This window comes from Mus musculus, chromosome 6 (assembly GCF_000001635.26).
Source record: "Mus musculus strain C57BL/6J chromosome 6, GRCm38.p6 C57BL/6J".
NCBI classification, from domain to species: domain Eukaryota; kingdom Metazoa; phylum Chordata; class Mammalia; order Rodentia; family Muridae; genus Mus; species Mus musculus.
The window spans coordinates 36,691,540-36,835,718 of NC_000072.6; the positions used below are offsets into that span (position 1 = coordinate 36,691,540).

General features: G+C 40.0%; 1 protein-coding gene across 2 annotated transcripts; it reads right to left on the minus strand.

Annotated features, from left to right (window-relative positions):
- Nucleotides 1-23,384: 23,384 nt before the first annotated feature.
- On the minus strand, nt 23,385-118,640 carry Ptn (pleiotrophin). Of its 2 annotated transcripts, none has more exons than XM_006505757.4 (5): nt 93,360-93,495; nt 52,850-52,966; nt 51,788-51,961; nt 49,739-49,900; nt 23,385-24,223 (listed from the first exon to the last, which is right to left on the minus strand). In XM_006505757.4, the coding sequence occupies exons 1-5, from the start codon at nt 93,400-93,402 to the stop codon at nt 24,168-24,170; spliced, it is 552 nt and encodes a 183-aa protein (XP_006505820.3). In that variant the 5' UTR covers nt 93,403-93,495; the 3' UTR covers nt 23,385-24,167. The 2 variants fall into 2 exon arrangements, with proteins under 2 accessions (XP_006505820.3, NP_032999.1); NM_008973.3 differs by lacking the exon at nt 93,360-93,495 and adding an exon at nt 118,355-118,640 and having other exon boundaries at nt 23,389-24,223.
- Between the last annotated feature and the right edge of the window lie 25,539 nt (nt 118,641-144,179).

The following is a 144,179-nucleotide window of genomic DNA, read 5'->3' on the forward strand; positions in this document are numbered from 1 at the left end:
CTTAGGTAGGTTGATCACATGTTCCACAGCTTTCTCCCAGGGTGGATGCATTGAGGACTCTGCCCTCCACATCTTAATCACACAAGGGGACTGCTTCACTGCAGTTCCTTGAGATTCCACAGGATGGTGGCCTTGTCTCCACAAACCAGACTTCAAGTTCTGTGCTAGGACTTTATTAGCCTCAGTTTCAAGCTTGGGTCTCAAAAGCAGCTGTCAATCTGTTAAAGCCCCTAGTAACAGCTGAGCTTCCGAACTCCAGCCAGCACCTGTGGCTGTGATATAGACACAACCAGTGAGTTGCCAGGTGCCTGCACTGAGCAGCAGAATACCCCAATTCTCTCTCTCTCTCTCTCTCTGTCTCTCTCTCTCTCTCTGTCTCTCTCTATGTCTCTGTCTCTCTCTCTCTGTCTCTGTCTCTCTCTCTCTCTCGTAGATAAAAATTTACAAGTACTTAAATAATAAATAATATCTTATTCTGCTTCTTGTCCTCTAATCTTAATAATGTACCCCCTTAAGAGCATCATTTTTCCAATAAAGGAGTCAACACGGACTCTGAGTATCCAGCGCCAGTTCCAGCATGCTCTCTATGTCAAGTGTACACCAGGTGAGATTTCAAAACTCCAACACCAAAAGATAATGTAAAAAAAAAAAAAAAGATTTATGCTTTGATGTGTATGAAATGTTTCTATTATATTAAGTTAATATATATTATTCAATATGATTTCACTGGTTATTTCTTAACAGTATTTAACAGAAATTTTGAACTTGCATATAACGTGCTTTCCTGGTTCATATAAGAGTTCTATCGTACTGAGCTTTGTGGAAGAAGACTGGATGGCGTTTATTAAGCACTGAGGCTTCGGTATTTCAATACAACATTTCCTCAGATACTCAGCTTTAGCAGGCTGGTTGTTAATCAAGCCTTCTTTGGAACTGAATGCTAGGGAAGTGGTTGAGACTTTGGTGTGACTGTGACACGGATGGACCCTGAGCAGTGCTAAAGAAGAGCTGAGCTATTTTGGCTGACCATCAGACTAACAGGTGATTAAATGATGTATGGTTCCCCTACTTCAGCTGGGTTGATTTAAAAATAATATGATAGATTGATATTTTGTACTTTTTATTTTTTATTAGATATTTTCTTTATTTACATTTCAAATGCTGTCCCGAAAGTCCCCTATACCCTCCCCCAGCCCTGCTCCCCTACCCACCCACTCCCACTTCTTGGCCCTGGTGTTTCCCCTGTACTGGGGAATATAAAGTTTGCAAGATCAAGGGGTCTCTCTTCTCAATGATGGCCGACTAGGCCATCTTCTGCTACATATGCAGCTAGAGACACCAGCTCTGGGGGTACTGGTTAGTGCATATTGTTGTTCCATCTATAGGGTTGCAGACTCCTTCATGTCCTTGGGTACTTTCTATAGCTCCTCCATTGGGGGTCCTGTGTTCCATCCAATAGATGACTGTAAGCATCCACTTCTGTATTTGCTAGGCACTGGGATAGCCTCACACGAGACAGCTACATCAGGGTCCTTTCAGCAAAATCTTGCTGGCATATGCAATAGTGTCTGCGTTTGGTGGCTGATTATGGGATGGATCCCTGGGTGAGGTAGTCTCTCGATGATCCATCCTTTCGTCTTAGCTCCAAACTTTGTCTCTGTAACTCCTTTCATGGGTATTTTGTTCCTATTCTAAGAAGGAATGAAGTATCCACACATTGGTCTTCCTTCTTGATTTTCTTGTTTTTTGCAAATTGTATTTTGGGTATTCTAAATCTCTGGGCTAATATCCACTTATCAGTGGGTACATATGAAGTGACTTCTTTTGTGATTGGGTTACCTCACTCAGGATGATATCCTCCAGATACATCCATTTGCCTAAGTATTTCATAAATTCATTGTTTTTAATAGCTGAGTAGTACTCCATTATGTAAATGTACCACATTTTCTGCATCCATTCCTCTGTTGAGGGACACCTGGGTTCTTTCCAGCTTCTGGCTATTATAAATAAGGCTGCTATGAACATAGTAGAGCATGTGTCCTTATTTCCAGTTGGAACATCTTCTGGGTATATGCCCAGGAGAGGTGTTGCTGGATCTTCAAGAAGTACTATTCCCAATTTTTTCCCCCTGTGCCCATATCTTCGAGGCTTTGCCCCACTTTCTCCTCTATAAATTTCAGTGTCTCTGGTTTTATGTAGAGGTCTTTGATCCACTTAGACTTGAGCTTTGTACAATGAGATAAGAATGGACTAATTCACATTCTTCTACATGATAACCGTCAGTTGTGCCAGCACCATTTGTTGAAAATGCTGTCTTTTTTCCACTGGATGGTTTTAGCTCCCTTGTCAAAGATCAAGTGACCATAGGTGGATTCATTTCTGGGTCTTCAATTCTATTCCATTGATCTACTTGTCTGTCGCTATTTTTTTCTTTCTTTTTCTCTTCCTACCCAATTTCATTATGTTTGAGAAGCAAATAGCGTGTGGATGGAAAAGAGATGTTGCCATTAGAAGGGGGATGAACAGGAGTGGACTGAAGACCACCACCCTCAGTCACTGAACTGTTCTGATGAACCAGAGCGCGGCACACACAGTGCTACAACTAGCACATGAAAGCCAGCCAACCTAATGTAAGGTATAAGGCAGGGATACACAATTCTCTAAAGGATATAGAATGTCTATGCATTATTTGACTCTTCTGGAGGCATTTGTTGTGCAAGCAATTACAAAATCACAAATATGCCAGGCACTTCAGACTGAGAGCCGGCAGATTCTTCCCTTCATTGCTTAAATGCATTTTATTTTCTTTTTGTAGTAATGAGTCTTTGTTCGAATTCAACATACTGATTTAGAGGTGAAAACAGGCTGTCAGAATGCAGGAATTTGAAGTAACCAACAGACTTTGGTGAGATGGTTGAAGTACATGTGGTGGATACCTAGAGAAGATTGGTTCTGCAATTCATGAAAAAATAACAGCTGGACAGAGTTGATATCTAGTCATCACCTCACTTAAATACTCACATATGCCTTCCCCACCCACCTCGTATGTGCTTGACCTTTGTTGTATGCTAGGGATAACGTAACAGAGAAAAGAGTCCTTTCCTCTGATGATGAGTAGACATGCCTAGTGTTCTTTAGCCAATGATTTCCACTTTACTATTGCTAATAAGAAATTAATTTCCATATAAAAGGCTGTGACATGTTTAAACTTCTTTTTAAAACAGATTTATTTTGATGTGTGAATATCTTCTATGCATAAGTGTTTGCAAGAGCCACAAGATGGCTTTGGATCTCCTGGAGCTGAAGATACAAGAGGTCTCCTCTTGTATCCATCTATCTAGCCACTTCAGTAAAACTTTTGTTCACCTTGCTTTGTGACCAGGCCTCCTGCCCTCTTTGGTGAAGCTGCATCACTGTGACTCCACCTGCCTCTACCTCCCAAGTGCTGGGATTAAAGGTGCGCCCCACCACACCCAGCCTACAGTGTAAATTTTATGTGTCTCTTGAAACATAAATTCTTCAAGGACACTTTGTCTCCTTTCTTTACTGTTTTTCCCCAAGACTTAGAAGAGTGCCTGTCACATAGCATGTAAACCAAATTAAATAAGTAAATTATAGATATTAGATTAAATGGATCTTTAAGACTTGACTCTAAGAATTGGACTTCATAGTTACTATACATGTTTGGACTAGGTCATTGCATAGACCTTTAAGGATGCATGGATATAGTCAGGAGATAAGCCTGACCTCCTATCCATTTTCTCTGTAGACAGGTTATGCATCTGGAATTGCTTCCATTAACAAGGATAGCTTGATTTCAGTGGGTGCTGAGGGTTGCTCGGTAATATTGAAGTATCGAACATGAGTAAAGCATGAACATCCTTGTGAGAGTCAAAACAAAATCAGTGGTGTGGTGCGAATGTTCTCCTGGCAGAAACTTGGAATATTGATTATTTCCTTCCTAGACCTCTAAGAGGTGGACTGCCTGACGAAGTCCTACTTCATTTGTATAGGTAGGAAGATCTCCGTTTGGTGAACACATGGTTGACTTAAATGACTCAGTTACCAAATGGAGTGTTGAGTGAACTGAGCTAGGATTGCTAGTGGCACAGTGCCCAGCTGTGTGAGGTTAAGGGGTTAAGTCTCAAAATAACAGGGTCATGGAGTGCAAAACAGTCAGCAATAGGAATTAAAGAGCAGTTGCAGGAAAGAATAACAGCATAGCAGGACTCCCTGGAACCTTGATGGCAGACTACTCAACTTTCAAAACTGCCAGGAATGAAGATCTGTTGTTTAAGCCAGCAAGACTATGGTAATTTATTGCAGCTGCCCGAGCAACATAGGTACCATTTGTTCTTTGAGACAGCTAAAAGTGGGTGGGGTAGAGGGGGCACATCACTTGGCAATATATCAGAATGCTATTCAAACAGAAAGAAAGTAAGCACAGCTCAATTTTATTTCTTACATAGGAACACATGTCAGGAATTTGCCTAGAAAATCCAGAGGATAAATTCACTTTATGTGAGTTCTATCCAACTAGTCAAAATATTGAGAGAGTGTCATTGTGTCTCGTGTGGCTGTTCTACATTGCTCAGATATTTCCTCCCTTAGTAATAGTAACTGCAGTTAATATGTATCAGAGGATCATATAAAATATTTCTACTATATGATAAGATGAAAGAAAAAATAAATCTTTCCTTTTACATGTTCTCTATCTCTGTCCTCTTACATTTACCTTCTCAAGTATGACCTTGTAGTCAGCAAGAACACAGTCAGGTATTTCAAAATGACACTTGCTTCATGTACATCTATCTGTGGACTCTGTCACTCACAGCAGTACTGAGAGACCTGCCATTCCAGACTTGAAGGTATGTCTCCCTTCCTTACTTATCACCTTGATGTCATTCTTTTCTCACCAAGCTCATAAAATATAAGAAGTTGCTACATTCAAGAGATTATTAGACTTCCTTATGCAGTCCACTGGCTGAGAATGTGCTTTCCCAGTGATTTAATTTTGCTGAACTTCCTAGCTCAGGTTTAATTCTATTCATCCCAATGGGTATCAGGGTGAAGAACTACATATTACTATGAAAATGAGCAGTGTTACTATAAAGTGGATCATACTTTAAATAATTCAATTCAGAACATTTTCTACTCTGAGAGTTTTTAATGACTCAATATCAACTGTAGGAATTTTTGAAAACAGTTGCAAAATGGAAAAGTATCACTTGGGAAGATCGGCCTGCACACTAAAAATTATCTAACCAGTCAGCATGACACTGCTCACAGACCCCCGGATGGCACAAAAAAATGAACTATCAGCATAATAGTTTCAGTCAACTATGACAAAGTGGACTCACATTAAGTAAGCATGCTATGGTGCTGAAATATAAAAATCCCAATACCCATGAATTGATTTGTGGAGAAGAAAGTAACTGTATTTTGGTCTCATTTGATGCATACCACTGATTTTCTTCCTATACAGAAACCTAAACCTGACACTAGTAGTCTTGAGGCCAGTCATGTTAAGCAAGATGGTGTGAATATGCTTTTCTGAGTATACTCACACTTGAACTGCCATGTGGGTGGCTGTAGTCTTCTTCCCCTGTGCCAGCCACCCTTTCTCATCTCTTAGCTCCTAGCTCTGATGTTAGCTCTCTATGACTGTGACCAAATGCCTGGAATTTTTGGAAGAAAGGGATAGTTTTGGTTTACAGTTTAATAAGGGGTAGAGTCTCACCAGAGTGGAAGACTAAGGCAGCTCGTCACATTAACTCTACAGCTGGGGAGCAGATGGTTCCCAGTTCTCAGATCTTTTATTTTGTTTTCCAGTCTTTTCTGATCTTTTCTTTTGCTTTCAGCCCATGGATGGTACTGCCCTTATTCAGGGTGAGTCTTATCTCTACAGTTTAATTTTTCCAGAAGCCTGAAGAGATAGTCCTTGACATAGTGTCTTTAATTTTTGTAAAAGGATGATGAAGACTAACCATCACACCATCGTTTTATCTCCCAACTTGTAGTCTCTACTGGCTCATTCACATTTGAACTTTGTGAAAGGAGTCTTATGCACTCAGTTGTTTTAATCTAAGAGCCATTTTTCTTTTTAAATGATCCTTCCAGGGGCACTTATTTTATGATCTTAGGAAGCATTCTCTTCTTAAAATGTGTTTATTAATATATCTTTAAATGTTTATATTTTAATATGATGTATTAATTATATATAAAAATATATTTATCATATATAATATTGCTATATGTAATTCTGAATTATATATAATGTATATTGTATATAAATGTGTAGTATTGGTATATATATAGTATATGATTATATATGTGTGTGTATATGTGTATATATGTGTACATATATGATATATATATGTAATGTGACTAATGAGCTAAAATACAAAAATAACCCATAGACATAAACTGTAGGGTATTTTTCTTATTGAATAAAAAAATACATTGGCCAAGTCAATAGCTGTCAGTATACCATAGGCATCATTAGCCCTACATTAATGGTGCTAGGACTGGCACAGCTTCTTCATCTGGATCCTCTTGCAATCTTCTTTAGCTTTACAGTGGTGTTGATGATCTCCATCATCAAGTCAACTCCAAGGAGTGTTTCTCTCTTTAATTAAATATGTAAATTTCACTGGAGCATCAGCTTCAGAGGTTCCTTTTACTTTCCACCAACAGCCCAGCCTGGCAGATAATCAAATTACTAAGCATACCCATTCCAAGTTAACATTCTGGAACTGAGACTATTTGGGGATGACAGGGTCTGCAGATGGAGTTGGCCATCTGTGACCTGAATGTTATCTAGGGCACATTTCTTACATGTGCCTGTAGCCCTCCACTTAAACAGATGACCGTACAGTGGTTTAGATCTCCAGGTCTTAATGATCAGACAGACATTTGGTTAGGTATTTTCTCCAAACATTATATGCTTCCCTTTCTCTATGAAAAATAACCATGAAATGTCCAGAGATCACTTGGGGAAGGGCTATAGGAACCAGTGTCATATTTCATTGCCATCTTGTGATAAAGACTTCCTTTTAGTGACCTCAACCCGTTTTCAGTAATTTAATTATAAATACAAAAATATAGCGCAGAATTAAAACCTGAGCAGTGAATTATAACTATTTTAGGGAACAAACACCAGGCTCTTCTGTTTCTGCCTTTCCTAGTTATAAATATTTAGTGTCATAGTTACTGGCTGCCTTGTCTATAGTTCAGTTTTTGTACCTAGCAAGGATAACCTATCTAAGGGCTCCATTACCATCTCCTAAATTCTCTGGCATTCTAGTCTATTTGGCCATCCCTCAAACCTTATGGTTATAAAGGTAATTGAAGTTCCTGGGTGTTGACTTTGAAATATCAACACACACTGAATTCCTTTGTGAGGCTGGTATTCCTTCAAGCAGTGTGTTCCTGGTGGCCTGATGGCCTTAGCCACTAGAGTGTTCCTGGGCTCAGAGTACAGCAAAGTTGTCTGAGAAGTTTTTAGTCTCCATATTGTCTGCCCCCTTAACATTGATTCTTTTCCTTCACCCTCTGATTTGAACTCTCCAGCCTTTTTATTTCACTGTTCTATGAATCTTTGCTTTCTCTGGTCTTCTCATACTCTTCCAACAGGGACCTTCCATCCCAGATTCTTGACAAGATGTTAAATCATGTGTCACATCATCAGCATCAGCAACAACAACAAAAGCATACCCTCACCTATCAGGTGTTAACTTTTATGTCCTCTCTAGCGGAAAACCTTATCATTGAATTCTTTCAACCACCATCGAAGCACACCATCATAAAAAGATCATTGTTTCCAGCCATATAACGTACCCTAAGACCAGCACACAGAATGCAAAATGCAGACAACTTAACTTTCAGCTTCTCTACAAATAATGTGTTTGTATCAGAATGTCCCATACTTCAATTGGGACACACTTATACTAAAATTTTAACTGATTACTTGGAATTGAAATTTACCTGGGAATCCTGTATTTTTTTATTGATAATTCTAGTTCCACACATTATAGAATACAGTGCTGACACTACAAAACTGTATTCTCCAAGCTCTCATATTTTAGATTTGCTCTTTAAAAAGGCTCTGCCATCTTCAGCTGAACTAACCAGCTCCAGGCAGTGTTGCAGATGTTGGGTGCAGTAAGTAAGTTGTCCATTAAAATGCAGTGTGTCTTATTGTTTGTTTTTCTGTGAAATATATCCTAATTTTGAGGGAATGGTCTGCGGTTATTAATAAATCTAACACTGTGAGCCCTTATACAAAAGAGGAGCATAGAAAGTAAATGCATATCTAGAGTGTGAAACTATTTGTATAATAATGGCTTGGCGATATTCACTAGAATATTCCACTCAGTTCCAATCAAAGACTATACTTCAGCATTGTTCTATCTATGTATTCATGGAGAAGAATACATGGATGAAAGCATAAGCTATTATTGCAAATTATTTCAAGAATTTTTTAAAGTTTAAAGTTTTTCCTAACATGCTTTTATATTGTTAAATTCATACAAAGAGACATCTCACTGTAACACCAAGTCACGTTTGTAGCTCTGGACGTAGCTTATTTTGTCTTTCTGCTAAATTTATCTCTCTAACCTAAAAAACACTAGAAATTGATACTTAATGTAACAAAAAATTCCAAGGCTCTTGTTTCTTCATTGATATAGGAATCTATGACCTAGCTAGGGGAAAGCCCACTTTCAATTTTCATATTTTTGTGCTTTCTCCAATTGTAAGAAAGAGTGAGTGATAAAGCCACAGTAGCATGCACAATATTTGTGGACTTGCCACTGGCTGAACATACAGTCTCCTACCACATTACAGTGGCTGCAGATGTGCACAAGGGCCATTACCATGCATTGCTACTCCTCACTAGAAAGTCTTATTGAATTGGTTAATAATGAGACTGAGTATTTTGAAACAAAAATCATGCTTTCTCAATATAATAACCATAGAATTTAAATATAATTGGAGCCATTTATAATCAAATATATTTTGAGTTTAATAGACAGTATTCTGTTAAAGACACAGGTTTTCCAAGATAGAAGGTTTATGGAACACAAAAATGCTAAGACTATTTTTCTGTGTTAGATTTGGTTTTTAGCATCCTCCATTCTTTCATCTATCCAATAGCCTCTAATTGCTCCATCTAGTATCCTTCTCTAGGATGCTCATGACCTTGTTACCTAAAGAAGTTGCTAGTACTATGAGTGAATAAGATTTTTACACTTTGCATCCTTCCCATCACCCCTGTTCCTTCACTCTCTCTTGTGTCCATTTTGATTCTTTAAAACTGAACTCCCATTTCTTAGAGCCCACTTGAAAATAAAGGATGCTGATTTTAGAAGATTGCATCTAGAAACAAGGATTATACATGCAAGAGAGATGCCTAAAGGAAGGAAGATATTTGAAGAGGAAACAGCTGAAGAGGGTAAACCAAGCACAGTAGGAAGAACCAGTAACTGGATGGAGAAGACATGAATATGAACCATGGAGGTCAAGGAAACCACAGTTCTGAAGCTGAGAAGAATGTGGAATCCTGGCCTGGAGAATGGATTATTTCTGTGCAATTATCATAAGGTATTCAGAACAGGACTGGACTTATGGTACTGATGGTGTACTGATGAAGGCGGTCAGAAAGAGGAAAACAGACCTTGACTTAAAGAGGTTATAATTATGAGATGACTACAAACTAATTAGTAGAGAATAGGGGAAATTTTGAAGTAAATTAATACTTAATGTCTGGATCAAAGCCTAGGTCTGGTTCCTGGCCCTGGGTTTAATGTGTACATGAGTGAGACAACATAAATTTCTTGCCAACTTTATTATTTTACCAGGTCATATTGAATAGCTGAGTGGAGAAAGGTTTACGAAGCCTCTGATGAGATATGTTCAGGGGAATGTGAGGATGCGAAGGCAGAGAACTTAAAATATGATAACCAGTTATCTCAGAACATCCATTTCCCTGTTTAGGAAGTAGTTACTATATGTGACAGCAGGAAACTGGTGCATGTGGTAGTAAGCTATTGTGATGTTAGATCTCTTGGGATCATGAGAAAACAGTATTGCAGTAATAATAGAAAAGTGGGAAAATCAAGAAAGAGAATAATTGGGCAAACAAACACAAATATAAGGCAGATTCAAATGACCACTTTTTCTCAGTTGGAAATTTTTCATGATTTGCCAAATTAATTCCCCACCTTAACTACTCCACTGGTCAAGCTGATGGTATTAACCATTTATAGGTGAAAGACTAAAATTTTCTGTGTGTAAATACTGTCATTGACTTTGGAGTCTACTGAAACTACAAATGACTCTTCGTTGCTCACCAACCTCCTTTCTTTGCATTCGATTTGTATATAGTTGGAACTCAGGCAAAGATTTCTAGAATTTATTTATTTCAATTTTGATTTTAATATTTCAATTAATTAATTAAAATGGGTATTATTTTACTTCGTTATCACATTCCCTTTATGTGTCTGAGATGTGAGCCCTTCTTTGAAGAATTCTTCCACTCCGTTTCCCTGTGATTCTGGTGGGCTGTCAATCAGAAGACCCTGAGCTTTGGCAATAGGAGAACCATCTGACCCTGGCGAGGCCATCAAAAGTCCCTTTCCCAAAGGGAACATGTCCTGCTGAGACTTAAATTGATTGGAACTTTATTGTGTGAAGAGCTATTAAGATGCCCAGAGTCCTGTTTCTTTCAACTCTCTCATTCCTCTATCTTTCTCGGGGCTTTTATAACTCAATTCCCTGAGCTGATAAATGTACTTATGAGAAAAAATTTTACACACACACACACACACACCCCACTTTAAAACAATAGTTTTCATTGCCTGTGATTAATGAATACTACTTTCTGCAGAAACTGATGCTTACAAACCTTCAGGGAACCACTGCAGTATGGGAATTTATTATTGCACTAAGGTCTTAAAAAATAATGAGATCAACATTACTATTAGACTAATAATATATATTGGAGAATCAGGAGGTAAAATTATTGACTAGGTTGCCTGGAATAGTGAGACTGAAATTCCTAAGAATATGGGAGAATGATATGTTTAATGCTAATGTTTTTTCCTCCAGAGCCTTCCTATGACTGTACCCTAAAGATCTCTTTTGACTAACTGCCATACCACATTGATTAATGAATCAAATTGAGAGTTGTGTCGTGGAGCTTATTAAACTAGAATAGGTCAACTGAGGGTCTTGCCACCTATCTTATATGAACATTGAGGGAAAATATAGAGCATTAGACACCAGTTATATAATCAAGCTCTGAAACCCTTGAACAAATTCTAACCACAATGTCCCTTGTCCCTGTTCATCTTCTGTCCCCCTTGCTTGAGGAAGTAGTGTCCCTCACAAGAGAAACCTAAAGATTCTTCCAGCCCTTGGTCCTCATTGGTACAAGGCTAATTATTACTAGTTCTGCCCATCTCTGAAGCTTTCTCCTCTGGTTTACATTGCTTTATCTATTTGTTCCTCAATGCTTCTGGAATCTTCTAGAAACTGTCATCTAAGAGTTTTTGTAATGACTGCCTTACTCTGTATTTGTTCAATTCTTTCCCAAGGTTGTGGTGAGATTTTAACACCTCTTCTCATCTCTAGGAGTCATCATAGGTCTCATACACACACACACACACACACACACACACACACACACACACACACACACACACACACGCGCGTGCGCGCGCGTGTGTGTGTGTGTGTTTCCACTTCCTCCCTAAACATGTCCCCAGTAGAAGATGATTCTTTATGTGTGTGTGTGTGTGTGTGTGTGTGTTTCCACTTCCTCCCTAAACATGTCCCCAGTAGAAGATGATTCTTTATTAACTTCCTTGTCTAGTTATGTCATTAAAATATTGGCATCCCTTTTGAGACTTTCTCTCATTCAACCATTAGATTTCAATTTAAAAAGTGGCCAGATCCAGTCCTTTGAAGGCTTGGTGGCTTTTGGTTTGAATTTTGGAGTGTTCCATGAGACCATGTATACAGACTAGTTATGCTGATGGCTATCCTGAGGGGAGTGATGTATGGAAAATATAAAGTATTGAGAGCAGCTACACATCCAGTATTCACTCAGAGTCTTCATCTGTTTCTCTGAGCAATGATGGCATTCAGTCCCTCAAGTTAGCATCCCATGGGACAAAAGTCTCATCAATGGGGACAATCATGACATTATACAATGGCCACTCTTTAATACATCAATGTTATGTTGTGCAGCAATTGCTCAGTGTGTCTCCCCCCCCCCCCATAGGAGTATCGATTTCCTGAACATCTACATGCTTGTCATTTTGTTTCTTGTTGAACTCCCAACATCTACAAGAGTGCTTAGTATTTAATACACCTGCAGAATAGATGGATGCATGGATTACATAATGAAATTGAATTAAAATAGCCTACTCATGGTAAGAAATGTATGATTCATGCTTAGAAGAAGAAATACACCCAAGGAGATTTTCAGAAATTAATCTGTATTGTAATTAAAGACTCTTATTTGTTCAAAAAGACTTTGGAATTACACTTCTAAAAAGAAAATAATCTCATTTTGTATATGGTTAGATGTCTTGTTTGGGATATACTTACTTGAAAGTGTGAATTCAACTTTCTATTTTAGGTTAAGTTTCTTTATTAAGTGATTAGTAAACACGTAATATAAACTAGTAAGAAATTCAATTGTAGGCTGTCCTCTCTTTAACTAAAATACTTGAAATGTAGACTGCAATTGAAGCTTCGGTTGAAGTGATCATCTCCAGCTGAGCAGGAAAAGAACATCCATTTCTCAGGCCAAAGGGCAGGCAAGCTGTTCACTGAGTTATCTGGCCTGCTGACCCTAAAAAGAGACGATACAAGGAAAGTTTCTTTTTACTTGTTAAATAGAGCACTTTATTTCACAGGGCATAGGAAATGTCAACACTGGGACTGTATCACAGTATCATTCATGAGGTCACCAATGCCCACAACCACTACATTACTATGGTTGTCTAAAACATTTATAAAACCAACTTGATATGAGTTCACAGTTTAGAAAGAAAACATACTACTGGCATATAGTACATCATGGGAAATAAATGTGCAAGTCTAATGCAGTATGTGAGAAAAGAGTGTAGCCTGACAACAATTATTAGAACTTATCTGTCACATGTGCCAAAAAGTTAAGGGATCTAAAGGGTTTTCAAATAGTTTTCTCGTTAAAAAGAGGCACCTCATCTGGTATAAGCAGATTTCATACTTGTCATGTCTAGGCAGTAAGACAAATTAGATAATTCTATTTTTGATTCTTCTTCTTCTTCTTCTTCTTCTTCTTCTTCTTCTTCTTCTTCTTCTTCTTCTTCTTCTTCTTCTTCTTCTTCTTCTTCTTCTTCTTCTTCTCCCGATTATTATTATTATTTTACTTATTCACTTTACATCCTTCTCATTGACCCCTCCCATCACCCCTTCACCACAATCCCTTCCACCATCTCCTCTCGCCTTCTCCACTGAGTAGGTGGGACCCCCTTTGAAACCCCCCACCTCCAAGCATATCAAGTCTCTGTGAAGCTAGATATTCTCTTCCACTGATGCCAGATAAAGCAGTCCAGCTAGACAAGAATCCTACAGATAATTCTTTTTTTTTCCATTTTTTATTAGGTATTTAACTCATTTACATTTCCAATGCTATACCAAAAGTCCCCCATATCCACCGACCGCCACTCCCCTGCCCGCCCACTCCCCCTTTTTGGCCCTGGTGTTCCCCTGTACTGGGGCATATAAAGTTTGCAAGTCCAATGGGCCTCTCTTTCCAGTGATGGCCGACTAGGCCATCTTTTGATACATATGCAGCTAGAGTCAAGATCTCCGGGGTACTGGTTAGTTCATAATGTTGTTCCACCTATAGGGTTGCAGATCCCTTTAGCTCCTTGGCTACTTTCTCTAGCTCCTCCATTGGGAGCCCTATGATCCATCCATTAGCTGACTGTGAGCATCCACTTCTGTGTTTGCTAGGCCCCGGCATAGTCTCACAAGAGACAGCTACATCTGGGTCCTTTCAATAAAATCTTGCTAGTGTATGCAATGGTGTCAGCGTTTGGATGCTGATTATGGGGTGGATCCCTGGATATGGCAGTCTCTACATGGTCCATCCTTTCATCTCAGCTCCAAACTTTGTCTCTGTAACTCCTTCCATGGGTGTTTTGTTCCCAAATCTAAGGAGGGGCATAGTGCCCACACTTCAGTCTTCATTCTTCTTGAGTTTCATGTGTTTAGCAAATTATATCTTATATCTTGGGTATCCTAGGTTTGGGGCTAATATCCACATATCAGTGAATACATATTGTGTGAGTTTCTTTGTGAATGTGTTACCTCACTCAGGATGATGCCCTCCAGGTCCATCCATTTGGCTAGGAATTTCATAAATTCATTCTTTTTAATAGCCGAGTAGTACTCCATTATGTAGATGTACCACATTTTCTGTATCCATTGCTCTGTTGAGGGGCATCTAGGTTCTTTCCAGCTTCTGGCTATTATAAATAAGGCTGCTATGAACATAGTGGAGCATGTGTCCTTATTACCTGTTGGGGCATCTTCTGGATATATGCCCAGGAGAGGTATTGCTGGATCCTCCGGTAGTACTATGTCCAATTTTCTGAGGAACCGCCAGACTGATTTCCAGAGTGGTTGTACAAGCCTGCACTCCCACCAACAATGGAGGAGTGTTCCTCTTTCTCCACATCCACGCCAGCATCTGCTGTCACCTGAATTTTTGATCTTAGCCATTCTGACTGGTGTGAGGTGGAATCTCAGGGTTGTTTTGATTTGCATTTCCCTGATGATTAAGGATGTTGAACATTTTTTCAAGTGCTTCTCTGCCATTCGGTATTCCTCAGGTGAGAATTCTTTGTTCAGTTCTGAGCCCCATTTTTTAATGGGGTTATTTGATTTTCTGAAGTCCACCTTCTTGAGTTCTTTATATATGTTGGATATTAGTCCCCTATCTGATTTAGGATAGGTAAAGATCCTTTCCCAATCTGTTGGTGGTCTTTTTGTCTTATTGACGATGTCTTTTGCCTTGCAGAAACTTTGGAGTTTCATTAGGTCCCATTTGTCAATTCTCGATCTTACAGCACAAGCCATTGCTGTTCTGTTCAGGGATTTTTCCCCTGTGCCCATATCTTCAAGGCTTTTCCCCACTTTCTCCTCTATAAGTTTCAGTGTCTCTGGTTTTATGTGAAGTTCCTTGATCCACTTAGATTTGACCTTAGTACAAGGAGATAAGTATGGATCGACTCGCATTCTTCTACATGATAACAACCAGTTGTGCCAGCACCAATTGTTGAAAATGCTGTCTTTCTTCCACTGGATGGTTTTAGCTCCCTTGTCGAAGATCAAGTGACCATAGGTGTGTGGGTTCATTTCTGGGTCTTCAATTCTATTCCATTGGTCTACTTGTCTGTCTCTATACCAGTACCATGCAGTTTTTATCACAATTGCTCTGTAGTAAAGCTTTAGGTCTGGCATGGTGATTCCGCCAGAAGTTCTTTTATCCTTGAGAAGACTTTTTGCTATCCTAGGTTTTTTGTTATTCCAGACAAATTTGCAAATTGCTCCTTCCAATTCGTTGAAGAATTGAGTTGGAATTTTGATGGGGATTGCATTGAATCTGTAGATTGCTTTTGGCAAGATAGCCATTTTTACAATGTTGATCCTGCCAATCCATGAGCAAGGGAGATCTTTCCATCTTCTGAGATCTTCCTTAATTTCTTTCTTCAGAGATTTGAAGTTTTTATCATACAGATCTTTCACTTCCTTAGTTAGAGTCACGCCAAGATATTTTATATTATTTGTGACTATTGAGAAGGGTGTTGTTTCCCTAATTTCTTTCTCAGCCTGTTTATTCTTTGTATAGAGAAAGGCCATTGACTTGTTTGAGTTTATTTTATATCCAGCTACTTCACCGAAGCTGTTTATCAGGTTTAGGAGTTCTCTGGTAGAATTTTTAGGGTCACTTATATATACTATCATATCATCTGCAAAAAGTGATATTTTGACTTCCTCTTTTCCAATTTGTATCCCCTTGATCTCCTTTTGTTGTCGAATTGCTCTGGCTAATACTTCAAGTACTATGTTGAAAAGGTAGGGAGAAAGTGGGCAGCCTTGTCTAGTCCCTGATTTTAGTGGGATTGCTTCCAGCTTCTCTCCATTTACTTTGATGTTGGCTACTGGTTTGCTGTAGATTGCTTTTATCATGTTTAGGTATGGGCCTTGAATTCCTGATCTTTCCAAAACTTTTATCATGAATGGGTGTTGGATCTTGTCAAATGCTTTTTCTGCATCTAACGAGATGATCATGTGGTTTTTGTCTTTGAGTTTGTTTATATAATGGATTACATTGATGGATTTTCGTATATTAAACCATCCTTGCATCCCTGGAATAAAACCTACTTGGTCAGGATGGATGATTGCTTTAATGTGTTCTTGGATTCGGTTAGTGAGAATTTTATTGAGGATTTTTGCATCGATATTCATAAGAGAAATTGGTCTGAAGTTCTCTATCTTTGTTGGATCTTTCTGTGGTTTAGGTATCAGAGTAATAGTGGCTTCATAAAATGAGTTGAGTAGAGTACCTTCTACTTCTATTTTGTGAAATAGTTTGTGCAGAATTGGAATTAGATCTTCTTTGAAGGTCTGATAGAACTCTGCACTAAACCCATCTGGTCCTGGGCTTTTTTTGGTTGGGAGACTATTAATAACTGCTTCTATTTCTTTAGGTGATATGGGACTGTTTAGATGGTCAACTTGATCCTGATTCAACTTTGGTACCTGGTATCTGTCCAGAAATTTGTCCATTTCGTCCAGGTTTTCCAGTTTTGTTGAGTATAGCCTTTTGTAGAAGGATCTGATGGTGTTTTGGATTTCTTCAGGATCTGTTGTTATGTCTCCCTTTTCATTTCTGATTTTGTTAATTAGGATTTTGTCCCTGTGCCCTTTAGTGATTCTAGCTAAGGGTTTATCTATCTTGTTGATTTTCTCAAAGAACCAACTCCTCGTTTGGTTAATTCTTTGAATAGTTCTTCTTGTTTCCACTTGGTTGATTTCACCCCTGAGTTTGATTATTTCCTGCCGTCTACTCCTCTTGGGTGAATTTGCTTCCTTTTTTTCTAGGGCTTTTAGATGTGTTGTCAAGCTGCTAGTATGTGCTCTCTCCCGTTTCTTCTTGGAGGCACTCAGAGCTATGAGTTTCCCTCTTAGAAATGCTTTCATTGTGTCCCATAGGTTTGGGTACGTTGTGGCTTCATTTTCATTAAACTCTAAAAAGTCTTTAATTTCTTTCTTTATTCCTTCCTTGACCAAGGTATCATTGAGAAGAGTGTTATTCAGTTTCCACGTGAATGTTGGCTTTCCATTATTTATGTTGTTATTGAAGATCAGTCTTAGGCCATGGTGGTCTGATAGGATACATGGGACAATTTCAATATTTTTGTATCTGTTGAGGCCTGTTTTGTGACCAATTATATGGTCAATTTTGGAGAAGGTCCCGTGAGGTGCTGAGAAGAAGGTATATCCTTTTGTTTTAGGATAAAATGTTCTGTAGATATCTGTCAGGTCCATTTGTTTCATAACTTCTGTTAGTTTCACTGTGTCCCTGTTTAGTTTCTGTTTCCACGATCTGTCCTTTGAAGAAAGTGGTGTGTTGAAGTCTCCCACTATTATTGTGTGAGGTGCAATGTATGCTTTGAGCTTTACTAAGTGTCTCTAATGAATGTGGCTGCCCTTGCATTTGGTGCGTAGATATTCAGAATTGAGAGTTCCTCTTGGAGGATTTTACCTTTGATGAGTATGAAGTGTCCCTCCTTGTCTTTTTTGATAACTTTGGGTTGGAAGTCGATTTTATCCGATATTAAAATGGCTACTCCAGCTTGTTTCTTCAGTCCATTTGCTTGGAAAATTGTTTTCCAGCCTTTCACTCTGAGGTAGTGTCTGTCTTTTTCCCTGAGATGGGTTTCCTGTAAGCAGCAGAATGTTGGGTCCTGTTTGTGTAGCCAGTCTGTTAGTCTATGTCTTTTTATTGGGGAATTGAGTCCATTGATATTAAGAGATATTAAGGAAAAGTAATTGTTGCTTCCTTTTATTTTTGTTGTTAGAGTTGGCATTCTGTTCTTGTGGCTGTCTTCTTTTTGGTTTGTTGAATGATTACTTTCTTGGTTGTTCTAGGGCGTGATTTCCGTCCTTGTATTGCTTCTTTTCTGTTATTATCCTTTGAAGGGCTGGATTTGTGGAAAGATATTGTGTGAATTTGGTTTTGTCGTGGAATACTTTGGTTTCTCCATCTATGGTAATTGAGAGTTTGGCCGGGTATAGTAGCCTGGGCTGGCATTTGTGTTCTCTTAGTGTCTGTATAACATCTGTCCAGGCTCTTCTGGCTTTCATAGTCTCTGGTGAAAAGTCTGGTGTAATTCTGATAGGCCTTCCTTTATATGTTACTTGACCTTTCTCCCTTATTGCTTTTAATATTCTATCTTTATTTAGTGCATTTGTTGTTCTGATTATTATGTGTCGGGAGGAATTTCTTTTCTGGTCCAGTCTATTTGGAGTTCTGTAGGCTTCTTGTATGATCATGGGCATCTCTTTTTTTATGTTTGGGAAGTTTTCTTCTATAATTTTGTTGAAGATATTAGCTGGCCCTTTAAGTTGAAAATCTTCATTCTCATCAATTCCTATTATCCGTAGGTTTGGTCTTCTCATTGTGTCCTGGATTACCTGGATGTTTTGAGTTAAGATCCTTTTGCATTTTGTATTTTCTTTGACTGTTGTGTCGATGTTCTCTATGGAATCTTCTGCACCTGAGATTCTCTCTTCCATTTCTTGTATTCTGTTGCTGATGCTCGCATCTATGGTTCCAGATCTCTTTCCTAGGGTTTCTATCTCCAGTGTTGCCTCACTTTGGGTTTTCTTTATTGTGTCTACTTCCCCTTTTAGTTCTAGTATGGTTTTGTTCATTTCCATCACCTGTTTGGATGTGTTTTCCTGTTTTTCTTTAATGATTTCTACCTGTTTGGCTGTGTTTTCCTGCTTTTCTTTAAGGGCCTGTAACTCTTTAGCAGTGCTCTCCTGTAATTCTTTAAGTGACTTATGAAAGTCCTTCTTGATGTCCTCTATCATCATCATGAGAAATGTTTTTAAATCTGGGTCTAGATTTTCGGTTGTGTTGGGGTGCCCAGGACTAGGTGGGGTGGGAGTGCTGCGTTCTGATGATGGTGAGTGGTCTTGATTTCTGTTAGTAGGATTCTTACGTTTGCCTTTCGCCATCTGGTAATCTCTGAAGCTAGCTGTTTTAGTTGTCACTGTTAAGAGCTTGTTCTTCAGGTGACTCTGTTAGCCTCTATAAGCAGACCTGGAGGGTAGCACTCTCCTTAGTTTCAGTGGGCAGAGTATTCTCTGCAGGCAAGCTCTCTTCTTGCAAGGCAGGTACCCAGATATCTGGTGTTGGAACCAGACTCCTGGCAGAAGTTGTGTTCCACTCACTAGAGGTCTTAGGATCACGTGTGGAATCCTGTGTGGGCCCTTGCGGGTGTCAGGCGACTCAGCTGGCAAGGTAGCCCGGGGCTCGAGTGGAGTGGAAGGGGTTTGTGCCCCAGATCAAGCCCGGGTAGCCTGCTTCCCTATGTACCGCAGTCTCAGGTTCCACACGATTGGATTGGGGCAGGCGCTGTGTTCCACTCACCAGAGGTCTTAGGATCCCGTGGGGAGTCCCGTGTGGGCCCTTGCGGGTGTTGGGCAAGACTCTGCTGGCAAGGTAGCCTGGGGCTCGAGTCGAGCAGAAGGGACTTGTGCCCCAGATCAGGCCCGGGTAGCCTGCTTCCCTATGTACCACAGTCTCAGGTTCCACACGATTGGATTGGGGCAGGCGCTGTGTTCCACTCACCAGAGGTCTTAGGATCCCGTGGGGAGTCCCGTGTGGGCCCTTGCGGGTGTTGGGCAAGACTCTGCTGGCAAGGTAGCCCGGGGCTCGAGTCCTACAGATAATTCTTTACTAGATCTTTATTGTTTATTATATATGAACTCTCAATGTTTCACTGATATGTTCTCCTCATATAGAAACTGAGAGTATTTTTTCCAAAGACTGTTTTTGAAGAATACTGATTCATTATCATTAGGTAGAACTTACTTGAGCACCATGATAGATAGATAGATAGATAGATAGATAGATAGATAGATAGATAGATAGAATACATCTCTTTGTCCCCTTTACTTGAGTCCCATGAAGTGCTACCTGACTTCTAGAATGATGCCCAGTGCTATGTCCTTAGGCATTATATTCAGTTTGTGTTGCTCATAGTTTTAAAGGACCGGTCCAATAATTCTGAGCCCCTGAAGATAAGAATCCTGTACACTTACCTTCTAGTAATACAGTTCTTATGGGTGAAAATAACAGTATATGAAGAATTGTTCATATATTCTTATGTTCAAGTTTGTGTTCATTTTTCACTGTTAGTTTTCCTGGGCTTCAATACCTGGGATTTGTGACAACATTCCCACTTAAGTAAATACTAAATTAGATATTCTATTTTACTCACATTAAAAGGGTAGTTTGATATATAACAAGCTCATTGCGTTTTAATGTCAACATTAGAGATCCCCATCTTTCCTATTACGTGTGTGTGTGTGTGTGTGTGTGTGTGTGTTTAATGAAGGTTCTAATAGTTTTCTCATTAAAAGGTGGAGCAATATCTTGTATAAGCAGATTTCATACTTGTCATGACTAGGCAGATTCAGTGATGGTTAGAGATGTAGGTGCCAAAAAAGATTATTGTGGGGACTTTGAGGTAAGTCCCAAAAGAAGATTCAGAGTAAAGTGTTTGAGTCTAAGTGTATTCTCTTTGTTTCAGCTATAGGTTTATCACACAAGAGCTGGTATACTCAAAGGAGCAGTGTATCAAGAGGGCATTTTACAAGGGGTCATGTTGTAACCAAAGACAATCTGCATCTCTATGCCTGAAGACAAAGGGAGGAGGTGATGGAGGGTGGTGAGAAAAATCCCACACACAAACACACACTATCAGAGAGAGGGGAGAGAGGGAGAGAGAGGAAGGGAGAGACGGAGAGGGACTGAGAGAACCTGAAAAGTGCCAAGAACTTAATTCTTGGTTCAGCTGAAGCCCATGACCCACCTATTTAGTAATCTTCCCATGGGAAAATCTCAGAGATAAATTCACTGAGATCATTCTGGGACTGTATAGAGCTGCGGTGTTTTCATAATTGCTCTTTCCACACCTGTTAGGAACAGGATCAAATGTTCAGGATCACTCAGAGAGTTGGAGGATCAGTACAACCTACTGGTTAGGGAACCGTTCTGTTCCATGGGAAGTTGTATTTTTACCAGGGTTCTGGCAAAGGTGCTTTGTGTCTTCCTAATTATAGGATGCAAGTTACTTGTTTAAGTGTTTGAGGACATGAAGATGGCTTCCTTACATTTCTCTTTCCATCTTTCAATAACAATGAATTTGGAAATATCATTGATAAAAAAAAATGGAGACACTTGGAGAAGGCATTTTCTTGGCACTGTGTGCAGTAAGTGGCCATCTGTTTCTTTCCTATCTGTGAGAACCACTGATTTGGGGAATGGCTTCTCATACCAGTTCAGCACTTCTGTGCAACTTCACAAGATAGGCAAAGTTCTCAAAGTTTAAGGAACGTTGAATGTCATATTCTGTGTGAGGGTAATTACCATTGTAACCCCACTTTTTTTTTCTTTTTGGCAATGTGTCTGGGAGCTGGTATATAGTATCCCGAGAGTCCTGGATTACATGGCAGAGAACCCTGTCTCCTTGGAATCCCGCCTTGTCCTAGAGCTAAAGGAGCACGCCGCAGTTATTTACAGGGATGCTTTTCCCTTGGGAGATCCTGTTCCAGTTCACCTTAATTCATTATTGATTCATGGTCTGTTGCTTTGGCTTACAAGATGATGAGTGACAGCACTAGTCTGGATTCTAACCAAATTTGTTGCAGACTCTTTCATCATCCTACCATTCTGCTGTCAAAACCCCACATGAGACACTGCTTTTCTACCCTCTCTCCCATTCATCCCCATGAGTACCTTTTCCTGTTAAGGCCAGCACATAAAAGGAATGCATTTACTATTCATGTTTCTGTCAGTTGCACTTTAAAAGGTGCTCTGATTTTATTAGGCACCAATACCTAAGATGCCTACAAGTTTATCCTTTTTAAATTCCCCACTGGCAGCTAGCTTTGACTTGGGGCTGAAATGGACCTTTCAGCATTTCTAGCTCAGGTAGATTCTTGGACAAGATGGCCATCACAGTTTAGCTGTGGATACCTTAGACTGCAGCATCACAGCCGTGGTGTGTGTGTGTGTGTGTGTGTGTGTGTGTGTGTGTGTGTGTGTGCGCGCGCGCGCGCGCATGCATGCATGAACACAGTGTGGGTGTGTGCACAGTGTGGGTGTGCAATGCTACCATCTCTGAAACTGACACTGTAACAGTGTAACATTCTTGGTATATAGGCGTTTGCTCATTGAATCTTATTACCTTAGGATCAATGGTGACTCTGTCACAACTTTGCAGCCACACTCAGGAACTTGCCAAAGACTTAGGTTCTCTGAAACACAGGCCTATGGGTTGTTCACTCAGGACTGAACTTTAAGGTCTGAAGAGGAGGGAGCCCTCAAGTTCCTTGGCATGTGTGGTAGATAACAGAGTAGAAATTCAAATTCTTAGTTTCTGGAAACTAAGTGTAACTATCAGTTTGTACTTTGTTCCTGTGATCTTGATTTGTTTTGTATCATGCCAGCCCAAACTCATCAAAGAGATGAACTCTTTTCTCTGGCATTAAACACCAGACTAATTGAAATGTGTTGAACTCCATAACGAAATACTCAATATCGATTCAAGTCTAGTATCTTTATCTAAAATGCTTGAAATGAAGTGCACCAGGATTTTATTTTATTTTACTTTGATTTGTCTGCACAAAATGAGGTGTCTCATGGATGGGATCTGACACTAAACATTGACTTGATTTGATTCTTATACACCATGTACATATAATTCTAGGCAAGTTTGTGCAACATGATTCTATACGCCTGCACTTTGACGCTGAGTATCCCTAGGATCGAGAGTGGAATCTTCCACGTGTGAGGTCAAGTCTGTGCACAAAACTGCCTGGGCTTTGGAACATGTCAGATTTGGCATTTAGGGGTTCTCAGCCTGTATGAGTTCCTAAAGTATGAAAGAAAACGAAAAAGAAGGAAGAACCTTTGAGTCACACTTTATGCCCATAAAGAATTTAACTAGCCGCCATGATGGATTTTCCCAACAGAGTTGGCAAAGGAGAATTACAATAAGAAATCATTGTACACAAAGCACATTTAATTCAGCATCACTTGTTTTATTTTCCTAGATTTTTTTCCTCAGATGTAAAAATAATTTCATCAAGAAAACAAATGTTTTTCTGCCAAAGTGAAAGGATTTCATGTTTCAATCTTATCTTAAAAAAAAAAAAAAAACAAAGATCAACATTTCACTACATCGTTGCTCTGCCTCTCTCCTCTCAGTCTGCAAACTTTCAAAGAAAATATCCACTGGCAGAAAACAATGCATTTCTCTCCAATAGAATGATTTATATTTTATTGCTGCTTTATTTAGTGTGTATTTTTTTTCTGATTTGGGAAAAAAAGTCTAGGTGAAAATCTATCTAACAAGAGAAGTAGTTTACATGGTTGTAACATTTAAATTGATGCACAAGAGAAAACATGTAAAAAAGAAAAAAGATTTAAATGTGAAATATCACATAACTTCAAAAACCAAACCAAACCAAAATGAAACAAAACAAAATAACAACACCAAAAAACTTACCTCAATCCTACCTCCTATTATGTACTACAGAGTTCAACTTCCTAAATAGTATTACAATCCTTTATTATAAGCCCCTACTGGTACTATGGTATACATTAAAAAAAACAAAAACAAAAACAAAAACAAAAAAACCACTACTACAAAAACATTTCTTTTCTCTTTGTTTTTGCCTATCATGTACTTAAGCTACAGATAACTGTTGAATAAAAAGCCTACAGTAGGTATAAATGGAATAATTAACTGATCCTGTTTGCTGATGCCCTTTTCCTGGTCCACAGACGGTGGCGTCTTTTAATCCAGCATCTTCTCCTGTTTCTTGCCTTCCTTTTTCTTCTTCTTTGACTCCGCTGCAATTTAAAAGAGAGAGAGAAGAAAATAATGTCAAGGTACTAACTAATATGATAGGAAAGCCATTTTTCTTAGAATTGGCCAAGGTCAACAGACAAGGTATTTGCTCTTGATAAGTTGTCAGTGTGTGTGAGCATGTGCCCACAGATGAACTAGAGAAGTATCTATAAGGATAAGCAAGATCACAGTCTACCCATGTACATAGCTGAACGTGCTTGTTATCTTGCTGGCTGTCTCTATTTGGACTATCAAACATCATGTGAGGGTCCTCTTAGAAACATATGCAGTAGGTTGGCCTCACTTGGGAGACCAGGCTTCTTCGTGATGGAAGTCTTCGGGATGTCTGCTTAGTTCCATTTCTTCTCCCAGTCCCTCCACTGAAACAGTCATCAGCATTCACTTGGTTTATTTCCTTCTGAGCAAACAGTTAGAAGTGTTTACAGTCTGGGTTTCACCCACTGATAATAGATTCAGGCAGCTCTTTATAGGAGAATTATGGACCATATAGTGTGTAGTCTGATGGAGTTTTGTTTAGAGGGTCATCTAGAGTTGGGTAAAACACAAGGAGGTTATCAACCTGCTTTATACTAGATCCACTAACCTATGAGGATTTGTGCCAAATGACCCCACAATTTTTTCTATTCAGTCTTCTTACTGTCTCTCTTTTCCTGATAATGAGAACCTAGTGGGTCACATTTGGAAGGTTAACATTGTTTTCTTAGAGAAAGGCCTGAATAAACTCTGTAGGTAAAGCCCATTTCATTTCAGTAGTCTTGCAAGGTGACCACCATAAAAAGAAGGGTTGATTTGAGCACAAGGGTCCCCACTCATTGCTTCATGATGGCCATACAGTGGCCACTCAGCAGAGCATTAAGAGCCAGAAGGATCCAGACACTGATGTGTAACAGTAGAGCACCTTAGTTAACATTGAACAGAACCAAGTGGCATGGAATGACAAATGTTAATTCATATGCCAGACTGGAACTTTTCCCTACCTGAACTGAAGTTGTAAGGCATAGATGTTTGCCAGGAAATGAGCACCTGTGAAAGATGTGAGACAAAGGGCTACCTGCTAGATGTTCTATCTCTTCAGTGATGCCTAAGGGACATCTCTGCTCCATACATTTTAAATGAAATATGGGCTTGTGTAAATGATAAAAAAACAAACACACATTAGCTACACCCTGATAGTTTAGCTTCCTGGGATTGCAAATCTCCATCCATCCCTTAGCTGATGATTAAGTTCATAGAGGGTAGAGTTCTTAGTTGGAATAGAGATATGAGGTGATAGTGGTTCTGAAAAAAAAATAACAAAAACTATGTTTGCACATTTGGATTAGAGATGCCATTGTATTTACAATAAGCTGAGAAGTGTTTATAAAATCCTAAGACCTTCCAACAAAATGGTAAGATTTTTAAATACCTCCTATTGCTATGAATCATAAGTATAAACCCTATCATTATTATGGTCTCTGAACTAATAGAATTACTGCAAAGTATACCAACTACCAATAGGAAAGACAAGGAAAATGAGAAGAATGGGGGGAATTAATACAAGCTATATCACAACACATCCTGGGCCATCTTTTTTTTTCCATGCAGAAACATAGCAACTTTTGTTAAGAGCACACTAAAAGGCAAGTGCTGTCTTACAGAACTGTTCCATGTCAATGCCCGATGTACATCAGCCCTGTGTGGGGGAAATCAGTCCACTTGCATCTGTTTCCTGCCAATTGGCAAAAATAAAACCTGCCTCCTCACTGGAAACTATTGGGAGTACTGAATGTCATGATGACCTCTAAGATCCCACCTCGCTACAACTGCCTCCCAAACGTTCATTGTTTTTTTTTTTTTTTCAATGAGAAATGAATAGGCATGCTATCTCAACTATCGATCAGATGATCAGATGTAGCTTGAGATCTACATATGCAATAGAGGAAGGAACACAACTGTGTCTTCAAAGTACTGGTATTACAAAAGTTTTTTTTTAATTGTTTTGGGGATTGCTCTATGTGTATCTTTTACACTTTAAGTATTTTATGGTAACGTTTATGTTGATAATTATGCCATTGATCATGCCTATGGCCAGTTTTTCTTGCTAATTTACAGCAAATACACAGCAGATTCCTATGCTATAAAAGAGAGAGTATCCACAAGGAAAATTAATTACTAAGAAGAAAAATGTTTATGTATACTATGCAGTATGAAAAAAAAGATAATTTCTTCTGAGGTATTTCATAATTCTTAGAAATATTAATAACTTTGTTTTGAAACATGAGTGCATGTAAACAATCTAGAAGCATTTACATGTCAACAGGAGTTATTAATCATTTCACAATATGGAAATATGATTATTGGCAAGTTCTATTTATACTTCTTCCTATTGTTCCTATTGTTTTTATTAGGAAGGTACTGAAAGTTGTTGAGTACAAGAAAGATGGTTCAGTGGTTAAAGTATTTGCTGCTCTTGCAGTGGATATAGGTTAAGTTCCCAGCACCCAGACAGCAGTACACAATCATCCATAACTCCATTGCCAGGGAGCTGATGCCTCTTCTGACCACGTGGACATCAGACACATGCATGGTTCACAAAAGACATGTAGACAAAACACTCATACACATAAAATAAAAACAAATAAATCTAAAAATATCCATTGAATCTACTTTCTTTGCCACTTGTATAAACTCTAAAACATAACCAAGTAGTATTCCCTAATATTAAATAAAGTATCCCATTTTTAAACATTTCTTCATTTTTAATTCATTTGGATTGCTGTCATCATATCTTGTTATTTTTGCCTTCAAATCAAGATGCATTTAAATTTTTTGTCTAAGTATGGATTATTGGGAAATGATGCACTAGAAAGAACAATAAGGTGTTTTAAAGCTCCACATCTGTATTGGCAACTTAACTGCTTGTAAATTCTAATCTAAACTCTTATCAGTGGTTTCTATGGAATCCTATCACAGTGGATTTGTTTCTCAAAGCTGAATAACCAAAGGCCATGAATCATCTCTTCCTCTTCTCTCCACAGATGTTTAGGAACAACTGCTATGCAGTTGTCAGAATAAACTTCTACTCTGTTTTCTGTATCAGGAAAATCTGAGAGAAATGGGGTCAGAAGACAGCCCTAAGAGAGCGATAACCATTAAAAGACTTTAAGAACCAATATTTCCCACTGAGTGGAAGAGTTAAGTATTCTGGACTGGGTTTGTCTCCGTTCTTAGCAAAAATGACAGGAAAGAAGAAGGACCATATGGTGGTTTTAATAGGAATAGCTTCCATAGGCTTATATATTTGAATGCTTGGTAACTAGGGAGTGGATATATTTCACAGGGATCAGGAAATGTAGCCTTGTTGGAATAGGTGTGGTCTTGATGGAGAAAGTGTGTCACTAGGGATGAATGTTGGGGTTTCACATGCTCAGTCCAGGTCTAGTGTCTCTCTCTTTCTACAATATGTAGATCCAGATGTAGAACTCTCAGCTCCTACAGCACCATGTCTGCCTGCACACCGCCATACTTCCTGCCATGACAATGAACCAAATCTCCCAAACTGTAATCTCCAAGTAAATGCTTTCCCTCCTAAGAGTTGCAGTGATCATGGTATCTCTTCACAGCAGTAGAACACTGCCAACAACTAGCCGTGAGAAGAATGAAGAGGGGTTAATATGAGGCATATTATATGGTTCTTCTATCTCACATGGCTGCAGGGAACTGAGAAGAAATGATGTCAAATATCAGCCTCTGTTTCCTGTTGGCTTGAGCTAAGTAGCTTTGATTCAGTAAAGCAGTGGGAGAAATCAATGACAATAATATAAATAAGTAATTCTCTTCTTCTTAGGGATAAAATAAAAGACCCAAACATATGCACACTGCCCGTTAAGAGCTCAGGAGAATACTGAGTTTGCTTTGTGAACACAGTTCAGTAAATGACAGGAACTCACCAATGGTACAAGAGCCTATCACTATACAGAAAAAGCATAGTGTATGTGAATCTGGGAGCCTGGTTATCATCAATATCCTTTCTATGCTTGGTGAGCATATTTAAAACAACTCACTGACACTTAAGAACAAGCTACCTCACTCAAAAGACATGTATGATTCCGCACACTGCATCTCAAAACTAATGCTGAGATTTGTGGAATCATGACTGCATGACTCTTTTCTCTATCTTGATCCAGGTTCAAGTTGCTCAGGCTGTCCAAAATGATGACGTTCAATAAATCTTCACATAGTTCCAGTTAGGTTGGATAATTTAAATATTGTTAAATCCTAAAATATATTAGAAACTAAACTATCACAAAGTAATATAGTAAATAATGTAGTCTCTGTTAATATGTTTAATAATGTATAATCTATTAAATAGTGTACAGAGTGGTACAATACAGAAAGATTATTTGCGGCAACCAAATAGAAGTAAGTTAATCAAAGTCCATAAAGAGGTTAGGTAACCAAAAGAACTCATGCACCTCTCAGTAGACTATTGTATACAAATAATCAAATGGCAATAAATAGTGTGAATTGATAATAGTGACAAATAAAATATTACAAGCCAAGTTTACTTGTACAGTTTAAGATTTCCTTTCTACAAGCATCCCAGTCTCTTTTCCCTCCCAATTTCCCACATCCTTTTGGGAGTGGGGTAGATGAGGTCTTCATTGCTTTCTCAGTGATTTTCGAATGCATTTCTATGCACAGTCAGTGCAAGAGAAAAGTCAGTTGAACAATGGTGTGTCAGGGACACTGACTGGCTTAACACTTGGGTATACCGGGTAGAAAATGGAAACATATAATTATTATTTCACTATCTTTCTTGCATAATTGTCATATCTTAACCACACCTAATCACTAGCAGAGATGAGAAATAAATATTTGGCTTTCTCCTTTTCAGCAAGTCTCTTTTTACCTTCCTGAGTCTGTGGGCCAACATTATGGTCTTACACTTAGCAGTGGCTTCCCTACTGACTTCTTCCACCCCGACACAATAGAGAAGACATGTCAATATTTAATATCCTATTTCTGAAATGAGGACTCAGAACATTTGCCATGTTATAGGTGATAGGTAATTATATAGATTGGTTCTGGTAGAAATGCCACATTTCCAATGAGCTCATCACAGTTTTCCACTGCCATACCCGCTAATACTTTAACATCATGTGACCAGTGGAGAAAAAAAAATGTGATTCACAAAATGAGAAGTTTAAACTTTAGGATGTGAAGATTTTTGCATACTAAAGTATAACGTGAATAATTGTTCCTTGTATGCTTCCATATGGATTTTTCTTGGCTTACAAAAAATTATAGACATGGAGTCTTGAGGAAGAGGGAGAGGAAGGATTGTAGGAGCCAGACATCATAAGATAACCCACGGAGGGCTAGAAAGATGGCTCGGTGGTTAAGAGCATTGACTGCTCTTCCAGAGGTCCAGAGTTCAATTCTCAAAAATCACACGATGGCTCACAATGATCTGTAATGGGATCTGATGCCATCTTCCGGTGTCTGAAGAGAGCAATAGTGTGTGTGTGTGTGTGTGTGTGTGTGTGTGTGTGTGTAATCTTTTAAAAAAAAGAAAAGATGAAAAGAAAGAAAGAAAACCTACAGAATCAACTAACCTGGGACAATAGGGACCCACAGAGACTGAACTGACAACCAGGGGACCTGCAGGGGGCTGACCTGGGTCCTCTGTATATGTTACACTTGTGGAACACCTAACATTGGGAGTGGAAGCTGTCTTTTTGCTCCTTTTGGGACCATTTTCCTCCTGCTGAGTTGCCTTGTCCAGCCTTAATATGAGGACAGGCGGCTAGTTTTACTGAAACTTGATACGCCATGCTTGGTTGATATCCATGGGAGGTCTTCCCTTTTCTGCATAGGAAAAGAGGAGGAGTATATGGGGATAGAAGGTGGAGGGGGACTTGGAGCAGATAAGGAGGGGAAACTCTGGTCAGGATATAATATATCAGTGAAGAGTAAATATAAATTATTTTTTTAAAAAGTTATAGACCTCGATGAAATGAAGGCTAAATGTGTTACACTAAATCTATGCTTAAATCCCAATCATTGTATCTCTTGTTATCAATATATCTGGAAACAGAGGCTTTGAAAGATTAATTAAATTAAAATGTAACCTGACTCTGGTGACTAGCATTGATAGAAGAGACAATAAAAGCACAATGAGAACATAGGAGAATAGCATCCATCTACAAGCCAATTGTAGAGGTGTCAGAAGACAGCAGTCTATGAAGACCTTGATTTTTTCAGTCTAGCCTCAAGAAACATGAAGTAAATGCATGCATGTTTATTAAGGTACTGAGTTTGGAATGTTTTCTTATAGTACCACTAGGAAACTAAAATACCACTGAATTAGTGTCAGGCCAGTTAATGTATGTATAGCCTTAAGATCTGCTATAGAGTGAAAATATATGCTTCTTGCTTATTTCAGAAGAAATTTTATTGTAAACATATCTAATTGGTATTGTGAACAACAGAGTCTGGTGCTGAAAAGATGGATCAACAGGCAAAGTGCTCGTTGCAAGAGTACAAACACATGAGCTTGGGTGAGCTTTGTACGGCTGGGCTCTGCAGTGTGTGTCTGTAGTCCCAGCATAGGTTATGTTGGAAACACAGGCAAAGCATAGAGGCTCACTAACAAACCAGCCTAGCCTAACTGGTGATCCTGATTCAGTGAGAGATCCTGTCTAGGCAAGGTAGAGAAGCTAATGAAAAAGACACCTAACCACAACCCCCCATCTATTACATGCACACATATACATATGCATGTGTACACATAAGCACATTAAAATCAAAAGAAGCATACAGAAAGGGAGAATTGGAACTACTAAATGTTTTCTGCCATGTGTAGAATCCAGATCTATGTATGTAGGCATATGATTTATGACATGAAAGCAAGAGAGACTATTTGAGGGTGGGATGTGACAAGAAAGAGATAGGAAAGGTGACAATGGAGATAGCAAGTGAGATACGCAAATCACAGTGCCACGTGTGTATGAAAACACCACAGTCAAATCTATTACTTTGTATTTAACTCTCAATATTCACACTAGAAAATGTCAGAATTTTGTGTTCACTAATATTCACACAAACACATGACATTAGTCTTGTATAGCCATCTCCATGCTGGCACTCCTTGTTCCAAGCAGACGAGACTCAAGTAACCATCTGTAGCACAACAAACACTAGACCTTAATCACCCTCCCTGAATCTTTCACATTCTCTTGACAGCACCCTTCACAGCCGCTGAATTTATTATTCTTGTGTGTCTAGATGAAAGACTGAAAAATAGGAGCTTCTATTTTTCTTTCCAGAATGAAAATAGGTTTAGATTGTCTTACAGAGTGAATATTATGAACACTTTAATATGTGTTCTGTATGTCTAAGCAGGACACCACAGGAACACTTTCACCTGCTCCCAGCCTTTGGATTTCTGGTGAGCTTTTCCATGAATAATGCTTACTCTTCTAGAAAAAGCCTTTGTTTATTCTCTTTCCTTTTGCTGCCTCTGTGTGCTGAACACCAGCCAGTCTGCTTTGATTTCCCCACAGGCTCCCGCCAGCTTTGCATCAGTGCAGAGCTGAGTGGGCCAGCTGGGAGTATGGAGGAGTCCCTCCTGACAGCACTTGTTACCAGGACAGCTGTGCCTCACATCCTGGACAGGCAACAGCGCCTGCACAGATCCCACAGCAGAGCAGAGACAACCTGGTTCTGCCTGGGAGGCCACTGGTATGGCAGGATGGCATGATCTACTGCGCCTCACTGTAGGCCCCTAGTTGGATAAATACAGAACTGAAAGTCATCATTTGGTTTTAATGCAATTACTATGCAAGGAGAAACTTTAAGCCAGGAATTGTTTAATAGGACTCAATCATAAATGGCTCCAAATAGATGTGTCTGGCTGTTTTGAATTATCACAAAACAAAACAAACAAACAAACAAAAAAACCAAAAAGAAAAACAGATTATTGATTTCATTTTTATAAATCTTATATTTTAAAAACTTCTTCTGGGAGTTCTTGGTGTGGAAATCTCAATGTTTGTTTCAAGCTTTGCCATTCACTGACAGAGTAAACTTAAACAAATTGTAACTCCTAGACTGTAAAATATGGTAAAACATCTTTGAGCTGCTGTGAGGATTAAGAGAGACAAGCCATGTTGATGAATTAGCACAACACTTGTCATATATCAAATATCCAATGAATTAAACTGCTTTTATGATATTCGGGAAATGCCAATAAGCTACAAAGAACACAAGAATTAATTCTTGATTCAGAAATTAGAAGGAAGAAATAAAAATCCTTTGGGGAGGAAAACCCCAGGATCCTCAGCACAATAAGTTTTTACTATGAACATTGTTCTATTTTGCTGTCATCCTTAATACTAATTATTATATAGTGCTCTGTGTGCACGGCTAATGAGCCTCCCAAGTGTGGAATTTATCCAAGGAGATGAAAGCAGACATCGAGTAGAGTAAACACCACACATATTTATAGTTCCTTGTCCTTAGGTCTCCCTTTGCAAATATAGGACCAAAATTTCTTGAGTAAGGACAAGATCTAAACACTCAAGAGACCCTTCTTCCTGGTGAGCTTTGAGCAGTGGTATCTCAGCAGAGACTGGAAATCAGGGCATGAACAGCCTATGTGAGCCAGGCCAAGACAGTATAGCTATATATATATATCCTCCATTCTTTTATCCATTCATTCTGGACAAGCCCCATTCACTTATCTCCTGAAGCCTGGAAGATTGGCTTGACTGGTGCAGAGCACATGGACAATGTGTGGAGCAAAGATCAGAAAAAGTCCAGGCAGGAAGGTTCTTGTGAAGGCTGGTAACGATTTAGGTTGTATCTGGAATGCATTACCACTTTTGTATAGGAATCATGGAATCTTGGTTGGAATCTACATAGAGAAGGACCACTTGGAATACAAGAGATCCAGACTCAAACTACTATGTGTGTGTATGTCCCCAGCTCTGCTTATGAAGATGGGATCCCGTCCTAAGTACCTAACATCTCTAAAGCTTTGGCTTCCCCATCTGTGCAACTGGATGTTGCAGGATACACTTTAGGACTTTATGCTTCTCCAGGGGTATCATGTATACACACTTCACTAAGCTATGAACTGCAAGAGTAAGTAACTCATGGCTACAGTTACTTCTGCAGTCACCACAAGTCTTCTGAAAGAAGAGATTTTGAGCCATCTTAAAGTTGGTCATGGTGGTACTCTACCATGCAATACTACCATTAAGGAGAGTAAGGCAAGAGGATTGTGAACTCAGGGCCAAACTGAGTACACAGTGAGTTCTAGGCCACTATGACCCACACAGTCATATGGCTTACAAACAAACAATCAAACAAACAAAAATCCTATATCAACAGAAAGCAGGAAAATCATCTCAAAAATCCTGCACATTTATCAAGCATATCACCTAGAGTCTGCATTTTCATTTTGTCTTTTAAAATAATATTTCCCTTATATTTTGAGAATTTCATGTATATGTACAACATTTCACCATTTCATCTTAACAGCAAGGCTATGTGGTATTTACTGTCAGCATTTGAAGGACAAAACATATCACTTTGACATGAAGGAACAGAAGCAGACATTGAATTGGGTATAATATTATAAGTAGGAAATGAAGCCATAGGTCCTGTCAAAGATTTCAATAAGAAGAATAGCAACAAAATGACAATCTGAGCCAGAACTGAACTGAGAAAGGAGGCATCTCTCTGATCATGAAGAACTCAAGTCCTACCATACCCCATACTGCCTCTTCTGCTGCCCAAGTGGAAGGACTGTGGTCCTCTTCATCTTGCTCTCCAGTCAGAGTAGAGGTAGTGGAGGCAGGTCATGAGTCGTTCTGCATGGAAACTCTATGTTATACGCACTCTCTATAGTGTTAAAATTCCCAGAGCCTAGGGAAGTCTGTATGCTCAGGGAAGCTATTCATCTTCCTGCTGGATGACGACAGCATCCCCTTCCAAAAAATAAATAAATAAATTAAGTGGGAAAAAATGTTGAGGAACTTCTTTCATCTTCAAAAGAATATACTAAAGAAATCTATTTAGAGCAGAGAGCATGGAGGATGCTGGGAATATCACTTTACTGACCCATTTCCCCATTCAATAGTCAGCTGCCAAAAGCTGCACACTGTGCAAAACAGAGCCTGGCTTTTAGACAGTGGCTATTCTTTTGATCTGTAAAGATGAATCATCAAACCTAAGAGAAAGTTGGCAGCTGGCCCAGACAGAGCAAGGTGATGGAAAACTTTTAGAAAGAGCTGGAAGCTGAGGAAGGGGATGGGGTGGGATGGGTGGGAGGGGGAATAGGTATTATCATGAGTAGAGAAATTCAGAAAGAACCTGGCAGCATATTGTGGATCATAGCAGAGCTGGCAGAACAATTTCCATTCATCTCCTCAACCACCTGCAGGATAGACATCTAACTTTATACTTCCACCATGGAGCATCCTGGGAACATTTTGGACAAGTATATAATGTCAGACAAACTCAAAAGCCAACGACCACCTTGCCAACTAAGCAAGCCCTAAATGAACATCAAGATACTACTGATACATCTAATTTAAAAAGCAAGGAGAAGAAATTGCCACATATGGCATAACTCAAAGAATGAGAATAGTTTAGAACAATAATCAATGTCATTTTCAACCTACAGAAAACCCACAGCTTCCTGGGTCTCCCAAACAAGCGCAAGTCCCAGCCTCATCTAGCTAAAGGATCATGTCTGTTTTCTGGCTGCACCACTCACAACAATGAGGCAAACTGTAGGACCATCATCCCTCCTAGAACCTTTGCTTGTCCAGGTCATTTTCTTTTTTTTTTATTATTGGTTACTTAATTTATTTACATTTCAAATGTTATTCCCCTTCCTGATTTCCCCTCTTCAAGCCCCCTATCCTATCACCCTTCCCATGCTTCTATCAGGGTGCTCACCTACCTATTCCCACCTCGTTCCCCTATGCTGGGGCATCGAGCCTTCACAGGACCAAGGACCTATCCCATTGATTCCAGATAAGGCATCCTCTTCTACATATGCAGCTGGAGCCATGGAACCCTCCATGTGTACTCTTTGGTTAGTGACTAAGTCATTTAAGGAGATCTTTGAGAAACAAGACTCAGAAAATCCCAAGTTCTTTGCTGTGGTTCTTTCTAAAGAGTCATTTGCAAGGGGGAACTTTGATTTCCATTTTTTTTTCACTGTTAATACAGCTCAATTAGTACCAAGAGAGAAAATCGATAATTGTTTTAAGGAAGAGGCTTAACTCTATTGTAAATATATCCATTGTCTTGCACAAAACCTCTCTAGGCATAGCTGTCTCCATGAAGTGACAACACCTCCTCTACTGCAAGAGAAGGATGCTAGACTCTAACACATTGTGCCACTCCTGCCCACTCTGAAAGATCAGCCCACTAAATGCTAATCCAGGACTCTTTCAAAATCATCTTCTATTTACAGGTCTAATCTGAACAACCAACTATATTTCCCAGACTCCCTTGAAGCAAGATTCTGATTTAGGTTTAATATTTTCAGTTCTGGGATTGTGTGTTTGAGTCCCACCTGATGAGTTTGAGTCCTGCCTGGGTTCCCAGTTCTGGTATCTTGTATTCTGGCAGCTGCCACTGTGGACCATAAGGACCTACTGGCTGCAGGATGGGGACGTCCTAAGGCTCCACAGGCTGCAACCCTGGAAGATGTTCCAAGCGTGACCCTGGAGGAAGTACCCAGGGTGAGGGACAGTCAGGAAGGTCTGACTGTCATCTGGCAGAGTGAGGAAGATAAGGTGCTTTTTCTACCAGAAAGGAAGTGGAAGCAGAGTCCCACCCCATCAGAGGTAGCATTTGGCTGGTTGTACAAGTCCAGGCACAGACAAGTGTGCTTGGATATACTGGTGTCTTCTGTCTCTGTTGCTGTTTTGTTTCTGTTTGTGGTTTTCGTTATGGGACAGACTGTGTCCACCCCTTTGTCTTTGACTAAGGACCATTGGACAGACATTAGGGCAAGAGGACAAAATCTGTCAGTGATAGTTAAAAAGAAACCTTGGTTGACTTTCTGTTCCTCGGAATGGCCCGCCTTTGGGGTAGGCTGGCCACCCAAGGGGACGTTTGACCTTCCCACCATTAGGGCCATAAAGGCCGTTGTCTTTCAGGAAGGACCAGGATCGCACCCGGACCAGCAACCATACATCACGGTGTGGGAGGATTTGGCACAGTATCTGCCTCTGTGGGTTCGGCCGTTTCTCCCACCCTTATGCCCTGACACTAGGATCCTGGCTGTCTGAGAGAATGCTGTGAACGGGACGCAGAAGTCACAGCCTAAAGAAGACAGCAAGTGCCACACTCCACAGGCACTCACCCCTAAGATCTACCCAGAGATAGAGGAACCCCCTGAGTGGCCCAATTCCCAGCCTCCACCCTACCTTCACGTTCCCCAACCCCCAGCTCCCTTGGCCCCACTCCCGGCCCTGGCCTCAGCGACTGGGGGAGGAGGTCCCTCAGCAGGAACAAGGAGCTGGCAGGGAGCCACCCCTGAGGGGCCAGCCGATTCAACCATGGCGCTTCCCCTCAGGGCTGATGGGGCTCCTCAGGCTGACCAGAATGGTCTACAACTTCTGCAGAGTACTGGCTAGTTTTGTGTCAACTTGACACAGCTGGAGTTATCACAGAGAAAGGAGCTTCAGTTGAGGAAATGCCTCCAGGAGATTCAACTGTAAAGCATTTTCTCAATTAGTGATCAAGGGGGAAAGGCCCCTTGTGGGTGGGACCATCTCTGGGCTGGTAGTCTTGGGTTCTATAAGAGAGAAGGCTGAGCAAGCCAGGTGAGGCAAGCCAGTAAAGAACATTCCTCCATGGCCTCTGCATCAGCTCCTGCTTCCTGACCTGCTTGAGTTCCAGTCCTGACTTCATTTGGTGATGAACAGCAGTATGGAAGTGTAAGCCAAATAAACCCTTTCCTCCCCAACTTGCTTCTTGGTTATGATGTTTGTGCAGGAATAGAAACCCTGACTAGGACATGCAGTATTGCCCATTTTCTTCCTTTGATCTCTATAACTGGAAAGTTAAACACCTTCCTTTTTCAGAAAACCCTGCAGGGCTCACTGGGCTGACAGAGTCTCTGATGTACTCCCATCAGCCTACCTGGGATAACTGCCAACAGCTTCTAAAGACCCTGTTTACTACCGAGGAGAGAGAGAGAGAATTCTCCTTGAAGCTCGGAAAAATGTCTGAGATGAGACCGGGCGGCCTGTTCAGACTCCGGTCAAGATAGATGAAGGATTCCCTCTGACCCGCCCTCAATGGGATTATAATATGGCACAAGGTAAGGAATGGCTGTCCAATTATCATCAGGCTCTAGTGGCAGGCCTCAGAGGGGCCGCACATAGGCCCACAAATTTGGCTAAGGTAAGAGAGGTCATGCAAGGGACAACTGAGCCCCCCTCAGTCTTTTTGGAGAGGCTCATGGAGGCTTGCAGGAGATACACCCCGTTTGACCCTATGTCTGAGGGGCAGTGGGCCTCGGTGATTATGGCCTTCATAGGGCAATCAGCTCCTGATATTAGGAAAAAGTTACAGCAGATTGAGGGGTTACAGGGTTACACTATAAGGGATGTAGTTAGAGAGGCTGAGAAAGTGTATCACAAGAGAGAGACAGAAGATGAAAAGCAAGAAAGGGAGAAGAAAGAGAGGAGAGAAGATGAGGATAGGAGAGACAAGGGGCAAGAGAAAGTTTTGACTCGGATTCTGGCCACCACAGTAGACAAAGGAAGATGTAGGCCTAGGCAGCCAGGGGACCTGAGAGACAAAAAACGGCAGGGGCCAAGGAGACCTGGAAGAGATAAACCACGCCTAGGAAAAGACCAATGTGTGTACTGCAAGGATTCAGGCCATTGGGCTCATGAATGCCCTAAGAGGAAGCAAGGAACACAGGTACTGTCCCTTGGAGAAGATGAAGACTAGGGAAGTCAGGGCTCAGCCCCCCTCCCCAAGCCTAGGGTAATATTAGAAGTGGAGGAGACCCCTGTCAATTTCCTGGTTGACCTGGCGCGGAATTTTGAGTGCTTAAGACACCACTAGGCCAAGTTAAAAAAAAAAAAAAGAAAAGAAAAAAAAAAGAAAAGAAAAGAAAAAGAAAAAGCATTAGTCATTGGGGCCACAGGGCAGAAATCGTACCCGTGGACCATGTCCCGGACAGTGGACCTAGGACAGAACCAAGTGACTCATTTATTCCTGGTCATTCTGGAGTGTCCCATGCCCCTATTGGGAAGAGACTTATTAACCAAATTGAAAATGCAAATAACCTTCGCCTCTCCCAGACCAAAGGTATCTTGGGGAGTAGAGACACCTCAGACCTTAGCACTGTCTTTACAATTAGGAGAGGAATATCGAATCTATCAGGACAAATTAACACCCCCTGAGGGGCTACAGGACTGACTTACTCGATTTCCTCAAGCATGGGCCAAAATAGGGGGTGTGGGAATGGCGAGGCAGGTCCCCCCAGTGGTGATTGAGCTCAAGTCCTGGGCTACACCCATTGGGATCTGACAATACCCCATGGGAAGAGAAGCTCAGGAGGGTATACGCCCCCACATCACCAGACTTCTCCAACAAGGGATCCTAGTCCCCTGCAAGTCTCCTTGGAATACCCCCCTACTCCCAGTAAAGAAACCGAGGACGAACGACTACCTTCCTGTACAGGACCTCAGAGAGGTAAACAAAAGAGTTCAGGATATCTACTCCACAGTGCCCAATCCTTACAGCCTGCTCAGACCTGAGCGAACCTGGTACACGGTTCTAGATCTTAAAGATGCCTTCTTCTGTCTGAGATTACACCCCAATAGTCAACTCCTGTTCGCCTTTGAATGGCAAGATCCAGAAAGTGGAAAGACTGGACAGCTCACATGGACGAGGCTACCCCAGGGATTCAAAAATTGACCCACTTTGTTTGATAAGGCCTTGCACCGAGGCCTTGCCTCTTTTCAAGCCAACAATCCCCAGGTGACCCTTGTATAGTACGTTGATGACCTTCTGATAGCTGCAGGAACGTGTGAAGAGTGGGAACTTGGGACCCAGAACATGCTGATCTAATTGGGTGGGTTGGGATATCGAGTCTCTGCTAAAAAGGCGCAGTTATGCTGAACAGAGGTGACCTAATTGGGATACATCCTGAGGAATGAACAACGATGGCTCACCGATGCCAGAAAACAGACAGTGATGTGAATCCCGACCGTGACCACCCCTCGCCAGGTAAGAGAGTTCCTGGGGACAGCAGAATTCTGTAGACTATGGGTCCCAGGGTTTGCCACCCTGGCAGCCCCACTGTACCCCTAGCAAAGGAAAGAGGGGAATTCATTTGGACCCAAGAACATCAGTCGGCTTTTGAGATTCTGAAAAAGGCCTTGCTACAAGCTCCTGCCCTAGCACTGCCGGATGTAAATAAGCCATTCACCTTGTATATCGACGAGAGAAACGGGGTAACCTGCGGGGTCCTTAATCAAACCCTGGGGCCCTGGAAGTGCCCAGTAGCTTATCTATCAAAGAAACTGGACTCTCTGGCTAGCAGATGGCCTTCATGCCTACGAGCAATAGCAGCCACTGCGGTGCTGGTAAAACATGCTGAAAAGCTGACTATGAGCCAGAATGTTACTGTGGTGGCTCCACACTCTCTTGAGAGCATTATCAGGCAACCACCAGACCTCTGGATGACCAATGCCCGAATGACTCACTATCAAAGCTTGCTGCTGACTGAGTGAGTGACTTTTGTTCCCCCTGCTGTCCTCAAACCCGCTACCTTACTACCCGAAACTAATGAAACCCCCATGCACAACTTCGGGGAGATATTGGCAGAAGAAAACTGGAACTCTACGGGACCTCACTGACCAGCTGTGCCCAGGAGCAGCAACCTGGTTCATCAACGGAAGCAGCTTTGTGGTAGAAGGTAAGCGAAGGGCCGGGGCATCGGTAGTAAATGGAAAATCTGTCATATGGTCCAGCAGTCTACCTGAGGGAATCTCAGCTCAAAAAGTAGAGCTCATCGCTCTAACCCAGGCTTTGAGGCTGGCAGAGGGTAAGGCTATCAATATTTACACTGACAGCAAATATGCTTTCGCAATCTATAGGAGTCCATGGAGCAATCTATAGGCAGCATGGCTTACTGACCTCCGCTGGAAAAGACATTAAGAACAAAGAAAAGATCCTTGGTTTGTTGGAGGTTGTTCATCTGCCTCTCAAGGTAGTGAGCCCAGGACATCAAAAAGGAACCAGACCAGTAGAAAAGGGAAATCAAATGGCAGACCAAGCAGCTAAAGAAGAAGCCCAGGGGCCATTGACTCTGGTAATTAAAACTGGGCCCCAACTAGCTGAAGGAGAGACAGAGAGAAAGGTTCTCACAGAAGAAGAGGGGCTAAAGTACTTAGCTGACATACACTGTCTCACTCATTTAGGATCTAAAAAGATGATAAAATTAGTCAGTAAGTCCCCCTATCACATTCTTGGACTACAAAGGGTGGCAGAAGACCTGGTGAGAAACTGCCGAGCCTGTGCGCTCACCAATGCTGGATCCAGCAGGCTCCATGGCAGAAGGCATCTGCGGGGAGACAGACCTGGGACCTACTTGGAAACTGACTTTACTGAGGTAAAACCAGCCCGGTACAGAAATAAATATCTGTTAGTCTTTATAGATGCCTTCTCTGGGTGGCTTGAAGCATTTCCCATCAAGAAAAAGATAGCCACAGTGGTAGCCAAGAAGATACTCGAAGAAATCTTTCCCCGTTTCGGGGTACCAAAGGTACTTGGGTCAGACAACGGGCCTGCCTTCGTTTCCCAGGTAAGCCAGGGATTGGCCAGACAGCTGGGGATAAATTGGAAGTTACATTGTGCTTACAGACCCCAGAGTTCAGGACAGGTAGAAAGAATGAATAGAACTCTAAAAGAGGCCTTGACTAAATTGACCTTAGAGACCGGCGGGAATTATTGGACAGCCCTTCTCCCTTATGCTTTATTCAAGGCCCAGAATACCACCGGAGCCTCTGGCCTAACACCCTTTGAATTAATGTATGGGGCGCCTCTGCCCATCTATGTGACAGTAGAGAGTAAAACTTGCCCAGATACAACCTTCATCCCCTCCTCTCACCTTTTAGCCCAGCTCAAGGCTCTTGAAATTATGAGAAAGGAGGTCTGGGAACAGTTAAAAGAAACCTATGTTGCTGGTGACATACAGGTGCTGCATCAGTTTGAAGTAGGAGACGCTGTCCTGGTGAGGAGACATTGAGCAGGGAACCTTGAGCCATGGTGGAAAGCACCTACTTGGTGCTGCTAACAACACTCACCACCGTTAAAGTGGAAGGAATCCCAACCTGGGTTCACACATCTCATGTCAAGAAGGCAATCCCTGAGGTTGACCAAAATGAGTGGATCCTGGAAAAGACTGCTAATCCTCTTAAGTTGTGCCTACGTCGTTGGCGCCATCCTGAAGAAGAGTGACAACCCACACCAGCCTATGAATCTCACTTAGCAAGTGTTATCCCTATTGGAGGAAATACTATTTACCACCTCAAAATTAGAACCTCCAGGGCATGGTGGCCAACCCTGTATTTTTGCCTTTGCCAAATTATTCCTGCAGCCAAGAGTACTCCCCCTAATGAGGTTCTGAAGCTATGGATTTTATAGCTGCCCCAAACATATTAAGAGTTCCTGGTGTGGGAGGCCTATGTGGTACTATTGCAGTCAATGGAGTTGTGTTACCTCAAATGATGGAGATTGGAAATGGGCCGTTGCGCCCTCTGGGGATGGATTAGAGTTTTCTTTTCAAGATAAGGGGCCAGGCAAACATGCAGTAATGGGGCTATACAAAAATCAGGAATGCAAGTCTACAGACTTAGATCATGTGAAACTGCAGTTCACAGAAATGGGAAAAAAGTATGCCCTTGCCCAGTGGATTAGAGGCATGACCTGGGGAATGGTGTTCTACAATTGTGGTAGTAGACCTGGATCCTTGCTCCATGCCCTACCAGTAGGCGCTAATAACGTGCTCCCTGAGCCGAACTGACCCCTTCTCCCAAAGCTGGCCCCAACCTTGCCCACCACCCAAGAGACTCCCCAAGAGCCCTTGACCATTGCCTCCACATACCCCCCCCCCGATGGGACAGAGACTGTTTAATTTGGTCCGAAGGACTTACTTTGCCCTCAACAAAACAGATCCCGATGCAACTACCAACTGTTGGTTATGCATATCCTCAGGCCCTCCATACTTTGAGGGAATCACCTTTGATGGAAACTTTAACAAAACCAGTAACCATGCTTCCTGCTCATGGGGAACAGGGCAAAAATTAACTTTGACTGAGGTGTCCGGAAGGAGTCCTGGTCTCTGTATAGGGACACCCCCTCCTTCCCACTGACACCTATGTGGCCGAACTCATTCCGTGTCCAGGACAGATACCAATTATTACCTTGTGCCATCTCCAGTTGGCTGGTGGGCTCCTAGTACAGGACTCACCTCATGCGTATCAACTAGTGTTTTTGACCCCTCTTGTGATTTTTGTGTCATGGTTCAGTTATTGCCTCACGTGTATTATCATCCTGCTTCCTGCCTAGAGGATGAATATACCCAGGGGAGATTTAAAAGAGAGCCAGTCTCCCTTACCCAAGCTATGTTAATGGGGTTAGGACTTACAGCAGGAGTAGGAACAGGGGCATCAGCCTTAATTGAGGGAAGACAAGGAATCAAGTCTTTAAGAGATGTTGTCAATGAAGACCTAAGGATGTTAGAAAAATCTATAGATGCCTTAGAAAAATCTTTAACCTCTCTGTCAAAAGTAGTTTTACAAAACAGAAGAGGTCTAGATGTACTGTTTTTAAAAGAAGGAGGACTTTGTGCAGCCCTAAAAGAAGAATGCTGGTTTGTTTTTTTTTAATACATTTTATTAGGTATTTTCCTCATTTACATTTCCAATGCTATCCCAAAAGTCCCCTATACCCTCCCACCCACGCCCCTACCCACCCACTCCCATGTTTTGGCCCTGGTGTTCCCCTGTACTGGGGCATATAAAGTTTGCAAGTCCAATGGGCCTCTCTTTCCAGTGATGGCCGACTAGGCCATCTTTTGATACATATGCAGCTAGAGTCAAGAGCTCCAGGGTACTGGTTAGTTCATAATGTTGTTCTACCTATAGGGTTGCAGATCCCTTTAGCTCCTTGGGTACTTTCTCTAGCTCCTCCATTGGGGGCCCTGTGATCCATCCAATAGCTGACTGTGAGCATCCACTTCTGTGTTTGCTAGGCCCCAGCATAGTCTCACAAGAGACAGCTATATCTGGGTCCTTTCAGCAAAATCTTGCTAGTATATGCAATGGTGTCAGCTTTTGGAAGCTGATTATGGGATGGAACCCTGGATATGGCAGGCTCTAGATGGTCCATCCTTTTGACACAGCTCCAAACTTTGTCTCTGTACCTCCTTCCATGGGTGTTTTGTTCCCAATTCTAAGAAGGGGCAAAGTGTCCACACAGACCACATAGGAATAGTCAGAGATTCTATGCAGAAACTGAGAGAAAGATTAGATCAGAGAAGGCAAGATCGAGAAGCTCAACAGGGATGGCTTGAGTCCTGGTATTCTCAGTCTCCATGGATGACCACTCTATTTTCTGCCCTCACTGGACTGATTCTCATTATATGCTTAGTTTTAATTTTTGGCCCCTGCATAATAAATAAGGGAATTGCTTTTATTCAGAGTAGAGTAGATGCAGTCAAGCTCATGGTTTTACAACGACAGTACCAGCCTATAATTCAGATAGAAGAAGAACTAGGAGATATGGGCTTTTGAAATTCTAAGATTAGAATTATTTAGTAGAAGAAGAGGGGAATGAAAGAAAATGAAATTTAAGACCGGTGTTTCATGTAACTCATGTCAATTAGTCCAAAGAGTTGTTTGTGAGCTTAGAAGCCTGGGGCTGAGAACATTGTGGAGCAGGCCAGGTCATGCCCGGGCAGGCCCGTTGTTAAGACATTCCTGAGGCTGCTTGGCCATAAAGATTAAGAGAATGATATGTCCTGACTGGCCCAGTGCCTCCCTTTCTCCTGCCCTTCTGACATGGGTTAAAATGTTAACCAGATGCTCTGCTGTTACCTTGATCTGCACGTACAGTCTGCTGATATTTAAATGAACCAATTATGTGAAACCATGCCAATTCCTCCCCCATCCCCAGACCCTTTTCTATAAAAAAAAAAACCCTAGCTTTCAAGCCAAGTGGCCGACATCCATTGTCTCCTGTGTGAGCTACGTGTTGGAGTTCTGTCATTAAACTACCTCATGTGTTTGCATTAAGATGGTCTCTCCTGATTCTTTGGGTACACGCCGAATCAGGAATTGAGTGGGGGTTTCCTCACTAGGTTCTTTCACTATCAAGCTGGTGGGTTTAAATGCATATGGGGATATACATGAGTAATTCACAACTGGGACCAAATTTGGAGATATTGAATATTCCCACAAAAAAGGAGTTGAAGGGTCTGGTGGTGAGAAAGCTAAGAAGGAGCTTTCAGGCTTTGAGTTATTGCATTTCATGTGCTGTGCAAGAGTTAATATTAGCAGAAAGTTTTTGCTAAAAACAACCCCATGTGGGGTAGTTAGATACTTTTCCTGGGTCTGTTGCCTTTGGCTGCATTGTTACTGGCCTTGCATTATCCAAGCCAGATCCTCTGGTCTCCTGGAGAGTCTTTGAACTATATAATACCCTTGAAAAATCCCCCTTATGCTTAGCCAACTGGTGTGGATCTTGAAGCACCTAAAATCACTGGCAGATACAGGGTTTTTCTGATTAAATTAACCTTCATTAATTAAAATGGTTTCTAAACAAATAAAAGCTGTAGTCTCCAATACATTCATTCTCTGGGTCTTCAATGCAAGGCTGGTAATAATTAGCTAAGTTCTGATTATCTCTGTAGGTTCTCAAAGTCACATTACCTGGATGGACCTCTAGGAAAACGATACCCATCTTATGCACCCTTATTCCTCCTCTCTCCCTCTGGATATGTCTTATGAAGTTCTGTTGGGTTAAGTGAGTTCCTCATATGCAAATGTGGAAATTCTTAAATAATGAGATTTAAGAAGATACCCTGTGTTATTGAGATTGTGGGCTGAGCCTGAAGGATGGGATTTACATAACGTTGACAGAGCAGCAGCTAGTATCCTTCCTACATTTTAAAAGGCTGGCTTGCCAGAATGAGCTGGAATGAATTTTAATGCAATTCTTGCCTGAATGTGATAATTAGCAGTTTTGCAATTGTTCAGATGGAAGTGGAAACTCAAGACTTTCTAGGTCCATTTGTTTTCTAATCAACAATTCTAAGCTTTTACCTAATTAGCAATGGTCAGGTCTCAAAGATAGTGTCCAGTTTTTCCTCTACTTAATAGTGAGTGTTCAAAGATCTATCAACAATCATGTTCCATTTTGAAATTAAATTACATAGTCGTCATATTAACACAAGAGTGGAACTAAACTATAAGAGAGTAATAAAAGAGATCTCTAAACAAAGAAATGAAAACAAGACCAAACGGGCCTCGACTGTGTGTGTTTGATTACATAGCTGATGACAGAGGAGATGGGACTGAGGTTATAAGCTCAGAGGTTCAAATATTTGAAATAATTAAATGTGTTTTAATGATCACCAGCTCTCCACAAAACCACAATATCTTTTGCCATTTGTTTAGAAAAGTATGAAAGTTATTAAAAAATAAAGTCCCTTTCAGGTGGGTCTCGTATATGAAAAAAGTAAATATGTCCAGAAGACAAACAAAAATAAAACTTGGAACTCCAGCCCCTGCTGTTAGATTCCAGACAGGACGGAAGTGGCTGAGCTCTCAAATATTGGCTATATTCATTTGTTACATAGAGGCTAGATCAGATAAGAGGCGGCTTCCCAGAAACTCCTCAGCCATTTGATGAGTGTAGACAAAAAACAGAGTGCCTCACATGATAAACGTTTCATGAGTTGACAAGATGGGAACTGGCATGGTGCAACTGAAGAGGCAAGGACAAGGATGGCATCTCCCATACCATCTGAAGATGACCCGAGTGCCCGGTCTGTGATTTACCCAAGCTATGAAGCCCCTGGCAAGGTCAGTGAACCTCTCAGAGCATGTGCTTTCTCAGAGCACTTGGGATAAAAAAATGCCATTGCTCAGAATTGCTTTGCAATTCAAATTAAATGAGGAAGGGGCTCCTCTTAGAGTCCCCAGTTAAAACTAGTGAGTTCTTACAGCTCTCTGCCCTCTTGCCAAACTGAATTAAAATAAGAGAAGGGGCTGATAACTTAGGCTTTGTTGAGTGAAGGAAGACAGTCATTTATATCATGCTATTTTAGAATATGCTTTGGTAAAGAAATATTGATATTTCTACACTCTGGAGGGCTTCATAGCAGAGCCTTCTCCACTTTAGCATCTATTTACCATGTGAATCTTTATTAATCATCTACTATGTACATTTCTTGCTCAGGGCAAGATGGACACACTGAAAAGCAAAACAGGCCAGGCCCTGATTTTCCTGACACTCATCCTATACCTGATGTCTTCCGAACTCTTACAGTTAATGTCTGAGTATGGAAGCAGCAGATATTTTCTCTTATTCAGACCACTGGCATGGGGCTTTACAGAGCTTGCTCTCTCTTAGATCAAAGAAAAATTAAACTTCAGAGCTAGGCTCATATTACTATGATTTCTGTAATGTATGATCAGGTTAAAAAAGGGAGTGCAAACAAAGAGCTTGCCAAATCTTGGTTCTGTTATGTCTGAGAGATGCACCACTGGGAAAGGATATTAACTAGTGTCCGTCTATCTCCTCTCTATACTGCTACATGGGACCTTATGAGATGGCACCTGTACGGTACCTAAAGAAATGTGCAGGAGAGAGAACAACTGTGATAATGACCATGGATGGTCTGACTTAGTAGCATCTGCTTTTCAACACATGAAGAAAATGAGCTCTCTCAAGGCTGAAGTTACAGAAAAGAGGAGGCTGCAGTATTGATGTACTGTTACTTGAGAAACAGTATGAAAATATGTAACTCCCAAGTGTCACGGGTTGCATTTTATTTAAACCAAAAAAAAAAAAAAAAAAAAAAAAAAAAAAAAAAACAACACCCACATCAAAGAATGTGTTTGTGTAACCCATTTTTGAAAAACCTCTAGTCTGACACATCTCCCTGGCTCATCTTTTACAGTATATATATTATTTGTGCAGGCTGTATAGTGCAAAAATGACATTTATTAAAATTTTCAGTGTTTTAGATGGAAAAGATTGATTATTTTTAACAAGGACCTATTAGGGTAAGAAGAAGATTATATTTGGATGGCCTATGATCTATAAAATGCCTAAAACAGAATTTTGAGGCATGAGGTTCACTCAGGCTAATCCATTGTAAATTAGTTACTAGCCTTCATTATATAATATGAATAAACCTATCCACTTGAGGTATTTTCACCACCATATTTAAAACTGAATGTGATAAAACCATTAAGTCATCGACTATCACTAGGTTATAAAAAGGAAAATAACGGAAATATCCAACAGTCCAATTAAAATGGAGACTCCTTCTATTTTTACTGAATATCCATAAGGATTCTTTTCAGTTGTGGTCTACTAAGGTTTTTTTTTTTTTTTTTTTTTTTTTTGAAAGTTTTTATATTCACACCTCACCATCATTCTGGGCTCCTTCTGACTTTCCCCCCTCTTTTATCAATCTGCATTTCCTCTCCTACACTGCCACAGGGATGGTGTGTGTATGGGCACCATCTCTGTCAGAGGATTTCATACTGAAATATGTGAGCTTTTCAATTTTAGCTGTGTAGCAACATTTTCTAAGAATCATTCATCCTTATAGAACCAATGGTGATCTGGTTGGGAGGGTCTGATCAAAGTCTGGGCAGTGGGAATTTTCTATGTTCCCATGGAAAATTCTAGAACAGAGTCCGGGCAGAGAATCACTGTGTGGGAGCAAAGAGAACTCCTTACATTCTCTCCCTTTCAATTCTCTCCACATTGGTGCCACATTGGTTCAATTGATGCTTTGAATGAGTCAATCTAAAGACTGAATATCTGAACTCTTCCATTTCTGAAAGTGGCTCCTGCTTTCTAACTGGTTGTGGCTAGACATGTAACACTTAGAAAGTTGGTAAAGCTCCCTGGGAAGGTAGCCAAAACCTGAGATCCGGCATCTGAGGTCTCACGGTACCCAGCCATCCTGAGATTAGAGGTGGCCCTTTCCATTGCCAACTCCATCAAAAGATGAAAAGCTTGGCATCTAGAAAGAAACCTCTCTTGTCATCGGCACAAACCACCAGCCATCCTCAGCTTCTGCGGCAAGTTCTTTTTCTTATTTTGGCTAACCACCAGCATATATCTGAATTTCTCCTTACAACGAATCTGACTGGATGAATTTTCCAGTTTATTTTAAGAGTCAAGTACAAGGAGAGGTCAAGGGGGTATTTTAATGTGGATTTCATTGAAGCTTATGCCATGAATTGTCAAGGGGAGCTACACAAAGAACCACAACATGGGCAGCTAAGATAATAGGTATGCATTCCCCCACAATTCTAGAGACTGTAAGTCTGAGATCAAAGTGTTGGACTGGCCTGATTTCTTGTGAGACTTCTCTCTGTGGCTGGCACTTCTCCTCCTGTGTCCTCAGATGACACTCTCTGAGGGTGTCTGTTTCCTAATCTCCTCTTATAAGAAAATCAAGTACATTGGATTTGGACCCACTCCTATGACTTCACTTGAACTTAGTTATATCTTGAAAGTCCATACTTATAAATATAGTCACATTTTGAGATACGGGTCAGGTTAGACTTGACAATAGAGATTTGGAAGACATGGAATTCAGTACTTCATACTCATGAAATGAAAGAATTTACCACCTCTTGACATGAAACCACATCTATGTTTGTCTTGCTTTACCATCTCCAGCATGAATGCAGAGTCCAGCATGAATGCAGAGTCTGGCATTCTGGGAACAAGTACTCTCTCTCTCTCTCTCTCTATATATATATATATATATATATGTATGTATGTATGTATGTATGTATGTATGTATGTATAATGAAGATAAGAAATATAAACTGTATTGTTCCTGATTCTGTGAAAATTATACTATAAATAGCCTGAGAGAGGTTTGATTTAAAGTTTTCTGTATTACAAACAACATAAGTTTATTTATCTTAACCCAATTTAAAATTTAGGATAACAGACGTTAGTTACCCAAGCAGCAGCCATCTTAACTGCCATATTTTGTGGAGGTTTTTCCTTGTATTCTTGTTCATGTATGCAGAGAACGTCCACTTAAGCTCAGAGACAGCCTCCTGGCAGTATGCTCAGCCAACGGGCATTGTTCAATTACTGTCCTAATGTAACTCACTTTACCTTCTCTTCGAGAATCTTTGGGTTATTCCTGAGCTTGTCAGTCTACTGAAACTGTCAGAAGGACAGCTTCTTACCTTGAGGCTTGGGCTTGGTGAGCTTGCCACAGGGCTTGGAGATGGTGACAGTTTTCTGACAGTCAGCATTGTGCAGAGCTCGCTTCAGGCTGCCAGTTCTGGTCTTCAAGGCGGTATTGAGGTCACATTCTCCCCAAGCCTGGAACTGGTACTTGCACTCAGCTAAATGACACAATACAATGAAAGGAAAATTCTTAAGAGAGCTCATTGTGGCAATAATAGAGACACAATTTTGATATTAAGAGGTTGTATCTAAGCCATAGTACATGAAGTTATAAGAAACAACACAAAGAGACTCCGTACAATCTTCAACCAATTTCCCCTAATTTCGGTATCTTGAATAACTGTAGGTCTACCATGTAAAAAGGACATTTCAAGAGTGTAGTGAGACCTTTTAAGTTTTATATGCATGAACGTGTATAGTTCTATCAGTGTGAATGCATATGAACACCATTAATATACATGATCCCAGTGTAAGGGACCCGGATGTCGCCTTATACAGTCATAGCCTTTTTATCACCTAAATTCCTTACAACCGCAAATATCTTCCCCAGCACTTTTCATTTTGTGAAGGGAAATGTAAAACGATGTGAATGTTTGTGACTGGCTACTCTGTTACCCACAAGACTAGGAGATGGTAAGTGATCCTCTTGAACTGGAGTACTGATACTTGTGAGTGCTGAAAACCAAACTTAGATCCACTGCAAGATGAACAGATGCTCCTCACAACCGAGCCCTCTCTCGAGCTCTGAGACTAGCTAGTGCTTTGCTTAGCATAATTTTCTGGCAACCAACTTAAGTTGTGTAAATCAATAGTATGTGCTTTTATACATATAAATAACATTCTACAATATAGCTATATCAAAGTTTATCTATCCCTTTACCAGATGAAAGATGCCTAGATTGCTTCTAGGTCTTGGCTAGAATATATATGCAAAGGCAAATGCTATGGATTCATACACAGGGCTTTGTAAAAGCATGTTTTATTTTATCTTGGGATAAAAAGCCAAAGAAACTAATGAGTAACATTAAAAAGCTGAAGTCAACTAATATTTAGTTCCATACAAACATACAACAAGCAACCCTTCCCAAAAGTAATGTTCTTTCTTAACATGACTTGCTATTTTCTGTTTCCACTGACAGTAAATCTGTGACCCTTCATACAGTTCCTTATGTTGTGGGGACCCCCTCCCAACCATAAAATTATTTTTGTTGCTACTTCACAACTGTAATTTTTCTACTGTTGTGTTTTCTGATGGTTTTAGGCAACCTCTGTAAAAGGGATGTTCAACCCCCAAAGGGGTATAGACTAACAGGCTGAGAACCACTGATGTAGATTATTGCATATAGTTAAAGATGGAAAGTGATGAATAACAGGCTAAAGATGAAAATTTTGATTATTGAATTAAAGTTGGCAGTGTTGAGAGAACTTGTCTCAAGTCGACAGAGATCAGAACAGCATGAAAGTGACTAGAATTAAAGGGACAAAGGTCTATTAATGTTGGCTGTGACGAGGCCTGTTGGAGTCACTGGGAGAATCTATAAACGTATGTAGAGGAGGGGAAGGGATCAAAAGAAAGAGTAATAGCAACGGATCTGGGGAAGGAGGATGAGCACAAAAAGGGAAAGTAGAGGGTGAAGTGGGGATTGGATGAGGAGGATCAGTTCATATTTTATGCCTATATAAGCAATGATTCTTAACAACTAACATTTTTGACTCCAAATGACACCAGGACAGTCTTTCTGGCTAGTAAAGTGAGTTGTATGATGACAAAAAAAAAAAAAAAAAAAAAAGTAGATGCCAAAGATGTTGCTAAGAATCCTACAATGTCTAAGACAAAACCAAACAAATACAACAACAACAACAACAAACCCAGCCCCTGATATCATTAGTGCTGAATTGGAGAAGCAAGCTGCCTCATCACCTGGTGTCTAAATTTATTTAATTTAATATAAACATTAGCTGTCCTTGGAAAACTTTTTGATAGAAAATTTCCAAACTATTTTATAGTAGTGATTGAAGCAATAGGAGCACGGGGTGAGACTGACCTCCAAACTGCTTCTTCCAGTTGCAAGGGATCTTACATCTCTGAGTCTTCATGGTCTGTTTGCACTCGGCGCCAGTGCGAGTGCCCTCCCGGGTGCCCAATCCACAGTCCCCGCTGGTAGGCACGCACACACTCCACTGCCATTCTCCACAGTCAGACTTTTTCACCTTTTTTTCTGCAAAGAAGGAAACAAAAAGCAATCGTTATCCATAACTGTTCAGGACTCCTAGACATGATTAAGTTTGTTCCTCAGCACCTTGATTGTGGAATCTATGATTTTTACCTCTACCTACATTCTCCCATAAGACAGTGGGTATGTGATAGATGTCTTCGCAATGATCAAGTCAATGCATGAGTAAGAATGAGAAAGAAAACACAGGGGTTGGGGGCTAAGGCTACTAAATCATGTGTGAGATAGAGACTGTTCAAAGTGACTCACTGACAATGGCTTTTAGAAACAAATATTTATGAGTGAAGGCGTTGTCTCTCTACATGCTTTCTAGACACCATGACATGAGAGGTTCTGCTCATGCTATCCCAGCTGTGATGGACTGACATCTCTGAAACCCTAAGGGAATAAAACCTTACTCTTAAGTCACCCTTCAGATGGAGTCTGGAGATTTGTGTGTCTCCAATGGAAACTGTGAGAGTATTAAATATTATAAAAACAAATATATCTGTAAAACTAAAAAGTTCTAAGTAGTTTATAAAAAGGAGGAGTAATGTCTAAGTAATAGTTGTCAGACTAGCAATTTTATCGTAAATGGATGGTCTGGTTTTGTCTGGTTGAAAAAAAAGATATGATATAAATGTGGTCTAGATCACAAACTAAGACAGATTCCCCCAGCTACAAGCCAACTCATGACTATGCTGTGGCATATTCATTCATTAGTATAATGGGATAATACAAGACAACTATCACTTAGCATTTCTCGAAATAATTAAAAGGAAGTTAGAAATGGTGGGAGGGACTAGGCAGGGAGCTGGTCTGCAAAGGTACCATCTAGTCATGGGTGCATGAGTACCACCCAGTGAAGCATCTCTCTGTGAATCTACTGCTTACCAGGTTTCTCTTTCTTCCCGGCCTCAGCAGTGTCCACAGCTGCCAAGATGAAAATCAATGCCAGGAAGGCAGCTGCAAATTTTCTACGTTGCTGCTGATATTGCTGGGACGACATTTCTGGAGTAAAGAGAAAGGGGGAAAGGTGATTTCTACCTAAGTCAGGATAAAGATCCCACTCCTTGATGAAGCACACTATGTGAGGCTTCTGGAACACTAGATTTAGAAAAAAACAGTATTAATTATTACAAGCATAATTCTATTGTTGCTCACCAACAGCCATAAATAAGTTACATAGTCTCTCACAATACTAAAGCATTCTTCATAACAGACGTCATAGCCATTTATTATATATGACACTGGAGTTGTGAAAGCAAGAGAATTTTAAAGCATAATCTTAAGCAGAGCCCAAACCCAATCTTGTTGTTTGCATCACTTGGTGATAACAGCTACAACCATCTTCAGGTTGTCTGGAAGTTCCTAGAAATACTCATGGCATTACAGTCATGGGGTTCATCAGAATGGTCATGGCAAATGATGGCCTGCAATAGCGTGAGCTGTTGTTTTATCTTTAGGTACATTTGGCAATGAGTAGTATCTCTGATCCTTTTCTCTCCATGATCGCTTCTAGCATAGTGTGATTATCCCATTATCCATTATAGTGAAACACAGAAATAGAGCTAGCATGCTATGATACTATCAGCTTATAAACTGACTTTAATCAAGACCCATTAATTCTCCAGATCTAGGGAACAGTGATTACACTTGCTCAAAATATAAAATACTCCTCATCTCACATAAATCAAAATCCCTAGATAACACTAGGAAGATCTCTGTTAAACTTAAAGACATGTGTGATAACCATCTGTCAAGATGATCACGTTGCCTAAACGTTCCCAAAGAAGCAATTGACCATAGAAACTTGCTTGATAGTCATTTACCTCTGTCTACGGTGTTAATGGCATTTTATAGGTCACATGAAAGTGCAGAACTAATCTTTGGTTATTGTTATTATGTGACTTATTTTTCCAAGACTGGCAATAGACTAGTTTTATTTTATAATCTCTTTAGTGAACAATAGTGTGTGTGTGTGTGTGTGTGTGTGTGTGAGACCATGGTTGCTAAGCTCATATCAATTTCCATGATGTCAGAATTGTCACATATAATCACATTCTGTTTTGCTGTCAATGACTGGATTCAATAGTATGAACAAACATATTAAGCATATTTCACCTGAAACTAAAATTAACATAAACCCTGCTTAGCTACTCAGCTCCATTTCTATCCCCATCTGCAATCTGGTACTGGTAGCTTTGCTCTTCCTAATGCTGGATTTTTTTTTTTTATGATATGGAAAGCTTTATTTTTTTCAACTTTTTTTAAAATTAACCACTCCATTTGTTTACATCTCAAATGATATCCCACTTCCTGGTTAGCCTTCCACCACCATCCCCTTCCACATCCGCCTTCCGCCTTCTTCCCTCCCCTTTGTCTGTATGAAGGTCCACACACACACACACACACACACACACACACACACACTCCTGCCCCACTGCTCTTGTATCCCCTACACTGAGGCATCAAATCTCCCCAGGACCAAAGGCCTCCCTTCCCATTGCTGTCAGGTAAGGCCATCCACTGCTACATATACATCTGGAGCCATGGATCCTTCCAGGTACACTCCATGGTTGGTGGTCTAGACTCTGGGAGAACTGGGTGTTCAGGCCAACCTAGGTTGTTCTTCCAATGGGGTTGACAGTCTAGCCGAAGTGCTCCTAGAAACTCTGAATTGAGTCCTCCTCTCATGACCAGACATAACAAAGCCAGCCTAGACTCATTGATGTGCAAGCTTGTGGGAGTGATCAGAAATGAGTGCCCTGTGCACCTATATGATGCTCTTTTTCCTATGATATTCAGAAACTATTAAAATGATTAGGTGTAACACCAACCAGAAACTATGTTTTTTCCCCAAAGGCACATTCTTGTAGTGCCTAAGCACTGTGGTGAAACTTCTGAGAATTCTCAAAAGGCAAATTAACTGTTTCATTAATGGCTTTTCAATTTTATTTCAAAATAGATTTCACTTTCCTGGATTAAAAACTACCTTAAATACAGCGTTATGATGTAGATGATTGTGAGAATCTGAAAATTCTCACTGAGAAAGCACAACTCTGGAGAAAACTTTCTGAGCAAGCAATGAGTGATGATCCTCCCTAGTCTTAATAAAGTGGGGTGATGAAGAGGTCAGAAGTCGTTCTGACTAAGCCAATATCTTACTATCTTAGCTTTTACAGGAGTGTAAAAAGAATAAAGGTTTAAAAGAAGAGTAAAAGAAATGGAATGATTAAAATTACCCAAGTGCATCGAACAGTACTTAATAGTAAGACCATTTGAGTGCTTCAAACAATACTCAACTAACTTTTGGCACATTTCTGGTACATAGATACATGAGTAATTATGCAGATAGCAGCTTGCATGTGATATATGTAGAGTTGGCTGTTTATCATCAGCATCAAGTAAAACCAAAAGCTTTCCTTGCATATAGTTTAACTCTGCTTGTTCTCCAACATGCTGGGTACCAGATGACTGCAGAAGGAAAAACAAGTCCCCCTTAGACACACAATGTAATTAGGGAAGTGGGTAATTACTTTTCACACTGAGAAAAGGAAACAATGGAAGGATAAAACTTACTAAATTGGCCAAGTTCTCTTGAGAAATTTCTGTCTTTCTTACCACCTTCAGTCATCTTTATTATATTTGACCCGACAGATATAATTCACTGTGGTTAACAAATTGAAGGCTACCATAAATGGATGCTGGGGTGTAACATACTGTTGAGTTATCTCAATGAACCCTGAAACTCAAAGACAAATAAAGGAACTAATTGGTGGGAAAGCATCCACTGTTTACCTCTTCTTCTGAAACAGGGTTGATTAGAATGTATAGGAGGTCCTCCTCCCTAAAGCTGGAGGCACAACTTTTTATTCAAAACTTTATCACAAGAGTATTTTTTTTTCAGATTGTGTTTGAAAAATATTAGAATATCACAACCAATTTAACTGGTTTTGATACCAAAATATTGAGAGTAAGTGGTAGGGCTGCTAATAAAACAACTGCTGGAAGCAGTTACCACAAAATCTGCAGGATAGACATAGAAATAATCTAGAATATTAGGAATTACATTATCAGCATGGCTTACCTCTACAGCTCTATGGTTTGCATATAAAGTTTCCTTTATGAATTAGAGATTTGGTCCCCAACTCTAGCAAGTAGGATATTGAGGACTGTTAGAATAATTCTGCCTTTATCAGTAATTTAATCCATGGATAAATTAAAAGATTGGATAGAGTATTGAGAGACAGTAGAGCTGTAGAAGGTGGAGTCCTGTTGAGGCAGCAGGTCACTGGAAACATGCCTTTAAATGGTTACCCGGTCCCTTTGTGCTACTTCTCTTTGCTTGCCCATCTCTATGAGATGAACAGACATACCTCTGCATCACCTTGGTCCCAAAACAACGGGGTCTTCCAAAATAGACTAAACCATTGAAGCTGTGAGCCAATAGAAATACTTCCTTCTTTAAACTATTTTAACTGTCTTTCACAGTGTTGAAAAATTTAATACAACATGCTCTTTTATTGAAAAAAAATAATAATCAAACTTGGCATTTTGGGTATTATATCAAAGCGAAAGCAGATAAAATGTCACAAAACAGAGAAATGATTTAATTAAAGTCAACTAATGGCTACTTCAGTCTTCACCGGACCCAAATTCATCCTGTTTTTTGGAAGCATAATAAAAATTCACAGAACTCATGGTTTGTATCCTTTGAGTACATAGCCCAGTGCTGAAAATTAGCAACTAAATCAATGCAATTGAACGTGTGTGGAGTGAAGAAAATAACTGTTTACAGTTATATCCTATGCCTTTCTACATGGAAAAAATAGTCCTCTTCCATCCTTTTACATAAAGCATCTAAAATAGAAAGAGCCCCCAGTGCTGAGAAGTTTTTCCAAAAGCTTTGATCTTGAAAAAGTTATAGGAACATAGCTTAAAGCATAAGAGTGAATTTTTAAACTAAAATAATATCTTAGCCCCTTGAATCATAGGATAATGTTGTTTTTCTAGCACATTGACACTGTGCTAGAAACAATCATTGGCCTCTCCAGACACATATTATAAATAAAAGTGATCATCAAGTGGTTAAAAATAAACCTGTATGCCTGTAGATGATACTAGATATTTTGTGGACAATTTGCCTTAACTCCTAAGAAAAAGGAAATCTTATAAATTATAAATTAAAATATAAGACAATGAAAATCATGCAAAACCACCTACTATCTGCGTGAAACTTTATAAAAATAGAACACTATTCCAGGAACATCAAGGTACTTTGCACGTTTCTTGTCCTAGATACAGCTCATCTCTAAGGAAGTAACTAACAAAGAAATTATTTCCATTTATTGTTTGAGGGCTTTGTTCAAATGTATTTTAAGCTTACATAATTTTAAAAATTTGAATGCCTTTTAACATGTTTTTAATGTACATGATTGCCAGCCATTGAGTTCTAGTTCTTGCTTCTTACATTCTTAGAAAATACAAAACATCTAGGCAATGTATCCCAGATTCTGAATTTTGTTAATTATAGATTTAGGTCCAATTCAATATTCTTCAGTCCAGGTGAAAATTAAAAACTGGATATAGAAGTCTTCCCAGAATGATTTCTAGGATTCAACAATTTGCCATTTCTAATATAGCTCTAATTCTAACCCATGCCTCTTTTTTGACCTGGTTCTCCTGATTCTAATGAAATCTCTGAATCACTCATTTTCCCTAAGTTTGACATCCACTAATTAGTTCACTAGTAGTTAACTAGTCAAATATAAAAAAACTTAACAGTTTGAAATGAAGACAAACTAACATATTATAGATTTAAGCAGTGTTTACCTTTCTAAGGAAAATAATTAGGACAACTATGTACTTACTTAAATAAAATACCACAGAAATTTCTTTCATGTGTTCGGATTCAGTAATATACTGAGAAATTCATTTAGACTAAAACCATGTAGCCTTTCAGCTCTAACTACTATCAGTCTTTCAAATTTCTTGAAAATTGCTGTCTCTTTCAAAATTAGCTCTAAGTACACAGAAGCATGCAAAAACAAGGAGGGAAAATAAGTCAACTATAACAATTACTGAAAATAAATTGAGTGCACTTGATAAATATTTGATATTTATTTTACAATATGACTGATATCTAGATGTATTTGTTAATTATCTGGTGAATTAAATGAATCAAATAGCTAGAATTGTCTGTGTTATTCCTTTACGACTTCTAACTTATGTGATCCCAAAGGTAGAGATTTAGTTTTAAGTTTTTAGAATTTTCTAGTTTCTTCATGAGCATTTTAATATCTATCTACTATAATTGGGTAGAAGAATAATTAAAAGTTTAGAGCAATGGTTCTCAACCTCCTTAATGGTATGACCCTTTAATATAGTTCCTCATGTTGTAGTAATCCACCAACCACAAAGTTATTTCATTGCTACTTCATAACTATAATTTTGCTACTGTTATGAATCATAATGCACATATATAATATGTGGGATATCTGATATGTGAATCTCCCAAAGGGATCACAACTTATAGATTGAGAACCACTGTTCTAAAGAAAGATGAAACAGTTCATTCTGCAGAGAACATTTTTTAGCTTAGACAGTAAACAATTCAAAAGTTGTGGGAAGTCCCTGAAACCTAGCAGACACACTAGGCTCCACACTCACCAAGTCACTATAAGCAGTAAGGACTGCTGAGACACACTTTGAGATCATTCAAGCCACCTGAAAAAGGCAGAGACCAACAGAGCTGTCTAGAAGACAAGGTAAATCAGCCAAGCTTCTTAGAAGAGGCTCAGATCAACCCAAATACCTGGAAAGGACTCTCTCAAGCCCATTGAGCTGCCTGGAAGATGTGCAGTGCAATCCAGTTTCCATAGAGACCTTTTCAGGTATGCAGGTATCTTTGAGTATGGTTTTTGCTCCTGATAGTGATGGCTCTTCTATATTCTTGTAAGTAACCCCAGTCAGACTCATTGGTTCCCCAAATTGAACTTTTCTTGTTTTCTTATTTAGATCTGTTGTTGGTTCTCTATCTGGGGTTAAGTAGACGGTTGTTCTTGTCTTCCTAAGGACAGAGTCACACAGCATCTAGTACAATATATCCACTGTAACTTTCTTCTCTGTATTCTTCTGCATCCCTTTTATCAGTTTGTCTTTAGCCAGTGTTGCCAGTGGTATGCTCCTATAATGACCAGTTAACGTTATCCTGTCTCCTGATCCACCATCTTCTTTCTCTGATTGATTTATTTACAATGTCCTCCTCTGAAGCCAAACTTCCCAGACTAAATCAAAAGTTTCTTCTCACATGAGTGTCCCTCCCATATTATTATCTCTCCTATTACCATCACTGTATGTTTAGACAGAAATATTATACTTCTTTAACCCTACAATATTTTAATCTACCTACGTCTGTTTGTGCTGTTCCATGAAATAAATTTTCCCCAAATCTGTCTACCTTGTAGAACTTGATCAACCAGCATGGTTGAGTCCAACAATTTTACCATCTGTGAAGCCTTTGCCTAAGTCATCTTATGTTCTTTTGCTTTGGAACTCACTGTTCCATGCCCAGTCTAGATCCTCTGATCACATACAACCCCTTTAATGCCATAGTCACATGTTACAAATTTTGTAAAATGAAACATGTAGAACAGGTATGAGCTCCCATGACTGTTCAACCTGGGAAGAAATACATTTAAATAAACAGAATACAGCTTATAGTTAAAGTAAATATGGTGTAAAAGAACCTGATAGCCACTGTGGCTACTAGTTGTGCATCTAAAGTACACATATATACACATACATACACACACATACACACATACACACATGCACACACACACCTGTTTGCTCACCTGTTTTTTTTTTTCCTGTAGTACAGAAACAAACTTGTTAAAGCTTTGTTCTTGTTTGCTAATTATATGTCTATGCCCAGAGAGCAAACTTTGTAGAATCATGACACATGCTGACTATGGAAGTCATGCTGAATTCTGAAGGTAGAAAGCAGACACACAAGAACATATCCCAGCAGGTGAGCAGAACACAGCATTTTTCTGCAAGAGGAGCTAAAATATATATTTTATTTATTATTTTTAAAGCCTATTAAATCTATTGCCCCCATGGTGCTTGGGAAGTACAGACCTTGTTAAGACTGGTTTATTTTAAGTCAAAGGTCTGTTAAACAAATATAATACCCTTCTTTTATCTTTATGCTTTGCAATTTTACTGAACGGTCATTTTGTTGCTTCCTATATTATACTTGAGAACTTGTTCCTAAAGGAGATTTTTATTGTTTTGATTGTAGTTTTTCTTATTCTTTGTTCCACTTTCTTTTTTTTTTATTTATTGTTATTAACTTTACATTGGTCTACTGTAAAAAGATCAGGACATTTCCCTGGAGTCATACCGTCTTATAAGCTGGCTTATGATATTGCTAAGTCATCACTTACTCTAGCCTTCTTGAACTCGCTTATTTAAAACTGAGTCTTGCAAAAAATTGTCCCACGTATGAATACAGAACACACAGCATAGAGATGAGTTCAGCAGCAACCCCCTGAAACTATGTGCATGTTGATTGGACTGGTAACATGATACAGTAATTTAATTTGATATGGCCAATATCCTAAAAGCATAAACCTTTTGGACTGAACTATTTCAGTGCCGGAGATGGACCTGCATCAATGCAGAGTGTGATATTTTAGTACACTTTCATTAGTCCACCAGTTTTTATAGCCTCTATATGAAGTAGGTGTGTGCTACATGAGAATACGAACTGCAGATATGAAATAGATCCCTCAAAAAATAGAACTTGCAAGGGGTGGAGAAAAAAGAAATGGCTGATTCTGATGGTTCACTGTGATAAATGAGTGAACAGTCCTCTCTTAGTACACAGGACCAAATAGTCATGTTTCTCAGTAGGAGTAAAGGCGGTAGAGAGTTTGAAAATGTTTTATTTATTGGTTTACATACTTACACATTTATTTTTTACAAAAGATAAAAGTTGCAACTTTCTACATGAAGAAGAAAGGACATGAAGGGAAATTGGGGCAGAAGCACCATATAAGCAATGTGTCCGTGTGGCCTTTGCAAAATATTCAGCCATGAAATGTGGTCACCAAAGAGAGTAGCCAGCAGCACACAATAGAAATTAAACCACCCCAGGGAGACTGGCAATGATTAAAATTGATATAGTTTGTGAAATATCAAAGTGCTTTTAAAAATCATGTGTTTATGGCTTACAAAATATAGTTTAATGTTCTTGGCAATGCCGCCTTGTGAGAAATTTCAACGACCTTTCTTAATTTGGGGCATTGAAAGGCAAAGGAAAAGTATTGACTAGCTGAATCATTATTTGGACACAGTACTGCTTTTATTAACAAGCCATGAATAAGTGCTTCATGTTCGTGGAAAACCCAGCTCAGGAAGAAAGCATATTCTGAATTATGTAACCTCAACTACAAATGGAAAAGACTACTGCCAGGAGTGCTACTGTGCCTTTGTGTTATTCCAAAACAATTCACTACAGCTTTACGAACCTCTGTGTTCAGGCGACATTTCTAATTGCTGGTGACTTTGCTCACTCGGGTGAAGTGACTCAATTAAAAACATAATTAACAGAACAGCATGCAGATTTTCAAGTTCACTGGCATGCCACCAAGCAAAGGAATAGCACTACACACTATCTTGCATTTGGGGAAAGATTAAGAATACATATTGTGGATCTTATCTCAGTGACGTGTGTGAGGCGGGAGTTCTTGGGGCAGCAGCATGCTCCAACACACAGGGAAAGCTCCTATGTGTCTGCTGCAAGATAAATAACTTCTAAAAGTGATCCATGTGGGGAGAATTTTACAAAGGAATTTAATTGTGTTGATTGGCTGATACAAAGTGTTCAATTAATTTAGAAAGTTAAGGAAACATGACCTCAAGCCCCTGGATGGCTTTGGAGGCATTGCTTAATCTTTTTCTTTCATAGTTCTAGGAGAGCTGTACAGTGAGCTGGTAACACAACATCTTCAGATAAGGAAGAACTGACCAAAACTAGGCAGTTCTGCTTCCATCCTTCCTAGAACAGAAGGCCCTGCAGTACATTAGCTGCAATAGTCCAGTTGTCAATGAGACCCCAGTTAGAGTGGGCTTTAGGGGACTCCCAGATGCAGTGTAGTATGAAATGCACATAGACAAAATTGTGTCTGTCCTAGACAAATGTCACAAGCTTTGTGGGACTGGCTTGCCATGAATTTTAAGCTTTCACTATCCTTTGGTGCCCATCTCTTAGTAAGAAAGTTATTATTTATAACTCATATAGATGTTTTATCTGGAGCAGGCTGGTTGATACTGTAGTATACAGGTAATATCTTTTGTCTTCTAGAATTTATACACATGCACGATAAACTTGACTTATAGTCATTATCCAAGCTAGCAAAGAAAAATTTCCTTAGAATGTACAAACATCTACAATATAATCAGTAAATCATTTCCTCTAATAACTTGGTATTTCCCTATAAAAAACACAGAGTTCTACACAAAGACTTGGGCAGAAATATTCCGTTTAATTTGTTTCATTTGACCAAAAACTATGAGCAAAACTTCCTTTAAATATGTATGTATGTATGTATATATGTATGTATATATGTATGTATGTATGTATGTATGTATTTACTTATGTGTTTGCGTGTGTGTGCAGTTGCATGAATGCAAGCGCATAAATGCTAAGGTAAGTATGTAGAGGTCAGAGGACAGCCCTCAGGAAAGGGTTGTCTCCTGCCATTTTATAAGATCCACCTCTACCCACTGAGCAACCTTCATGGACCTATAAAACATTCTTTAAAGCTCTGTATAGACATATATAGCTAATGCCTAGACCACTTTGAATCTTTGGAAAAAACAGTGATATTCCCATCCCATTCATTTGTAATAAAATCCCTATGTCTTTCTTCAATGCTTCCTAGAAGACTGGCTTGGAGTTTTCTTTTAGTTTTAGTAACATGAGCTCCCTTACTTGGCCCTTGGTCCTCTTGACTCATGGGTAATCTTTTCTCTTACACCTTTTCAGTTCTCAAGGACTTTCTAAATGTCACCTTGATTATGCTTTAGTCTCTTCTACCACCAAAACTCTGCTGTGTCAAAAATAGCACTCAACAGCCAAGAAGCACCTGTCTAAACTGATGCTATCTTAAAATAATAGTGGTTCATTTAACCAATATTTACTCTTCAAACTGTACAAGTTAACTAAATCTTTCTTACATAAGACCAATAAAGTAGTAAAAACCACAAATAATTTTATAAACCCCAAGTATGTGTCTCTGTGTGTAAAGATGTGACCGAGAGGGAGAGATGAATTTATATATGTACTGTCTGTGAACAGTCTTAGCATTGGTGCCACAGTAGATGCTTCCTGTCAAGACCACCTAAAATCACTTCTATGTTCCTATAAATTGCTATAAACGCCTTCTTAGAGAGTTCCCACAGTACTAAGAAGGTTTCAGAAGGGTACTGAGGCACCACAAGGTAAGAATAAGATGTGTACTTCCTTGGTTTAGCTGGCAAATCCTGGGTTATGAATGCCTGCTTCCATACCAGGAACAAAACCTTGGAATAAATGAACAGTTGCCCAGGGAGTCGTTTGGACTGAAGCTAGCCTCCACTTGAGGAACAGAAGAGCTGGACCTTGCCATTCTGGATTTGCACGCCTTTCCGCGGCTATTTCCAGCTGATTCACTTCATACAACTCGAGCTTTCATTTAAAGCTGAGCTCATTGACTACACAAATAAAGGACTAGGAGAAGAAGAACAGGATTCAAGGAAAGGCTTCATTGAGTATGCAGTGTTGCTTTGGGAAAGAGGAAAATCTTGTTAGAAACCTGGCAAACTTACTTCATTAGGGACCTACTGACATCTGTAGTCAGAGAGCACAATGGGTAAAAAATGGGTCGTCTCAGTAGTGAGGTAGGGGTACTGGATCCCCACCCACCCTTTCTACCACATTCCCTGCATTCTTCCCCGCCCTTTCAGCAATGACAGAGAAAAGTAGCTACTAAGAAAGGTATGCTGAATAGAAATGAGATTCATTAAAAATTAGACACGACAATTAAAGGATGGTGAGTCTAATTACACTGTTCTTTAGAAACCCGATTGTTGCTTTCTGCATACATAGTCGCATGGATCTCATTTCCACCATCCTCCTCTCTCCCATGTATAACTGTGCTCAGTATCCTTTCACCAAAGAATCTTCTGTGTGCAGAGCTGGTAAACCAATTTGAGCACTAACATTAGACCTTATGTGGTATGGAAGAGTCAGCCTCTCCCTGGTCCTGTTGGAGACTCTGAAGAAGGGCAGTTTCCACATTAAAAAAAGGGATTGAGTCTTTTTCATTCTTACTTTGGGAGATTCAAATGTTCCCGTTCACCGAACTCCCTTTCTCCTTAGAAATAATCAGGCTTAGGTCTAAAATGACCATTGGAAATTAGTAGAGGCTAAAAAAGAGATCAAAAGGGTTCACTCATATCAAACAAAGCTTAGTTAATGAGAAAATGTCAAAATAACAATGACATCATTGCTTCTGGGTACCTTGGTTTGAGGAAATTACTTGACAGGTCTTCTTAACATATGCACCTGAGGGTGATAGTTAATTCTGTATTTTATAATTATAATATAAAACAATTGAACTTAGGTGACTACATCCTAGAAAAAATGTAAACTTGAGGAGATTAATAGAAATTAATTGTACTATAAAATGCTATTAATAATTGGAATGACAACATCAAAAGAGTTCTGGTTCAATGTGCAGGAAATTGAAATTGGGATAAATCTGGAATCATATTGGCATAGATTCAATAATAATAATATTCTGAAGGGTATACAACACTGACCTGAAATAAATCAATCAGAAGCTAACAAGATAACTATAAAATGTCACAACTAACTTATTTACATTGACTCATAAGGATCAGGGAAGGGTTTCTTGAACATACACTTAATATCTGCAAATGGAAACATGAGTGGAAAACAAAACAGACCAACAGTTCAGCCCCTGACATTTTTGAGGTGCATGCAGTGTTGGAAAGTTTTTTATGTCAAACTGAAATCTAAAATTTTCATTTACTGTTTTTCATTGGAATAAGACTGACTTCTTCGTAAGTCACGGAAAGACAGATAGAGAATTAACTCTGATTACAATGTGTCTGCTATGTCTGGGATAGCTAATGGATTAGAGATTATCACTCTGCAGGTACTAATTCTAACTCAGCTCTAAACTGTAACAGTTGCTAACCTGGATCTTAGCATCTTCTTGCTACCATAAGATGATGTTTTAAATAGTAGCTAATAAACCTTGAAACTGCATGTAGGTAAGAAGCAACTGTACAATCTTTCTACTCCTATAGTCAGGAAAGCACCTAATCAACTGACAATCACTGAGGACTCTGACATTTGAAAGACTGACTAGCCAAACCCAGTGCAACAATAGCCCATTGCTGATACTCTTGGGTTCTTATTCATTGTCTTTTAAATCACACATGTAAATTCTGTAGTTTGGCTATCCAATTTTCAAGTGTGCAATACATTTAAAGAAAAATAGATGTTATACCCAAGGATGTTAGTATCTACATAAAATCAAAGGAAAACTCTTCTTGAAAGTAATAAACATATAATGCCTGATACCACGGTTTCTCCTGAAGGAAGCACTTACAGCCTTCAAACACTGGCATCCCTATGTCATCTGACATCCGTAAGAAACTCACTTATAAGTTATTATATAACTGGAAAGACAGTAAAGAATGTAGACTATTTATAAAAACCAAGCCTATGATAAACTTATTGAAAGTGTTAGTACTCAAAGACTTAACCCTCTGCTTACTACACTAACCCCAATATTTATGGTTGCCGAAGCATCAGCACCTGTAGTTTTGTGATATCTGGCAGCAGCCTATATGGAGATCTTTAGAAGAGATTCTTAGTCTCATGTCAATGATCATGACAACTTAGCGTGGTATCATGATAGCATGCTCAATTTGTAGGTAAATAAGTGAAATTACCACAGAGGAAGAAAAAGGGAGCCATCTAACCTTCAAAAGTAAAAGTCTTTTTTTTTCCCACACAGCCATTTATAATCAGAAATTCCCTAGTATACATGCTTATTAAATTAGTGCACTAGGTAATGAATATATAGATCTGTTGTGACTCTCTTGAGAAAATAGACACACAAGTGTCTGTAGTTTGTTAATGTGGTAAAAATCAGAATAACTGATATATTTTGAACCCCATAGATATGATTTTCTGTTTCTTTTTAAAATCGTTTTTCCATTTTTCACAGAAACAAATGATCAATAGCTATATCTATTTATTAAATGGTCTTATTTTACCCTGCTCATCCAAACACTGAGATAAACATGGCAGGTGCTCCTAATATTTAGTCAACTAACTATAAGATTGAAGATGTAATAAACTAAAAAACTCAAACCATATAGCTAATTAATCATGAAGATGGAGAGTTAATTTACTAGAGTTCCCATTAATAGTTGTTATTTATTATGTATTGATACCCAGACTTCATGACAAGAAAATATCAGCTATCTCACTTTACATATTATAATCCTAATCTGGTGATGTGTTTACAAAGCAATATATTGAATAAGGTTATCCCCCCCCCCCGAATGATGGGTAAAATTTGTTGCCTTACTAGTAAAATTTTTCTACCTATACTCTTAGAATCCCACAGTTAGAATTCCTCTACTTAATGTGTTTCTTTGAACTGACTCTTCCCAGAGGACTTCTAAAATGTGACTTTTACATAGGCTATGGTCAATATAGCTCACAGTCCAAGCTTAATTACTAATGTAAACCTTACCAATGATTATCTGGATGGCATAGATATGACCCTTCTTCTCCCTAGTGTCATTTAAGAATTAATCTAAGAACAAGCAGAATGTATATGCTTTCCCCCGCCCCAAGAGTATAGAAAGAAAAGTAGCCCTAAATTGATCCTTAAGCTCCTAACCCATCAATTAGAAGTTGTTTAATGATGTTATCCAAAAGCCTTTATGTACGTATTAAATATTTATGTATCACAAATATATTTTATACAACTTATAAAGGCAGCAATGGTTAAGTGGGACAAAATAATGCATAGAATTAAAAGCTTTATATGATATGTGTCTTAAAAAGGTTTACAGTGCAGTATATTTTAAAGACAGGGTCTAGCAGATTGCTTCTCTTTTTAAATAATTTCCACATTATTAAAGGTGCTGATAACAATTATTGTCAACTGTTGGCCCTTTCTAGAAGGTCAGGTAGAAAAATCTATTTGTTTTGTAAAGCCATGTCTTCTCAATATAATTGTAGTAAGAGTCTGACTGCCTTGGCAGTTGTGTCAGGAATGCATTAGAGGCTATTTACATAGTTGGGGGACTCTCATCTCAATATGTAAATTGGATCTTTTAAGGTCAGACAGAGATTAGAGCTTAGTAAAATTCAGAATCTGGTGATTGATTCGGAAGAAGGCTTTAAAATGTGTCCTGAGATATCATTTAATAACTGAGATGTCATGTAACAGAAAGTGATTATTGTATTGAGAAAGCAATCTAGCTACTTAGATATATTGGCTTTGAGAAATTTTGTGAAATAACGAAGTTTAATGTTTATCTTCCCAGCTGACTACTTCCTAGAAGAAACTGAGAATTCCCGATGGACATTCAGGTAACATGGAACACAGTAGTATCACCAGGATTTTTGGTATTGTTAAACATGATGTATAATTAATGTTACTGCTCTCAAAGTTATACAACCATGTCCTAGCAGCATAGAATCTACAAAGCATACTTTCCTTATCCTATATATTCTTTTAATTTCATCTAAAGACAGATTCATTTAACATTTTAGTGCTGGGACTAAATAATAATCAAAGACACATGTCTGTGCTGGACGGAAGGGGCTGCTTGTTTGGGGAAGGCAATGCCTTCCTGTAGAGTTTACAATCTTTAGAGCCACCAATCCTGAAGGAAACTAAAACAATATGTAATGTATTCTTTAATGACATTTTTTTCAGCTAAGAACTAAAAGCAAAATTTGCCTGTCACCTAAGATGTGAGTTTAATTTAAAAGGCCAACAGAAAAAAAAATAAGGAACAACTGATAATGCTATGAGTCTCCCCATGGCAACAATACGAAGATCACTACTTACTTTTGCCTTATAGGCAGGTGTTGTACTAGGGCTAAGTGTATATAAGTTTTAAAAGAACTACAAATAGCTTACAGAGCAGGCCATATCATTGCCTTTTCATAGAAAGAAAAGATTCAGGCAAGTTATACTTATTGCTCAGCTCTTACATGCAGAGGTTGTAAAATCAAGATCTAAAGTTGGCTTAGCTTGTCCCCAAGCCTGTACTGCAAAGACTAGGCAGAGAGGGAACAGAGTGATTGTAACAGAATGGGAATTTTTGAACTAAAATGTTTTCTCCAAGCTCCTTAGACCTTGAACAGCTGAATGCCATCCATACAAGATGGTTTCTTTTCTCCAGAGGGCTATGAATCCCCAGCTTCCAGGCACATCGTATGTAGAATTACAAAATGATGTTCAAAACATTTAACCTTCTCCTCATCATTTAGTAAACCACTAACAAAATAATTTTGAAGACAGTCATAGTCAAGGACCTAATCTGTTAACTTTAAAATAGTTAGAAGATCTGAGAGGACCTGATTCAGTCTCATGACACCACTAAATATGGGTCTTGTGACCAACAACAGGGTAACTCAAACTCCAAAATATAAGAGTCATTTGGCCACTGGCTTTGATATGAAGGGGTCAAGAAATATGTGCTCTTATGCTCTCTCTCTCTCTCTCTCTCTCTCTCTGTGTGTGTGTGTGTGTGTGTGTGTGTGTGTGTTGACATCCTTTAGATGAGAGCTAGCAAAGAAGGAAAGTTCTCAACATCAACCTCAAGTAACTCAATAACTGACAATCTGAGACGTTGGTGCTACTGTTTGAACATGACATGTCTCCAGAGGTAATGCTACAGCCTGGTCCCCAACAGCTAGCACTAGTGACAGGTGACTGGGGCCAAATGGCACTAACTTTATCAGATCCAACTAATTCATAGCTGAATGGACTATTGGGAGGTAAGGCCTAATTTAAGGAAGTAGGTCTTGGGCTTAATCTTCTGGAGGTGTATCTTGTCTGGTATCTTTGTCTCTTTCTTGACTCTTTCATTGCTCCTGAGGTGGGTGGCCTCCTCTTTCACATACTCCTACACTGCCATGGTGTTCAACCTCATGACAGACCCATGGCTTAAGACCTCAATTGCTATGGATAAAAACTCTGAAAGACTGAGTCAAAATCAACCCTTTGTTCCTCAATTTATTTTTCTCAGGTGTTTGTTGTGGTGATGAAAGCTTAATCCAGCTAGGGAAAGATAATTCTCTACAATCCCTAGAAGCTAATCCCCAAACCAAGAACCCATCCACTTCTTGCCCAAACATCTAATCTATAGACACGAAAGCTAATAAAGGGGTATTGTTTAAGTAATCAACTTTATAACAAATGATTATACAGTAATAGAAGAAAGGGAGGGTTTCAAAATACATTCACTGAACAACAATGTTAAAACATAATTAGGATTTAATCAAGTTTCTGCAAATGGACTAGTAGATAATATTAATGAGGTATCAATCGATGACAGGTCTATTGCTCTGGTCATCTGATGATGGGAACGTCTATGAAAATGATGATACTCTGGTTAATAATGATGTAAGAAATGAGCAGGGCTAGTGCATGAACAGCTAAGTCAAGGCCAGCTGCAGGATTTGCTGTGAAACAGGGTGAGCAGTAAATGACAGTCAAGATCTTTTAATTTCTCTTAAAATCCACATTTTACTTTCAAGCCTGACAATACTTTAACAATACACGGAATTATATCCCCTCTCTTTCTCTCTTCCAATTTCAGGAAATAAAAGTAATAATTACATTATATATATATATATATATATATATATATATATATATATATATATATATAATGTTAGAAAACATAATTAAAACACTTGGAATAATTATTTCCCTCCTATGTCAAACATTACTACCTCTTACATAATGTAGAGCATTTTAAAGATGCCTTTTAAAAAATTTAATCTGGTGTTGTAAAAGTTTGAAACAAGCTTCAAAATTGATTGAAGGTTTATCATGGAGAACTTCCTACTGCCAATAAGTAATTACTTTAAACATCTTTAAAGTGGAATTCCACATAGCTATTAAAATGCAATATGCGGTTGCTTGTGCTATACTTATGATTCGTGTTTATTAAGATGATAATGTGTGAATTCCATGAGTAGAGAACAACACATGTTGTAAAGTTGCATGCATGTACACTCCTTCATGCACATGTATGTAGAGTCATCCATATAATATGGGGCATTTTTTCCTTTTGAATACTTTTACAAATTCTTTGCATTTTAATGAACAATTTAAAAAATTATCTTTTATTTTTATTATTTTATTTAACTTTTTAAAAATTGTATGTGTATGGATGCTTTTTGTCTGTGTGCCATATGATGCATGTCAAGTGTCCACCAAGACCTGCAAAGGGCATAGCATCTCCTAGAAAGAGTTACAGGTACCTGTGAGGTGCCATGTGGGTGCTGAGACTCAAACTCAGGTCATCTAGAAGAGCTGCATGTGCATTAAATCGGTCTCTCCAGCCCAAATTTTACTCTTTATTATAAAACGTGGCTTATCAAGTAAATGGCACTGGACTTGTTTTTTGTTTTTTGTTTTTTGTTTTTAAGAATAGCAGGGTTGAAACTGTTCCGAGGTCCTGTCTCAGACAAAAACAAGGGCTACTCTTAAATATCTAAGAGTCTCTGTGGTGGTTGAGGATTGGATTCACTGTAAGAATCTTATTATCAAATCACTCTTGTGTTCTCAATTGCACAGCTGGGAGGAAACCTGGGCATGTTATGCTGAGCAGTCGCAGCTGTAGCCTCAGGAAAGCTACAGCTGCTCTCTCAGTGTTCCTGACCACCTGCTTGACCTTCAGTAGCAAGTGCTAATTAATGTGCTAAACAACACCCCAGGCTCAATCAGGTATACCGTGGGCTGAAGAAAGACCAAAGAAACTCTTGTCTTCTCTATGGTAAGTGTAGATGTCATTTTCCCCAAAACTGGAACTGAAGAAAGCAAAGGTAGATTGCCCTTCATTTTCTCTTGAGGGCTCTAAAACTGCCAGTGTCCAGTCAGTTACTGACACCTTTACATTTCTAGCCAAAGGCAAGGTGGCAAAAATGCTTCAGGTTCCTATGAGAGACTTACAAAGGTGGCCACCATACTAGGACCATGTGCTTAAGCACCCATCTCTATGACCTTCACTCTCTACAAACCTTGAGGTCTACAGTCAAAAACTAGGATTCCCCACAAGCCTGAGAAACCTTGGTCTTCCCTAAACAGTTACAGTAAGTAAACATGAATGCTATTTCTTATGTCTGTTGTCATGGATAGAAACTGTTCTATTTAGAGTCTATGGGTGGGGAATTTTTATACAGTGCAATCATCTTCCAAAACAACAAAAAATGATCATCCAAATGTGAAGTAAAACAATCTTCTTAAAGTTTGAAAAATTAAGAAAGTAGTCCTTTGGTCTGTCCCTGTCAAAATGATTCAGTTACTTCAATATTTAATTTACATGCACACTTATGCATTTTGACAAAGCTGTCATCTATAATTCCATTTTCCATTCCTCTTCTCAAAGCATAACAAACCATGAAATATCTTCCCACACTTCCTTTTGTGTCTTAATTTGTGTTTTTATGGCCAAGTGAGGTTTATTTCAATAGTGCAAACATTTAATAAGTACATTTATTTTGTTACACTGATAGAAAATGGAGAGAATAAAAATTATATGAAAATGTTAATGGGCCTTAGTGACAAGCATCTTTTGTGATACTAAGCTTTAAACAGGGTTTGTGTCTAATAAGATACATGGGAGAAGGTATATGGACTAGGAAATCCTGGGCTATTTTGGAATTCTATTTACCTGAGGTATCTATAAAATAAAACAGCTTTATTCTAAATACTAGAAGGGAAAACATAGATGTTTACTTCCACAGACTTAATTTAAAACACTAATTTATACTGAATTCAGTGGTATTAAAAATGATAAACAAGTAAAGTTACATAGATTTAATTTAAAAAAACTAGTTTACAATGAATCCAGTAATATTAAAAATAAAATGATGAGCAAGAATAAAAATATAAATAAAGTAGCAGCTTTTGAAGACCTATGATAGACTATATAAAAATATGAAAATCTTGTCTAAGTCCTGTTAGAAACAATAACTTAGCATCTGAAGTGTGTTAAATAAGATATTAACGTATGAAGTATAAAAGTAGCTTAATATTCTATTAACAAATGGTTAAATTGAAATTAACACCTAAACCATTCATCACAAATTCAATACTTTGGAATGAAATTAATGAACATAATGAACATTATTCAAATATTCTGTAAAGAAATAAACGAAACATTTTTGAAAAAACAAGAAAATAGAAATGCTATCCCTACCCCTCCTCATATCCATAGTTTAACATGTTCAATACTGTGAATGACAGTCCTCTCAAAACTATTTAGTAATTTTATGTCATCTGTAGTTCATTTGTTTGTTTATTGGAATAGAATAAGGTGATTCTGACATGTACATGGGATTTCAAAAAGCTAGAGAAAACTAAGAAGCTGAAGTTTGAGTCATTGCAGCGAGTTAAGAATAGTGTTCAACAACAAGAAATGCCTTCAAATATTCTCGAGATGGAGAATAAATATGCAAAAATACATATGGAAATGGACTTGAGAAAGAAAAGGGAGGAGCAAGGAAGAAATTCACCAGCACAAATACACCAGCACAAATACCCACGATTAGGTGGACTAGCAAACAGTACCTTACAGGAACGTTATGAAATATGGTCCTGCTAAGTATATATCAACCAGTGTATTAATTCTAGGACACTCCTACCAAATAGGTACATTGGCAACGCCAAGCATCCTCTAGGCACTGTTTGACAAAATTCTAGTGCTCAGATGACCTGGACTGACCCATCACTGCCCTTGATGGATATTTGCTACAAAATTTTTGCTTGTTTCCGACATGCTTCTTATTTGAATTCCTTACTGTTAAGAGCCCCTCACTGAAGGCAAGGGCTGAGATAATGTAACAATTCTTCAGCAAAACTGATGTTAATGAGAATAAACTAATGGTAGTTCCCCAGTAGAATCAGCTATGCAAGAAATTGAGTCTTCCATAGAAGCTATTACTTAAATAGTATTGATAAGCATGAGAAACAAGATTTGAGAAAAGAAAAATTTAAAGAGGAAAAATTCCAGAAAATTCCAGAAGCTGACAAACCATAAATGAATCATTAGGATTTTGTGTCATGTTTTCTATGTATGTCCAGCCTTAGAAACTTGAAACTAGTATGAACAATAGCTCTTGCATCCACCTGCCTCAGTCAGTGGCCCCTACCTGGAGCTGGACTCCTGCATCTTGGCACCCAAACAGGGACCTCAAGATAAGGTAAGTATCCCCCTCAGTGTCTTGGTGCAAGAAGGACCTCACTAAAGGGTACTGCAGACCCCCTGATAGAAGCTGTACTTTGGCCATAGATCCAATTTATATAGGTCAGTTTTGTCTTCCCCATTGCTCCAACTTTCTGAAATGAAATGAATATTCTAGTCTCGTATTAAGTTGTCAGAGGCATTGCCATTATCAGCAGCCTGCTGTCTCTACCAGTATGTCCAGAGCTCTTTCCACTTTGTGTAAGGCTGCTTTCTTTTATGACAGCTATACCTGGGCTTGTGAATAGCTAAACAAAATACAGGCATTGTAATGGACCCAGCAGAGGAGTAGAACTGAGGGACAAGTGAGAAAGGAAAGCACCTATAAATAGATGGAATGGAAAGAGTGAACTTGTGTGAGTTTGTGCTTTTGTGAGCATCTTCCCCTCACTACCAGTGTAACCACTGAAGAGGAATCAGAGAGTAAGTGTCCCTAAGTTCACATATAAGCCAACATCATGCAACAGCCTAAATTTCCCAACTGGAATATTTAACATGCTAGTATTTGGGGGTTGAAATGTTTATGGAGGAGTGTTGAAAAGAACAGATGTGTGCTACTGGGTGGTAAAGTTTTGGATGATTCTCCCAAACCCAGGTCAGGCGTATGGTGGAGTGATAGTCTGTGCTTGATTATTCATTTAATGATTTCTTTAGACAAGTTCAGGTCTACAGTAAAACTGACAAGGAAGTACATGAATTCCACACTTGTCCCTTCCCGCTACCCATAGCATATCTGCATCCCCCACTAGAGAGGTTCATTCGTTATAAACAATGAGCCTACATCCACATGCCATTGTCACCCAGAGCCCACAGTTTACAGTGGGATTCACTCTTAGTGTTGTATCTGGACAAATTCATGGAAGCATGTATCCACCATTATATTAAAATATGGCGTGGCTTCATCACTCTGAAGATCTTTTTGCTCTGTCTGATCTGACTTCTTAATGAAACAATTTATTATAGATATAAGATGATGGTGAGGACAGGCAAAACACTGAATCTTGTTGACCTACTTCTAACAATAGCACTTAGGCTATAATTGTTCAAAATCTTTCAGCACTGTCAAATGAAATAATAAAGTAATAAAATGCCTAGAATTTGCTCTAAGATACTAAAGGAAAAGTTTCGGCATATAATGTAAGGTATGTTGATCAACTTGCACATATACCAGAATCCTGTTTCTGTATTTATACACATGCAGGTGCTACTTACTTCCTTTTTTTGGGTTGGTTTTATTTTTGGTTTGTTCATTTTTACTTCCTAAAAAGAAGCCAAACTTGGGCAGGCATTTAATGGAGGTACAAAAAGGTTTCTTGGATTAGCAGCACATATGTCTTTTCATTGCTGTTCCTTTGGATCCCATAGCTCAGTGAAGGAAGTTCCCGTTCACGTTAGCTGAGGAGTTGCACTCAATCTACTTAGGTTCTACGGAGAACTGTTGAGTCCCATGAAGATGTCCTGTACAGAATTCAAGGTGGTATCTCTTCCTCCAAACCAGTGGTTCTCCACCTGTGGGTTGTGACCCCTTTGGAGTCAAATGACCCTTTCACAAGGGTCTCCTAACACCATTAGAAAATACAGATATTTATATTATGATTCAAAATTGTCTCAAAATATAGTTATAAAGTAGCAATTAAAATAATTTTGTGGTTGGGAGACTCCACAACATGAGGACCTGTAATAAAGGCTAGCAGCATCAGGAAGTTTGAGAACCACTCCCTGGGGAATCTAAACTTACTTCCAGGTCCACTGGCTGTAAAGTTCTTTGCCTTCTCCCCCTTGTTTGGATAAAGTGTCTTTGAATCAATGTCCAGCAGGGTTGTTCCTTTGCTTTGTAAAGTTAATAGCTGGCTCCTTCACTTGGCAGTCAAGTACTTCATCAAATGCCAACTAAGAATAACTTTTTACCCACTGGGACATCTCATGCTCTACCAAAAGAGTTTGGCCTATTTGTGAGTTTCTCTGTCACCTACCCCAGCCATCAGAAAGCTAGCCAAGTTGTCATTGCTGAAAAGGCCATTATTGATCGTGTCTTGACTCGTTCTTCTAGGTGCTTCGAGGTATAGGAGTGTTCATTTGCATATGTGGCAAATACAACATCTTGTCAAGAATTTGGCAAGCAGTGGAAAAGAAATCTCCCTGGGACATCCACCTGTTGGCTTATGTTGATTTTTATGATAGTCTTGCCTCATGTGGTAGTCACTGGCCACTCATTGCTATTTAGTGCACAAAAATGAGCAGTAAAAACTATAACAAAGATCAAATCGAATGTAACAACTGTGAGAGCAAAGGAGAATGTAGAAAATACTTCAAATGTAGTTATTAATTCAATAAATGAAATCATGTATTCAAGGGTCAGTTGTGGTGAAGAGTTGAGTACATTCAGTTTTTACTTTAACACAAATAGATAATAAGCAAATTTTCTTTTCTTCCTCTGTAAACCTTGACCTTTCACATGAGTACTAAATATATGTATATATGTGTATATATGTATATGTGTATATGTGCATATGTATATATGTGTATATGTATAGTATTCCAAGCACCGTGACATGAGCTAGTCATACACTTTCCAGTACACTACCTAGTTCGTTGCTTAGAGCCTCACTGTGTAGTAAAACAGCCACTAATCCTGTGTGACTGTCAACACTAGAAATTTGTCAAGTCTGAACTGAGACATGTGGTAATCAACCTGAATTCCAATGATGCTGTAATATGAATGGTTACATGATATCTCAGTTGTATTCTTTTGAGTTTAAGAAGTTTAAACTTGGAAAAGATCATGAAATGAACCAATCAGTACAATTCTGAATGCCTGAAATTGAATCAAAGATTAAACAGTTACATGGTATCACTGGATTATGAGTACTTGTGATTTCTGTAAAAAATTTTTAACTCTAAAGTAATATTTTAAATACTTTATTTTTATATTGAATCCATGGTGAAATATTACAACATATTACTAAAGTTAATTTTGCCTGTTTGCAGGGTGTGTTGGGTATGATTATAGAACAAACAAGGTCACATATGGGAATTACATTGTATAAATTATTTTCCTCATTCAACTGGTGTAGTACCCACACTGACTGGGGCAGTAGCGCAGGTGCACACACTCACACACACATAGCTGTAAAGCAAATGGATGAAGGGACCTAGGAATTATAAGCTACCTCAGCCCCACTCATCCCTCCTCTTTTCTGATCCAGAGAGGCCAGTTGTATTTGTGCTACAAGCATAGGTAGCATGATGCTATGGAAAGATGGTCAAGGTTAAATGGAAAGCCAGATCCCTCTGGTTGCAGAGTTTCCACTTACTGAAACATGAAGAGAGAGAGAGAGAGAGAGAGAGAGAGAGAGAGAGAGAGAGAGAGAGAGAGAGAGAGAGAGAGAGAGAAAATTCTGCAGAATTACTAACTCCTTAGATGTAAATGTAGAACGATTCTGTGCCCTATGTGCAGCCGGATATACTGTGAGCCTTGTTGCCATTACAATTTATAATAACCATCATAACAGCTACTTCTATAAGCAATCAAAAAGTGGTGAACATTATCAAAATTCCATAATTCTGGAGAAATTTCAAAACCAACAACAGCACAAATAGAGATTGAATATTAACAAAAGCAACTGTAAGGCTGGCCAAAAACAAGAGTTAGGAAAGGTCTAGATAGTTTGACATGTAGTAGAAATGTAAAAAGAGTGAGGGTTGGGGCTAGAGAGATGGCTCAGAGGTTAAGAGAACTGACTGCTCTTCCAGAGGTCCTGAGTAACCAAATGTTGGCTCACAACCATCTGTAATGGGATCTGATGCCCTCTTCTGGTGTGTCTGAAGACAGCTATACATAAATACTCATATACATAAAAAGTAAGTAAATAAATTATTTTTTTAATGTTTTAAAAAGAGTGAGGGTAATTTGACTTAGCACTTCACATCTGTCTCAGTTGTATGATAATGGCCATTCTTTTGAGACCACCTGCTTGTCCTGTAAAACAATCTGACATAAGAGTCGTTAAAACACTACTGTTAAAAATAAAGCCCACACCATGCTTGTGCTGTAGCTGATTGTTTAATGTTTCTATGGTAGCACAGGGTGGGAGGGATGTTGGAGATTTTGAACAGAGGGTATCTATACAGCCTCTGGCTGAGCAATACCAGGCACCACACCACTTAGCCCATAATGACACACCATGGAAACATAGAAACCCAATTATTCTCTTGAGCATCTAAGCTGATCCCGACATTCCTGGTCTCCATCAGACACTGAAAATCAAGGCCGAGCAGAGTCCCCTTGCTGTGCTACTTTGGTTCTGCTTGTCATCCTACAGGACATTTGCTCTAGTGTAGAAAGCTGAGCTGTTTCTTTGCCATCTAAACTGCACCAAAGAAACAGAAAGTGTCCCAAAGCAGGACCTATCTATCAACACAGATATTTCCCAATGGACAAAGAGGTTTGTAGCTCAGGAAAGTACACAGAAGGGAGAGAAGTTCATCGACTTCAAGAAGTTTCCATAAGATACAGAAAAATGTCAAACAGGAAAAATACTTGTTCAAATGAAGTATGTTACAAGACAGGGAACTTCCAGTGTCCTCACACCCCAATAAGCCAGCATCGTATCCCTCAGTTGTCATGGTCAGGCCTGGCTTTAATATGGAATCATGGGACACAAAGTGGAAGCAAGTAAAGCTAAGAATTACCTATTTCCAACCTTTGTTATCTCCTGGCAGTGCCTCCACCGGCCAAAGCCAACCAGAAACTAGATGGCAAAGGAACCTGTTCACATTTTCTGTAAATACCAACCTCTTGGCTTTCAGAGCAGAACAGAGGCATGCAGAGCCTGGGATGCATCAGAATACACTGAGCAGAACTAAGCTGTATGGGAAGGTGGTCTGTGGATGAGAAGGACCAGGGATGGGAAACACCATCCAAGCCCACAGCCAGCATGCTCTGACACTCCATCTCCCATTGCCTCAGTATGGAAATCTCACACCGTGGAGGTCAGAGAACTCTCTCAAGCATCTGGAATGGTGAATTGCAAATAAACACCTAAAGCCAAGACTGGGAGCAGAGATAAAGAAGACACAAGCTCACAAGCAGCTTTGAGGACATAAAAATTTCTCAGCAGAGCCAAGGGGTGGTGGCACACACCCTTAATCCCAACAGAGACAGGTGGATCTCCAAGAGGCCAGCCTGGTCTACACAGTGAGTTCCAGGAAAGCCAGGACTTCACAGCAAAACTATGCCTCAAAAAGCAAACAAACCACAAAAAGAAAAAGGAGAGGCAGGGGAGGGGGAGGAGAAGAAAAAGAAGAAAAAGAAAAAGAAAAAGAAAAAGAAAAAGAAAAGAAAGGAAGAAGGGAGGGGAGGGGAGGGGGAGGGAAAGGGAAGGGGAGGGAAAGGGAAGGGGAGGGAAAGGAAAGGAAAGGAAAGGAAAGGAAAGGAAAGGAAAGGAAAGAAAATCCCCATTGTCTGTAAATTTGAATTTCCAAAATCCTGCAACTTGGGCTAATCCAAATTTTTGTTAAATTATGATCAAACTAATCCTCAGTTCTATGTATATTCACTTGCTGGCCAAAATAGGCTTTAGAGTTTCTTTTTCTGCCTAGCCATACACTAACCTGAGCTGTTCAAAAGCTTATTGAGTCTGGGATTATCCACTAACCCAAAGAATATATCCCAACCACTTACTGTTAAAGTGTCTTAAATGTGAGATTTCTTTCCCCAACTTTTCTGATGCTTCCAAAGGTCTTGTTATGGAAATGTTAGCAATTAAACAGTGATACACTTTGTACTATAATTTTAGTTTCAAAATTCACAGCTGGACCTTAAGACACACAGAGCCCCTAGATGGGATTAGGAGCAATCCTCTGGGTGACTCAGCACATTATGTTGAGCACGGATTGTTACATGATGACCCTATCTCTTTGCTGCCCCTGTGGCCCACAGCTGTGAAGGAACTATTCCTGGCCTTCCTGCCTGGCTTAACAGGATGCACCCAACTCCTTCCCTCCTTCCAACTCCTTCAACTTGCTCTGCCTTTTCCAACACCTCCCTACAGGGGCTTGAGTTCCCTTGCAGGATTTGCAAAGGGGCAAAACAAAACAACCATTGGTTTTGGTTGTTGCTCAGAACTCAGCTTGGGAGCAAAGAAAGAAGGCAGGGTTAGTAATATATCCAGGAATTCAGGGAAATAACATGGCTCCAAGCCTAGCTAGAAGCACCCAAGCTAAGCAATATATATGTATATATATATATGCACCAAGCAGTATAGCAGTCCTTTCCATTCTACATGAAACCTCCTAGGTTCAAATTCTTGGGAAGGCTTGTGCTTCAGACGCCTTAGAAGAAATTTGGGAAATCTAAACAGTGTCTCATTAAATTCTGAGAACAAAAGGGAGTTCCCTGTCCCTGGGGTTAATGAAAAGTTCTTGAGAGGTTTCCTACATGTTTCAAGTGGGTTTCTGTCACCTCCCTGTGAGGGCTCTCAGGCAGAACACTGATCATCTGCTGTATGTACAGCCAGTCTCTAATCTTTAGGACCATTCTCTGCAGGCAGTCAATACCCACCCTACATGCCTTTAAACTATAACAAACCTTCTAACAACATTCTTAATACTAGCTGCCATTCGCTGAATTTTTGCTGTGATTGTTTGGGTTTTCTTTTTTCTCTTAGATGCAGTCATACTACTAAATGTTTTGTTTGCATGCCTGTATTTCACCTAGTCTTTATCAGAAGCCCATTATGAGGTGAATGCTAAAGCTTACTCATAAAGAGCGGAGCTGAGTGTTTAAGAGATCCTGTTCTCATGGAAGGACTGTTAGAGACAGCACCAGAATTGTCCCCAGGAAGGTACACTGTGGTCCACCACACATAGGGTGCTGACAGGCAGTGTGCTGGACAAAGGGGAGCATTCCTGAACAGGAGAGATGCACAATAACATGTCTGACATGGTAGTCTCAAGACTTGAGTCATGTCAGTAGCAGGGCTGAGAGGGAGCAGAGGCAAACTGTTCGCTGTTTCAAAATGAATTCACCAGTTCTCTCAGAAGACTACAGCAGTGTGTCCCTGAGACTAAGGTTTAAGCCTTAGTGTGAGATAGAAAAAACAGAAGATGATCTGGTGCCAGGCCTCAAGAAGGCTTTCCTGAGAGACAAAACTGAGAAATAAGTTGGCAGTAAAAGAGAAGGCACTGCACCTAGGCATAGAAGAAAGTGCCTATATCTTCTTGGAAATCAAGGTGGGGCAGGGAAGGCGTTTCAGAAACAATGAAGCCTGTTGGGACCTGGAAATGAAGAGCGGGCATTGGCTGGTGTTATGGCAATGTATGGGCATGTTCAGCACAGGAGTCTCCTCATCAGGGAGGCAGAGCCCTGCTGCATCCCAAGTGAGGCCCACAAAACCATGTCTCCAATCCCTAAATGTTACCTTGACCAGGTAAGACTCTTCCTCTCAAAACATCACTCTGGATATGATACAGATTTGAACTTCCTTGCACCGTCTTTGAGGAGTTCAGCCTTTGATGTTTAATTTCTTCCATCTATACCTTCAGCTGAATTCCATTCCTCCACCTTTAATGTTATGCAAACAGACTCATAAAAGACAATTTGGTTAATTAGAAAAAAGTCAGGCTGGAGTTCCAGACAGAAAACGTTCAAAGGGCAAGGTACAATAATTGCCAAAATGAGGCTCTTGGAATGCACATCTTCATACACAAGAGTCTTCTGGAGAGGACCTTGAAGGTTTGCAGTATTTATCAGAGACAGGCAAAAACTAGGGTAATTTGGGGGGAAGCAGATATATCATCAAGAAGAGACTGTGGCAGGGAAGACCCAAGTTCCTCAGAGAAAGCCCCCCACCCACACACAAACACACAGTGGCAGCTACAAGAGAGTAAGTAGTCCAAGGCCTTCTGTAAGCACCACAAACTTACCAGTACACAGGCAGGTTTAGTAAGCATTGTCACACTGTAGAGAATGAACCAATTTGTAAAGGCTGGAGCAGATACTTAAAAGAAGATAAGTGATGTACATATTTGCTAATTCAGATAAAGAATTAACAATGAAAGAGGGTCATATTTCCCTCAAGGCTGTCAAGGCAGGCTGAGAATTGTATGTATAAAGACAATAGGATATACAGACAGCTTATGCGATGCGAAGCCCACATGTAATGGAAACACTGATGTTAAATGTCTACAAGAAAGTACCAGTGAGGTCCTTTACAGAGTGAGCTGGACTCTAGAGGCTCCATTTAGGCAAACAGGAAGGACGCTAAGAGATTTTCTTGTCCTTTAAACTCAACAGAGGTATGCTTTGCTTGGCTTTGTTTTAAACTTCATGTCATATGTCATAATAAACAGACACATGTTGGTATCTGAGAACTAAGATCTACCAATGTGGTAATAACCTCAAGCCTCCTTACTCCCATATGCATATTAGAGGGAATTCAGGAAAATAATTGTAAAAAGCCTCTAAGAGTGTGTTGTGCGTGTGTGTGTGTGTGTGTGTGCGCGCACGCGCGTGTGTTCTAGTAGCTTGTTGTGTTATGGTTTGCATTTTTAATTAATCTTTAAAACATTCATTGAAAGAAATGAATTTCACTGTTTCATCTGTTTTGGGTTTTTGAGATAATGTCTTATATAAACCAACATGGCCTGGCATTCACTACAGATCTGAGCCTGGCCATAAACCATTGATCCTTTTATGCTGGAATCACGTGTATGTATCTCTACACCTAGCTGAAAAGCCAGTTATGTTGTTTGTAAAATAAAAATGTTATGGATTCAAAAGAGTTTATATATAAGAAATTATACATTGTGGTTCACATAGATAGCCATAAATTATGCATTCTTTCATTTTTGACCCTAACGATTCTGTGACACAAACAGGCTGATTTTCATTATTCCTGTTTCTGAGAGGTAAACTCAATCCTCAAAGAACCTGAATGTCATCACGAAGTAGACACAGATAATGAGAACCCATGTCCTCCGATTCTTAATTCCCAGACAGCTTGAGTGTTGTACATAGAAACATGGTATTTAACTGCTAAAAAGGGGAAAACATCTGTTGCTTTTCAAGTCAAAATGAACAGGTTGAACAGTCAGGTGCAATTCAGTGTAGAAAAATACAGAACGATCGAGCAGATGGGAAAAAGCAAGGCAATCGGAAGTGGGGGCAGACGAACTAAACTTGCCTCTATCCTACCCTGAACACTGGCTGAGGGCTTCCTGGACCATCGGTACCATCCTGCCCAGCCTAGGTTAACACTTCTTAAAGGGAATGTTCAACAATGTTGTCACTGCCACTCTAAGGGCTCTTGATTAAGTAGAATATAATATCGTTCTCCAATTTGTACTTAAGCTAGCTGGTGCCTTTGTTATTCTAAGAGACTCCCAGCACTTTGATCTCACTAGACTGTTTGGCCAAGTTTAGGATAAATAAGTTGTTATTTAATGGTAGCCTACACTTTTAGAAATAGCCCAGAATAGCTCAAAAGTGTATCCACTCTGCTCTGCTATCCCTGTTCCTCAAATAAACTAAGCAGTTTAGATCCTTCGTGAAACAGTAACTATTGCTTGTACGGCGTCAGTGAAGAAATGCTTGATGCCCGTGCCTGTTCACAGCATTGTATTTATTGTAGTAATGTCAATAAGGCAGTGTTTCTATGGGCCAGCTGCACAGGGCATGGAAATGCCTATTGTTTCGTAACGCCCGTGCTGTATGTTATTGTTCTGCTACAGTGGAATTTTGCTGCTTGTGGCTATGATTCTCCTAAATGCTTTCGACTTAGAGTTTATTTGCAAGATTTATTCCCTCTTTGATTTATCTGTCCTGTGACTATAGTTTTTCTGTTTGTTTGGTTGTTTGTTTGTTTGGTTGTTTTTTAAAGTAACTCATATTCTGGTTAGCTATTGTAGAGTCCATGAAGGGGAAATTCTGTTTCCCGGGTAATTCTAATGAGCTACTTGACTTTAAAACAGCTGTTGGTGTATCATCCTTTATTTCATCATAGACTCAGGTGGGCCATTGAATTTTCAGGAAGGAGGTAGATTGTTGTTCTATTGTTAATATAAAGATCTTTCTCCAAACAAAGTAAGATGTCATATGACAATGTCTTGCAGCATCATTGTGGGCTGTTCAAACATTTACTTGGGGTTACCCTTAACTTGAGTAACAATTTGTAGTGGGATTATTTATACAGAATCAAATAGTTCCCTACAGTAGAGAAAGTATCAAGATACCTAGGAAAAAAGTTTTAAATATATTCTGCTCATTATTCAACCTTTCTACATGTACAATGCAGACCATTGTGCTAAGGATAGAAAGAGAAATGAAATGGAGGCCAAGCAGTTAAAGAGTCTTTAGAAAAACTGTATTTTGATCTTAATACTAATTCATTCCTTGCCAAAATCGTATTAAAACAGCACACACAAGTCAAAAGCAAGTGTGTTTCGCTCTCTGGTTGTTGTGATAGAATTTCTTGCATCTTAACCAGGAGACATAAAATCAGTAAGCTTAAATGCGAATATATTGTACCCAGGGGACACATGACACGGAGTCTTACAAAATCACTAAGAAGGGACGAAGAATCTCACACAGCATAAACACACAGGCAGCTTTAAAACTGAAGAATAGTTGTCCCTGGGCAATGTTTTAAGTGAAGTTGTCTATAATGTGGGAAAGCTTTGCTTGTGTATATGGGATGCACAACGTATGCCAAGTCCGGCCCTTGAGAAGATCCATAGCGTTTCACACACAATGCTTCCCATATAAAGTCACCAGAGACCATCTGAAAACCACTACAGAGACTGAGACCTGACCCCGGCGTTTGCGTTCCTCCCCTTTTCTCTGATCTTTTTCTCTTTTTCCCCTCCCTTCCTTTGTATTTTGCCTTCGGAGGGACAAGTATTTGCCCAGTTTCTTTGGGTTACAATATGTTATCCCTAGTGGAAATCAGAGGCTTGAATTCAAAAGGTGATCACTCTTGACCTTTGACCCTGGTGCCTCCCACCCCACAGTTCTGTTTCCATGGAAGTGAATAGCCAAGTGGAAAAATGGGAGCAGGCAGAGTCTATAGCTATTCACAGACCACCTCACCCCTCCCCCCCCAAAGAGAGCGAGAAAGATGAATGAATCTCATTCATCAATAAGCAGGAGATGAAGAAGAATGGTCTATTGGCTGAAAAGCAAGCACAGCGAGGGTGAAGAGAGAAGTCAGGGAAAGACAGGCTGAGGAGTAAGGAGGTTAGTGAGCAGTGAAAGTTGCAAATTCTCAAAAGCAAAATCTCCCCGAGCCATGTCTCTGTCAGGAGAAGGCAGCTTCAAACAGGAAGGCTTGTGACTTGGTGTACCCTTTCTTAATAAATAAATAAATAAAAATAAAATAAAAGCAAGCAAGAAAAAGCAATACATTTCAAGGACAGTCTGAAGGCAAAGCCAGGGAACTGGCAGACACTGGTAGAAGTAGCAGAGTCAGGACAGAAACCTGAGAAAGCCCAGTATTAGACTTCTATATATCTAAAAGCGAGGTACAGTAGCCAAAGCAATCTGACTGCCACCTAGCACGGATGAACATTTCAGTATGCCTTGAAGCAAACAACGAAAGGACAAAAGTCACCTGAATCTGGCTGTCCAGATAAATGACCAGCAGACAGCATAGGAACTCACAAACATACAGAGCAGGTCATTTCAGTTTAAGAGTATCTGTTATGGGGTAGAGACTCCAGCATGAAATCAGTTCAAACTCAAATTTAGGGGAGTCCAATAATTGTACAGTTACAGCTATAGTTCCTCTTCCTCCACATGATATAACTATTCCCCAATGTATTATTCATTATGTATCTTTTTTTAAAAAGCCTAGGTTTTGTCTGTTTGTCTTGTTTATCATATGAACACCAGCTTTAAAGTCTTAAATACTCTAAGGAGTTTTCCTTCTATGGGTGTCAGTGTAACCACCACAGGCTTCAGATAAAATACACTGCAGCAAGAAGGTATTTTTACCACTTTTCAGTCTATTTCTCTTACACCAAAAAGACATCACTTACATCATGATGTGTGGAGAGGAACTGTGCTTGCAAAAGACATGTCCTCCTGCCTCCTCACTGACGTCTTCCAGCCATATTCAAATAGAATTCTAAAATTATTTCACAGGAAATTTGGCAGTGGTCCTAAATGTCTGCTTGCACTTCCCTTTCCCCCTTCATCTCTCTTGACACTTTTCTGACTACGTTTTCTAGAACTGTCAGATTCTAAGCATAAGAATATACATGAAGGAGGTGATGGATTATGGTTGGAGGAAAAAAAAATAGAGAGGCTGACAGTCAACTTTGCAAATTCACAAAAGCTGGACTCAAGTAGAGACCTCATTGAATGCCAGGGTACACATATACTTATCTCTGTCAGGGCCAGGGAAATTGAATACCCCAAACATTACAAAATGGGACAGAGCCATGAGTATAGGAAAATCCATGATAGAAGAAGCCATCAGAGAGTGTCCATTGTCTTCCACTCAGGAAATTGAGATGAACATATAGCCAAGACTTGTAATTACGCCCTCCTCGCACTGCTTCCTCTGCTCTCTCCTTCTGCTCTACAGATTCCCATGAAAAACATTAAAATGGGGACTCAAATGCACAGCCAAGTAGACTCAATTCTTTTTGGGCCTCCGCCAGATTCTCATTAGGTCCTGGACGTGTGAGCCAGTGCTGATTTCCATAGTTGATCTAGCCTAAATCTGCCCTTCCCAAAGCACTAGGCTTTGTCCTGCCCTTGCAGTCTTTAAATGGGGCTTTGGGTGAGAGCACTACAGAGGCACCCTCACTGTTCATTATTATGAATTTGATGGGCTCTAAGTCTTCTTCCCTGAAAGCTCTGCCAGGGTGAGATCCCGCTGGATTTCAGAATCATTGCTCCCCATGCTAAGTCTGCTTAAGAATGGGAGCTGGGGTTGGGAGGGAGGGTAGGATGCAAAATAAAGGCAGTGCTTTTCCTCAAATTCACCTCACTTCATGTGGGAGTTAGAGGCCATCCGTACTCAGGAAAGGCTAATTACATAAATCAGATGCCCTGGCTGAGTTTCTAGTCCTCTGGGAGCAGGGAGAGCTAGGGATAAATGAGGTCTTCTAGGAAATGAAAGGGCCCCTTTGAAAACAATGCCAACACCAATACAGCGTAGCTTCTCTTTGTATTTTTTTAATAGAAGCAGAAAAATCTGGACCAAGGATAACAAAAGTAGCTGACTTTTTATCTTTCAGAAGATTTGGAAATCCGTACACCATTTATTTACCTCTTCCTTGGTGTATGCTTAAGCTTTTCTTGCTCCACAACTCCTAGATTGTTCAGACATCTTAATACATCCTCAAAATGAAATCTGGCTTATGGTTTTCAGAAACTGTATTGGTGATCAGAATGTCCTAACAGTAAGAGCAGTTATTGGGTAGCCAGAGCTGGACATGATGGGAAAAATCACAAAACAGAGAAATGGGAAGATGTACTTCTCAGTTTGGCCATTCGCAAGCATGATGGCTTGAATGGGTATCTTGTTTTTTGGAGTCTTAAAGTCCTCATACAAAAACATAGGTTTGACAAACACTAGTAATGAAAACCCACAATACCTGATTCTAGTTTTCCATACATGTCATGAGCAGTCAGCCCACAGATGACAACCTGAAATTCAGTCTAAGAATCAATGGCACAGAAGCCAGCAATTTTGAATGTCAGACTTCAATATTGAACTTTGATGGAATTTCATGTTTTAAGTATCTTCCTTGTGGGGAGGCTCAGTTCCTGTGAGAGTTCATTCCTTATCTTATCTCTCTGCATTGCCATGCCTCATACAGATTGCTTTGGAGTAAAGCACTAAGCCATCTAATTCCTCAAAATAAAGCTTCTTTGGGGAACTGGAAAGGCCTTTATTCATAACGTAGTAGTAAATATATCATTAGCTAGATTCTCAAACTCAGTACCTGGGTCATTGAGCACCTTTATGTTCATGTAAATCACAAAATAAACAGGGAAAACCTTTCTGAGAAAGCCTAGACAGAAAGTTGACTTAATTATACTGATCATATATTTTTATCAAAAGGTTTTTTTTTTCTTTCCCTCATGTTTCTGACTAGAAGCTACAAATTAAAATTTCATTCTTGCCTGATTTAGAACCCATATTAAATAAACTTAACTGGGGTAGCCCAGTTTGGCGTTTTCTGTGTGCAACATAACTTGGTAATTCTTCAGATAGTCCTCATAGTATACACAGATACATGCCCCATGTACAGCAACATTTCCCAATACAAAGAGGCCAAAGCCACTGATGAACAGGAGAGTCAGGAACAGAACACAGTCATGAGCCTCTCTCCCCAATCCTCTGCATATTTCCTTCTAACCTGGCTGCTCTATGCAGATTACTATGTACTGGAGTGGATGGCTGTTGCTGTGTGCTTGGCGGAGGGAGCAGCTTCACCGGACTATAAAGTCCCTAGAATTATACAGTCTTTCCCCAGTAATCCTAGGGAGGAATATTCAGGGTCCTTACACTAGGACCCAACCATGCCTTTGTAATTTTTCTCTCTCTCTCTGCCCTGCTTTTCTTACAGCCTATAAATGCTTTATCTCTCGTCCACTGGGAGGAAGCGCTACCTCTCACTGAGCCAATTCATTGTTTATTGTCATGAATTTTATGCCCCGAGTCCTCATAGCCTTGGAAGCTCCAAAATGTATTACTATTTAAAAGTCATGACTTTCATTCTCATTTGGCGATAACCGCTTTCTTCTCAAGGTTATATTATCTTTTCCCCTAGCTGCTCAAGAGAAGTGAAAGAAGAAACTGCTGACAAAATAGAAAGAAGAAAACTCAGCCCAGAACCAACCTTGCTATTTCACATTAATGCAGCATAGAGTCAGTGAATGTGTAAAGCAAAACGCCTATGCATCACGCAGACATCCTACCAATCGTGGGAACTTTCTCGAATCACCTGACCTAGACCCACCAAAACCTCACGAAGAATTGATCATCTTCTTCATCTGTTTTTCATGGTGGCCTGTGCCAGAAGCTGGGATTTGAAGATCAATAAGGAACAAGGAAAAAGAAAAAAGAAAAAGGAAAAAGAAAAGAAATTATAGACAGAGCATGATATGTACCACATTGGGTTGACCTGGTCAGAATTAGGGTCTGCCACACTAAGGAAAGGTAAATATGAGGCCTTCTGTGGCAAGCACGTGGTACCCAAACACAGGGTGGCTCAGGTTCATCTCTAATGTGTGAGAGTTGCCACAATGAAACTCAGTAAGTGTCCTGATACAGAAACAATGGCCTAAAGACAGTGGGACTTAAAACACAAGAAGACTTGACCCATTGAAGGGTTCTAAATGTAATGCCTCATCCTGACATGGATATGAAGAGCATGTTAACACTTTTAGGCCAGGAAGCTTCCTTACCATGTCCATTAAAAACCCACATGAAGCTGGGACTGGCTGAGAGAGGAAAAAAGAAGGATGGAGTCAAAAATAGACACTGAAATGGAGCCAGGAGCAGAGAACAAAATGAAGATACTCTACAGTTTCTCAAATCCTAGAGGTCTGGGACGCCTGAGCATAGGGCTTTATGTCATTATCACAGAAAGGGGACAATTTTTGTTTTAAAATAGCACTGCTGCCGAGGGAGAAAAGCTTCAGTGGTCTTATCCAGTGCAAGATCCAAGATGCTACAGAATGGACCTCTCAGGCAAGAGCAGGTCAGATACGTCCACTGGAGGAAAAACAGTACAGTGGTTATGCAGGTAAACAACAGTTTTCTGATTAGATAAGAGGCCTACTCCATGGAAGGGATTCATTCATGTGTGGCCCTGTAAATCTGGTCAAAATCCCACAACTCAAGAGGTCATAGGCCCCAGGGGGATAGCTGCTATTGCTGTTTACTAACCTATACTGCCAAACTGACTTCTAAATATTTACATTTATAACCATCCTCCAACAGCCACCCATACAACGGAAGCACATAGGAGGAGGAAGGGCTAAGAGATCTACAAACCCTTCCAGAAATCAAAACTAGGAAATACTAACTTTATAGAATAAGATATTGTGTCTTTGGTGGTCAACAGCTTGAATCATTCTCCAATAAAAATATGTGTAAATTACAGTGTGTAGCCAAATAACTCCATGTCCCCATGTTCTGGGAATCTCTGGTGGCTTAGAGTTTTGTTTGAAGGTGTCTGGCTTGCTTTTCTTTCTAGGATAAAAAAGTAAGGGTAAAAGAAAAGGATAAGCAAGTGGGAATCTTACCACCATGAAAAGGGGAAGATGCTCAAAGGAGTTTGACTGTATTGATGTTTTTCCTGGGTGGCTTATGCATCCCTCTGCCTCCTTGGCCTGATGCTGGGGTGTGGTTAAGTTGCTGAACCAAGCAAGTTTCCTTATCTCAAATTCAGTTTAAATACCGACCTTTTGAAAATTTGTTACTGTTTATTTTTTTTTCATTTCTCCCACCACTCCCACCCACATATTTAATCAAAAATAGAAGCTATGAATCATTGGATACATTTTTAGCATACAGTCTAAGTGAACACCAAAAAATTCAAGCAGAAGGCTAGAAACTTCCACTTCATTTATTAAAAAAACAAATCAATCACAATCTTGCAATAGTTATTTTCTAGTTTATAACAACTTTCTATAAGACAAATATACAAAATAGATGAATTGGTTAGAGAAAATTCATTGGCATTAACACTAAAGCTAATGAATTAGTTTTTAACTGCTTACATGAGGTTGCTGTGGAAAATAAATTCACAGTGATATTTAATATACAGTCAGTGATATTTAATATACAGTCAGTGATGATATTTAATATACAGTATACCATAGGAATACTTTGAGATGTTTCAATGCCAAACTTGAAAATAACCTTTTTTCTTTTACTCCATTTGACTCCTACTACATTATCCATCTTGTAGACACCAAGCCATCTTGGCAGCTGGCAGTCCCCACATGTCTCCAAAAAGGCATTTTTCTGAAAACTCTTGGACCACCACCTCCCTAAGTCAACCTGGTGTGTTGGTTACTATTGACCACCAATTTGTCAGGATCTCAAATCATCCAGAAATCAAGTTGCTGGGCATAACTTTGATAAGTTATCTCGTTACCTGAACTGTAAAGACCCAGAATAAATGTGGCCACAAAATTCCATAAAAAGAAAAAAGTGAGCTAAGCAATAATGCTCATTCCTTCCTGAACAATGCGGATGGATTGTGACCAGGGACCTCACGCTCCTGCATCCATGACTGACCTCCCCACCATGGTGGAATGTACCCTGAATCTGTGAGCTATAATTCCTTTGGTTAGGGATTATGCTACCACAGAGCCTGGCAGTGGCCTCTCAGCCATTCCAACTCTCTTCCAGACAGAAGCAAATGTAAAGAGCAGCAGGGGGGAAAAAAAAGCAATAAATTGTAATGACTGTATTTCTCAGACTATCTAGGAGGTGATCGTGAGGGCAAGCACACATCAGTTGTCCTTATAACTTGGAGAATCCAGTACTGAGGGAACAAAGGCAGTTGATAGGAACTGGGGCAGGGCCAACTGGTCTGTAGATAGCAGTTCCGTCCATGGCCTTGTAATGCACTCTGAGATGCCTTCCTTCCTGTGCCTGACAAAATGCCAACCTATTGGAACCAGCAGCTTCGTGTATATCTTCCTGAAGGGAGGCTTTCTGACTGTGGTACACACAGCCATTCCTGTATGACCCAGCTCTTTATTGCGTTCTCTTTGAGCTGCCCCAGATATCCAGGCTAGAATACATTTCTTCAGCTCTGCCAATAATTCTAGGAACTATTCCACCTCCCTACTCAATCACTCAAGGATGAGAGACTATCTATAGGGGACTTCTCTGTGTGCAGCTTTTAAAAGCTGGTCGGCACTCACTCTTTCCCTTATAAAACTCTGTTCTCAAGCAAATTCCTCATAATCATCAAAGGGTGAGATGCATTCCGGCTCTTATCCACATTAAGCATTATCCTTGCTCATTGCTGAGACAAGGTCTTCTCCACCTCCAACAAAGTTGTAAGATCTGATTGCTACAGATGGCATGTTTGTTGGGGTGAAAGCTTTGTTTAGCCTCCCTGGGACCCTCCTGAGATATAACCTGTCTGCAGTGTGGTCACTTTGGACTGAGCCCGAGCTACTCCTTGTCACTCAGCCTCTTTCAGTTGGCTGCTGGTTTGTGAACAGAAGCCGAGGAATCACGTTTAGGTAGCAGGAGGGAAATTATCACTTATTTTAGGCTGTAACTTTATTTTTATCTGCTGTCGTGTTATTCCACAGTCTATTGGTGAGCTGCTGAGTGATGAGCAGGATGGAGGAATCTCATTAGAAAAGAAAAAAGACAATATCTATGAAGCTCAGCTTTAAGCCATGAATCAGAACCAAAATGTTTAGGAGGCCACATAATACCCTAAACGACACAAGCCCAAGATCAGCTTTCCTGGAGCAGACTGTGCGTTTAAGTATTCCGTTAACTAAGGCAGATTCAGCAATATCATGGCTCATTACTGATTTCTGTGTGTGTTATGGTACTTGTTCACAGGCCCTGGGGCACCTGGCAGAGGTGAACAAGAATCTCCAGTGCCATGTCTACATTCAATAGAACAAACATATGTATAAAACATTTATAGCACAATTCAAGGTATATATTGTGAAGTAAAAGAGCTGTTCAAATTCACTCTGTCTTGGGATACTGAATAGGCTTAAAAACCAAAGCAAAATACCTGTAGAACATAGAGTATTTATTTCCTATTTTAAAGTTACTATCTCAAGTCCAAACCCATCCTATATATTATGCTCCTTTGCTATTTTTCGGTGGTGGTAGAGGATATGTTTACTGTGTACGAAAACTTTGCACACCACTATTTATAATGTATGCTCATCCTCTGTTAGAATGGTAAGATTTGCTTCTTGGCTGGTACTAATAAAAAAGTTTGTAGCTCGGATCAGGAATTAGACCCCCAGAGAGGGGAGTTAGTGAAAGGTTCCGCTGTTCTTTTGACTTGAAAACCAAGTGAAGGACCATTTGCCAATGGAAAAGAGGAAGCTAACAATTATGCAAGGAAATGACATCACTGTCAAACAGATTCACACCTGTGGGTAACTGTGTTCCCAACCTAAGGAAGGACATGTTTTAATGGCAGCTGCCCTTGGCCACTCATTATGGGGGAATGATAGGTATTAGAATGAATGATGGAGCCTTGACAGGAGAAAATGGCAAGCCCAAGCTTAATTTCTCAAGCCTCAGAAGAAAAGCAAGATAGTCATCATAGAGAACTCTCCATCATTTGTAACTTCAGGCTAAGAATTCAGAAACTCAAATGCAATGTTTAGGGGTGTGTGTGTGTGCGCGTGCGTGTGCCTGTGTGTTGTGTCCATACCTGCATGTACAGATGAACTTGCCCATAAATATATGGCTAGAGGCCAGAGGTAGATGCCAGGTGTCTTCTTCCACACTATCATTTTTTGAGACACTGTCATTAGGTCTGAAGCTTTGTCATTTCAGCTGGACTGCCATGGCAGGCCAGCAAGTTCCAGAGCTCCTCCTGTTTCCACATCACACACATGCTGGGATCACAGCAATGACCTTTTATCCCTAGGATCTCGTATTTCCAACTCAGGTCCCCATGCTTGCAGAGCAAGCACTTAGCCCGCACAGCCAAACCCCCAGCTTCAGACAGCATTTTCACTGCAGCCAAACTGTCCAAGGTTTGAATGGAACTAAGAAGGGAACCAGAGCCCTCCTGGGGAGCCCTGCCTTACAGACTGGGCCCCTTAAAGAATTACCTTTCCTGCAGATTAGCCAGCTGCCAGATCTGGTAAATGTCATAAATCTCCAAGAACAGGGCTGCACTCATGAGAAACTCCAGGTGTTTGAGCATCTAGGGTGCTGAAATATGCAAGGCCAGCCCTGCTAGTGCCAAATGGGTCACAGCCACCCCTCTGTGCTTGAGTTTCCCAGGCCCCTTAGTGGAATTGCTCACAATTAGCTGCTTTGTCTGTCCCCAAGCCAAGCCTCTCTGTTGGATGTGGGGCTCCTCTCAGGTTGATGGCCGCTCTTTCTCTCTCTCTCTCTCTACCCCCATTTCCACACATGCACAGCTATCTTAGTCAGAAGCACATTCATCACCTAGAGCTGATCTAAGGGTGTAGATGAATACTCCAGGGCTGAGAGTCCCGATGAACGGACCTGGGGCAGCAGGAGAGCTTGGTCGCTAGGTGTGCAGGCTCTGGCTCTGTTTGCCTCCTCTTCCAGCCTCCAGCCATTTGCCATTCTGTCTTTGTCTTTTGCTTTTCCCAGTAAAGGAAGCAAAATACTATTTGATGGAATGTCTTTTTCTCCCCTATGTGTTCTCTGATTTAAATTTGGACAACAAGAATTCTTAAATATTCAGGTACTTTTAAATCCAAACTTCTTTAAAGTGTCCTAGCTGGGCAGTGGGCGTGAGCATGTGGGTAGTATAGTAACCCCCCCAGACTTCAGATCATCATCTGCCCACATACCTAAGAGTCCCGACTGGGGAAATCCTGGAGACCTCAAAACTCCACTCTCTTGCTTTTCATCTTAGAAACCGCAAAATATTCCAGTCCCACATCATTATGTCCCACAGGCATTAACACATAGCTAGCTCTTTCATTTTTTTTCTCTTTGTAGATTTCATGGAGTCTTCTTGAAACAAAATATCAATTAAATAGAGTAAAGATAATTACATGTAGCGCATTCAATACATCAACAAGGCAATCTCAAAGGATGCTATGGGGCCAAGGAAATAACTTTCTGAAAGGGTAATATCCACTGTGAAACTCTACAGTCTCAGAATGGCTAGTCTAACTAACTGTACAGAAGGTCACTGAGATGTATATAGACTTTGGATGTGATTAATTTGTGTGTGGTGTTTATTTTATTTGCAAGGGTTTTAAAGTGAAGTTTTCAATATAATTTTTTAAAAATGAAATCTTTGCATTAAATAAATTACAACCTTTGAAGGAAGAAAATGAATGAGGTGAGACCCTGATTACCACAGGATACATGCACAAAAGTTGATACAAATCAGTCAGTGTCCTGGGATCTCAGATAGCTAAAGGGGAAGGCGCATGTAAAGATATCCCTGAGGAGATGGACAGAAAGGCTGTAGTGGCAGAGCATGGCTGAGAAGTAAGAAAATGGCTATGTGGATAAGCAACACACCTTTCCTTTCCTCCCCATGGTAAAGCAGCAATTCCAGAAAGTTCCAAAAATAGGCAAGTCACATAAAATAGTCCATTGTCTTCTGTGTAGTATTTCATCTCTGTGTCTATAGAGGTTGAAATTTGTAAATACGTTGAGCTCATCTTATATAATTTTAAGGCAACAAATAGTGGGCTTTGGATCTCCTTTTAACTCGAAATCCCTAGGCTTTTCAGAGCTGCCTATCACATGTACTGAGTTATCAAGGACAATAGTCACAGGTTTTTCTGGGTGGTGGGAACTTGCTCCTCCCCAGAGCTGTTGACTTTCATTTGTTATAAAGTTATTAGTAGCATGGATTTTAGAGACAGACAACTTTGAATTCAACTCTAGTCTTTGCTAACTACCGGCTGAAGATTTTGAGAAGCAAACAACAACAACAACAGCAACAAAACCCTTGAATTCCTTGTAAAATGTAACATTTATGTTTAGAGTAAAATTAAGTACAAAGGAGCCATCAATATAACAGAGAGAATTAAGTCTTCCCCCATCAACACCCACATTTCCTAGTTTGCTTTCTGGGTTTTGATGCCCAGATGTCATCCTTTTGATGTTTCTAAGTACTTGCTCTTTCAGCCCTAACCACTAACTTTTTCACTCACCAGTTTAACCCAATAATGGCTACGCTCTCTTTCTTGACTTGATATCACAGGCAAGTACTTGAGTTCTGGAGCAGTGTAAATATCCCCTCTCAGGGTGTAGGTTGTGTATTTTTAAGACCTACAGTTTCCTTAATAGCCTTATATGTCAATGTCCTCACCTCTGGCACTGCTCAGTAATCTCCATGCCTTTCTAAGTTCCTGTAAGGGTTAACTGAATCAGTTAATATATGAATAATATCGTATACATGAAACATTTATCACTTTCTGACCCTAAATGTTCAATGTTACAAAAAGTCAGCCTTGACTCCCTTGTCTTGGTTCTTAAGAATTTTAAGACTCCAAAGACAGCATAGCATGACTTAGATCTGTGGGGAGCAGCACTTAAAATCTGTCACTAAATCAAGGTGTTTTGAAGAGCTAGAAGCAAACAATTCTGTCACTTTTCCAAGGCTTCTGTGCTCTCCTCTTCCTGTTCAGCTCAGACTCTCTCTCTCTCTCTCTCTCTCTCTCTCTCTCTCTCTCTCTCTCTGTGTGTGTGTGTGTGTGTGTGTGTGTGTGTGTGTGTGTGTGTGTGTGTGTAGTCTTTTAACCTCTGGATGTAACAAATGAATTTAAAAAAAAAAATCCAGGATTTCTCCCCTGTAGAGACTTGACTTTTTTTTTCTTCATTTTATCAGAATCCAACTGATTCTCAGACTCTCTCTCTCGGTGTCTACAAAGAGCTTTGAAACCTGTACAGACACAAATAAGAACATGTTCCCAAGAGCTGATGAATGGGGCTAAGGGGGGGAGAAGACTACAGAAAAGACCTGAGCCCAGTTGCTGCAATAAGCCAGCTGCTACCCAGCTGTGCATGCACCTGCTCTGCCAGCATTCACAGCAGCATTTAAACAGCTAGTCCTGTGACATCTAAGGGTCACATACAAAGTTAAACGGTCTACCTAATCTAAACACATCCCATTACCTAAAAGACCTCAAGTCTGTGTCCCATGACTTCAAAAACAAATCAAAACAAAACCAGTGCCCTCTATTTTATTAGCTAAATGATCCATCGTGTGCTCATGATGCTCCTGCTCCTTTGGAAAACATCATGGAATACATTCATATTTAAACAAACACTCAGTAGCCTCCATTTGATGACAAGGATTTACACCATTAGGAGATAAAACATTCTTACCTCTTCTTTTTCTCTCATCTTTTCCTGAAATTCGCCCAGCCACTCCCATGAACTCCTTCCCCTAAAAAATACGCATCTCACATTTCATTTAGAAACAGTAATACACACGGGGAGACAGAGCGTGGCTACATTGTAAAATGAAACCGCACATCTCAGTGTCACGTCCTGAATGAGCAGTAAGTAGTCTAACTACCCAAGCCGCCATATTACAGCAGCAACCGTACCTTTCCCCACTCCTAGGGAGCTGAGCACCGCGGGCTTCTGCTGCAGATTCTCACCTGGCCTTATACAGCCAATACACTGTGCATTCTAGATTACAGATTAGAAATGCCTGGTCAGAATCAAGGGTAAATGAATTGCAAAGAGATGTTCTAAAAGGTAAGAAGCGTCTTCTAAGGTGTTCAGATAGGAGAAGAGCACTAACATGGAGAAATAAAACTCCCGACACTGCAATAGGGATACATTTTTCTGTAAGGCTTTCTTTTATTTTCAAATTCGCATTATAAACTTTCTGATGGTTTTCTGGCATCCGTTTGTCGGTTGAATTGCAACCCTAACAGCACTTGCCCTTCACAAACAAGCACTCTGCTTTCTGTGGTCATGCAGCTGACTGTGGAGCCGGCCCACGGGGTACCTTGTTATCCTTCCCACATACCCTGATATGGTCATTCTTCTTACAGAGCGAGCTGGGCTTGGGGAACGATGGATGTTAGGAGGTCTGCCTCTGTTTTTCACAGGCTCAAAGTGAGCTTTGAGGTGGACTGCCTGTGCTCAGGCTCTAATGAGTTTCCCACAATACATTCCGTGCCCACAGGTGTCCCATTCAGAGCACCCAGGCTAATGGACAGTTAAGGGGACGACTTGACAGCTGGTAGGGCTCACTTGCTTTGTTGTCAGCTACGCTCTCCTGCTCTCCGTGGTAGTGAATTATATAACCCAGGCACAGCTAAGCACAGCTAAACAAGCAAAGAAGCTTCGAGGTCACCTCCTGCTGTCAGCTCCAAACTTGGAGGTTAATAGCATTTATCAAGGTCTCCTAAGGCCAGGCTTTCAACCTGCTCACAGCTTGGCTAAGAGTCAAAGAGATGTTGGCTTTATTAGAATAAAATCTTTGTGATTAAATATGGATTCGATTCCTCTGTGGTTTTAAAATTGTTTTTGTCGCTGTTATTATTTTTCTTTCTCTGCATTTTGCAGAGAAATGCCTATGTCTTATTTCCTTGGAGGTCCTATCCCATATATGATCATCCGAAATGTTAGCTTCATTTTCTTCCCTGACATCCAGCTGCTAACCATAAAATAAATTAGTGGTGTTGAAATTTCTGCTGACATTGCTAGTGTTCAGGAATGGATGCCAACTTCTCAGACGGCTGGGGCTAGAAGATAGCCTGCACTATACAAATTCATAGTTTATCTGTACCAATGCTATTTTCTTACACATTGACTATTTTTATGAGTGACCTTTGTTCTATTTGAACTTGGTTTATTTGACCGTTGTCTATTTTATCAACATCAAAGCATAGTTCTCTTCTCCTCCAAGTTGTATTTAATATTCACATCTTAGTGGAACTACAACAATGGCATCAGCTAAAGAACACAGAGATCCTGATTTAAATATACGGAAACAGCAAAATAAAATGTTGTTTCATGCTTAAACTATGAAAAAGACATCATAGTCTTAAGGGTCCATCTATAAATTAATTGTTTTCTTAATGCTTTACTCAAAATATGCCATAGGTGAGTAGGAAAAGTCAAATAATATGTTGAATAATAACAGATGTTTATTTGTTATAAAGATATCTTAATAAAAATTCAAAATAAGAAGTTTGGTCTTCAGCATTGAAATTATATGAGATTAACACTTGTGATTTGATTGTTTGTTTTGTTTTCCTTCAGCCCAGGAATGGAAACACACTGGACTGGGCCTCAGAACCCTCTCCACACTCTCTCCTCACCTGCCTCCCTCCCTCACCGGTCCTCTATCTCTTTGCTCTCTTTTATCCACTCCACAGTCCTTCCTACTGACTAATTCTGTGGCTTGCCTTTATTCTACAAAGAATGAAAGCAGGTGCCTTCCACTTTTCTACCGTTCTTGAAGCATGGAAGAGCATCCCATAAATAGTTTATGGATACATACATGGGTGGACATGTTCTGCTTCGGCCTCTGAGCCCTACTTTAAATCTATATAAACCTAACTCAATTCGTTACTTTTCAGGAGTGATATGTGGACAGGTCCTATGGAAAGCTGTTAATTTGCATGGATCTATGGGACAGCAGAAATGATCATTTAACCAGACACCATGGAAAGCAACTCTAATAATGAATTGGGGAAATTACAACTGATCTGGGACCTATTAAAAATTGTGTCCAATCACTAAGATTCTCTTACTACAGTGTTTGCATATATGCAATATTTATTTGAGATTTGGAGCTTTTTGGGGAACTTAACAGGATTGACCTGAACTGCTAACTCCCTTACTCTTGTAGAAAAATTATAGCATGTAACAGTTGCCTTTTCCTTCCTTGGAAAATGTCAGACACCTTTTTAGGTTTGGACTAGCTTCCAGTGTTCCACTCTTTTAACGCTCCGTGTTGCAAAATAGAATCTAAAATCCCATTAAAGTGATTTTGTTGCTAGCTTCGATTGTGTTCGGAACAGCCTATTCTCTTTTGTCAGGCCTGTGTTGCCCATTTACATGGCTTAGTTTGCCTTCTGTCTTGATGGAGTGTGTTTGCTGAACACAGAGGATCTCTCAAACAGGCGCAGTGTCTGTGTTTCTCACACTTGTCTCACACCATTTATGTTTGAGTTTCACCTCCCATTACATACTTTCTTCTTGTCTGCACTTGGATTTCTGTTATCCAACTTCTTTGGATTACCCATTTCTGAAACTCATAGGACAATGAGTTTACTCCTGGGAGATAAGGAGACACTAGTACTATATCCTTCATGTTCTGTGTCTAATGTGAATAACAAATCTGCAGTGATCCACTATAAATGGATAATGAAAGGATGTCACTGGCCAGTGACCGTAAAGCATATTTGTCTTAGGAAAATGTACATGCTACTATTGGTTCATACACTTATGTATGGTCTGTGTTGTTAGACACCTAGTGTCCATTAATTCAGCTGTGAAATGAATCCAAGCAAAGGGAAGATTGCCAGTAACTAAAAATTTCACTTCTCTGTCAAAATTTCCAAGTGAACTTTGTATTTGTATATGTGGACCAAGCTAGTTTAGAAACAAGGAAACTCAGTTCTTAGACTTGAAAGTAACTTTTAGAGAGGTAAAATTTCTTAGTGCACCTCCATAAGATACACAACAACAGACCTTCACTCACGGATTTGGGAAGACAAACGGGGCAGTTGTGGATAGTATCCTGACATAGGCTAGGCAGGATCAAGTGTTCAAATCATTACTTCTCTAACTTTCTCACAAATTAAAGTCACCAGGACTACCAAAGCATTGTCTTCTGACCCCACCTTCAGAGACTGGAGTGTTATCAGAGAGTGTGACTTTCTAATGAACTCCTAGGTGAACTAACATCATACCAGGGACCATATCTGAGACTATCTGTTTTAGACACAGGCAGAAAGCAATTCCTAGGGTAAGAAGGAAGAACCAGAGGGCCTGCCTAAAGTAAGAGCTTGAGCTAGAAACCAAAGCTCCAAGGGACCTATGGAGTGCTTCACCTGGGCCCAGAATTTCATGAAAGAAGACAGAGAGGTTTGAAAACTTCAAGCAGTTTGATTCAAAGACAAAGCTTGTACCTGCTAAAGTCTAATCTAGACCTGAAGACCAACTTCAAGTTATTCTGGAACAATGATCATGTTGTCATAAGCCCTATTTTTAAGATATGTAGAGTCGAGCAGTGGTGGCACATGTCTTTAATCACAGCACTTGGGAGGCAGAGGCCTGCAGATTTCTGAGTTCTAGGCCAGCCTGGTCTACAGAGTGAGTTCCAGGACAGCCAGGGCTACACAGAGAAACCCTGTCTCAAAAAACAAAAACAAAAACCAAAAAAAAAAGGAAAGAAAGAAAGAAAGAAAGGAAGGAAGAAGGAAAGAAAGAAAAAAATAAAGAAAGAAAGAAAGAAAGAAAGAGAAAAGTAAAAAAAGAAAAAAGAAAAAACCAAAATCGTGTGTATGTGTGTGTGTGTGTGTATATATATATATATATGTGTGTATATATATATATATATATATATATATACATACACATACATATACATAATATATATATATATACATATATATTCCTTACTGCAGATGGTTCATCTTTTAACGTTAAAAACTAGTGTTTGAATGTAGTAATAATTAATGAAAAAAGAGGCCATGAATTTGAAAGAGGGCGGAGAGGGGTATTGGAGGTTTGGAGGGAGGAAAGAGAAGAGAGAAATGATAAAATTGTAATCTCAAAAATAAGATAAATGATTTTAAATGAATATTCTTAAGCCCCCACCTTTAGAAAATTTAATTTCATAATAATATGCCCCAGGAAATCTTAATGTAGGCAAACTGCTATCTATCTATCTATCTATCTATCTATCTATCTATCTATCTATCATCTATCTATCTATGTGGGGTTTTGTGCTGTTTGCTTGTTTGCTTTGTTCTTGTTTTTATTTGTTTGTGATTTTGATACAAGGTCTCTCTACACAGCTCTGGTTGTTCTGGGACTTACTATGTGGCCTAGACTGACCTATAGCTCACAGAAATCTGCCTGCCTTTGCCTCTGTCTCCTGAGTGCTGGGATCAAAGGTGTGCACCACCATTCCCAGCTAACCTGCTCTTTTAAAAGAAGTGCTTTGGGGTCAGAAGATGGCCATGTGGGTAAAGGTGCTTGCTATTAGGTAATGCAAACCTGACCGAGGTCAGTCCCTGGAACCCAAGTAAGGGCAGACAGAAAAGTAACTCGTCAAAGTTGTCTTCCAACCTACACATGCACATATATACAAACACAATAAATTTAAAAATAAAATGTAACGACTATTAATGAATTGTGTCAGCCACATAATCTGTTGCATTCTCTCTATGGACCATAAACAATATCTCTGGAAGAGCCTAGAAGGTAGGTGAGGTAACTTCCACTCTCCCTTTTTATAGGAACTCTGTGTAGACTTCTTCCACTAGCAGAATCTCACTACTCTACTGTGTAGAGAAGATGATGATAATCTAACTGGTTGTATAGAATCTTTTAAGGGTGATAATGAGATAAGATGGAGGAAACAGTGTTTCCAATAGAAACATGGTGGATTATTATTAGTTAGGAATATCATTAAAGAAAAGTTTAAACAAAATGTAAGATTCTTTTTAACATATCAAGTGGGTCACTACAGTGGACTCACCCTGCACTGCCAGAAGCTGTCTTATTCAAAGGAATCAAGGGAAAAACCTTCAATGAAATCTATTATTTGGCCCATGCCCCCCGGATCAGAAATTGTGGACTAAAGGCTTTCATCTGTAATCACACTAAATATAACAGAATCCAAGTAAGTGGCTTTCTTTTTAAAAAATGCCTTTTCTAATCTGGTTCCCCAGGACACTTCCTGCCCCTCCTGAATCACGATTAAATTGAGGCTTGGAACCCAGACAATTTTTACTTCCTGGGCTTTCTTTCCATTTAATCAAGCTGGACAAATAAATTTTAAGGAAGAAAAAATAAAATTGATCTGTGTCCCCATCTTCCTGCTCTCACTGAGAGGGAAGAACCTGGAATGGGATGAAGAAAATGGGAGAAAGGAAGGGAACATCTTAGACTCCCTGCAGGGCACATGGAAGGGCAAAAGTCTACCACAAAACTCCAACTGCGTTGCTGGAGATTGTCCAAGGACAGGAGCCCTTCGGCCAAGAGCACTGAGGCTGCATCTGCCTTTGACTACAGCCCTACACAGTGTCTATTCTGAGGATTGTACTCAGTGTGTATTGAGCCCTATAGTCTGGCTTTCAAGCCATTCCAGGGCTGAATTTCACGCGTGAATTTATGTCTCCCACTCTCTGTGGGAGTAATGACTCTCAACATGACCAGCAGAAGAATGTTCCTCGACACAGGAAAATAAACAACATCAGGGATGATGGGCATCTCTATGGATGAATCAGTGAGCATAAGAAGTGTGGACTCTCGGATGATAAATAACTCTCCTTTTTTCAACTGGTCTCTTCTGGAAGATTCCATATTTATCTGAAATACCTAGACCTGACTTTGATCTTTTCCTAAAAGTCCATGGATCCAAGGAACCCCTTTGTAAGGAGCAACATCACACAACACATCTTCCAGAAAGTAAAATCATTCATATGGTCTTATCACATTTCAGAGAGACTGTGTTTTAAAAGCTCCTACAGAAGAAGATGCAGTTATGACCCTAGGAAATTAGAGTCTATCACCAAACAACCAGAGATTGCAAGTCTGAGGCTGGTACCTCCCATAATTCCCAGGCATCAAGGATGTCAGTGAGACTCAGAAACACCTGGAAAACCGGTGCCCAGCTCCCACTCAGTTCCAGTGATGATCCTGCATTTCGTGACTCCTTTAGATCAGGAACACTGACTTCTCCAAATAAACTTTGCCTACATGTTCCCCCTTTCTAATGACAGCACTAGAATTCCCCAGTGGTTGATTTCGGCATCACACCTTTGACTCAGCTTCAGTTCACTAATATTCCATCAGGGTACTTACATCCCAGATTTTTTTTCTTTTGTTTTACAGTGCCTGGTGAAAGAATCCTTCCTAACTCCCCACTTACACCTAAGCATTGGAAATTCATTCCATTATCCATTTACTTATTCATCCCATTTTGACCACGAAAGACATTAACCTTAAAGGCAAGCTAAGTAGGGAGGATTGATTGATTTAATTATTTCCAGACAAGAATGAATTAAGCATTCACACCATCACGTCTACCTTTAATATGCTCCCTCTCAATATTCTTCAATCACAAATCAAAAGACACTCTCCTCTGAAAGCCTCCTCTGATCTATGTTGCTGATTTATATATTTTTCCAATATGCTTTCAATATGCATATCTAGACCACAGCTATTGATATTCCAACCTGCTGCCCCGTGACTAGATTATATGATTGTATAATCTGGGGACTGGAAATATACATATTTATGTCAGTACTCCTTATGCTAAACATAGAGCCTGGTGTGTGTGTGTGTGTGTGTGTGTGTGTGTGTGTGTGTGTATGTGGTTGTGTATGTGTGTGTGTTCAATAGACAACATAAAACAAAAGAAGGTTTTAGAACAAAATAGGAAGTAATTCTTTTCCCAGGGGCAATAAAGACAGTTTTCATGAAAAAGATTGCACAATTAGGCAAATGATTGAAATGTAAAAATTATTTATAAACTTGTAAAGATCAAAGATTTGGAGGGAGGGTGGTCCACCAAACATTCCCCTTAATAGCCCAACTCACCTTCTCTACCTCAGCTATAACTGCTTCAGGAACCATCTTTCCTATACAATAATTTACCAAGTTTCTTCTCCCCTTTAAAGGATATTCAGTGATTCCTTGCTATCCAACCAAGGCACCTTAGGCTGCACGTAAAAGGCCATACTATTCTTTTCAACACTTTCCCCAACTCTAATGTCCATTCCTGGCTATGCTATCCAACCCAGATATATTCCTCCTCACCCATACCCTCGCTGCTTTGTTCTGTTAGTTACTGTCCTTGCTGCTGTGACAAAACACCTGGTAGTAGCGACCTGAAGAAGAGGATGTTTGGTTTGGCTCGGGGTTTTAGCCTATCACAATGGGGAGATACAAAGCAGCTCAAGGCAAAAGGACCACGTGTCTGAGGCCCACTCCACTCCAGATCAGGGAGGACAGGGCTAGACTAGAAGTGGCGCAAGATTATAACTCCCGAAAGCTTGCTTCTAATGTTCTAGGCCCTCCAGAGATGCCCTAAGCCAAAGCTTCCACAACCCCACAAAACAATATAAGCAGCTAGGACCAAATGTTCAAATACGCAAGTGTGGGGGACATTTCACATCCAAATCATAACACTTCGTGTTATTTCCATCTTCTCCTCCTGCCTTTGTATTCTGTGCAACCCAACTCTGGTTTTGTTTTAAATCTTAACTCTGCCCCAGCTTTCTCAGAGAAAGTAGGTCTTCCTTCTCTGAAAACCTTAATTGAATGACTATCTGATTTTTATTTTCTAACTACAAGTATTCTTTTTCTCTAAGGAGGTCTCCACTAGGAATCCGAAGCCTACAATAATAGATGAGGTCTTGCTGTAACAAAGACAATAGCTTGGACAAATAGTCTGTATGTTGAAAATCTTATCTACGATCTCAGAATAACTCCAGAGTTCTTCCCTTCAAGCAGGTACTTTGTTATATACATTCTAAAGGAAAGGGGTGCTTATGGTAGATTTAAGATTTAATTCCATGCAGGAGAGGAAATACAGTTGTTATTTGGAACTAGAAACCACTGACTTTGTCTATGATGTAAAATGAAAATTCTCCCTTTCCATTCTGGTGTGCTCCTGCTCAATGGTGTGTGGATCTAGTACAACAATACGCTATATATTTAAAAAATTGAGGATAAAAGAATGTCAATGTTTCCACTATATAGAAAGGATATTTGAAAAGCTAGGTATGTTTAACCTGGTTTCAAAACCCATGCACCAAAATATCACACAGAGCAATACACACACACACACACACACACACACACACACACATACATGCATATGCACATATGTACATACACACACACTACATACATACATACATGCATACATACATACATGCATATATATGTGTGTGTGCAATCTTTTTATATTATGTTTCAGTCAAAAAATAAATTTCAATTTACCTATACTTCCTACTTCCTTGTTCTATTGATTGAACTAAGGCTCTGGCTATTTTCAGCTCTTCCATGCAGTCAGACTAATGATGCCATTAAATGCATAGACCTGCGCTTTGTGGCGGGTATATCATTTTCAATGCCTTTACTCACTTTCCTGTCATCCTGGGGTTTCCTCACAGTTGCCAGCCTTCCACCCTTTGCCCCTCTTCAAAGCTCATTAATAATAGTCTCTAAGCCAAACCATAAAAGACATTATGAGGGGCAGAGGCTCAATGCTTCCTGTAACAGAATGACCTTGTTGCACAGAACAGGCTGTAGGGCGTGGAGAATCCATCACCTAACCTTTCCCAGCCTCTGTTCCTCTGTGGCCCACTGTTGGATGCCCAAGCTCGACAGTGAATGCTTTCCAATGAGAAACTGTAGCAGGATTTTTTTTTTGTCCCCATCCTTTGGTCCCTATTGTATGTTCAGCTGCACTGTAGCTTGCTGCTAATCAAAGCCAGGGACTCTCATACACAAACAAACACAGCATTGTGGCCTCCCCCGGGGCTGGAATACAGCAGTCTAACAATTGAGTCAGGTGATGGCAGGCCTAAGGATCAGACAGTAGCTCCTAGACATGCTCCTGCCTTCAGTCCCAGAGGAGCCCTCTGCTCAGCACAATCATGTTGAAACCACCAGGCCAGGTAAATGGATGCTTGTGAAAACAACTGGAAATGAATCAGGATCTGATAACATGCAATTGGGTGGGTGGTGTCTCTCCTAACAGCAACATTCATTACCCAGAACTGTATTCTGTAATTATCAATGAGTTAGAAATAGATTAACAGTGTGAGAATCTGTTACTGGATCTGGCTATGTTGAAGGGAATGTTGAACCAAAATACTTCAAACATTTGCCATTGAATGAGAGAGGGAAGTAAAAGACTGTGCTATTCAATGTCTTTGTGTTAGATAAACTTATACTACATCAGTTTCACATTCTACCACCTTCTATGATGTGACCAACCTGAGATTCACCTCCTTTATCTGGAAGGGAGTGGTCTTTACCCTATAGAGTTATTGGAAGAATTTAACACAGCATTTAATGCAAAGATCTAATAACATGCCAGCCACTCTAGAGAAAGCACTCAGTGAATACTAACCATTATCACCGTTGCTAAACAGGGCTCCATAATAAATAAATAAATAAATAAATAAATAAATAAATAAATAAATAAAGCAATAAAGCAATAAGAAAGAGAATTATCTAGTGTTAAGGGACAAAGTCCATTCCTGCCATCGCAGTGCTAAGGATCAGTGTCTCAAAGGCAGTGGTAAACCTTCCATGTTTACTTGCTTTACCGTTCATCTCTGAGTAGAGCAAGAAAAGCAGGAGAGGCAATGGCCAGAGTGAAGGTCAGATATAAAATGTGTCTTTATTCAATAGCAGGAGGCTTCGCTGGATGAGTGTGGCATAGATCCTAGAACTGTCCTTTAAGCGCAAAGGATAAAATAAAGCAGGGAAGAAAACTTGTAGACGCCAAAGAAAAGGAATATGCTTGTCACAGTCTTCAGCGTGAGCATCCAGTGAATATTTTAACTTGTTAGGATGGATAGAAACCTAGAGATGAGTGAATGGGAGAGATAGAAGCTACAAAAAAGCCTAACATAAACCTTTCAATAACAAGCCTGGATTGAGTGTCTAGTTCAGGCAGGGGTATACTAAGAGTAGTCCACACATGTTACTAACCACGTGGTGGGCATAAAGAAATATAGCTTTTAAAATACACAGCCGTTGTGACTCCTGTTCAGTAAATACAAATACCCAGTAACCCAGATGATCTAACGATTGAAGCTGTTTCACATAGAAACCTCCAAGAGGAAATTGTTCCAGTTAGATGCTGTGTTGTGAGATATATTTCAAGATCAGGGAATTTTCTTTAGCAAACACTAACTCACATTTTCATGTTCTGTTTTTATAGTGTATAATTTGAATGACTCTCAGTTACATGTGACCCTCCTTTCTGGGTCTTCTTCATTTCAGTAAATGGGTCCCTGATAAATCATTCTGATCCTTCCTCCGGTTCCACCCTGAGAGAACTTTGCTGCTGGTCTTTATAAGCTTCTCTAAGACATATATGCTTCTCTAAGTTTCCAGCATCAAGGATTTGGGGCTTGCTTCAGATCTGAAAGATTCTCCAGCACAACTACCATGTTATGATGCAGACTAGATACAAATATTCTAATATTCTCAACAAAGTGGGATTTTGTTTAAATGCTACCAAGAGGCAATATAAGCCATCCCACATCAAGTTTCAAGACCAACAATCCACTCCTGTTTGAGAAGAACTGTCTCTAACTCCTCAGGTGACACTCTTTGATTTAAAACAAAACCAAAACTAAAACAAAACAAAAAACAAAAACAAAACAACCCTCACACCTTCTGTCAAGGACCTCTCTCCAGATGCTTGGTGCTCAAGGTCCAGTGGATGGCAATCAAGAGAATGGTTATGTCTTGGTATAGATTTGAATATCAAATGAGGAAGGAGGCAGTTTAGATGAAAAGGTAAGAGAGCCATGCTTGCTTTTTATAATTATATGTGAAGTTTTGATTAAAAAAAAAACCCAAGCATAAAAAGGAAGTAGTTAATATTTTGTACTACACTTGGCACATACAAGTCAAGGCATAAAACAAAGTCGGGAAGATGACAGACCAATGTACTGCACAGCCGGGAGCTGAAGGGCACTCTGCTGTGTCCCCTTCATAGGAAGGAGACCCCACACTTTTCTCAATTATCCTTTACTGAGTGCCAGGTTACATAGGTGGATTAAAAGGATGCAAAGAGGAACAGCTTCAAGGACCTTGGATATTAGGCTCTGGGTCCTGCTGGATGTTCTGGTTGAGACAAGAATCTTCAAGGACGTAAATGACACAACTTTGTCTTCAAAGACTCCCTCGGGGAATATCAAGGAATGGACAGGGCTGCTCCCCAGTGTGAGTCTAGCTTTGTGGAACTATAATGGCAAGAGGTATCTGGAGCCAGGGCATTGAAAAAGTGAAATTTCCAGAAAAATTTTCCCAACAAACACCTCCCAAAGGATGAAGTGGCATGCTCCAGACCATTGGTCTGAAGAGGAAGAACCTTCAGCATTGTTTAAATGAAATTTTTCTGAGGTCTAAAGTTTCTATGGAGACAGGCTTAAAGCTGGGCTCTGTCCCATTTTTGTATATTTCCCTAAGACCTCTGCTCAAATTCACTTTTCTTTCATTCTTTTTTCGCTTTCTTTTGTGAAGCAGCTGAAGTCAATGGCTCCTGTTTAACCTCTTGCAAGAGAACTCACTGGATGAATCATTAGAAGCCCACAGAGCCAGACCGCACTTGGGAAATGTCTGTTTCAAAAGAAATCGGTAGAAATCCACATCTATCCATTTATTCTGCTGGACTGTTTTTTATCTACATCTCCAAACCAAATTCATTCATGACAGCCTTGAAGTACATCTCCAAATCCCCAGATATCACGTATCAGAAGTCTTCTCACGATCAGAACAGTCTACTTAAAAAGGGTGAAAAATACTTGGGGCTAAAGTTGGTGGGAATCCTGATACTGGCATAGACAAGAAAGGCATTTGACTTTCTCCCCTCCTCTGTGATCAACAATGTGGTTGTCAAACCCCAATTTGATCCAAGTCACTTTCAACTAGAGCCAATTGGACATTAGTCACTCCAAATAATAACAGAGCAAATAAATAACTCCCCTCAAGGCTGCCAAGCCCTGGAGCAACAGGCATCAAAGAGGTCTGCTGGCCTTGGAGCGCACCCACCTGCAGTGAGCTAGACCCACCCTGGAACCCTGGAACAGCTCAGAAGTTTCCCAGGCCCCAGGGACCAGTTGAGGAATTAGATGAGTCCTGGGAGGGACCACACAGCTGTGTGTTCCCCAGGGACACTCTTTCTCTTGACTACATGGAAAGGGTCCTTTGGGTAAAAACGGAACACACTGTTTGTGCAGCTTGTCCTTGACCAGGTACATGCAAATTCTGCAAGATAACTTATTCCCATCTAAACAAGTTATTCTTTGCTGAGACAGAGACTCTTCTTGTTTACTGCATAGGATATTGGCTTGCATTTTTCTATTTTCATCATTTTAATAAGAATCCGTAACTTACTAAGCATTTTTGTGATACCAAATTACCCATATCAGGCTAAATAAATTAAATTTCCATCGTAATTAGCTCATTTGGTGAAAACAAATGTACATGCTAATGTGTGTATACCTATTAAAATATTGCACGGAACAATTATAGTGTTATAGGAATGAAGGGCACACAATTATGCATATAACACAATTATGCATATAACTAGAGTAAGTCATACTAGGAAAACTGTAAAAGCTTATGAGTGATAATATACAATGTGTATGCAAAGAATATAAGTTTCTCTCATAAAAGTTCATTAACCTGCACCATGAATATGTTTTTCTAGAACAGGAAAAACATATTTTTCAAGTATATCTGTTTTCCTGATAAGAAATATAGTAAAAAAAATATTTCAGATGATTTAAGTTAATCAACTTACAAGTTTGACCTACATTGAGCTCTACGCGCTACTCACATATTCTCAGGCAGTGTTCAATAATTAAACATCTAGGGTAAACAAAGAGGATGGGAAGGAAGACTGTGATAGCCTCACAAGATTTAGCCATGCATTTTGGTTTAAAATTAACGAATTACTTACCCTGTTTCCTGCAAAGCCATAAGGCTCCCTCATTTGAAGCACTTCTAAAGAAAGAAATAGGATGCCCATAGGAAGCAAGTTTGGGTTGTTTGTTTTATGGTAGGCTTCTGTTTCGTTTTCTCTTTTCTTCCTTCCTTCCTTCCTTCCTTCCTTCCTTCCTTCCTTCCTTCCTTCCTTCCTTCCTTCCTTTCTTTCTTTCTTTCTTTCTCTCTCTCTCTCCCTCCCTCCCTCCCTCCCTTCCTTCCCTCCTTCCTTTCCTTCTTTTTAAAGAACATTAATATTTAAATCAGATTCTCCAGAGCTTTAGGATGTTTTTATTTTTTTAAGCTAAAGATTCTAATCATGGCTTATAGGGCATATTTGGTCAACTATGTTCACATCTACAGACACTATATGTTAAACCCAAAGTATGTTCTTGCCATCAAAAGCAAAATCCTGTGATGAGAATTCAGCAAAGTCCAAATTCTCAGCATATGAGGCAGGCTATTTTAAAAACATTGTTCTAAATCTTTGCATAATTTCCATTTGTTTTATCTGAAAAGATTTTATCTGTTTCCTGGGATTATCACCAAATTATATTCACTATTGATTTAAATCTGGATTGCCTTTTTCTGGACATCCTAAAGTTTTTTAGGATGCCACACAGAAAGACAATCTCTGCCTTTCTTTTATTCTCTGCCTTTATTTTATACACAGAAGAGAGAAGGAGAATGGTGTAGTAGATGTCATAATACAGATAAGAATAACACTAAGAAAATCTGCTATTATATATACTTTCAATACCAAGGGCAAAATCTACCAAGCATCTTTAGTAAATTTTAAAGGAAAATTTAGGAGACAACATTTGGGATCCCTTTCTTTCTCAAGTGAATCCTTGTGCATGAAGCCAGGCTACTTGGACTATAACAGGCCAAGTCAATAGTAGATATGTAGGTGTTTGAGATGCAATCAAATGCTAGAAATATTTGGAGATGGAAATAGAGGTCTGAGTACATTTTGCATGTGGCAAGAAGGTTTCTACCAAGGATCCTCATGATTTGTATTAAGCTATTGTCATGTGTAGAAAATTATGACAAAAGAAGAGCTTATCACACAAGTCTAGATGTCTTGGTACTCAAAGTGACTTCTCCAGCCCTAAACACTGCCATCACCCTGGAATCTTTGGACATGTATGTACAGTCCATAGGGAGACCTGGGGGATCCAGACCTTCATTCGGTGGAAATTCCTGGGCAACTGGTCTAAACCTGAAAGCCACAGTGGTACATGTGTGGTGCCAAGAACTCCAAAGTCCTAAATGTGGTAACAATTACCAATTGAATACTGCAGTGAGCATCCTTTAAGAATCTCAAAGGCTAAACTAGAACACCGGTATTTAATAAAAGAAGCCATGCCGGTTTCAGTTTTGCCTTTTTTAGGATTGTCTTCTCACTTTTATAAAAAACTGTGATTCAGATTTCCTTTCCTTGTTTCCTGCCACACATCCTTCCTCCTCCTCACTTCACTGGGTCAAACGTACCTCCTGGTATCTTTAGCAATCTCTAGGTATTCCGTGACAGTGACAAAGATAGCAGCAGACATGGGAAATGAGAAAAAAGAGGATCTGCTTAGGTGGGATTCAATAATATGAGCCTGTGTTTAGCAGGATGGCTTACGGTTTGTGAGCGTTGCACCCACTGAGGAAGTGCGTCAACACTTTCCCAAACCTGAGCTTAAAAAACACAAATCCCCAATTTAAAAAAAAAGCCTGGTAATACTGTCATTATCACATACTGACCTGCTTGCTGGTCTCTGACTGCACTCCTCTAGTCTCTCATCTGTATTGGAGCCTCCATGAGAAGGTTCCCAGGGTTGGGTTAGTTATGCGTATAGCTAATGCCAGCCATGGGGCATCTACTATTGATTGGGAGTTTCCTATGTGAAAAATGCTCTCCAAAGCTTATGGGAAAAAACAAGACCTTTGGAGAGCTCGCCTGCCAAATATCCCAGGCCTTGGGCACACTCAATTTTGAACTGTAGTTAGTGAGGAAAGACAGAATGATCAAGGAAAATAAAAGGGGGCATTCCTTGAAGAGGCGACACATGTTGTGTAGGGAGTGTTGGAGAGCAGAGCGTGAAAGATGAGAAGACAGAAGGAGTCAGTAGAAGGAGGCACCTGTATCTCATGCTGTCCATTTCCTGACTTCCTGTCATATACTCTGGGCTTGTGAGTCCTCCTGTTAAGACAAACTCTGAAGATATGCCCCATTGAGTTAATCCAACGAACATTGAAGAGTAGGTCTGTTTTAGGTTATTTGCCATCTCATTATATATATTTTGGATTTTTGCTTTGATTTGAGAGCCTAATGGGAGAAATATTCAATTAATTGTACAAAAGTGGAATTGGTAATATTTGATACAGAAAAATAAAACATTCAAACTCGGGAGTTGAAGATATTTGTTCTGTTGCAGATACACTCTTGAAAGGTGCCACATTGCTTTCTTTAAGCATTCCCTGTTCAGCATACAACAATAAATTGTTACAGATATACAGTGTAGAAATAATTTTTTTGAAATTTCTAGACTACAGTTGTGAAGGAAATAATATGTTGAGTTGGTTATAGAAGAGCATGAATTCTCTCTTTACTCTCGAAGTTATCAAGTCAGAAACCATGTTGATGTAAAGGATGAAGGGAGGTGGGGTATAGAAGACTAAACCCTGCAGACCAACAGGATCCCTCAAATGAAAGCAGGAAAGTGATACTTGGAGACATTTGCTCTGGAAGCCTGAGGAGATCGGTAATAATACATGATGTTTATTGGAAGGTAGGAGGAATGGGTAAAGGACATTGTGGGATTGGATCATGATTAGCAAAGAAAATGGATAGTCTTCAGGGTTGTCTATCTTTTATTTGCTTCTCAGCCTTCTGTGAAGCATCTCTGATGGGCTTTTGCCCATCAGATAATGTAAGGTTCTAGAGTGGAGGAAGACCAGCCTTTCCTTTAAGAGGGTCTAGTGCTGTGGCTGAGTGGAGCTACTACAGATTGGGAATCATTAGCTGAATCCACTCTGATGGGAAAGGAGCTATTCTTTGACAAGGGTGATGGAGACACAGAAAGAAAGGGAAGGAGAATTGAGCATCACATGGAGGGAAGTTTGGCTTGGACCAGTTTTTGTGGCTTTAATTAGTGGCAGCTAGAGTAAGATTGCTTTCTTTTCCTCCACATATACATTTCATTAGAGTGCCATCATCATAGAGTGTTTGAATAAATCTTTCTGAGGACACCCAATGTGAGGCATCATGTTTTAAAATTATATTTATTCTAAATAAACTTAGACTGAAATTCGTAAGCTATCAGATACATTTTTATTCCTGGTCCAGTATGCAGCAAATGTGAAATGAAAACATGAGGAAATGGAGAGTTTAATTTATCCTCCATCCTAAATCACAGATGCTTTTGAAATACGTGTTTAATGTGATAAACCCCACCATGGGCTCTGTTTTTTATTTCTCACTGGAACCACTTAGGATAAAAGTCATAACTGCTATATCGCCTGCTGGGGCTAACTGCCTCATGTATATATCAAATAGGTAATAAACTTCATGAAGTTGCATTCATTTGTCTTTGTAACCACAGCATATTATATGATGACAGTGGGGTACTTAGAAGCTGTAAAAGTCTGTTAGAAATAAAGCTATACCAAGTCTATATCAAAATAGAATTGGTCCACAATGACTCCCTTCAGTTCTTAGTCATAGATGAAAGGAAGAAAGAAAAGAAGAAATGGATGGAGGGAATGAGGGAGGAAGGGAGAGAGGGAAGAAGGGAAAGAGAGAGGGAGAAAAGGAGGAAGAAAGAGTTTAAAAAGAATCTAAATTTATATACACCTATAATCCCAATACAAAAGGAAGATAGGAAGACTGTGTGAGGGTCAGACCAGCCTGGGTTACACAGGGAACTCTTGTCTTAGAACAAGACAAAATCAAAACCACAACCACAAAAATGGCAGTCTAGGACTCCACTTAGAGGAAAAAAAAGAGACTGTAGGTTTTTTTTTCCCATGGAGTCAATCACAAAGGGCTATGGCAGTGTTGGGACTTTAGAATCTGGAATAAAGGGGGAGAAGAGAGAGAAGAGAAATGTTTAAAGTGAATGCTCATGTTTGGAAGCTTTGGGGAGAAATGAATAGGTGATAAGGAGAGTGTGCATAGAGGTTGGGGGGAAAGGTCAGACGCTGATGCATCACAGGGATCATAAGAGATGATGGTCATGAGGAGGCAGGGTTAGCAGATAATGCTGTTATATGGTAATCAAAGAAGAAGGGCAAATGACTGCCAGATGGTCACCTATGGCTCTTAAAGGGTGTTTTTCCCCAGACACAGGTGGGAGTGCACTGTTCTTTAGCTTCCTAGAATTCGTTTTAGATGAATTTCTAGTAAGGAATCCCACAAGTTAACATAGCTTTCCAAACAAGTGTGTGAACAAAGGGGTAGAGGCATGTCTATTTGTGATTTGGTATTTACTAAGAGAACTTCTCAAGACCAGAACCAGTCAGTTACCAGGACTCACGTTGTTCAAGATTAATACCAAGCAGCCAATTTTTGTTGTTGTTATTATTATATTCGTGGACTTAAGAGTCTAAGAATTCTACTCTTAGGAATTCTATATTTTCTTTTTCTATTTGAGATGGGACTTTATCTAAATTCAGTATAGTAAAATTACTAAATGCAAACATCACTAGGAAAAAATAAACTTTATTGATCAAAATGTCTCAGGTATGAACTATTGATTATGTTATCCCTGCCTATCCTTAAGCCACAGGGAATTATGGTAAAGGTGAGCTGCCTGATCAAATTTTCAAGTGTTACCATAGTTGCAAGCCCTCAATGGTATTTGTTCTCAGCTACCCTTTTAAACATAGATACCTTACATTATCATAAAAGGCGTCTTATAGTTATTGATCTAGAAAGATTGTAATAGCAACATGCAAACTGCTATCTACAAGTCTGGCTTATAGTGCCAAGTAAAATATCACAACAAATGGTATCTTGGACAGGTCATAAACACCAAGAATGGAAAGACTTCCCAAAGAAAGGCCAAGATCCAAATTCTCCTCAAGCCAATTGATGGATAGAAAAAGCAGGACCAGTTCCCAAAGAAGTCCATATCCACATGTTCCTTTCCCATCACTCCCAGGGAGAAGGTGTGGCTTGTACCACAGGACACTAAAGCACTTCCATTTGTTCATGAAACTGGCATCCAGAGGAGAAAACACTTCCCACCCAGCTCAGCTTTCCTTTCAAAGCATGGGTCAGCAACAGTATATGGCTCTGCCCTGTTGGACAATCCAGTATAAACTAGCCTTCTGAGTAAGTAAGGAGCACTCACTCAGTGTGGAGCTCCCTTGCTGTTCCACTGTCCCGAGTAGTCTCAGTTGGGCCTTATCATCAGTACAAGAGTCAAGGACGTTTGACTCGTCACCATGCTGGCATATTTAGAACACAAGTGTCTGGGGAACTGCCATTTGTAACCTTACTTCTGACTGTAGCCTGTTGCTAGCATCACAGCATTTCATATAGCTCAGGCAAGCTCAGAGTGTTCCAGGGAATCACACGGAGGAATGACAGCATGGACGCCACGTGGGGTTGCTACTGAAATGAGAAATCAGAAATATCTCTAGGAGAAAATAAAAACTTAAAACTTAAAATGTTTGATAAAAACAAACTATTTGGGGGCCTTGTATTATTTTCAGTGACCAGGTTTTTATGAAATTGCAAACCAGATCATTGAATTGCAAGAAAAAAAATTACCCAATTAAAAAAAAAAAAAAGTCCGATCTTGCTTCAGACTGCTGTTTGTAAAGACTAAATAAGAAACATGAAAACCAACTGGAGGTGGTGACACAGACCTTTATTCCTGGCACAGGAGACGCAGAGGCAGGCAGATCTCTGTGAGTTGGAGACCAGCCTGGTCTACATCGTGAGTTCCAGTACAGCCAAGACTACATAGAGAAACTCTGTCTTGAACAATAATAATAAAATAAAAAAAGAAAGAAAGAAAGAAAGAGAGAGAGAGAGAGAGAGAGAGAGAAAGGAAGGAAGGAAGGAAGGAAGGAAGGAAGGAAGGAAGGAAGGAAGGAAGGAAAAGGAAGGAAGGAAACAATGAAAGATACAAAGAAAGAAAAAAAACCATAAAACTTTCACTAAACAGGTAAGATCAGGTCCCCAGTGTCCTAGAAAGGGGTTCTGAAATACAGACAATTAAATATTATATAATACATATAATACAATATGCAGTCAAATATATTCTATTCTCATCCCCTATGGGATATAATTTAGGGATCAGATGACTAAAACATCATGTTAACAGTAGGTCTGTCTCGCCCACAGCTCTACCCCTGAGAATATAAGTGTTTGTGCCTCAGACAAACACTTGAATCCACACTCTAAAGGGGCTACAGTTTACACACAGCTGGTGTGGGGTGTGGGAAAAGCATTGCACATACAAGCAGTCCACTCAGTGAGGAAGACCTGGGTCTATGAGCAGCAGGAGAAAGATTACCTTCTTCAAAAGACTTTAATTCTGATGAGAGAATTTTTAAAAGTTCCTTACAGTTCAAAAGCATGGTATTGGGGTTTTAAAATAAAATGATTTCATTTTGATAAGAAACAACCACTATTGGTGGTCTGAAATTACACAGGGCCCAAAGAGGAGTGGGAGGGCACCTGAGTTTCCCTTGAATTTAACTGGACTATAAGTGTTTCTAATGACTTGGCCTTGAAGGCACATAATTTACTTTAAAAGGGACATAATGAGTCTGGCAAACACCAGCCTTCTGTGCTGTGTTGGCTGACTTCTCTTTTGTTTCGCTCTCATTACCTTTTAATATTCTCACAGAACAATTCATTCCCAGATGATCAAAGGGCCCAAATGGGCTGGACCGTTTCATCAGCTCCACGTTTGCCTGGGATCGTGAAATTGCTCCATTATGTTGTTAGTTCAAAAGCTTTTCTTTGGTAGTTCCTGAAGTGCCTCCCAGGCCCTTCCTTCCAACACACACACACCACACACACACACACACACACACACACACACACACACACACACACACACACTTTTTAAACTATGCCTGGTAGTTTCAAGAGGAAAGATGCTGACCCACTAGAACTCTGTTACTTTGTTCTCCCCTGAAGTGTGCATTCCTTCTGTGAGGCACCCACTCTACTTCTGAAGTCTCGCTCTGCTCCTACAGCTCCAAAGTCCTTATTACTAAGGAGACAAGAACTAGTTAGCAATCTGTATGTGAGTTACATGTGTGCTCTTGTATTTATATGCCACATCAGATCCCATAGAAGTGTGTGTGTGTGTGTGTGTGTGTGCGTGTGTGTGTGCATGTGTGTGTGCGCATGCACACACACATATTTTAGAAGAGAGGAAAGGTTATGTTTTATGCACAAAAGAAGTGACTTTTCTTCTCAAAATATATTATGGAAACAACTGGAATATCACCTCAGAAATTCCGGGTGTCTGCCAAACTCGTCTTTACCACAACCCTGGCTTATTTGGATACAACTGAAAACGTAAGTGCTTCTATGCCAGTTGGCATCCCAACCAAGCAAAGGTAGACTCCAAAGTGTGCCTTTGAAACTTTGGACTGAACTGTTTCTAGAAGCGTTTCTGGGCTCGTGGGCAGGCTAGGGAGTGCAGGCTGCTCTGGCGGAGATGTTTCTCCATCAGCAGACACAGGAGGGGCAGGCTGCCAGGCATGTACCACACCTAGAGCGGGCAGCAATTGGCAGTTGGCAAGCTCTAGGGCAACCTGAGAAGTGGAGGTAGGAAATGAGACCTGTCTACTGATACACCCTTTCTTCTCTCTCATGCCTACTGGGCCAGACACACCCACCAAAGCTCCAGGTTTTACAAAGAGCACAAATGTGCCCTCTCCCGCGCTTTGCATGCTCTGGCAGGTAGCAGGAATTCGGTCCCCATGCACTCTCCACAGCCCAAAAGCTGCTTTCCTTCTTCCCATCCAAGCACATGCTAGGTTACTTAGCTCATTCCCCCCAAAATTTCCTTTCGGCTGTTTTGCCTTCTGGAGCAAGTCCGTTTTTAAAAGCAGTCCTATTTAGCGGACTCCAGGCAGCCTCTCTCCTGCTCCAACCCCCTCCACGTACTGCAGGCTACCAGAAAAGTGGCTTTGGGGGGTAGGCACACTGCACCAGAGACCCTTTGGAGAAAACCACAGGGTATCTTGCACTTACTTTGGCTTGCAGAGGTCCTCGCTGACTAGCTGGCTGCCTTTGTTGCAAAGTGCGGGCGAGGTTTCTGCAGACTCCAGGTATCGCTGGCTGATGCTCCTGCCTGGGCGGCTGCGCTCTGCTCTCCCCCCTTCTGGATGGATGACTCAGTGCTTTCTTTCTTCCCCTCTCTCCACTTTGGGTTTTCTTGTGCTCTGGGGCTTCCTTGGCGGGATATTTGGACGGGTAGGCGGGGAACCTGATCCTGCCTTCACTCAACTACACCCTGCCGGGGAGGGAAATAGAGAATGGGAGGGACGAGAGAGGGCAGAGAGAAGAAGCAGGCTGTGCGAGGGAGGAGGGGAGTGCTTTGCCCCCGAAATCTGATTGGGAAGCTTATGAAAAGCAGGCTACTCTGGGGGCAGTCTTTCCCCAAACGGATCTGTGTAGAAAGACCATGGGTTATAAGACCGTTTGTTCTTAGCACCCACCCAGCACCATATTTTTTGTACAAACTCCCAAGAACCATGTTTTTCTCCCCCTCCCATGGGTCCATAGCTCGGCTTATCAAGCTGGATATCTTAATTGGAAAATTGACAGCATTTTAAACTACAGTTTTGGTACAGCTTTAAACACACACACACACACACACACACACACACACACACACACACACACACACACACACACGATATTCTATTCGAGATTGGGGGAGCCATGTGCAAAGGCAGCTGTCCCTTGCTCTCCGCCCCTAAAGGCCTCCCTGCAGGGAGTCCCTGCTAACTTCAGCTGACAGTTGCAGCTCACCTCCAGTCACAAAGCTGCAAAGCAGTTTTTTCTGGGTTGTCACTAGGAGTGACAGATCTCTGAAATTTCCCAATTAAATGTCACTTTCCTTTAGGGAATTTTTCCATTCTTGGCTTCTTCGATGCCTTCGGGTCACATATTTTGTGGCATGCTCTTGGCAAAGAACACAGGGGGGTAATCAGTGTGGCTCAAGCTCTGGGGTTTGTAAGAATTAGAGTGGGCTTCCTGGCTTCCTGAGACCTTCCTCTCCTTTAACCAAGGAGAGCAAAGTGACAGTTTTGAGTCACACATAGAAACTGACCAGAAAAGATGGAGTAAAACCCCAATTTGCCCAAACACGGTCAAATTATAAAACTGGCTCCAATTTCTCACCAAAGATACATCTCTTCAACTCAACTTACAGATCCTATGGATTCCGTAGGGTGTTTTAAGCCCTCACATCTTAAGACCACTCCTTTCCTAAAATTACAGCCATTGGTTATGGCAAGTGGTTTTAAGGACTAGGAGTCTTCTATTGGCTGTTACCTGTACCAATGTCCAAGAGTAATCGAGGGACAAAGGTGACCCTGCAGGAGTAGAGCTTTTAGTCCACTAATCTTCGTTTCTGCCCCTCCCCCCACCCCGCCCTCCAACGAAAAAATGGACAGAAATTCACATTTACACCTGATCTGTATTCTTTACAGTCTCTTCTGCTAAACCACCTTTCCACACACAAATTGCACATGCCTTCCTCAAGACCAACTCCCAGGCTATGCACATCCCTGTTTGAAAGTTCATCTTTGCCATGAAACAGTCCATGTGAGTGTTCATCTGGTGTCACCTGTGTACATCATGAACTACTCATAAGCTTTCTTTACTGTGAGAAAAGTTCACCATTTCCTACAGTTCCACAGTGAGCTAAGAAGATGACAGAAAGACTTTCCTTTTTGCCCCTTAATTTTATCTTCATCTTTAGCATATTCCTACTGTCAGTTCAGTAGACCATGCCAGATTAATTATGGTGCTTGTTTCTGGTGTTGGTAAAGCAAGCATGAGAGTCTCATGATGTCAGTTCTATCTCATTTGCTGCTTCAACATATAACATTTTGATTAAAAAGGTATATGTAAAAATTAATTACATCTGTGGTTCTCAAGTGAGAGCAGTTTTATCCTCTAGGAGACAGTTGGTAATGTCTGGAGTCGTTTTCAGTTATCACCACTTGAGGGAAGATAGGACATATCCCGTCAGTCCTCTGGTGAATAGAATGCTACTTAAACATCCTATAGACACCTCTCTATGGCTCAGTGAATACAGTGCTTTCTATGTAAGTATAGGGCTGGAGTTTGAATCCCTAGGACTCACAAAACAACTTAGGCATGCTTGGTGGTCTATTTGTAAGCCTGTAATCCCAGCACTTGGGAAGCAGGATCAGGGGCTTCTTGGAAAACATTGATTAGCTAGTTTACCCAAATCAGTAAGCTCAAGTGATATCGTCTTCTAACCTCATGCACACATATACATACACACATGCATGGGTGTGGGTATGCACACATGTGAGCCTGCCTTAACATATGGACAATACTCACTCACACACAAATTAGTTCTCCCAAAATCTAAATAGGGTCAAGACTGAGAAGCACTGGTGACATTATTTTCCATGGTATTTTGAAAACATGGAAAACACAAAAAGAGTATTTCTTTTCATAAGTACAAATCTATAACAAGTCAATACGTTGCACTTTAAGTCAACAGAGTATTTTCGCTAACGCTTAAATAAAACACTATTAGCGCCTCCTGAGATGCCCTACTTCAAGTTCACAAGTCATAGGAATATTGATTCCAGATTTCTATTTATTTCTCTCACTTGTCTATTGTTGGTAAGCACTTAAGTATTTGACTGGATAGAACCCTGAAGAAAAATGTTAAAATATTGATGTGCAGAAAACGTATGTATGTTCTCCATTAACAAATTAAAATCAGGGACAAAATAATGTGGTTAGCGGCTTGAAAACATATGCTGTTGGGAGACATAAATTTCAGAGATTAAATTTTGAGTGGTGACCTAAAAATATGGAGGAAAGTGGTCATGTAAAAACCAAGAAGAGCTTCCAAGCAAAAAGGGTGCCAACTAGCCCAGCTGGAGAGTTAGCAGAAGGCTCAGCTCATGGGAGGCTACTTCCACTGTAAGCAACTGAACTTTACTCCAAATGGCACAGGTGCCACTGAGAAACGACAAACTCTGACTGGTTTCACAGGGTCCCTCAGCTGGGGTGCAGACTCAGCACAGGAGAGCAAGAATATACCCAGAGTCCCCAGTAGGAGGTTCTGTGATTCTTCCATGACTAAATTTCTCCTCCTGCCCTCCTGCTGGGAGAAACTAACTCCAAAAGCTCTTGCTCTTCAAAGCTCCCAACATTACTGGCTTCTCTGCCTTGCTCAGCCTCTGCAGGTGAAATGAATGACCCCTGGTACACACATTACCAGGCTAACATGCAATTAATGGGAGGTGATTTGAAACCAGGGAAACTGTTATGGCTTACAGTTGTTTGGAAAACGAGGCCACCAATCCCTCAGTGACAGATACCAGGAGGCAGCAGATTTCCTGGACATTCCGCTTGACCGAGGTGTTTGGATTCTCAGTTACCACTCTCCGCTTAACCCATCTCCCTGGAATGCAAAGGAAATTCATCAAGCTACCACAACTCGAAGGCAGTCCCAGGAACATGTCTAACGAAATATATTGTGTGGTTAGTTGCTTTTTGAATCCTGCCTCTTCTCTTTGCCAGCATTGTCTATCAGGCTAAGTGACCAAATAAGCAGATTGTATTCCTTAGACTTTCACCCTGTGAAAAATATCTGGAATTAACTACTTAAGAAAAATTTAGCCTATATGTTTCACATATTAAAATCATACCAGTCAGTCGCTGATTAATCTAAGTAGCTTGAGATAGCGCCCCCCAAGCCTTTTGGTCCTTCCTTACAGAAAACTGTAGACAATAGCTTCCAGACTGTCAAAGCAACACAGAAGAACAAGTGTCATCAGGGGTATCACTCAAACAGACAGAAAACATCAGGTCCAAAATACCCAGTGTGTGTGTGTGTGTGTGTGTGTGTGTGTGTGTGTGTGTGTGAATGTGCGTGTGTGTTGTCCTTATTGTGTGTTCTTGTCAGTGTGGACATATGAACACGTAATGTACAGCTATGCTTTCCTGTGAAGGTCCATGGACACTGCTGGGGCTTTGTCCTTGACTATGTTCCACCTTTAGTTTTAGAAACAAGTTCTCTCTCAACAAACCTGAAGCTTATCAGTTCACCCAGGCTCTCTGGCCAATGAGCTTCACAGATTCACCTTTCTCAGCTTACCCCATGCTGGGCTTACAGGACTGCACCACCACCACCCCAGCCTCAGTGTGGGCTCTAGGGGTTCAAGCTTGTGTCCTTGTGCTCTTGAGAAAGGCACTTTTCCAGCTGAGTCATCTCTCCAAGCCCCAGATCCCACATCATAAAACAACAAAATCCACAGAAGAACAATCCCATGAACATGGCTGTGACAGCTAAAGTCCATATCATCGTGTCAATGTAGGCAATTTATAAACCGTATAAAACTGTATAGCAAAGTTTGATTTCATGTCAAATTCAAATGCTTATCTCATCAGCATGGCCAAGTACCTGGCAAGAGCAACTTAAGTGAGAAGTTTATTTGGCCTATGGTTGGGAGATTTTAGTCCATCATGGTGGTGAAGGAAGGACCAAACAGCTCAGTGTGTGTCACCAGGAATGTGAGGCCACTGTCACTACATTTTATGGTCTGCAGAAAGCAGAAAACATTCTGGGTGCACCACTTTGTACTTTCGCACTTCATTCAAGGCCTGAGCGTTATAGTCAGAAAGGCCCCAGAAGTCTCCAAAACAACTAATGCTACTGCCATCGCCTTTGGTTACCTGTCATGACTACACAGCAAAATCCAAGTTACAGGGGAAAACACAGATCAGTGGTGTTACATAGTGCAGGATTATGTGTATGCTATATAATGGCTCACCACCATTTGTAACTCCAATGTCAGAGCATCAGATGCCTTCTTACATCTGTAGGTGTCACCAGTGCATCTGGTACATGGACATACATACAGGCAAAACACCCTTACATATTAAATACAAATAAATAAATCTTTTTTAAAAGTAACCAAGAAAAACAACAAAGTAATTCTGGAAGTATAAATAAATGTTCCCAGAATATATGTGTGACAAAATTATAACCTGGGATTTTCTTAAATATCTCATAAAACTCTCAATATCTCATAATCAGAAGTCAGTTGCCGGGCGTGGTGGCGCATGCCTTTAATCCCAGCACTCGGGACGTAGAGGCAGGAGGATTTCTGAGTTCGAGGCCAGCCTGTTCTACAGAGTGAGTTCCAGGACAGCCAGGGCTATACAGAGAAACCTTGTCTTGAAAAACCAAAAGAAGAAGAAGAAGGGGAGAGAAGGAGGAAGGGGGAGAGGAGGAGGGGGAGGAGGGGGAGGAAGAAGAGGAGGAAGAAGAGGAAGGAGGAGACAATCAATGCTCTGAAAACTGGGCAAATGATTTGGACAACCTTAAGGGAGAATAGATAAATGCCCATAAGTACCTGAAAAATATCTAATTATATTTGATCCATCTCAGAAATGCAAACTAAAACTCTAATGAGCTTTTAACTGCACTTACCAGCAAAGAACTACCATTTAAAGACTGCCAACCCTAAAAAAACAACACAACCACTCTGAGAGACAGTATGGCAGCTTCTTATAAATTAAGTATGAATCTAGCATATAGTCAGGCTTTAACATTAGACTTTTCATTGTTAGGTAGCCGCTCAAGAGAAAAATATGTCATACAGAAAGATTTGTGCATAAATGTCCATAGCATCTTTATTCATCATAGCTCAAAACAAGAGGCAGATGATGTATCATTAAAATGTCGTACAGCTATTGAATATTATTCCACAATAAACAACAGCTAGCAATGCAACAAAGTGAATTAATTTTAAAAGCATAATGAATGAGAAGAATTTCAACACTTAGCACATGCACTGTGACTCTAATATCTGATATTCTACAAAAAGAAATTTCAATCTATGTGGCTAAAAGAGACATCAGTGTTTGCTTGGCCTTGACAGTTGGAAGTCAGGAGAAACAATCAGAATAGCAAAGAGTCTGTCAATGTGGTGGCTATGTAGGACATTTTTCAAAATGTCATCAAGCTGTAAAGTTAAAATAGGTTCATTTGATTGTACATAGTTAACTACAATAGAGAGTTGTGGGTTTGTTTGTTTGTTTGTTTTAATTATCACATTAAATTCTGGGCCAAACACTGCATTAAGTAGAGACTGTGTGTAAAGAAAAATATATATACATTATGAAGTAACATGTCCTTTAAGATTCAAATGAATCTATTTTAACTTCACAGCTTAATGACTTTTGAAAAATGTCCTATGCAGCCACCTCTTCAACGGACCAGTTGCTAATTCTGAATCATTTCTCAGTTCCAGCTGGCAGGCCTAAGCCAACACTCATGTCACATTGCATGTGCTAAGTGTTGGTGTTTTTTCATTCATTCTGTTTTTGAAGTTGATTCATTTTAAGGACATACATTCCCTTTCAACAACTGCAGCAACAAAACCGTGTTCTAGGATGTTGACAAGTAGCAGCTTCACTTGAACTATTCACTTTTATTTACTTATTTCAAAAACTAGATTTTAGTGTCTAACATTGAGAGCTAGTGAATTGACAGTCAACAAGGAAGAATGTAACTGTAGTTTAGTTCTCTGTTACTGTGATAAAATGATGACCAAAGCCAGCTTGGAAGAGGAAAGGATTTGTTTCAGTGAGTATATCATAGCTCTTCCCTTAGGAAAACCATACAGGAACTCAAGGCAGGAACCTGGAGGCAGGAACCGAAGCAGAGGAATGCTTGGCCATGGACCAGAGGCCATGGAGGAATGGTATCAAAGACTGTAGTGGGCTCAACCCTCCCTTATCAATTATTAATTGATAAAGTGCTCTACAGAATTGCCATTGGCCAGTCTGATGGGGGCAGTTTCTCAATTGAAATGTCCTCTTCCAAAATTATTCAGTCAAGCTGACAAATCAAAACAAAAACAAAACAAAAAGTCTCTAAGCAGCACAGTTATCAAGGGTGTCCGTTATGTCCCACGACTGACTCACCCAGAGTGACAGGCCCTGCCTGCCAAAAGATGACACATTACTAACACATGATTTTGACTTTAAATCAAAAGACTGCTCCATCAGTTAAAAGGAAAAGCCACCAAACCTTAGGATAAACATAAGGAGACAGGATAGCCTCAAGCAGAGGGGTTGGGAGTATCATGAAGTCTATTTTGCGGTGGGTATTGAAACTGCCTTTGCTATTGATAACACAAAGACATGGGAACACTCCAAGCTCCAGATTGACTTAATGCAAATCATATGTAGAGAGGCAAATTTGGCATATGTAGAAAACATGGAGACAGCAGCCTAAAAGGATAAAAATGCAAAAAGTGGTTGGTATATCGTCAGGCTTCCATTTGTGAATCTGAACTTCCATAGCATCAGGATATAATGTACTTGGAAAACAGCATCTAAAATCTGGTCCTTCCTAATACACATATGTCTTTATAGAGCCTAGTGTGCTGTTTCTATCAAAGCCAGTGACACTTCTCTGTGGCCTCTGAACACTGCCTCCTGCCCGATTCCTCCTTCACCACGGCATGCTTCTACCATGACCCCGCCCATAGAGCAGCCTGAGCATCAATATCACTTCTCAAGATCACTACTTACTGAGTCAAACAAATGGTTGTCAGTTGGAAGGAATGCAGACACAGGAAGAGGGTCAAAAATGAGCAGCCAAGTCTCCTTGCTCTGCTGTGGAACATGTTCTGACTTTAGGTAAAAGAGCAATGGCTCTGGACCTTCATTTTTTTCTCTGACAGGTGAGACTAGCAGCTTTTAACTTTCCATTAAGTGTTGGGATTTGATATTTCATAACTGTGGGGAATTAGACATCCCTAAAGAAGATGTGTCCACAAAAGTACCTCTTACTTTGACTTCCAATCCTTACAGTCTTCTCCTATCAGTGTTTCTCAACTGGTGGGTTATGACCCCTTTGGGGGATTCAAACAACTCTTTCACATGGCTCGCCTAAGAACATCAGAAGTGTCAGATGTTTACATTATGATTCATAACTGGCAGATTGAAGTAACAAGGAAAATAATTGTTATGATTGGGGGTCCCCACAACATAAGGAGCTGTATTTAAGGGATTTAGCATTAGGAAGGTGGGGACTAACTGCTGTGTTAGATGATCAAGCGTGGCAACGATGCTGTTCCTCGGAATCCTGTAAGTTTGCAGAATTTTCCCATGTATTCATCATTTAGCACACACCATGACCTGTATGAAGATGACCGTCATTGTTCCCATTTCACAGGAATCTTAGGTGAAATCTCCTAATGGGGACAGTGGTAACTTATCATGGAGGTAATTGGGGTTTTTGGTTGGTTGTTTCTTTTAATTTGGGAGTTTTTACACAATTTCCTCTGCCTCTCCATGGATGGCAGAAAATGTCATGCCCAAGTAAACTGGATTTTACATACTAATGGCAGTTTTGCAAGGTAATGAAAACAGGCAAGGTTATAATGTATACTGAATTTTGATGTTCTTTAAGTCATTAATCTTTATCCATGTACCCAAACATGTTTAGGGGAATCAGGCAAAGAAATACAAACTGGAGACATTTGGTTATGGCTGCTGGGGCTCTCTGGTTTACTGCCAAATCAGTTGCTTGTGGGTGATTCATCATCCCAGTTTGATTTTGGAAACAATTTTCAGTTTCCACTAGTCATGAATATTTAAGACCCTATTATTATTTGAAACCAACTTTACCCTATGATATTCAGCACAGCATTTTCCAGGATTCAAACAGAACGTGGCTCCAAGATGTCATTACATGGATGGAGTCTGCAATGCAAGGAATCGAGAAAACTCTCAACAAATGCATTACATGTGGCTGCAAACACACAGGGAAAGACAAAGGGGGCGATGAAGGAAATGTCCCCATAAATTATGCTCACCAAATTATTCTTCGAGATAAAATATCAGGATAGTCATTAATTCCTTAAAGTGGGAGAATGTGATAGAGAGAAATTTAGAAAGCAGAGTCAGAAGGGAGGGGATAAAGCCAAACATACTGACTTCTTTGTTTATTCAAGATTGATTTATAGCTTCTTATATCTCTAAAGCAGTTTTTCTTTCAAGAACCATCTTATCCATTTCCTGGTAAATGTGCATAACAAAATAGATACAGATGTTGGATAAGCAAGTTAGAAATGGACACTTTCCTTAGTCCTAGCTCAGTTTGCAGCAATTTCTGCTTCTACCCACCCCACCCCCCTGCCCTGCACCGCCCCACATGGGTCTGGGTTGTGCATGAAAAGAGAGATTCTGTGACTAATATCAATGAGACAAAGAAATGAAAGTTCTCTAATCCCTGGGCCAGGCGCCAGCCTTTCCACTGTACGGGGCCATTGGCCAGAAATCCCACTGTATGCTGGGCCCAAAGCCAACCAGGACTGGATACAATGAGTTTCACAGCCACCTTTTCAGAGCTGACAGCAAATGTTGGGGCACCAACAGCCTTTGATAAGAGCTCCAACTTTCTCTCTAACATTTCTACCCCATAATAATACAGCTTTTCTCTCTCTCTTTTTTCCCCCTCAATTTATAAAGCAGTACTCTCTTGAAGATTGCTTAGTGCTTTGAGAGACTCGATCTCATTCATCTCAGTACTTATGGGCAGAGGAGCTGGGGCTGGTAGCCAAGACTAGGAAATCAATATTCTCTTCCTGTTTTGAATGAAGAAGAGAGAGGGAGAACGGCACACCACTTTATGCAACAGTTCATTCTGTTGCCTACTTCTCCCGGCAAAGTCTCACATGAACTTTCTTCCTCAGATCGAGTGAGCTGATTCTGAGCTCTGCAAACCTGGCTGTTTGATTCCTAATGAGTTGTTTACTTAGGGCATCTTCTGTCCTCTTAAGACCAGGGACTTTTGAAAGGCTAAATACATACACAAACGTGTTAGTACTGGCCTCCCTTGTTGACCTTTCTGGCTGTTTCACATTTAAATATTGATTTTCATTCCTTCTTTCACTCTCCCTGTCTCCTCACAATGGCAGCAGCTGCCAGGAAGCTAGAAACTTCATGCCAAGAAAGCACCCAGGAGAGTATGACACCATTAAAATATTTTCTTACCTAATACTTTGCTGTTGTTCTCTACAAGTCTTGAGCAGTTAGCTGAATATTAGGTACTACTCATCCATTGGGAGATGTTGGCTCTGACTTCCATTAGAGACATTGAATTATTTAGTGGGAACAAGAGCCCCAATCAGCTGTCTGCTTAATGGTTGCCTCTTGTGTCCATTCATATTCTTCCCTTAAAAACAGAGCACACATAATTTACAACTTGTTAAGTTTAGTTGTGAGTAGTTTGGAGGGAGGGGCTTACTTTCCAGGAATTAGGTTGGATAAAGCACACATAGAGTACTTTAAAAATCCAGAAATGATGAAGACCTCATCTAATCACAACCTTCTTTGATTTCAGATCTTGTCATAAATTATTCTGGAAAAGAATTTTCTGATTTTGCATCACTCAGAGTGTAAATGAATAGTAACTGCTCTCAGAACTCAGATTTCTAACACTCATGCCAGTTTGTTAATGAACTGGGTGTACATGACATCTTTGACTAATGCTTATGGTAACTCGGGTGGAATATAATAATGAATGAAGCAGCCCTGACCTAGAAAGACCTAGGCCACGTGTCCTCCTGTATCTGTGGCACTTATTTCACACCTTCTGTCAAATTGACAAAATATTAACCAGCATGCCAATGTGGGGAAGTAACCATCTACTGGGAATCCCTCATGTAAAACTGAGAAAGGCTGTGCTCTACATAAAACAAAAGAAGTAGTATGTACTGGTTGAGGTGATTCCTGTGGGAAGTAATAGCAGTCTACATGAGTAAGCTAACCCTGAGGGACAATAGGCTAGAGAGCATAGAACTGATTAGAGGCATGGTCCGTATGCTGAGCGAGAAAACACAAAATGATAAAAAAAAAAAAAAAAACAACTTCTAACTCTCCAACTTCACAGAGAATAACACTGGTTTTTGAACTAAGGACTTAGAAACAGTTCCACCCTAGGAATCTTGACTTTGGAGCTTTGTGAAACATGCCAGAGGTGGAGAATGTATTGTTCAGCAACAGTTAGCAGAACTATATACCACAGCACAATTTGATACCCATAAATTCCACTTTATGTGTATGTTCAATGAATGGTTCAAAACCTATGGGACAATTAGTAGTCTACTCACAATGTGTCTAAATCAACTCCTGTGAGATGCTCTCAGCACTGCAATAAAAGCATCTTTAACTGCTCTTCTCCCTTTTAAATGGGGTAAAAGCAAGAAACATTGATAAGGAGTGACTTTTAATTTCTTCTCAGTTGCCCTAGTTTTGCTTTCTGTTGCTGGGATCCAACACAGTCCAAAAGCAAGTTAAGTCAGGAAAGGGTTAATTAACTTCAGCTTCTGCTTGGTTGTCCATCATGAAGGATGTCAGGCCAGGACATCAAGGCAAGATATCTGACACAGGAGCTGATCCAGAAGAGGATCTGATCTGTAGAGGAAAACAGCTTACTGGCTTGTTCCCCATAGCTTGTTCAGCCTGCATTTTTATACACCCCAGGACCACTTAGCCAGGACTGGCACCACCACATCTAAACTGGGCACACCTGCATCATTCATTAACTACTAAAATGCACCACAGCTTAGTCTACAGGTCAAATTGGAGGAAGTAATTTCTCAGTAGAAGTTTCCTCTTTCCAAAATACTAACCAGCATGCCGACGCCTGGAAGGAACCATCTACTGGCAATCCCTCATATAAAAGTAAATTGAGAAAGAGGAGGAACTATCTGTGTGTTAGCCAAACTATCGTTGCTATCTTCTAGTTCTGGGTCAAAGTTAACAACTTCACTTTGCTTTGCACACTAATTGCCTTTCCTTCCTTCCTTCCTATCTATCTATCTATCTATCTATCTATCTATCTATCTATCTATCTATCTATCTATCTATCTATCTCCCTGCATAGGTGTTTCTCTTTTTCTTTGAATTTTTTTATTAGATATTTTCTTTATTTACATTTCAAATGCTATGGCGAAAGTTCCCTGTACCCTCCCCAAGCCCTGCTCCCCTACCCACCCACTCCCACTCCTTGGCCCTGGCATTCCCCTGTACTGGGATGTATAAGGTTTGCAAGACCTAGGGACCTCTCTTCCCAAGGATGGCCGACTATATATGCAGCTAGAGACACGACTCTGGGAGTACTGGTTAGTTCATATTGTTGCTCCACCTAGAGGGTTGCAGACCCCTTCAGCTCCTTGAATACTTTCTCTAGCTCTTCCACTGGGGGCCCTGTGTTCCATCCTATAGATGACTGTGAGCATCAGCTTCTGTATTTGCCAGTCACTGCCATAGCCTCACACGAGACAGCGATATCGGTGTGCTTTCAACAAAATCTTGCCGACATATGGAATAGTGTTTGCGTTCAATGGCTGATTATGGGATGGATCCCTGGGTGGGGTAGTCTCTGGATGGTCCATCCTTTGTCTTAGCTCCAAACTTTGTCTCTGTAACTCCTTCCATGGGTGTTTTGTTCCCTATTCTAAGGAGGAATGAAGTATCCACACTTTGGTCCTTCTTCCTTCTTGATTTTCTTGTGTTTTGCAAATTGTATCTTGGGTATTCTAAGTTTCTGGGCTAATATCCACTTATCAGTGAGTGCATATCTAGTGACTTCTTTTGTGATTGGGTTACCTCACTAAGGATGATATTCTCCAGATACATTCATTTGCCCAAGAATTTCATAAATTCATTGTTTTTAATAGCTGAGTAGTACTCCATTATGTAAATGTACCACATTTCCTGTATCCTATGTTGAGGGACATCTGGGCTCTTTCCAGCTTCTGGCTATTATAAATAAGGCTGCTATGAACATAGTGGAGTATGTATCCTTATTACCAGTTGGAACAACTTCTGGGTATATGCCCAGGAGAGGTATTGCTGGATCTTCAAGAAGCACTATGTCCAATTTTCTGAGGAACCGCCAGACTGACTTCCTGAGTAGTTGTACAAGCTTGCAATCCTACCAGCAATGGAGGAGTATTCCTCTTTCTCCACATGCTCACCAGCTTCTGCTGTCACCTGAATTTTTGATCTTAGCCATTCTGACTGGTATGAGGTGGAATCTCAAGGTTGTTTTGATTTGCATTTCCATGATGATTAAGGATGTTGAACATTTTTTCAGGTGCTTCTCAGCCATTCGGTATTCCTGTTGAGAATTCTTTGTTTAGCTCTGTACCCCATTTTTAATGGGGATATTTGAATTTCTAGAGTTCAGCTTCTTGAGCTCTGTATATATTGGATATTAGTCCCCTATCAGATTTAGGATTGGTAAAGATCCTTTCCCAATCTGTTGGTGGCCTTTTTGTCTTATTGACAGTGTCTTTTGCCTTACAGAAGCTTTGCAGTTTTATGAGGTCCCATTTGTCAATTCTTAATCTTACAGAAAAAGCCATTGCTGTTCTGTTTAGGAATTTTTCCCCTGTGTCCATATCTTTGAGGCTTTTCCCCACTTTCTCCTCTATAAATTTCAGTGTCTCTGGTTTTATGTGGAGGTCTTTGATCCACTTAGACTTGAGCTTTGTACAAGGAGATAATGGATCAATTCACATTCTTCTACATGATAACCGCCAGTTGTGACAGCACCATTTGTTGAAAATGCTGTCTTTTTTCCACTGGATGGTTTTAGCTCCCTTTTCAAAGAGCAAGTGACCATAGGTGTGTGGATTCATTTCTGGGTCTTCAATTCTATTCCATTGATCTACCTGTCAGTTGCTGTTCCAGTACCATGCAGTTTCTATCACAATTGCTCTGTAGTACAGCTTGAGGTCAGGCATGGTGATTCCACTAAAGGTTCTTTTTTTTGTTGGGAATAGTTTTTGCTATCCTAGGTTTTTTATTATTCCAGATGAATTTGCAAATTGCCCTTTCTAACTCAGTGAAGAATTGAGTTGGAATTTTGATGGGGATTGCATTGAATCTCTAGATTCCTTTCGGCAGTATACCCATTTTGACTATATTAATCCTGCCAAACCATGTGCATGGGAGATCTTTCCATCTTCTGAGATCATCTTCAATTTCTTTCTTCAGAGACTTGAAGTTCTTATCATATATATATTTCACTTACTTAGAGTCATGCCAAGGTATTTTATAGTATTTGTGACTATTGTGAAGGGTGTTGTTTCCCTAATGACCTTCTCAGCCCATTTATCCTTTGTGTAGAGAAAGGCCATTGATTTGTTTGAGTTAATTTTATATCCAGCTACTGCACTGAAGCTGTTTATCAGGTTTAGGAGTTCTCTAGTGGAATTTTTAGGGTCACTTATATATACTATCATATCATCTGCAAATGGTGATATTTTGACTTCTTCCTTTCCAATTTGTATCCCCTTGATCTCCTTTTGTTGTTGAATTGCTCTGGCTAGGACTTTAAGTACTATATTGAATAAGTACGGAGAAAGTGGGCAGCCTTCTCTAGACCCTGATTTTAGTGGGATTGCTTCAAGTTTCTCTCCATTTAGTTTGATGTTTGCTACTGGTTTGCTGTATATTGCTTTTATTATGTTTAGGTGCCCCGTCCAGCAGGTCCAGTTATTTGAGGATCTCAAGGGGACCTCCTCCTAATAACCAAATGGGGGTTAGAGAGAGACGAGGGTCTTGTACGAGTAACAACACGGAAACCGTTCTGAAGTTGTATCAAGACCCCAAATGTATTAGCCAGGCCCAAGGCACCTCAGCAGGAGGGATGGGGCAGCAGAAAGAGAGGAAGTACTTCTCAACAGGAGGGATGGGGCAGCAGAAATTTTTCTTTTGGCGACTACAAGGGAAAGCAGCAACTTAGTGGTATCAGGGTACATCTTGAGGTCAGGACATCCGGCGCTGACTTTCTTGGAGCTGTGCGTCTGGTGGCCCACTTTTGACCCCCTTTTCTTCTCAGGGGGAGAGGCCCAATTCAGAGATCAGGACAATAGTGTTGTATTAATAGATCCCAACATTTAGGTATGGGCCTTGAATTCCTGATCTTTCCAAAACTTTTATCATGAAGGGGTGTTGGATTTTGTCAAATGCTTTCTCAGCATCTAACAAGATGACCATGTGGTTTTTGTCTTTGAGTTTGTTTATATAGTGGATTATGTTGATGGATTTCCATAAATTAAACCATCCTTGCATCCCAGGGATGAAGCTTACTTGATCAGGATGGATGATCATTTTGATGTGTTCTTGGATTTGGTTTGCAAGGATTTTCTTGAGTATTTTTACATTGATATTCATAAGGGAAATTGGTCTGAAGTTCTCTTTCTTTGTTGGATCTTTGTGTGGTTTAGATATCAGAATAATTATGGCTTTATAGAATGAATTGGGTAGAGTACCTTCTGTTTCTATTTTGTGGAATAGTTTGAGGAGATTTGGAATTAGGTCTTCTTTGAAGGTCTGATAGAACTCTGCACTAAACCCATCTGGTCCTGGGCTTTTTTTGGTTGGCAGACTATTGATGACTGCTTCTATTTCTTTAGGGGAAATGGGACTGTTTAGATCGTTAATCTTATCCTGATTTAACTTGGTACCTGTTATCTGTCTAGCAAGTTGTCCATTTCATCCAGGTTTTCCTGTTGTGTTGAGTACAGCCTTTTGTAGTAGGACCTGATGATGTTTTGGATTTCCTCAGGTCCTGTTGTTATGTCTTCTTTTCATTTCTGATTTTGTTAATTAGGATACTGTCCCTGTGCCCTCTAGTTAGTCTGGCTAAGGGTTTATCTATCTTGTTGATTTTCTCAAAGAATCAACTCCTGGTTTGGTTGATTCTTTGAATAGTTCTTTTTGTTTCCACTTGGTTGATTTTAGCCCTGAGTTTGATTATATCCTGTCGTCTACTCCTCTTGGGTGAATTTGCTTCCTTTAGTTCTAGAGCTTCTAGGTGTGCTGTCAGGCTGCTAGCGTATGCTCTCTCTAGTTTCTTTTGGAGACACTCAGGGCTATGAGTTTTCCTCTAGGGACTGCCTTCATTGTGTCCCATAAGTTTGGGTATGTTGTGGCTTCATTTTCATTAAACTCTAAAAAGTCTTTAATTTCTTTCTTTATTTTATCCTTGACCAAGGAATCATTGAGTAGAGTCTTGTTCAGTTTCCACGTGAATGTTGGCTTTCTATTATTTATGCAGTTATTGAAGATCAGCCTTAGTCCATGGTGATCTGATAGGATGCATGGGATAATTTCAATATTTTTGTATCTGTGGAGGCCTGTTTTGTGACTGATTATATGGTCAATTTTGGAGGAGATACCATGTAGTGCTGAGAAGAAGGTATATCCTTTTGTTTTAGGATAAAATGTTCTGTGGTATCTATTAAATCCATTTGTTTCATAACTTCTGTTAGTTTCACTGTGTCTCTGTTTAGTTTCTGTTTCCAGGATCTGTCCATTGGTGAGAGTGGGGTGTTGAAGTCTCCCACTATTTTTGTGTGAGGTGCAATGTGTGCTTTGAGCTTTACTAAAGTTTCTTTCATGAATGTGGCTGCCCTTGCATTTGGAGCATAGATATTCAGAATTGAGAGTTCATCTTGTTAGATTTTACCTTTGGTGAGTACCAATGGAAGTGCCCCTCCTTGTCTATTTTGATAACATTGGGATGGAAGTCAATTTTATTCAATATTAGAATGGCTACTCCAGCTTGTTTCTTCGGACCATTTGTTTGGAAAATTGTTTTCCAGCTTTTCCACTCTGAGTTAGTGTCTGTCTTTTTCCCTAAGGTGGGTTTCCTTTAAGCAGCAAAATGTTGGGTCCTGTTTGTATAGTCAGTCTATTATTCTATGTCTTTTTATTGGGGAATTGAGTCCATTGATGTTAAGAGAAATGAAAGAAAAGTAATTTTTGCTTCCTGTTATTTTTGTTGTTAAAGTTTGGATTCTGTTCTTGTGGCTCTCTTCTTTCAGGTTTGTTGAAGGATTACTTTCTTTCTTTTTTCTAGGGTGTAGTTTCTGTCCTTGTGTTGGTGTATTACCTTTATTATCCTTTGACGGGCTGGACTTGTGAAAAGATATTGTGTGAATTTGGTTTTATCATGGAGTACTTTGGTTTCTCCATCTATGGTATTTGAGAGTTTTGCTGGGTATAGTAGCCTGGGTTGGCATTTGTGTTCTCTTAGTGTCTGTATAACATCTGTCCAGGCTCTTCTGTCTTTCATAGTCTCTGGTGAAAACTCTGGTGTAATTCTAATAGGCCTGCCTTTATATGTTACTTGAAATTTTTCCCTTACTGCTTTTAATATTCTATCTTCATTTAGTGCATTCATTTTTCTGATTATTATGTGTCAGGAGGAATTGTTTTCTGGCTCAGTCTACTTGGAGTTCTGTAGGCTTCTTGTATGTTCATGGGCATCCCTTTCTTTAAGTTTGGGAGGTTTTCTTCTATAATTTTGTTGAAGATATTTGCTGGCACTTTAGGTTGAAAATCTTCATTCTCATCTACTCCTATTATCCGTAGGTTTGGTCTTCTCATTGTGTCCTGGATTTTCTGGATGTTTTGAGTTAGGATCTTTTTGCATTTTGTATTTTCTTTGATTGTTGTGCCCATGTTCTCTATGGAATCTTCTGCACCTGAGGTTCTCTCTTCCATCTCTTGTATTCTGTTGTTGATGCTTGCATCTATGGTTCCTGATTTCTTTCCTAGGGTTTATATCTCCAGAGATGTCTCACTTTGGGTTTTCTTTATTGTTTCTACTTCCCTTTTTAGGTCTTGGATGGTTTTGTTCAATTCCATCACCTGTTTGGTTGTGCTTTCTTGTAATTCTTTAAGGGATTTTTGTGTTTCCTCTTTAAGGACTTCTTCCTGTTTAGCAGTGTTTTCCTGTAATTCTTTAAGTACTTCTACCTGTTTAGCAGTGTCCTCCTGTATTTCTATAAGTGAGTTATTAATGTCCTTCTTAAGGTCCTCTACCAGCATCATGAGATATAATTTTTATTCTGAGTCTTGCTTTTCGGGAGTGTTGGGGTATCCAGGACTGGCTGAGGTGGGATTGCTGGTTTCTGATGAAGGTGAGCGGTCTTAGTTTCTGTTAGTAAGATTCTTAAGTTTGCCTTTCGCCATCTGGTAATCTCTGGAGTTAGTTGTTATAGTTGTCTCTGGATGGAACTTGTTCCTCCTGTGATTTTGTTAGCCTGTGTCAGCAGTTTTGAGAGTCCAGATCTCTCCTGAGTCACAGTGGTCAGAGTACTCTCTGCAGGCAAGCTCTCCTGTTGCAGGGAAGGTGCACAGAGGTCTGGAGTTCAGACCTACCTCCTGACTGAAGATGAAGGCCCGAAACAGGACCTATCCCAGAAGATGTGTTGCCTCTGCAGTCTGTACTCTCACCTGAGCAGACTGGTCTCTGAGGGACCCGGGACACAAAATCACTCCCTTATCTGATTTGGCAGTCAGAGCCCTCCCAGGTGGACACCTCTCCTCTGGTGGGGAAGGTGCCTGTATGTCTGGATCCCGAAAGGGGGTCTGTCCCAGAAGCTGTGTCACTTCTGCAGTCTGCTCACTCACCCTCAGCAGTCCGCAGCTGACCTGTGCAGACTGGTCTCCAAGGGACCTGGGAGACAAGATGGCTCCTGTAAGCAAATTTGAATCAGCATGTCTCTTAATAATCTTTATAATAGATAACTTTCAGAGAGATGTTTTCCTATGCTCAAGCGATGAATTTTCAATGGTCTTCGATTGTCCTGGGTTTGTTTAAATGCATTGACAATATTATTTCCCATTCTTTTTTCATTTTGACTCTCTGTGGATATATAAAAGGATGTGATGGTTTGAGTAGGAATAGTCCTCACATTGGCTCATATATTTGAATGCACTGTCATTTAAGAAGTGATGCCACTTGAGACAGATTAGGAGGTGTGGCTTTTGGATTAAGCCTGTGGGCTTTGAGGTTCAAATATCCAAGCCAACCCCAGAATCTCTCTTCCTACTGCCTGTAGATCCAGATGAAGAAGTATCAATTACCTCTCCCTCACCATGTCTGTCTCCACGCCTTGCTGATAATGTCTGAAACCACTAAATCGATAAACAAATCCCAATTAAATGCTTTCTTTTATAGGAGTTGCCATGGTCCTGGTATCTCTTCACAGCAATAGAATACTAAGACAGTAGGTCAGTGGTGTCTTAATTGCTTCCTTACCTCCAGCTATTTGCAATTATTCTGTGTTATTTTTACTCATGTTAAAAAATGAAAACAAGCAAACAACCCCCAAAACAAAACAAACAAACAAACAAAAAAACTCTCAGGCATCTGCCTTTAACTCACACTCCCATCCTGCAGCCTTTGTTTCAAAATTACCTAATGTGTACTAATTTTGATTTCATCTTCAAAGAATAGTCTAAGGAGGATTTTGACATATTCTCTGCCTAATTTAAATAACGAGTCAGAAGAAAAAGCACCAAACTTTTGCTAAGAAAGGAGCAGATTCATGTTTCTGTAAGGCAAGCACATTATAAAGTCAGATGATGCATTCGAAAGCTGGGGCTAAAAAGATGGTGCCATGCTGTCCTGGAACTCACTTTGTCAGAAATCTGCCTGCCTCTGCCTCCCGAGTGCTGGGATTAAAGGCGTGCGTCACCACGCCCGGCTACTAGCTGCTCTTCTAGAGGATGAAGGTTCGATTCCCAACAACAACAGAATCTCTCACAAACAATATTTCATTATCAAGGGATTTGATGCTCTCCCCCCCTTTTTTTTTTACTTCACTGGGCATTGCATACACGTGGCACACACATTTGCAGGTTAAAAAAACCTACATAAGATAAAATAAATGTATCTTAAAAATTTTAATGAAAACTGCAACTTAATGCCAGGGTTACTATAAAGTTGAATATTAATTTCATCAGTAAACCCAGGGATATAAAGAGCAAGAAGTTGAAAACATTCTAACCTTTTAGGAACCAAGGGGCCAATATACAGATGCCTTAAGTTTATAGTCATTTTGATGAAATATTCACTAAGTTGCCATTTAAACCTCAATAGTATATCACAAAAGTGATTCTAAAGTCAAAGGAAAATACAGACAGACACAGACAGACAGACAGACAGACAGACAGACAGGCAGGTAAGGATACATACATGCATGCACCCACACAGAGAGAGGGAGAAGGAGTTGCAGAAGACAGGGAGGGGTAGAGGGAGAGAGAGTTCTCTGAAAGCATAAGAGTACAGTCCCCTGTGCCACCATGACTCCAAGCCCTCAAGTCAGAAGTGACTGAAGTTTTATGGGGGAAATTGCCACCATAGCTGCTGCTTTGATAAGGAGACATGCTATTGATAAATTCTCTTTAACTTTACCCCTTTCCTCTCAAAAACATGGTCATCTGCAGATACTGTGGATAGAACTATGTATCTGGAAGTTTAGATTAACCTTAGCAGCAAAAGCACAACAAAGTCAGGGTTGTATATTGATTTACTAGTCGCTATACTGCAGATGTTGTTGAGAGTGGTCTACTTCCATGACAGTGCTGAAAACCACTGACACCCACATGGTATCATGTTGAGATCCACAGAATAGGACTCGTATGTCCAGGTTAACATTCCTAGGCTTTAAAGGGCTTTAGGGGGCTCCTTTGTTTTTCTTCACTTCTTAAACCAGGGAGTTTGAAGTCAGAATAAGTGCTGTGTGAGGACTTTCCAGTGCTATCATTCTATGATTGCACAGCATAGTTGGAGTGTCTCCAACACCACAAATTACATTATGGGTTGAGCTAAAGAGTGTAATATGCCTTTAGCCTGTCCCACTAACGTAAGGGAATGAATCACAAATTGTCAGCTCAGTTGGACACAGACACAGAGAGATTTCTGATACATTAACTATTGCTGGGTGACTAATGTGACGGCTTTCAAAACCACGAATTGTGGTACTCTATCACGCCAATCTGGAAGCTGGAGTAGGAGGATCACGACTTCAAGGCCAATAGACTACATAGTGACACATTGGTTCAAATAATGATGGTGTAAAGAGCAAGACAAACAAGTCTGACGCATTTGTTTGTGATTGTGCGGAGTGAACGAGTTCATCAAAGTGATTTCAAGCTGCTGTATGGTAGAAACTGAACATCCCATAACTTCTCTCATCACAGTTAGGATGGCAAGAATAAACACAAGCTCGACAGGCAGCTTTCTCTCTTTGTGTATCTCTCTATAAGGCTGGCTTAAACCTTCTAATGATACTAGGCTCCAGAAGAGAGGATACCAAAAGAATACATCAATAGCTTTATATCAGCTCAAGTCCCATCACCAAAAGAGGATAAATGCAAAGTCATGCTGGAACAGGTTTGCACAGGTCCTTTGATCTCAGGACATCAAGTATCAATAATGTCTGTTATAGTGATCTGTTTTCTCTAGGTGGATAAAAATATGACCACTATGGAGCAGAGACTACTATGCTAGCCTATGTAGGAACTATGCCTATAGTCATGACAATGAAATAAGTTTTAAAAAGTGTAGTGCTAGTTAAATCTATGGTAATGGTAAGCAGGACTGTGTAATACTGCCTAGGAGAAGAGGAGAGAGGGTCACATGAATCTCACATCTCTGTTAATTCTAGCTATTAATCCCTCCTGCCCCATCCTGCATGCAGTCTTAAAAGATGCCTAGGGTCTATAATCTTCTATAGAAGATGTTAGAAGATAATGGAACTCCCATTTATGGATCTTTTATGAAGTCATTGTCTATGCCTGAATGAACTTTGAAAGTGATGCAGCTGGTTGCTTTGGAGTCGCCTACCATGCTATTCAGTGTTACCAACTTGGTAGAATCTAGAATCAACTTGGAGATAGAGCTCTGAACATGTTTGTGGGGGAGTGTCTTGACTGCAACTGAGGCATGAAGACCTGTTCACTGTAGGCAATACCATTCTTGGGATGACAGTCCAGACTATGTAGGTGGAAAGAGAGGTGAGCAGCAGTCTGCACCCACTGCTCGTGAGGGAATTTTAACAGAAGCTTCCAGCTCTGCTGCCATACCTTTCCTCTTTCTCCCTTAACTTGCTTTCTTCAGAATTTTATCACAGCGCCAGGAAATACTAAGGCACCATGGTCCTCTAAGGAATGCTTTATCCATACTCCAATAAACTCATAATATATCAAGCTGGACTTGAGTGTAATCCTTTGATTTGCCCTTGGTGCCCTGTTTGGTGTGGATAGGTGTTTGTCTAGATCTTCCTAGGAAACTCATGCAACAGAAACATAAAATTACCACCATCCAGAAACGCTCATGTGGGATTTGAGACTCAAAGTATTTGTGCCTTGGAGTACCCTGCTCCCATTTATAGGTGAGACTATGACAGCATCTGCTTATTACTTTGAACACAGACAAAATTATAAGATGCAGAATAAACCTCTGAGGACTCCCTTTTCTTGGGTGTACCTATTAAACAATACACTCTTCTATGATTGCACAGATGATATTTATTGCTCATTTCAGATTTACCCTCTACCTCTTTTGGGACAAGAAAAGCTGAATGGAAACTATGAATCACATTTGAGTCAAAGTTATAAAATTCCCTCATTTCTGTCTCACTGTCCCACTGGAAACTTAAATGGGCATTTTACATCTGATGACTAAGTATGCAGTTTTTACCAGAGCTACTGAGAGTAGCTATCACTCTGAATCTTGATTGCCTGTGTCACAGGGATGAGTGTGTCACTGGAAGAGCGAATGGAAAAAACTCAAGACAAACTGCTTGCCACTGAACTTTCTATGACGATAATTGAAACCAGCCATAAGCTGTTTTTCAGACCCACCAGCAGTGACATCCACAAGGCTTAATTAATATGGATATTCCACGGTCTTCATAGTGAACCTTAGATTTTAGTTGAAGAATTCTCCCCTCACCATTTCTGTAAAAGTACCCCAAAATTATAAAACCTGAGGAATCAGACCAAATGTCACTCAGAGATGAGTATGTGCGGTGATGGAAATGTGCAACAGCAAGACAAGACACGGAACTGACCCAGAACTGCACAGGGCAGGTGTGCAGAATCACCACAGCTGTTTAAATCATTATTGTGTGTGCTCTGCGTGTTCACTCCCCAGGGACTAGCACAGTGGCATACTGATGTCATAGGAACAGAGACTTGGAAGGAGCTAAAACTTTTCCACTTGCCTTCCAAAGCTGGGGGATGCTTAGTCCACAGTTTCTCTCACTGTCTTCTGAATTGTAACCTTAGTGTTGCTGACAAAGTTCGCATGGCTGTAACTTTTAAAGAGGCGTTATTTTTTTTCTTTTTTAGAGAAGTAGAGAAACCTAAGTATTGAGTGTTTTAGTCAGATTACAGTTTTCATGTTCAAATATGGAGGACTAGGTAAAGCGACTCCAGGAGAAAAGCAATCCGGTTGCTTTCTCTTTAGACCTCGTCTGCCTCACAGTTCAGAAGAACAATGTTACATATTCAATGAACAGTTTGCTAATATAACCACCCCCAAGGGAGTTTATAGCTGTTTTTTTAAGCACTTACAGTATGAAAAGCTGTATTGTTAGTAACATTGTATTAATTCATTGATAATTTCACACTTGCATACAATGTATAGTGATCCTAATTCACCACCTATTTCTCCTCCTCCTCCTCCCCACAGATCCATTCTCACCACTACCACCACACACACACACACACACACACACACACACACATCAAATCCAGTTTGTGCGTTTCAGATACTAAGTAGTGTGGGGACACCCACTGGAGCATGTGAACTTACCAGGGGCCATGCTCTGAAAAGAAATGTACTTTTCTTCCCCAAGAAGCCATCAACTGTCAAGAGCTCATCACCCAGGCAAAGAGAATCATGAACCCGCTCTACCTCCATCCCGGGATGCTGACTGGCTTAGATCTGTACAGGGCTGTGTAAGCAACCATAACTGCTGTGAGTTCATGGGTGCAAAGATTCTGTTAAGTGAGAAGACACTGTTTGATTTCTCTGATTTCTGGCTCTTATAATTTTTGACCCCCTCCTTTAAAAAAATGGTCCCTGAGCCTTGAGGGGGAAGGCTATAATGTCCTACATATAACTGAGTATTTCACTTATATTTGCTCTCTGAACTTTGACCAGTTGTGAATTTCTGCGCTAACTACAGTACAGTTTACAGACAAACTTCTCTGATGAGGTCTGAATGCTTGATTATTTATGGATGTAGAGATATGAATTTAGAGGGCAGTTAGATACTATGTCCATTTAGCCTATGAGTTCCCCAACTAGGATTTGTTCTTGGCCAGATTTACTGTACCAAGTCTTTTCCCCCTGTAAAGCAGCATTAAAATCCAATCAGAAAATAGCAGTGACCCTCTAACATTTATGTCATTATTGTACCCACAGACAAAGCATACCAAGCCAATTATTATATCTGGCAGGGTTCATAGCTGGGTAAATCTATTGATGACTCCCTCCTCCATCACCCAGGAGTCTACATAGTAACTTCTAGCACTATGAGAGCTAACCAGTAAAGAGGACACTTCCTGGTCAGTACTGACTGATTTTCCCATGTCTGTGTCCTGTCTAATGTATGTGATGCCCTTAGCAATAGGGTCTTACCATCAAGCCCTAGTGAGCAGTAAAGAACACTGGCACTGTCTGTATTGTCTGGAAAATCTCTAGAACACCTCTGACCAACAACTTAAGGGGACATATCTCACACACTGCACTATTGTTTTTGTTTTATTGTGGCAACCTATGATAGTAGGCCACTGATCATATTTAAAGGCAAAGACAAATAATAGATCAGGGGCTTAAGCAGAGAGAGGGATGCAAGGGTAGGGTGGATGAGGAGGTAGGGGAATAATTAATAATAAGAATGTTTGAAAAACCACATGGATACCTACTATTTTTATAAGCATCATTTATAAGTTTAATTGGAGATACCCAACAAAGGATTAAGGCAAAGCTATGTTCTAATTTTTTCTACCAATATGATATAGTGAGCAAACCAACTCAAGCTGATTGCTGTTATTTTTTTTTTCCAATTGCCAAATGAGGAAACCAAGGCTCAGAAAGCAGAGGGGCTCGTGCCAAAGTTCACTCAGTTTGCAATCAGCAACATAAGGGCAAACCCCAGAGCTGTCCATATTGATTCATTAAATGCCAAACAGAGAAGAAACCCCACTATGTAATTAGATTGATCCTTGAAGGAGAAACATCCTTCCTTGTATCATTATCATATCCTTAATGTAGTTGTAAGACATAACAGCCATTGAACATCTGTGGTCTATGTAAGTTCCAGTCCTTTCCATCTGTATATGCCGGAGCAAATTATCTTCACGCCTCTGAACTGATAGCTAGTGGTGCCAATAACCTGGCAACATTTGGCCCTGAAAATGAGCACACGTTTAAAAAAAAAAAAAAAAAACTTCAAGGATTTTTCAGTCAACAAAAAGATACACTTCATTACATAGGCCTCTTATTTAAATGATACTAGTATTTAAAAACATATCAACCAATTATGCACACTATATAACAAACACCACTCAAAAGGCATACTTAAAGGATGAGGCTAGTGGAGACTTCCAGACTGACAGATTTCAGTATGAGCATTTTGAAGCTCTTCCCATCCTCATATGAAACTCATGTTCAAAGATACCCTTTGTAAAAGGGTCCCTGAGGCTGTCTCACACGCCCACAGTCTTCCTCAGCAGATCTGGAACGAATACTTCTGGAACCTTTGCATCAAGGCTGGTCCCTAGTTATGCTCTCGGTTAGAACAATCTGCTCTGCCCTCCTCTTTCCCTGAGGTGTCTGAAGGAGAATCCAAAGTCTGTGCACATGGCACTGTAATGCAAGTAGAGGTGACTCCCTGGGCTTTGGGGACATTTTCCAATCACTCAGTAGCTGTGCCTTTTTAAGAAG

Bases quoted from the DNA above. Each gene is read 5' to 3' on its own strand.
- Ptn (XM_006505757.4), bottom strand. From the start codon at position 93,402: ATGACATTTACCAGATCTGGCAGCTGGCTAATCTGCAGGAAAG. The intron at 52,967-93,359 runs GTAATTCTTTAA...TCTTTACTCCAG, and splicing joins CTGGCTAATCTGCAGGAAAG to AAATGTCGTCCCAGCAATAT. The intron at 51,962-52,849 runs GTAAGCAGTAGA...CCTTCTTTGCAG, and splicing joins CGGGAAGAAAGAGAAACCTG to AAAAAAAGGTGAAAAAGTCT.